At 34.3% G+C, this 144,179-nt stretch overlaps 1 protein-coding gene across 1 annotated transcript; it reads left to right on the top strand.

Annotated features, from left to right (window-relative positions):
* The first annotated feature begins 39,791 nt into the window (after positions 1-39,791).
* Positions 39,792-100,058, top strand: LOC113392039 (hemicentin-2-like). Its single transcript, XM_026628252.2, has 21 exons — positions 39,792-39,940; positions 70,108-70,240; positions 73,269-73,382; positions 74,835-74,920; positions 79,247-79,360; positions 82,979-83,100; positions 83,442-83,499; positions 91,608-91,759; positions 92,059-92,203; positions 92,281-92,411; positions 92,544-92,697; positions 93,346-93,440; positions 93,762-93,852; positions 93,951-94,064; positions 94,138-94,250; positions 94,329-94,506; positions 94,588-94,716; positions 94,910-94,993; positions 95,410-95,786; positions 98,117-98,342; positions 99,034-100,058. Exons 1-21 carry the CDS (start codon positions 39,847-39,849, stop codon positions 99,120-99,122), a joined length of 2,799 nt encoding a protein of 932 aa, XP_026484037.2. The 5' UTR covers positions 39,792-39,846; the 3' UTR covers positions 99,123-100,058.
* Positions 100,059-144,179: the final 44,121 nt, after the last annotated feature.

Genomic DNA, 144,179 nt, shown 5'->3' on the forward strand with positions numbered 1-144,179 from the left:
TTTAATTATCTCATTGGTAGTGATTAAGGTATGAGGCTGCAAATCCTGTGGTCCAGAGTTCAAATCCCTTGTATGGTAATAAAAAAAATGTCAGAATATTAAATAAAAAAAAAAAACTTCTTCCATTTACTTGGTGGTAAAGCTTTATGCTTTGTCTAGGTAGGTATCACCTACGTTATTTATTCTACTTCTAAGCACTACTTATTGTGGTAGTGTATCGATTTAAAAGGTGATTAAGTCAGTTTCCTTACGGATACCAGGGAGATAACTTCAGTTCCTAAGGTGTGATTTGGCGATGGAAGGAATGTTGTAATCTTCTCGGTAGAATCTACATTATCAAAAGTGCTTGTAAAAGCCTACTTGAATAAAGTATATTTTGATTTTGTTGAAGATATCATACAGAACCAATATCAATATACATAAGTGGTGACCATTGAACACTTTCTGGCCTATTTGCCGATCGGTTAACTTAGCAGCAGCTTGGCGTTAGCTTGCTTCAGTTTATGCTCGATATTGATCATGAATTTTCGGGAACAGATATTGTATCCGTCTTTACGTGCATATTTAGCCATTACATATCCAGTGCTGTTGGCTATTTTTCGTTAAACATAATGGCCAATATTGGTCAACAATATAACACCAATATGGGAACAAACGCAACTCATACGAGTGATATCGTTGGACAAATATTATGGGTATATTAAAAATGCTATCGTTTGATTCCTTTTCACTGTTTCCGGTAATAAAGTTTGTTAGATAAAATTCATAATCTGAAATGGCCCAGTGGAGAACGCGTGCATTTTAACTGATGATTGCCGCAATCACAGTTCCAGGCAATCACCACTAAATATCTAGGTGCTTACTTAGTGTTTATAATAATTCATCTCGTGTTCGACGGTGAAAGAAAACATCGTGAGGAAACCTGCATGTGTGCATGCAAACCAATCCGCATTAGAGCAGCCAGATGGACTTAGCTCCTTACCTTCCACGCATAGGGTTAGGAGGCCTTAGCTCGGAAGTGATGTATTTATAACCTCTTAATAAACTTTTAAAACGAGGCTATAAAACGGTATTAATTTATCAATCAAATGGTATTTGTTGTAGTCTATTCGAATCGAAGTAGGAATAAAGATAAACAAACCTTAGATTTACGTATTTCATGCAATTTGCTAATAACTCAGCTATGTTGTGCACTAAGGGTTTATGATTAATATATTAATATTTATAATACAACATTATTATACTTAACTACTTATATACACTTTAATTTTACTCTCAAAATTCCGGTAGCTGTTTCGTCGACGTTCGAAATGACATTTTTTAGCAAATCTTATATATTAATAACGTAAGCCGATTTTTGTCCCAGTGGTTATGGGACGATAGCCGCACTGCACGGTTACGGTCTCATTTTGAAGAGCTCCAGCCGTATGTGCAGAAAATTAACGAGGATTTATGATTTCAATTCACTGAATTGATACGATTTAACAAATAATTAATTTTAGAGAGCGGTAAAAAATTACTGACCGGTTAGAGAGCGGTACTACGGCTGTATAAAAAAAAAATTAAAAACCTAAACAAAATTAAAGTAAATTCTAATTCACAATTCGACAAACTCCAATTCTAACTGAACTAAAATTTTATTTAAAAGAGTTCATCATTTTGGCGCCAAATATAGACGAATGACTTGCAGTGTACAATGAAATTAAATCAAAACAAAACCTGTCAGAGGTTTTTCCAAAAAAAAACATTTGAATAAACGCGAAGTTTCGCGGGAGACTCATTAGTCAATTGTGAATATCATAGATTATTCAAACCATTCAAACCATTGGTCGAGACTAATGATATCCTGTCAATTTGCTGTCAAATGTTGTTTATTTGGCTTTTCTCGTCTTATGGTTGGAATAGAGTATATTATGCATCATTACCATTAAATTGTCATATCGATATAATATTTCAGTGCAAAATATTAAAAAAAATAATTGCTTAATTGAAATCGGTAAAATATTTTCCGAAAAGGTAAGGTTTATTTAATGTCGTAAACTGACGATTCGATAGTCAATTAATTCGTTGGTAGTTTTTGTGTTCGTATCTTTTGATATCCCTTTAATAAATAACTAACAATTGGAGAACATTGGGTATCATTTTGTTTTAAATTTGTTTTTTTTTTTATATTATTATATTATATTACATACATTAAGCTAATAGTGAATGGATATCACAGATTATTCAAACTCTCGACCAATTATATCCCGTCAGTTTGCTGTCTAATGTTCTTTATTTGGTTTTACTCGCCTTTTTATTTTTTTGGTTAAATAATTTAATTTTACGAGCTGAGATGGACTAGTTGTTAAAACCTGTTGTTGAGACCTGCACGCGTCGAATGATTACTATTCATTCAATTTTAAGGAATTACTAATGCTCCTATTTACACCTCCAATGAAGTCACAATGAAGTCCAATGAAGCAAACAATATTCCAAGGGGTCAAACATTTTTATATCGTTAGGCAGCCTTTAAACAACTGTTCTATTGAGGCTTTATATAAACTTCGTAATATGTAATGTATTCCAATATTAAAATACGTATTCACTCTGGATTCTAAACGGATCGTATCTATAAAAGCAGGAAACTCGACAGATGATTTGATAAGATATGAATGTTTACACACCACGTGTGTCGACAAACATCGGTGTGTGGTGTAGCGGGAACTTAACAACAGAATTCTTATATGAACTTGATAAAAATGAATTCGGTAAATATTAATATTTCACACTCTAGTGTTGCGGTTTGAGGATGCATTTATGACTGTTATATTTACCTACACTTTTTTTATGATACAGGTAGACAAAAATGGATATGAATCGAGCAAATGAGAATGATGGTAAGTGGTCACTATCGCCCATAGACAATAGCGCTGTAAGAAATTTTAGCCACTTATTGTTGATGATGTTATGTCCCGTGTCTGTAGTTACACTGGCTCATTCATCCTTCAAACCGATATTACTGAGTGTACTACTGCTTGGCGGTGGAGTATCTCAAAGTACCACCCACTCATCAGTGAGTGGTACCTTCTCAGACCGCCTTGCACAAAGCCCTCTCACGCAGTAAACACAAATATGATAATACAGAGACCCGCGGTAGTTCAGTGGATAGATTGTGGATGTTTACTGAAAGTCAAGAAATTTATATCTGGATTCAGTTTTTCAAATTAAATTATAAATGTGTGCTTTTGTCTATATATTTGTTATGCTCACACTTCTTAACAACTCAACCGATTAACGTGAGTTAACTCTGTTAAATATATCATACAATCAGAGAATTCGATCCCGGGACTGGGTTGTTTTTTTTTCCCGAAGATTTAACCAATTTCGGGATTTTCGGGATTGACAAAAACGAAGTAAAAATTGCATGAATGGAAGCAGAATTAGATACGAAACATTATTCCTTAGATTTTATTTTCGTAATACTAAATGTGTCAATATTAAATTATATATAAAATACTAGTTGCCGCCCGTGGCTTGGCTCGCGTTTTAAATGTAGGGTGTTGTTGTTTCATGCATAGAAAAGAAGTCTATATCCTTTTTCTGAATTCAAACTTTCTTTATAAAAAATTTCATCAAATCCGGTTCAGTGGCTTAGTCATGAAAGAGCAACAGATAGACAGAGATACTTTCGCATTTATAATTGTAATAAGAAGCCATTGTAGCATTGATTTCATCTGTAAAATATTATGTTGGTTAGGCGATAAAGTCGCGTAACCAACGTAATATTTAAGCCCCGTTAATTAAATTTTATAAAGTTTAACAGCTGAATTTTAATACTTATTTACTAAAAATAAGTTACTTTTCAAGAATCACGTTGGGTTAAAACAGAAACTTTTCAATGTATTTTGTAACGAATTTTGTCATCTGGACACGTATACTAATAACGTCGTAATTTTAGAAATGAAACAAAATTAACTGTATGTAACATTTTTTCTTAAACAGAAACTATTGTCTATTTTAAAATACTTTAAATTCTATTTTAGTAAAGATCTTAGATGTGATTATTAATGAATATTCAGTTATTTTGTCATTGAAAATAATTAAAACAGCTAATTCATATAAAATACTTTGGTTCTTTCTATAATCCCGGGATCGTGTGTAAACAGAAATCCCGGGATTATAAACAAGGGATAGAATTATTTACAACAGCGTGTCATATTTAATACCAACTGTATATTCTCGCAGACCATAGCTGAAAATATTTTTTTTGTTATTTAAATAGGCTAATACTACTGACTTCATAATATTTTTATTATCAACAATAACGTTAATTACTTGAAATGAATAATAATTAATAACAAAATCGAACTAAAACGATAAATTTTCTATAACTAAATAGTATATCCGAAGCATCCAAACTTCGCGCCAAAAAGTAAACCCAAGCCTATGTGACAGGCGATCGCGCGTTCTTTTTTTTTTTTAATTTATTACGTTACAAGGTATTGATGAATTAGGCGGTAAAAACATTCAAATTAAAATTATGCATACATTTTTAGAAAATTGTAGCGATTGTTTTAATACTATAAGAATGTTAGTGATTATTTAATTATTTTATAAGAGTTCCCAGTTTTAACACGAGTTACTATAAAGAAAAGGTGATTTCTTATATTGTGTAACTTTTAGGTAATGTAAAAAGGTGATAATGAAAATAATTTAAAAGAGATTTCAATTTAAGAAAATTACTCGAATTAATTAATAGCTTCATTAGTACGATTGTTTTTTTTTATTCATTCATTAGCAAAATATAATGTTTCTCACTCAAAATCAGTTATTTATTTCGTGCAGAAGTCTTAATTATTGATGGCCAAAAGAACGATAGCCGGTTTGAAGAAGAACTAAGAAACTGAGATTGTTTTTTTGTTTTGTCAAATGTAAGTGCTTACAATTTTGGATATAAGTTAATAATAGCCAAGATGCGATCGTTTCTTATTTTAATTAATATTTTTTTATGAGATTAATATTTTCATTGGTTATTTTTATTATTTTATTTATTTATGTTTTGTAATTTATTGTTGAGCATTTAATTAGTTTACCATTTTTCTCGAATATAATATGACAACGAAACAATTTAAATAGCGATGCAAGTCACACGATGACATTTATTGAATGTTGCGTAATAAATTTTATATTTATGGTATTAGATATGTTTCTTTTGTTCCTGAACTTTTAGAGGGATGTGTTACAAGTTTTTTGTACGAATTATGAATGGTTTCATGATACATATTTGTTTGAAATTTTTACTTGGTACGGCTTTGTGGAATCCGTTTGGGTAGGTCATATATTCAACCGACAAACAGACTGTATTTTTGAGTTCCGGTCTGAAACATCTTAGTTCCCAAGGTTTGTGGTGCATATTGGCGATCTAAGGAATGTATATGGGCGGTGGTGACCACTTATCTTCAGGTAGTCCATTTGCCCGATTGCCTACCTTTATTATTAAAAACAACATCATATACATAACTGTGATCCAAATGTAAGTAGCTAAAATACTTGTGTTATGGAAAAACAGAAGTAACGACGGTACCACATACAACCAGACCCAAGACAACATAGAAAACTAATGAACTTTATCTACATCGACTCGGTCGAGAATCGAACCCCTTACCTCGGAGTGGCGTACCCATGAAAACCGGTGCACAACTGCTCGACCGTGGAGGTCGTCAGTCAACAATGAATAATACCATACAATACCAGAGAAGGATTTTAAAGAGCCCTAGTGTCTGTAAATACTGCTGTATTCTCTGTTCACTAAGTCTAATAATTCAACGAGAACCCGACCCAACGAACACACAAACAGTATTATAAAAATATTAGAAAAAGACAGTCTCTGTTCGCACCTACACCTGCCAAACAGGGATTTAAGTTTTTAATAGAAAATGTCCAACGTTATGCGGACTTATTTAAATTAATTAAATAATTATAAAGGGCCATATTGATCTATATTAAATTCACAATGTATTTAAGGTACTTTTTTGGATAAGGATTAATGTTGTATTGCTTAAAATCTCTGAAAATAAGCCATTATTTCTCGTAAAAATTAAAGGATCAAAAATGGTTATTTTGGCGCGGACTTTTGAAGACCTTTTGAAGGTTTACAATACTGTAGTACATTATTTTGATCTATCTCGTAGGGTTCAGCCCGCGTTTGCAATGTAAGTTCAAAAAATGGGTTTATATACAACATCACCTTAGAAACCTCTAAAATTATCAGTGTTTCTATACTATTTTGTGTGTGTATTATAGATATAAACCTTCCTCTTGAATCAATTTATCTATTAAAAAACCGCATCGAAATCCATTGTGTGATTTTAAATATCTAAGCATACATAGGGACAGACAGCGGTAAGCGACTTTGTTAATACTATGTAATGATACGTTACAATACATAATATTAAAATAATAATAATAATAGTTTATGTACTGCCAATGATAATACACGTCATGTCATAATAAAAAAAAATGCGGTTTTTGACATTTCCACCAAGACGGCGCGTGATTTATGTTACATACATGAAAGGTAGAAATACAATGGAAATAAGAAACATGAACATTAAAAATTGTTAGAAGAATATATAATTAAAGCAATCTTATGATATGAAATAAATATATTTTATAGCAACGAAGTATATTTATTACACGTAATAAACTGTACAAACGTACACGTGGAACTTCCTCTGTTTTCAATTACAAATAATTAACAAACCAATAAAAAAAAAAAAAAAACATAACACATGAATCAGCTCAGCTTCCAACCACATAAGATAAATAATTTGAACAGCATTTATAATTAGGTTTTCAAAAACAGAATGTAATTTCATGAACAAGTACACGATAACTTATTAAAAGCTCTTGTTGTTAGGGTGGAACAAAGCGCGAATAATTTTCTTAACGTATATATTTACCGGCGCTCATTTAGTAACTTAATTCGGTGCGAGGAATTTTATATTATAAGAAGAATGATAAGAATTTAAGGGGAGCGGGCCGTGTTAATGGCAAGAAAAATTGTCAATAACATGGATAGGTTGGGAAACCGATATGGTATATGAAGTTTTATTTAAAATGTTCGTCTCACATATACAATTTATGTTTAAATAGCAATGGTTACGCGTCTAGTGATGTAATAAGTCGCAGGTTCAATTTTGACCACTTCGACTATTGGCGTGCCCACATTTGGGTATTGGGGTAAATAGGAATATTAACAAATACTTGAAATGGGGCAGTTCTATTCTTTAAAAAATAAAAATAAATTCATGGTATCTCTTTGGTCATATCTTTGATCTTGAAGCAAGGAAGCAGATTTTGTGGTCCAGGTTACAAATCCAGGGTCGGGCCATTAAAAAGTTATTGGCTATCGAGAAATCTCAGTATCATCGAAAGTTTCAGAGCAGGGATTACATGTCCGTGCTTGAAAGCGTGTAAAGCCATTGGTCCTGCGCCATTCGAAACACATTCCGGACGTGTCGGATTTGCCGTCCAATCAGCCTATGACAGTGCTTTTTTAAAAGTTAACTTGAATAAAGAAGATTGCAAATAAACCTGGTGACCTTAAATTGAAGCTAAAATTAATTATTAATTATTTTCCCTCTCGTGTAGCCTTTGAGACATCATTATCTCGGAATATACTTTGGGAAGAACCGCAACGGACAAGATAACTTAATTCCCAAGGTTGGTGGCGCATTGGAGATGTAAGGAATGATTAAAATTTCTTACAGCGCCTATGTCTGTGGGTGGTGGTGACCACATAACATCAAGATGGCCATTGTCCGCGTATGCTTTAAAAAACTAGTGCGACTCGGGGCGTCCGACAGAAATAATAACTTAAACTATTCGAAATACGGTTAGTGCCGTGGGTTAGAGTGAGAGCCTGTCTAACGCTGCGTAGAGACCGTACCGTATGCGTAATAGAAAGGGAAGCCATACAGACAGGCGCCGTAACGCGTTACGTAACGAAGCGGTTTACCCTCCAATAAGAAGTTATGATTACAAAAACAATACAATGTTACGTTATATATATTAAATATATGACTTATAATATAACTTTTTATCATCTGTATAGTTTTATATTCTCTCTTAATGGAATTTCGGACATAGTTTTCAGTATCAAGTACTAGCCAATTGAGGAGCTTTCATAGCGTAAGTGTGCTTACTCACATAATACGATAGAACGGCAATCCGACTAGATTGGCGGAAGATCAGCCTTTACGTGCTTTCTGAAGAGAGTATAACACAATAAAACGCTAACATTGAGCTACTGAGAGTTTCTTTACAGAGTTTTTTTACCTCGATAACTGCAGCCATATAAGCTAGCAACGGGGTAGTTTTATTTAGATACTAGTTTCAGCCTCGCATCGCCCACTTGTCAGATGCAGATGTTAGGTAGGCTATGTGTTAAACCAGTGTACAAGCTTTGCCTATTCCAAACTACTTACACCCGTTCAGTTGTTTTTGCGTAAAGAAGTAACAAACATCCATACATACCAACGTAAACATTTCAAAAGCAAAATATTAATTATCCAAGTAGGCTCGTAAAGCCCCTATAAATCGTCATGTTAGGGTTGAATTAAAGGTAAAGCTCTTATAATATTAGTAGGATCCGATCCTATTTTGATTTTTGCGTGTAAAATAACGGATCGTTCAAGTTATAAACTACGAGTAGCAACAAAAACCAACTCAGAAAGTACATACCAGTAAAAATAACAATTCGAGTTTATTGACGGAATCCTTTCTCGCTGGATATCTTGTAATGTTTGCGTATACAAATAAACTTAACGATCTTATCTTGCTACTTTTAATTGATTAAAAACATTTACTTACTCTTTTTTCCATTTTAAAAGTCTAAGTATCTATATTACCGATATTAATATAAATAACAATAGTGCATAACACTTATTAGTCAGAAAAATGTCCCACTGTTGGGCAAATGCTGTTTCTTCTTTCCATGAGAATGTTTTGGAGTTAGTTCCATTATACTGTCCCAATGCGAGTTAATAGATACACTTTTGGCAGAGTAACATACCAGATATGCAGATTCTCGTGGTTCCTTCGTTCGGGGCTAAATAAGAGCAAAAGTTCAGTCTTGCTTTCCCGAATTGGATCCTGCAATCTACAGTTAAGATTCGAATGTTCTAGCCACAAAGCCATGCTATATATAATTGCATAAACATTGTATATGTTTGTGATAAATAAAATTGATTAAAAAAAAACCTCTAATATCTATAAATATAAATAAATACTAAGTTAAACGCACAATACATGAAATAGCACCAAATACCAAAAAAATGGGCGACATATATTCATTCCAACATAATAATAATAATAATTGTAATATACGAAGTGTGTCCAAATTAGTAAAGCACTCAGCTTATGTTAGAAACATCATAAATTAGCTTCCAACGCTGAATTCTGCGGCCGCCAAGTATTCACGAATGCGAGTCGTGTCCAATATTTTTACGAAACACATTTTATGCCTTAAGTTCTTAGGATAATCTTCAGGAAAATCTTCATATCTCACACCAATGTCGCGTGAATGATTTACATACTTTTGTTGTATTTTTAGTTTCTGAACAGTTTTGTTTTAATATGAATGTCTGTCATAAATTATAGTGTAATCTGGTTGTAGTAAATGACTTAAGTAAAGACAAATTACATTATTTCAGCACATCCTTACACACGTTCACATACACACATCATATCACATCACACACACACACACATACTCATTTATGCTTTTAAAATTATATTATGTTTTTGTTTAGTTATTTATTTCTTAAATTTATTTTTACCTCTTCAAATGACTCTGCTATGCATGTATTTAATGTTACTTTTAATTTTCCATTAGGGGTTGGGCTAATTATCCTTAACACAGGTTATGTAAATAACCCATAAATGATAATAAGTTTTACTCTTTTTAAAGTGCCAAACCACATGTAAATAGAGTACTTATCTAATAGTTATATTTAACAATAGTCATACTTATTTTGTAAACTCATATACATATATAAGCTTCTTTTGTAATATTTACTTTTGCACCAATAAATTATTATTATTATTTAATAACTAAAAAATAACGGGTCTTAAGAATCTGGTCAAGAGACCAGAATAACTAGTTAATAAAGTTTGAAATATACTGATATGCAATTTGCTCCATTGCTATGACTTAATTAAAGCATATCTTGGAACACAACGTCTGAAACATTCTACCAACGAATGAACATCAGGTATGTCATTCCAAGCAAATGTCAAAGTTGGATAACATGCTACCACGAAATATTATGAAACACCATACTACGTATCGTCGTAACTGCTGATCAAGAAGTACCCGAATTATTTATTCCCGTCCTATCAGACTATGTCAGCGAAAAAATAGACTGCGACTATGCTGGCGCACACTTTACGCTATTAAATCGCCCTAACCAAAACTCGGTGAGCCGAGATGGCCCAGTGGTTAGAACGCGTGCATCTTAACCGATGATTTCGGGTTCAAACCCAGGCAGGCACCACTGAATTTACATGTGCTTAATTTGTTTATTAATTTGTTTATTCATCTCGTGCTCGGCGGTGAAGGAAAACATCGTGAGGAAACCTGCATGTGTCTAATATCAACGAAATTCTGCCACATGTGTATTCCACCAACCCGCATTGGTGCAGCGTGGTGGAATATGCTCCATACCTTCTCCTCAACGGGAGAGGAGGCCTTAGCCCAGCAGTGGGAAATTTACAGGCTGATTATGTTATGTTATGTAAAACTCGGTGAGTACTCCGTTATGATCTAAAAGGTAAAATAGAAATACAATAGTAAATCATAAAAATCGTCCACCTATCAAAACTCCATTAACTTAATTGTTCGTTATTAAATAAGACGGTAATTTGTTGTTTCCTTTGTGTATTCGCATGTCAAACTATTTTTCCTGCGCGTGTTGATGTGAGCACGCAAATGTGACGCCCAATTATATATAAAGTCTAGGTTATAATGGTTATAATGGTGATAAGCTTTAAATCGGTGTTGCAGAACTATCAATAGTTGGACTATAGATAGTTGACCTTGAAAACTATTCAGGATATCGATAGTATAGTTTTGACTACTATCGATACTATTACTACTATTGGTCATGGGGAGCTATCGATACTATTGATAGTATTGACACGTGACAATACTATCGATAGACTCGATTGTCTATCGATATGCAACACTACTTTAAATATAGCAGAGCTGTTATGAAAATAAAAGGCAGTTTCACGCATTCCTTGCACTGTGAATACTGTGACAAGTATTGAAGGATTTTGGATCTTCACATTGTCAGGTTGATTTCAAATCAAAAGACAACATATTGCTACTGGGTGTTAGTCGCTTTTAACGGTCTTGCCTATCTTGGGTATGTCTTCCAATTTCAAACTTTTGAAGAACTACATGAGATAAAAATCTCTTCTAATTATGAAAACAGGGCATCAGTATATTGTTATATTTAAAAAGGAATTTTTATTTGACAGTTCTAGCTCGAGCGAAATGTTTACACGTTTCAAGGAAAACTGCCGAACTTTTCCGTAAGAGCGGATAAGTTACTCCGAAGACTTGTATCGACTTGCGTTGTTGGCCACAAAAACTATACAAACGATATATTTCAATACTTTTTCTGATATCCACATAATACCGAGCTCCTCGGACCAGTTTCTGAACTCGGATAATAACTATGATACTGTTTTTTTTTAAATAGTTGTTTAAAATCAGTTTAGTATTCGAGCTTCGAGAAGCAATTTACACCAGACACAAACATTTATTGCTATTTATAGTCGATAGGTTTTGGAGTCAAATAATGCAGTGCTTTAGTAATATTTAAATCTACCCGTTCTGATTTTGCACAGGTAAAATTAGGATTCGTTCCGTGCCTATTGCGTGTTATAAATCCAATTTAGCAAAAGTGTCATGTTTATGTCAATATTAATTCTGTGTGTGAATCGAACTAATTATATTTATTTTTTATCCAAATTTTGAGTTTTAAAATCGTTATTAGTATTCGTTGACTTTTCTGTTTTGAATTTGAATCGTATATAAGGTAGCATTAACTGAGGAAGCGTAAGGCCTTACATTTTTTGTATATGTACCTACGTTGGCGTAATATATAATTAAAATAATATTAACAAATAAAACTTTACTCTAAATGATATAAGTATGATAGGTTTTTTTCTCCTGGACCAGTCGAGAGTTCAGATCCATAATAGAAATAAAAATTAAGACTTATAATTTACCGCAGCTGTGAAAAATTTGATTTAACTAACCTAAACTTTAGATGAACAATATTTTGCACATATTTCTGCACGACATTGTAAAGCCAAGAGTTGATACAGTGTTTAAGTAGGCGAAACGTCTCTAGGGATATACACGTTTCATTGTCCCCTTAGTTCTCTGAGAGGAAAATGGTTACACATCAAAACGGTGTCTTTCAACTACATTTGGTACACAATGAGCTGCTGTGCTAGAGATTTCGCTAAATATTGAAGTAAAATTTTTTGTAAATTTTCAAAAAATCCGACTAGTTCTCATAATCAAATAAATCCATATTCACGTCACATACAAAGTTAAACTACTCCGAATCTGTATATCGAGGGTCTGGACAAAACAAATAATTTAGACCATGATAAACACCCGTATTGGCCTATACAAACTATTTGTCATGAGAATAAACCGTACCTTTTGGAAAAAAGAGGTATCTGCTCGTTTCAAGTTAATACGGAAATGTTCGGATCAGAGAATAAAAGTTGGTGTAGGGCTTTATATATGGCTAAGAACAGGAGAATCATCTGTGGGTAAAGTAACTCTGTCTACCTGTTATTCTTTCATGGCTTAACCAGTCCACGTCAGGATACAACAGCAGCCTGTAAATCTCCCACTGCTGGACTAAGGCCTCCTCTTCCCTTGAGGAGAAGGTTTGGAACATATTCCACCACACTGCTCCATCGCGGGTTAGTGGAATACACATTTGGCAGAATTTCGTTGAAATTAGACACATGCAGGTTTCCTCACGATGTATTCCTTCACCGCCGAGCACGAGATGAATTATAAACACAAATTAAGCATATGAACATTCAGTGGTGCTTGCCTGGGTTTGAACCCGAAATCATCGGTTAAGATGCACGCGTTCTAACCACTGGGCCATCTCGGCTCTCCTCACGGAAGGATACATGCTATTTTTATATATATCTGATAGCAGATGACCAACCCCTAAAACGCGAGCTCAGGCACTTGCAACATCTAGTAGTCATTATATACTATTAAATGTCTTTCTGCTGATTGTAAATCAACGACTACCACTTCCACACTTTTTAGTATCTTAAATATAATCTTCCATTTAGTGTGCCTTAATAATTATATTTGACTAACATGACTGTATTTTTAGACGTTGAAAGAGAGTAACTACTGAGCTTCTTGTCGGTAGAATCTACATTCCGGTACCTGTAGCTTTACTTTAAAAAGTTTGTTAAATAACGATACAAAAGTGCTTGTGAAAGCCTACTTGAATAAAGTATATTTTGATTGATTGATTCGATAGAGATGATCATCATTTGAATAAATTATATCACTACATAAGCTCTTATTGTAATTAATTTTGCGCTCATTATTATGTGTTAATACAATTATTAATAGATCATCCAATTAGGATTACGATTTCTTACATAGAAACACTGATGATTTGTGACTTATAAGTATTTATCTATTCATTGGTCTAATTTTTACATTGCTAAAATATATATTAGCTATTCCGATGGAAGATGATCAAATCTTAGGTATACATATGCCATGCAATTTGCTAATAACTGTGCTATGGTAGGACCAACAATAACTTCATGATTAATATTATCTTAATTTACAATATAACAAAACTCTCCTTTCTTCGTTCACCTTAAATTTTGTTACGAATTTCTGATGACATCACCGACATGGAAAAATTTATGATCCATGATTTAATAACATTGGTTGTTATAAGTATTAAATATTTGAAAGAAGAAAGAAAGAAAGAAAAAACATTTATTGACATACACACATATAAAGAAAAAAAAAAATATATACAAAAATGGATATAAAAACAACATAATAATAAAGAAAAAATAATTAAATATAATTAATATGACACTTGTGTGCAGTCAAAAGGAGACAGCTCAGGCTATGAGGGATTTTTATCCCTCTGCTGATTTTCAGCTGTCTCCCTTGTAGCCACGCAATGACAGTATCAACTTGAAAATAAACATTTGAGGGGCACGGGACGCAATGTTAATCAATGTTAAGTTCTAACAATGTTATCGCGTCGAAAACAATGTTAAAATTTATTGATGTACTCTTCCAATGGTTGAAATAGGCTTAATGTTTTTAAATTGATATGAAATGTATCACGATTTAATTACAAAAGTTTCAAAACGGTAAACAAAACCACCTGTAATTTCCCAATAGAATGCAATTAATTAAAGGAGCCTCAAAATCTTTGATGGTAAAATATTTGAATTCTAATTCCATTGAGAATTCAGTTAGGGTTGTGACAAATTATTTGCCGAATAATTTATTAGTATTATTATAGATAAGTTTAAAGCCAGTGGGAGCTATAATTTATAAGGACAGTATACCCTGCTATAACGGATTTAGAATATGCTGTGAGCAACATTTTGCATCCCATAAACCACATAAAATGCCATAAACGTTATATTATTAAGTACTTTGTATGCAGTGTTTAGTCGTGTCTTCGTGTGTATAATTAACTGCCTCATTGAATAAGTGGCTAGCTTTTCCGGCTTCAGCTTCGGTAGTCCTAGTCTCGAATACGGACCAATTAAATTTACTGTGAATTTTATTTCTGTTCAATTTAAGATCAATTAGCGAATAAAAATTCTATGAATTGTACTATATGAACCAGCATTTAAAAAACTTATTACGGGTACAATGTTCATTTTATAAATACTTTCAGTCGTATTCTTGCCCTGTGAATTAAATGAGTTTTCTTTTCTATGTTTAACAAAATTTCATTACTAGTGTACCAGAAACTAACCAAATTAATATCGTTTCGCAACATTTTCTTACATAAGTCTGGCAGGTTATGGATACTTTAATTTTTATATTATCACCAGCAATAGTAGATTCACCAGTTTTAGGTTGACGTTTTAATTTAAGCTGTAAATCATTTACGAATATTAAAAAATAAATAGGACCTAAGTTTGATCCTTGATGTATGATAGTATTATTTAATGATTTGTAACCATTTAGAGCAACAAGTATAAACGACTCGCAAATATGAGTCGTGGATTCTTCAACTGTTTACAACAAAACAGTACGAAAATGTTAAAAAAAATTATGTGTGCCCCATATACCTAAAAGTAGCGTCGACTGTAAGTAAATAGGTTTGTAAGTGTTAGTTAGATTACGAGCAGGAAATCCGTGTTGATTTGGATTAAAGAAGCCATAGGTAAATATTTATTTTAAACAATGCTCTCTAAAAATATTTTATAATCTGATAAAACGGGAGCCGATGTGCTATAATTGGTATGTAATATACCTGGTAGATTCTATAGAGCGGCGTTATATGTATACACTAGCTGTTGCCCGCGGCTTCGATCGCGTGGAAGTTGAATATGTTTACAGATTAACTTAAAATATTACGTTAATTTAAGACCTCTTTGTATACCACATTGGTGTGTATTTCACCCCTTAGTTAATCCAGAAACACTTAAATACGTATCTACTCAGTTTTAATAATTATTCTCAAAAATCAACCTACCGACCCTTATTTCACCCCTTTAGGGGTAAAATTTCCAAAATTCCTTCCATAGTGGGTGTCTACTATAAAGTAAAACGATCCTACTCACCAAATTTCATGGTCCTGACTTAAATAGTTTAGGCTCGGCAATGATGAATCAAATCAATAATACTCCTCGTTTAGTTGGCTATTTCGTTTGTTAAAATTTATTCAGAGGCTTAACAAATACTAAAGGGTGCGATGGAAATTATATTGCTTTAAAAACGTGCACGGTAATTTTATAATTGCGAGCTGCAGGTTGCTCTGTATGCTGATGAGAGTGTTTAGCGAAAGCGTTGCATAAATCTTTATTTATTCACTAAATAGTCGCTTAGGAACGTTTCGTTCGGCAGCACGTAGCACAATATTATTTTCGCTTAAAAATGTTCCTGTATTACAAATCACGAATACTATTTTTAAAGTGTTTTTTTTTTATTATTGCAAAGACCATGGCTACACAAGTATGTTTAGGTTATAAATTTTACTTTTTTTTTAATAATATATGTAGTCAGACGAGCAAATGGGTCAACTGATGGTAAGTGGTTAATACCGCCTACAGACATTGGCACTGTTAAAAAATATTAGCCTGATTACATCGCTAAAGCGCCACCAACCTTGGGATCTAAGATGTAAAACTTAGGTTGGAAGTTTGCGTTTTATTAATTTTGCGCGGGTAGAGCCGCAGGTTCAGCTAGTAAAGAATAATTTCTTACAATACTTTTCCTCGCACATGTACATATAATATTTTCCAAAACACATTCCATCCGGAAAACCCCTCAATAACTTATTTTGACGACCAACATCACTTATACTGAGTGATAATATTTCAAACAATTTTTGATGGAAATTCCATTAATCTTTTCAGTAGGGTTTCTAGGTATACGAAAGTGCTCTGGTCTCGTAAAAGTGTCAATACATCTCCGTATGTTACCATTATGCTGCGTTTCTATATGCGACGGAATAAGATCTGTTTTTCTGAAACTTATCACCATGTGGTTGCTCTACCGTAATCTGTCGTCTACTTTATGACGCCGTTAAAAGAGGATATCGAAATTCCATTTGATCTCGACGTCTGTTGGAAATTTTTGTAAGAATATTTCTAAGGTCGTTGATCTGTTACATGTGGATTTGATGTCGCAATTTGCAATTATATTTGAATCCCTTTTTGTTTTAAACTAACACTTTTATGGATACATCCAAAAAATATAGCCTGAATCTTAACCAATGACTGCGGGTTGAAACCCAGGAAAGCACGACTGAGTTTTCATATGCTTAATTTGTTTTAAAAATTCATCTCGTGCTCGGTGATGAAGCAAACCATCGCGAGGAAACCTACATGTTGCCACCCACCCGCATAGTGCAACATTGTGGAGTGGCTTTAAGTCTTCTCCTGAGAGAGAGCGGAGAGGAGGCCTTGGCTTCAGGCCTTGTCCTCAGAGGGAGAGGAGGCCTTAGCAGCAGAGGGACATTTATCGGCTGTCACTTTACATTAAATTGCATATTGTACGTGTAGAATTATAAGAATGGTATGAGTATTTTTCGCTAATTTATTTTAAAAAAAGAATTAGGCAATCGTGCAAAAAAAAATGTCAAAGAAATCCTATTCAACATCCGTCGAAGTCGTGGGAAACGGTTAGTAAATCGTATAAAAAACCGCCCAGTAGTACGTAATGAAGCTTGTAGGCTTCATTTCTTAATAAATAACCTCTTGCAGTCTCGTGAATTATGGATTATGCTCCGGTACCGAGTAAATAACTAGTAAATAGGCACTGTGAGACATTAATGGGTCGTTAGTTATTTAATATGTTTCGTTTTACGCTTTTTTACAAACGATCTAGTATCGCTTTCTTGGCTTTTGTAACAGGTCTAGTTTACCATTCGGGGTTCATAATTGTATATATTTTTTTGTAACAAGGCAATACCTTGTTACTCTTCCGTCTTATCAAACGGTCTATGCGTTAGCTATGACTGAAGTTTTGACCAAATTTATTTATACTTTTAACGATATTTCTCGTGTATATTACGATAAATGGACATTAACGTCAACCAAGAAACGACTGACTGTATGAGATATAATATATATATTCTTAAAATAGGGGAAAATCTTATAGGTTCGCGTCACCGACATGCTCATGACAGGCGCATGCACGGCGGCCGTCTGCTGCCGTCTGCAGGTTTCGTCACGATGTTTTCCTTAAGCACGAGAATTATAAACACAAATGAAGCACATGAAAATTCTAACCAATGGACAATTTCGTCTCTGTAATTGTTAACAATTCTCATGTAAGCTAAAAATGACTCCTTCAAGGGGGCAGTAATTTTCTGCGAATTTACTCGTACGACATCGGGTCGGACAACTAATGACTAAATAAATTAAACTGTTTTCATTTCCCTTTTTATTTTAGATTAGAATAAAAAACAAAAATAAAAAAATATTTAAAACATTGTAAGAAATAGATGTCTGACATGACATATGACATTTTGTATTTAACACATTGTAAGAAATAGATGCCTGATATGACCTTTTTTATTTAATTATTCATTCCACATGTACATACGTCCGTGCCTTGGGACACTATTTTCCTTTGAATTTTTATATGTCTAAATAGATTATACAAATTGGAAAACGCGTCTAAAAATATAGAGACCAATAGTTGCTTACTAAGTACACGCACACTAGTGCATTTTGACGTTTGTTGATTATCAGCGTAGCCGTGACGCACACCGATATCATAATGTTGGTCCGTTGGTTTCAGTTATTTTGTGTAACACTATCACCGTTGAAAGAAACTCTAAGAAAATTTATTTACATTAGAAATATTAAGTCCTTAACTATATACAAATAAGAACTAAAATTAATTACTGTATACTCGTAAGTCATGACCGCGTGGAACGGTGGTAAGAATGCTAGCAGTATTTCCCTTTTGAATTGCCAACTGTCACCAGTGCAATCAATATGGCGAGGTGTTATACTTTTATGAAGATATAAGATTATTTTTCCTACTCGTAATATTGTTAAAATATTTATACCGAATTTAAAATTGTTAAAAATAAACACCTACGTACTCGATCAAATTTATTAAGCCGTGAATATGTGTTTAATTTACTCATAAAAAAAAACTTTTAACTTTTATTTATCATAAATAAATCTTACCCAAGGTGAAATGTCACTTATACATGAGCGACTTAAAAAGTTTATTTAGGCTCCGCGGTTATTCAGGGTACGATGACATGCTTTCCATCCCTTTGTCGATGTATGTTAATAATGATGTAGTGATGTACTGCTTATTCATACTTGTTTATATACTATTTTTAAAATGTAAAACGTCTTTAATATTTTGTACACGGAAAAATATAAAATTAAGATTGAATACACAAATTGTAAAAACAACTATATATATATATAAAAACTAGTCGTCGCCCGCGTCTTCGTTCGCGTTTATAATATATCCTTCCTTGGCTTTCAAGCTGGCTTCACACCAAATTTCATCAAATTCGGTTTCGCGTGACAGACGGACAGAAATTACTTGTGCTTTTATAATATTAGTATAGATATATAATGATAAGGTAATAATTCCATACATATATTCATTTATATACTTTTTAATAATTTGTACGCGATATTACGGTTACTTTTTTTAACAGCCGCTAATTACTATTTATATTTTATATATAAAAATAAATACCTATTTCCCTTGGTCAGCATTGCGCGTGAACGGCTGGACCTTTTGCGCTAATCCATTTTTATTATGTGTTATTGCCAGAAAGAAGGTTCTTATTAAAGAAAAACGAAACATTACAAATTTTTAGAAAACTTAACGATCAAATTAACTATTCTTATCGAGCCTTATGGCAAATGTTTGCCATTTGACGCAATTTACAGACAGAATGTTCGCTGCGAATATCGTTCAAAACAGATTAAAATTATACCATTTCGAATTCAATATTCATAGTAAGGACAACACAACATCTGTCGGATCCGCTTGACTTACTATAATATAAATAGAAAAGTTTTTACCTATTACAAACGTAAAACATTTACGCCAGCATGCAGATACCAGCTAGTATTGAATAAGAAATTTGACTCAATATAAAAACAATGGAAAATCCAAACAAAGTTCAACTCTATTTAAATTCTATTAAATAGGATATTTCAACGAACGGTTCCCATCAACTCAACATGTTGCCATTAGAACGTGCATCCCGATCTTCATACGAAGTAGTTCGTAAATCAAAGAATAGCGTCAAAAGCATTTTCTAAAAGCTTTTACGTGTAGAAACATGTGTTTGTGGGAATCGTGTTGAAAATATATGATCAGATTCGGAAGCATACTAATGAAAATACATTATTTTGCTTCGGATGACTTTTAAAATATGTCGTATTTTAATTTTGTTTTTATCGATGTTGACAAGAATTCGGACTCTGTTAGATTTCACTTTCATTTGAAAATCAGGTCATTTATTTCAGAGATTCGGAACGATATGTACGTACCTATTGCAATAGAGCACTGTGGTGGAATTAACAATACATGTATACACCTGCACATAGCTCGTAGAACCAAAGTTGGGGCAGAAAAGCTCTCGAGTAGCGACCACGAAACAGAAAACGCAGCATGCGTTGGCCCACCCACATAAAAGATGGACTAGCGATCTGGTGTGGGTCGCGGAAAACGCACTTGTGAGTAGCACAAGACAGGCTTTTGTGGAGATCTTTGGTTGAGGCCTTTGTCCGGCAATGGACGTCTTCGTGGCTGAAGTGATGATGATGATGATGATGATAATAAGGTTAATAACATTCTGTACATGCCCCACTCCTGGTCTAATGCTTTGAGAAGGTTTGGAGAATCCACTTAGCTCCGCTGATGAAAATTCATCATTCATCTTGGCTCCAATATCTTCCAGAGTAGGAAACTAACTTGAGACGCACTCAAGGTTGGTGGCGCATTGGTGTTTTATAATAATAATAATAATAATAAAGCCCTTTTTATTTCCTTAACATACATAGAAAAGTAAAAAAAATACATAAGAATACATACATTTCTTCTGTTAAGGCCCCTAGCGGGTATAGGCCTCCTCCAACAGTTTCCAGGTTTTCCTTACCTGTGCTTTCTTCATCCAGTCTATTCCAGCAATTTTTTTAATTTCATCTACCCATCTTTCTTTGGTGTTTTATAGGGAATGGTTATTATTTCTTACAGCGCCAATGTCCATGAGTTGTGATGACCACTTAACGTCAGATGGAAATGGACTATTACATAAAACAAAAAAGTTAAAATCATATAAACCTAGGAAGGTTTATAAGTAATCATTCAGATCCTTTTTTTATTTGAATTTTAAATTTATTTGAAGGATCGCCGATTAAACTCCAAGCTATATTTTTGCATAATAATTTCCTCTACCCTACATTCTCCTTTGTTTTACGTGAATCTTATTATTCTACGAGAGAATTGATTGGTGTTTTTTTTTGGAAAAAGTTAACATAAATATATTTAAACTTTATTTACATAATAATGATGAACATCGAGAATACTATTTATAAAATGGTGTTATGTATTTATTGCTACACGTTAGAACGAATTTATTTTAATCGAATATTTATATAAAAGTACCTCAAACAGATATAGCCAAGATGGGCCAGTAGTTAGAACACGAGCATCTTAACCTATTATTGCTGGTTCAAACTGGTTAATTTGTTTTTATAATTAATGTCTTACTCGGCGGTGAAGGAAAACATCGCGAGGAAACCTGCACGAGTCTAATTTCAACGAAATTCTGCCAAATGTATATCCATCAACCCGCATTGAAACAACGTGATGGAATAAGCTCTAAAGCTTTTCCTCAAAGGAAGAATAAGCCCTAGCCCAGCAGTGGAAAATTTACAGGCTGTCAAATATGTTATATGAGATATGTAATATTTTAGATATAGAAACAGAAAATAACAAAATACAAAGGACCGGAAACAGGAGGCGGCTTTGCTTCAGGTATAGTAAGAATTTCTCACCCTGGAGTAATAGCTACCGGTGACTTGAACCTTACCTTGCAATAGATGCGCAACATTTCTAAGTATTTTCATTTTATGATGTTATAAAAGAATATTGTATGTAATTCTGACTTTATTTAATATACTTATGCTCAGTACTGACTGCCTCGATGTTTTTCGTGACTTGTTTATAAAGCAAAGCCTGAGGTCATGGGTTCAATTTCGGTTCGAGCCAATTAAAGTTATCGAGTTATGCCGTGTCTTGGATAGCACGTAAATTCATTGATTACGTGTATGTACACTTTCTGGTCTAATTTACTATTTTATTATGAGTGTGAATCAATAATATCCCTTACTCCCTGTAAGGGAAGTCCGGTGCTGATGGCTATGGTGCTGAGATTGTTAAGAAGAGATTTCTTTATAGCATAAAATCAAAATCAAAATATACTTTATACAAGTAGGCTTTTGAGTAGTCATTTAACAAACTACATTAAGCGAAACCACTACCGGTTCCGAACGCAGATATCTACAGAAAAGAACCGGCAAGAAACTAAAGTATTTATTCTTTTTCAATATTTAAAAATATAAAGTAATGTTAGTTAAATACAATTACATATGTATATAATACATCCTGCCTGGAAGTCAGTAAGTATAGCTGAGCGCACTCTCAAATGGGTGATTGGTAATGGTGATTGGCTACCAATGCCTTTCGATATTGGCGCCAAATGAAATTTTAACCATTGCCAACGCACCAACACCTTGTGAACTGGGATGTTATGTCTCTTGTGCCTGTAATTATACAGGCTCATACACCCTTCAAGCCGGAACACGACGATACTAAGTATGGCACACTGGCTGTAGAGTATTTGATGAGTGGGTTGTACTTACCCAGACATCCACAAAGCCCTGCTGCCAAGTGGGCATCACCATAATACTGTTGCGCTACGAGGATTCATATAATTTAGACTTATTATATAAAAAGGAAAATTGTTTTTAATAAATTCAAAAACAAAACTGTCTCGTTAATTAGGTCGCTTCGTTGATCGTAATATTAAATTTATATTCTTAAGTGCCATTTCATCTCATAAATATGTAAAGATAGAATAATTCAATACCATTATAAATCTCGTTAATCTAGTCTGCTAAGTATGTTGATCTGGTACGAACAGGTAACGCTATGAAACGAGTAATTAAACATAAACTGCATTTCCAAAGTAATTTCTCGAGAGACAGGTACGCATAAAAAAATATATGTCTTTGTAAAGCCTTTCATCCACACCAAATCGACGTCCGGAAATCCGAAACAGCGCGATTTTTACGGCATTTTCTGCCTCGCACAAACACTTTGACCTTTTGGCGGTTTTTCCGAACCGATACGAAAAGAGCCTACTTATTCCTTAAAGGCTAGAAAACTGCTGACTACTTCTCGACTGCCATCTATGTCATAAAAATATATATATAAAAAATGCGAGAGTCAATATGAACCAAAAGTCCAGATTAACGTTAAAGAGGTACCATGATGAGTCAATTATTTACGGCGAATTTAGATTTTTGACGATTACAGTGTGCTAGTTTTAGTAGTAGGTAGGTGGCTTCACCTGCGAGGTAGAAGAGATCCCTCTCTTCTAATACGGAAGTGTAGGATAATATGTTTGCAAAATAACACACTAATCAGTTAAGCAGTTCATACGTGAATGGGCATCGAAAAAATAAACAAAATCATCGTTGTATTTATAATACTAGGTGGAATGTTTTTTATGACGAATTATTTATTTTTATGATGATTTATTAATATTTTCCATCAACTGCCTCAATGATTAGCATTTACCCTGGTCGGTTGAAAACCTTGAACTGATTGCCTTTGAGAGCTAGTAAAAAGCTACTAGATTTTTCTGGAAAAAAATATGTTCAAAAGTCAAAAGTACTAATTGTTGTAATGGGAGAATAGCTCTTACAACCTTTTCGTACTATGCCTCAAGTTTTTCTGGTTGCAAGATGCGACATGCAAGATTATGGTCCAATCGGGCCATGAGAGTGAAAGATTGCAGTTCTATTTGTAGAAACTTATGCACTATATCTCTATGCTTGGTCCGTCCTTCCTTTCCGTTGATATTGGTCACCGTAGTCACAATCAATCAGGAGGACATCGTTATATCCTGTTTCCTCAAGCAAATATGGTTATTACTCAAATGTCCGACAACAATATTCATGTAAAGGGATTATTGTGTCAAACGTCGGATGAGATTGGAATACTTGTTGACGTGCAACTGTATATTTTATACAAGCTGTGCCCGCGACGTCGTGCGCATTTGAATTTAACTAAAAAGCTATTGTTGTTGCCTAAGTTACTTCTTATTACATCAGCTTTCTACCAGTGAAAGTCTCGTCAATCTCGGTCCAGCCGTTGCAGAGTTTAGCCGGAAAAAACAGACAGACACCCAAAAATTTTAAAAACCGCTGTTTTGGTATATGTACCGTGAATACATACATGTGCAGTTAGTAAAAAGCGGTTATTTTAATATTATAAACAGACACTCCATTTTAATTATATGTATATATTGTATTTCGATTGTATATATTCACTAGATTCTGCGCGCGGCGTTGCCCACTTTTGATCAGGGGGTTCTGATGTTAGGTACAGCGTGTTCTTTTTTGTGTAGCGAATTTTATAATATTAGTTAGGATTAGTACATTGTAATTATTCGATTCAGTTTATGTAGACCATGATTCCGGCTCCATTTTTACAATGGATTACTAACAAGCAAACGTTCCGTGAGTAACTGTGAATATGAATATTTGAAACATCGGAGGATTTCCAGGCGCGTTGCTAGCCTTTAAGAAATGTATAGGCTCTTTTTTTATTCGGAAAAACCGCCAGCGAAAAGTTACACAGAGTGTTTGTGTGAGGCAGAAAATGCCTTAAAAATCGAGCTTAACTTGGGCTTGATGTCATTAAAGTAAGGCTACACGGACAATTAATACTAATCCATTGTAAAAATGGACCCGGGATCCTGGACCAACATCTTAGAGAAACAAATAAAATAATGTTAAAAATCGATAGTCCTTACACTGTTCCACACATTCGAGATCCGTACAGCTACTTATAATTTACATATACTCACTTAATTCATCAATTAAAATAATTCCTATGCAAATAAAGAGGTTACAAATCCCGTTAACGTCTGATATGAAAATTACTATGATCTTCAATCTCATTGATTATGTAAATTGTTACACGATGTTGACATGAAATTAACTAGATCTGACATTAAGGGCGACGTGCGCAGCGTACTGATACATATTCAACTTGGGATAATTATTCTGTATTTAAATTAATATTTACATCTTTAATCTTTACTTCGTCTAACCCTGATGCTCGATGAAATCGTAACGAGACAAAATTCGTGGCATCGTAACGCTCTATGTGTAAAAAAGTCTGAGATATTGATCCACGGTCAGAAAGAGAATTGCTCTTATGGTGTATTCGTCAAAATTTAACGAAAATTGAGAGTTCTAATGAGGTTAACGTTATGAATTTTTAACCTGGTAGAGTTGTTACTTAATCGTGAAGGTAAACTTGGTGAAATATTTATCTCTCATGTTGTAAATCTTCTGTAAATGAACTCTTAAACGGTTTAATCCTTTCGATGAAATTTTATCTGTGACTGAGTGGATCCGTGGCGCTGCGATCGGGAAGTAAATATTTTTCTTATTTCGAGCTGACGATATTGGGGACTGGCTCATTTTAATATAAATTTTCTATGTTGATTTTTGAATTGTTAATTGTTAGTTTGACGTAAAAAGAGATACGTGGACACGGATGATAAAGATATTAAATAATAAATACATAATTTACGTACTGTTTGTTTATGTTTTGCTGCTCACATCTGATGCACGTTATGGCTTTGGAATCGTGTCATTATAGAAATAATATTAAAAAAAGACAACCGTTCAACGTTTATGTATTAGTTAAACATTTTATTGTGTGTATCTCTATAATTCAGTATTTTATTTGTAACTAGGGGTTAGTCGTCTGGTGTTCGGCATAAAAAGACGCCTACGTCCTTCCTTCATGCCAAATTTCATCAAATTCAGCTCAGTGATTTGACTATATAAATAGCAACCGTCAGGCAGACATTTATAAAATTATTATAGATTAGGGGGCGCTCATCGGTCAAAATTTGTAATGAATAGTGAACAAATATATGAGATACGTCGATTTGAAAGATATCAAAAATGAGGCTTAGATAGACGATACCTTATCTGGAAAAAAGAAAAGTCAAAAAATGCGCCATTTATTGATAAGTTTGACGTGACGTCTACGAACTTATCATTGGCAGTATGAACGTAAATATATAAGAAATTATATCTGCGTGTAGATCAAACGCATGTTAGTGTTTCTTGGATTATTTTTTTGCATATTATACAAAATTATTAACCTTCTGGTTCACCATAAAAAATAGTTGTACCAAATTTCATACTCCATCTTTTTCTTTCAAAATAAAGCTAGATACGAAATAAAGCTAGTTCCATGGTATGAACAGGTAGACTTAATACAATCATATTGTATGAATTTGAATAGGAATACTGACTGAAGCAAGTATTGCATCTTTTTAACATGAACTAATTTTTGTTTACGGTTACTTGAGATCACCTGTATCGTAGAAGATTGGAAGTAGGTCGGGGCGAGAGACTAAAATAGGGCATCTGAATGAAGAGGTACTTGCTTTTAATGTTCCCCTTTAAATTCATGTTTTTCATATTTTATGTCAAGAATAAATGCCTCTAAATGTAGACCTAGCGATTAGCGATCGTATTATGAATTCGTGATCATTTCCTCATGACGTTTTATCCGGTATTGTAACATCGTCACTAATTTTCAAATGATGATCGAGAAACAGTCAATATTTGCAGAAAATACTAAATATAAAAAAAAAAACAGTTCATAGGAGTTTTCTCTACTTGGCACTATTAAACCTAGCATAGGTTTTTGGTTATGCCAATTAAATACAGTTAAGTACACTTGATCGATCGTACATATTATGTGTTCCATTAAACAGTTTGATTTATTTGTTTCAACAGCAACATCAGGCTAGGTGAGGTATACATTTATTTCAGAGCACCTTAAATCTACTAACTTTTTATATTTCATTTACATACAATAGTCATATACATAAAAGTAAATATTATTATAAAAAAATTGTCTAATGACGCCTGATTTATCAGTCAATTGTTATTGCTCATTTTGATAAAAAATTGGTTGGACATTATTCTGGACTGAAACCGTAGTTGCAATAGTCATAAAAAAGATCCAACCGGCAAAAGTAAAAATGATACGTTTTGTTACTTTTCATTTAATATATATTCGACCGCACATGGAGTACTGCTCTCACCTCTGGGCAGATGCTCCCCAGTACCAGCTCCTTCCATTTGATCGTATCCAACGCAGAGCGGCTCGAATTAAATCCACAACAGCGCGATTTTTAAGACATTTTCTGCCTCGCACAACCACTCTGTGGAACCAGCTTTAGCCGGCGGTTTTCCGAAACGATACGACTTGGGAACCTCCAAGAAAAGAGCGTACTTATTCCTTAAAGGCCGGCAACGTACCTGTAATCCCCACGGTGTTGCAGATGTTCATGGGCGGTGGTAATCACTTTCCATCAAGTGAACCTCCTGCTCGTTTGTCGCCTATTACATAAAAAATATATATTTATACATATGCATGCATGCACTAATATTTATTAAGTAATAAGTCAGAAGTTTGTTTAATAAAACATTTATATAACTTAGGTTGGATAGTATCTATTTTATTGTGAGGAAAAAGCAACTATGACATTATAATTTCTAGCTTTGTATCGTGATTTTAATTGTTTAAAGTAAGCTACCGTACTTTTTGTTTGCTCGTAAAATTTATAGCCTTCATAAACCTTTAGATTTTAGGTCAAGGTCAAACGTATGAAAGTTTCGCTAAAGTATTATATTTTCATGAAATTAGAGAACATTCAAAAACGTAGTTTCTTTAATAGCGTAGATAATAAAACTTAATTAATACTAGAATGTTCTTCACCACAAAATGGTAGAACTATTGTCAAAAAGCTTGGAATTCCTTGACTAAGTTTAATAAAATCACGCAACGGAATGCAGTGAAAATTTCCACAATTTCCAACTCTATTGAACTGGAAGGAATAGAAACAGCATTATTTTATGTTGCGGAATTCGAAACGAGATTGTATTCTGAGTCGACTGAGCTGAACCATTCGACTGATAGTGACCACTCTATGGCATTATTGGTCAAAGTAGTTTTGGAAATGGATGATATAATTTTTGTTTAATCTTAATGTTGAATCTAGCTGAAATTTCTATTATATTATTTAATCATAATGATCGTAGTTTTATTAAGGAAGTGGATTGACTGTTTTGCATCTTTATTACACGATGAGACGTATCAATTACAGAAAACAAATTAACGAATAAAGTATATTGTTACAAAGTTGTCTTATCGCTAAAGAGCGATTTTCTTCTGACAACCTTAATGCAGAGGAATTTTTAATTTATGTTAGACTGAAACCATTTTTTAAAGAAAACAAAAGTAATGTTCTGAGGAAAAAAACGAATTTAAAGTTAGGTAAATTGCTAAACAAAGGAATCCTCTTTTATAAATAAGTTGAAGAGGTTATTCCAGTGTTAGTTTGATTTAAATATGTCAGCAATTCATCCAATATATTGGTCCAAGTTTTGTCCCAATGTATTCCTTCCCTGTACCCTAAATATAGTTATTATTATAGTTCACATGACATAAAAGTAAAGGCATATGAAATCTATATTAATATTATCAATGTGAAAGTTACTCTTGTGTCTAACACCTGAGGACCGACCCCTAAAACGCGAGCGAAGTACAGAACAGTTTTTTGAATGTGGTAGACCCGATATTATTAATCAGTTTTAATGTACACGAATTGAAAAGGCTTTTTTGGGAGTATATTGTTATAAGAGGCAGATAAAGGCTTAATATTTAATACTCCTATTTTGCGTAGGAATTTCATTAGACAATTTTCTCCAACATTATTAGCAAGCTTGAAGCTAATTTAAATATTTTTTATTACGTTCATAGCAGCATTGAGAAACCCTTCTAAATTCGAAAGTATATTTGTATTTACGTCCTTCATACAATAACGATACCATTTTTAATCGACAAATCAATTAATTGCACATGACACACACGACCCTTTGTGTTATCATTAACAATATCTATCTTCTCTAAATCAGATACAGTTCTCTTTGATTTTTTGACATTTATCTTTGCTTTGTCTGGACGTGGATCCAGTAAGCTACAAAAGAATATTTCAATAGAAAATTTCGGTTTAATCTTTATTTGAACGTTACAAATGAAATATGGAGTTCAGTCTTTGTGTTGCAATTTAATCTGTTGGCCGCAAAATGGGAGAATATAAAACGGTTGAGAATATTGAAGTTGAGACTGTTATTTAAACATACATTATTATTCTTGAAGTAAGTTATCTTGTGAAACATAAAAATACAAATTCTCTTAAGAAATATAACGAGCTTATTTTATTTGAATGCGGATCGTTGGAATTATATATCAGAACTGTCTCGTTGGTCTAGTGGCTAGTTTATAAGGACCTGATGACCACATAATAATAATGGAAATTATTATTGTTATTGTGCCGATAGTCGTTTCAGCGAATGGCCTAATGGCCAAGAGCCTCGACCAACACCTTAAGAGGCTCTCGTTAGGCAGCTGGGTCAAGGGCCTGATGCAGAAGGCAGTACTCCTCGGCACGGCGCGTATTGTGAGGAAGTTCCTCTCTCTGGGGCCCTGACCACCGGTGGCTTGGACCTTGTTCCCGCCACCGGTTGGCCTCTGTATTTTATATTTTTAAATATATTTTATATATTTTGTATTTTATATTTTTAAATATATTTTATATATTTTGTATTTTATATTTAAAAATCTATTATGCATGAGTGTGAATAAATGGAAATAAAAAAAGTTATTGATACAACAGTCGATGGTGCTTCAACAGTAGATGTTGATATTTTCGGAACAGTTTCTGGTTCATCAACCTACAATAGATGGCTCGGAAGTCTCATTGTCATCGCTGTATATATTGGGCGTCTGCTAAAATATCATGTAATAATATGACATTTTTTATGTCATATACATATATATTTTGTTATGACTTATTAAGTTCGTTGGTTTATATTTGTTTCTTTATTGGTAATTACTTTATAAAATATAAGTTAACGAAGTTTCACTTCTCTCCTTAAAACTAACCCGCAGTTTATCAGCGTGTTAGTTATCCTACTTCTTCATAATTGTGAAACGCGAGTAACGGCTTAGTAATTTATTATATATATGTATATTGTTTTATAAGTTAATATATTCGTGATTAATAAATAAGGTTGACAAAATAGTTTAATTTAAAGTTTTGTAACCTATACGACCAAAGTTCGCACGGGAGTTAAAATAAGCGTTGCGTAAAAAGTTGCAGCCGCTTTTTTATCACTTTGCAGCCAAGCTGTTCAAACGAGCGCTTTAATAATCAATTTTTGCTTGACACGGACGTTCTATGATTCAACTGAATTTGCAGCAATAGATATTTCTGATACTGAATAGATTACCAAAATATAAAACGACAAATTTGTTTTTATATTTCGTCTTTTTGAAGTGCACAAGGCCAATCCTTTGACGTTTATGAAAAACTAAATAAAAACCTGTGATATTCTCTTGCTAAGGATAACAGTGTAAAGTTCCAAAAATACCTATTAGTCGTTGTTGGTCATACAACATTACAAGATTCAATGAATGACTTCTGTAAATAAACATGAATGTGTCACCGTTGCAACTGACAAATTCAGAGGTTTAAAAGTTCGACAAAGCTTATGTTCTCTAGTCGTCGTTACCATAGGGTATTGTGCAAAACTGGAATTTAGAGTTTGAAATAAAATGCGTGTTCTGTCATTTGTAGAAGGCATCATCGCAAAAACGTATACGAAAAACGCCAGATTAAAAAAAAAACCGCTTAAAAGGTAGGACATGACCCGAAGCCGTGAGGTGGCGGACACGCCTTTCCTGTTTCACGCCGCTTCGTTTTGCTGTACGCATCGACGACAAGTCTTCGCCTTCTACATTTAAAAAGAGATTATTCTTTTTATAATCTATTTAATTAACACCTATTTATCCTATGGTGTTTTAATGCTTTAATATTTTGTTTTGATATGTCCATTTTCTGTTTATTTTTAAGTAAGAACTACACTTGGTGTTAGGGCTTTTTGCAAGCCCGTCTGGGTAGGTGCCACCCATTCATCAGATATTCTCCCGCTGAGCAGAAATACGTATAATTGTTTTATTCTGGTTTAAAGGAGTGAGTCAGTATACAGGCACAAAGAGATCACATTCCAAGGTTGGTATTATTAAATTTTCTTGCGGCGCCAATATCTTACACTTACCAACAATATATCTATTTCATTATAATTTATTTCATGTAGCATAAAGTAAGGAAATAGTAGCAAATTAAATACGCAATGAAATAAAAACAAATATTTAAAATTACCGAGTCCGAATCGAATGCCCGAGGTATTCGTTCATTTGCATATCCAACACTGACACAGTAATGAGTGCCTTTACAGTGTATCCCGGCCGCTGCGTCAAAGAAATATTCATGTATTGAATTTTTAAAAGAAAAATATTACACGAAGTTTCGTACTAGATTCATTATCTTATTTTAAACAGAGTTGCAAACGGAATTCTTTTTCTTCCAGAGCCGAGATGGCCTAAGAGCCGAGATGGACCTGTAGTTAGAACGCGTGCATCTTAACCGATGAAATGTGTGATATCTACCTAAACGAGCTTGCAGAAAGTCTTATCACCAAACGTGTTAGATGCAAATCAATTGTCAAAGTGATAATGAGGACTCGCTCTTCGTCCGGTGGCACTAACCCTTACTTACTGGTGGAGCACCCTAGTACGTGTAGTTTGGCCAAATTCGTATCTTCGGGATTCTACTAAACCTTTGTATGGGCTACAACTGAGCCATGGTGTATTAAGGTTTATTTATCGTACCATTAAATCCTAAAAATGTATCTCACTTATAAATAGTGTTGGTAATGAATATTTTATCTGATTATACAACCATCATTTTCATCTAATTCGAGTTTGTGAGTTTCATTAAAAATCAACAAAATTAAATTTCACAGCCTCCAAATTAAATACAGTGCTCCATTGTAGGAAAGCGTTCTTCAACCCAAAAATTGGACGTGTTAATTCGTCGAACTGAATGTGTCGAAAGTAGCCTCAAGCGATCGGGCCTCTAATGACAGTAATCATAGCAGTCAGAGAATACGCGTGAACACGAAATAGACCCTTATTATAAACGTTTTTGAAGATAATAAAATTTACAAGGCTTTTTATATGAGGTATAATAAATGCGATTCAAAGTTGAATTAGTTCAATGTCTATAATAATCAGCTCGTTTATCCCAGTATTTTTTCGTTTACAGCGGAACTCCGAAAGGTAATCAAAAAGGTCATCTAAAAGCTATGAACGCTAATCAAAATATAATTGTGATTCGTCTGCAGAAACTTTGTTCAACCTAAGATTATTTTCTCTTACTTTCATTTTTGATAAAATACTAATTATTTTAACAGCGGTAATTAAGCAAAGGGCTGAGACACAAGTGTTAGATCGGTTGCTTTTAAGCGATGATTGCGGGTTCAAACCCAGGCAAGCACTACTGGCTTTTCATGTTTATAATTCATCTTGTGTTCGACGGTGAAGAATAACATTGTGAGGTTTCATGTCAACCATTATTGGAGCAGCGTGATTGATTTGCTCCAAACCTTCCTCAAAAGGAGTGCCAATACAGCCCATTTACAGGTTGTTCCTTGAACTTACTGATTAATTAATCTTAATTTAAAACTATTCGACTTGAATGTCACTTAATATCTCTTCTGATTCTTACAACCTGTTGCAAGTCACTTGGACTACTTATACATTATTTTTTACCCACCAACCCCACCCCTTTACAGTGTTTTGTAAAAAACATCCACTTTCAAATGGATTTAAGACTTGAAATTCTTCAGATGTTTAGAATACAATAGGTTCTCCTTAATATCCTACTTCAATCATATATTTTTGCCCATACCCCACCCTAAGAAGTCTCACCCATCACGACAGGAAGCCATATTTCAGAAGATCCTAGATTTGATTGTAGGAAAAAATAATCAATAAAATTGTTTCGATGAAACGTTGAATAAATGAAGGAATAAAGATTTTTTAATTAAAAAAAATTGTCCGTTTGAGCTTTGACTTGAATAGCCGGGTCAAACTATTGACTCAAATGAACGCGACCGCGGCAGCCATTATGCGAAGTACATGAGGCGTGTAATTTATTACCACGCGATCGCGTGGGGAATGGTTGCCAGCCATACAATTCACCTGGGGTACTCTTAGCATTAATACCTCCATCGATAGCGTAACTATCATGAGATCAACTAGGTAATGATCCAAAATGTCTGTCTGATTTGCTCTTTGAACTCCGTTTGTTACTACATGTTGTTGGTAGACCCATACCAAAATAAACAGAAATTTCCTAGTGACATCACAATCTTATTATACCTTCGTTTTTGGTTATAACAAACGTCGATAGCTGCGGGATCGACTTGATCTATTGTCATCTTCATTTCAAACACAAGCCTTAAGCTTAAATGGAAGTAAATAGGAATATTAGTATGTAGTATTTGTTATAATGTGGCATTGCTCCTATTGGTATTACATTGCTTTTTCTATCGCTACAAAGTTTTGCGTCCATGTATTTGGTACTAAATTTTTATCTTCTTAATTTCTTTCATTACTTGCAAATTCAAAGTCACATCGTATAAGTCTAGTCGCTTTACTAAACGGCGCCGTTCAACCAGCGGCCTAAATAATACCGGCCAATTCATATTCCGTTCAATGAATAGGGACGCTCTTGAAAATAAGGTTGTTTATCAACAATTTCGAAACTCAATGGCTTTACGCGGTGTGCACCGTATTCCTAACATTAGTAGATTTTTTGGGACTAATCGTTCGTGAAATACAGCCTGATTTCTCATACTATAATAAAGAGCTATCCATAAATTTTGTCAGACATTTCGAATGGTAGTTTGTCACGGGAAATCACACTTACAGTCGTAGGACTCTCCCATGTTGTGACATAATACTTTTACAATGTCAATCTACTATTAATAAAACATGGTCCGGGCAGGTGGAGCCTTTGACGTCACTGACCACGCCACCAAAATCATAAAAATGAAGTTCTGGTGTTAATTTTGATCGAGACCCCAGACCTTTTTGACACCATCACAATTATAGGTCAATATATTTTAGCTTAAAATTTAATTTAATATTTCTGTCGCTCGGAATAAAAGTAACATTCCGAAATTGTATTTTTTATGTGACGTTTCATAGGTTGTAAACCTTTCGTTACTAAACCCCTCCCACTAAGTGTGTGACGTAATTAATGGATCTTTCCTTATACGTACACAACGTAACCCACATGGAATGTTTTGCTCAATACTGCAGCTACGAACTTTTAATTAAAATATATACTTTCACAGCATGTGACCACAGATTTTACTTGATTACATTAAACGAAGCGATTAATACGAATATATTTGAAAACGCTGAAAAAGCACTAATTCTACCAAAATGTTTTTTTTTTTCTTTTTAATAGTTGCCCGTTGGTATGTTAACTTCAATTTAGCATTTATCGCGCCTCGCCGAGTTTGTAATCAAAAAAATGTTTTTAGCAACTGTATTTTTTTCATTATGTTTTTTCCCGGCCAAGATAGAACGAATAGCTTTGTGCTAAAAGGCGTATGAATTATTTATTTCTTGGACTTGAACTAAGAATATTAAATTACGGCGCTGTTTCGGATTCCTTCGCCATTTTGGTTATACTTTTGGTATGGTAATCTCATATCTTTGACTGTATTTAGGAAATCGTACTTTACGGAATTTACATGAAATGGAATACATTTCAGGATGATTGTTCGAGTACTTAATACGTATAATGTAATAATGAAAGCGTAACAAATAAATGCACTTATGCCTTTATAATATTGTCTATGTAACTTTTACTTGGTGGTAGTCCGTTGTGCTAGCCCGTCTGGGTAGGTAACACCCACTCATCAGTATTCTACCGCTAAACAGCAGTACCCATCGTGTTCCGGACTAAAGAATGAGTGAGCCAGTGTAACTATATGCACAAGGGACATAATATATTAGTTCCTAAGGTTGGTGGCGCATTGGCAATGTAAGGAATGGTTAAAATTTATTTTAGCGCCATTGTCTATGGGTGGTCGCCACTTAACATCAGGTGGCTCATTTGCTCATCCTACCTATACGATATATTTAATATAATCTTCTAACATTAGAATTGCAAAATGCTCCCAAAAGCTTAAATAAAGTAGATTTAGTTTACAATCGTTTATAATACTTAGGTCTTTTGTAATAAACTAATTTAAGCTTGAAAATATTATCTAATATAACTTGGACGTGGCTAGCGAAATTGCTCTGAGCCTTGATAAAGCTATGAGTACATTTATCTCTCTGGATAACGTACACCGCGACAGCTTTGAGAATTAACTTGTTATATAATAAGTAATATTTTTATTGTATTCAATTATTTCATATAAACTGCCTGTAAATGTATACTAGACTAGCCGACTCTCCTCTTAAGAAAAATGATGAATTTTAAAAGTAAATATGAACATGTCTTTATTTTTTTACTTGGTGTGTAAGTATGTCCGATACCATCCACTCATCATATTTATTTAAGCCGTAATACTTTGTATTGTTATATTCCGGTTTGAAGGGTGAGTGAGCCAGTGTAACTACAGGCACAAGGGGTATAACATATTTGCGTCAATGGTTGGTTGTGCATTGACATTGAATAGTTAAGATTTATTAAGATTATGTTTTGTCTATTACGCGTATTTACCACTTATTATCAGTTAGCTCACACGACAGTTCCTCTACAAATATACTAAAAATAATATTCCTCAACGGCACAATAATAGAATAAATATAAATAAATATTGGACAACATCACATACATTACTCTGATCCCAATGTAAGTATCTAAAGCACTTGAGTTATGGAAGGTCAGAAGTAACGACGTTACCACAAACACCCAGACCCAAGACAACATAGAAAACTAATGAACTTTTTCTACATCGACTCGGCCGGGAATCGAACCCGGGACCTCGGAGTGGCGTACTCATGAAAACCGGTGTACACACTACTCGACCACGGAGGTCGTCAAAATATATACTCTATTCCAACCATAACAGGAAAAAGTCAAATAAACAACATTTGACAGAAAATTGACGCGATATCATTGGTCGAGAGCTTGATTAATCTATGATATTTATAAACTTCTATTGGTATTTTGGAAGTAATATTAAAGTGGAAATAAGTAGTTAAGTGTAATACTATTGTTGTATTATGAATAAAGATATATTAATCATAAACTCTTAGTAGTGCACAATATAGGCGACTTGTGACGTCACTAAGTAAAGAGGAGTTATCATTTAATATAGGCGAGTTATTATATATTAGCAGGTCGCATGAAATACGTAAATCTAAGGTTTGTTTACCTTTTTTTTTATCTTTTAAATTACTTGATGCTAACTTGGATTTGAATTTTGAACCCGCAATCATCGGTTAATATCGAAGTTCAAAACACTGAGCCATCTCGGCTCTTCGCCAATATACCACTGGTACATATAAACACATTAGGTATCTCAACAACACCTTATTTAACGCAATCGTTGTTAAATTATACACCCCTCTATTTCTAGGTGGTACTTATATTCTTTATTTCAAAATTATTATATTAAAACATTTATTTTAACAAATACTGACCAAAAAATAGATAACATTAAGTGCTTAAATATATATAGAAATATGAATTAAAAATACTGTATAAATCTTGACCGCGTGGAATGTTGGCAAGAATGCTAGCAGCATTTCCCCGTTGAATCGCAATTCCGATCCTCTGGGCTAAAAACGAACCAGCACTCCTGTCACCAGTGGAGGCAATAAGGCGAGGTGTTATACTTTTGATGGAGCTTTTTGCACCATTACTCCAAGGGTCAAGTGTTACGACAGCAAATGGGAATGTACTTATTTACGATCAAATTATCTTTGATGCTGAAATGATAAAGCATTTATTAATAGTAATGGACTTTGAAGTTTGAATTGATTTCACAATGAATACATTGAAAAGCTAATTTATAGTATGTATTTATAAATGAACTAGATCATTATAAATAGTATAATACCTAGGCTTATTGCTGCCGCTGGTGACAGTACTGGCTACTTTTTTGCTTAGAAGATCGGCAATGCGATTCAACGAGGAAATGTCTTTTCAACTATTCGGTATGGTCATGATTTGTACAGCGCTATGCGTACCTTCTCCCTCCGCTGTAAGCGTAGCCAGGAGTAGGGGGGTTCTCCTCTACCCCGGGAACTCCTCTAACTTGGAGGACCACGGTGGGCCAATCGTCGGGGCGTCACGGTAGCATGCGTAAGCGATCCCGTGATGTAGCGAGTATTCCGGCGCCTTCAGCGCCGGCGAGCTTCACATACCCCCCCCACATAATGAAGGGGAAACGCGTAATGCGTTTTTCCAGCGAAAAAAAAAGTGGTCGTGATTTGTACAGTAACTGATACGGAAATTAAAATATGTCATTAAATATATGTTATATTCACGACGTAGTTTTTCTTAATCTTTCTTTCAGATTTAGGAAATATATAATTGAATGCGAAAGCAAAGCCGCAGGCTTAAAGCCAAGCCAAGCCTCTCTTTTTTAGAAGGCTTAGTTTACCCCGCTCCTCCTCCACTTATTATGAGATCTCCGAAACTATAGGATTGACTTGTAAAGTTTAAGTTTCGTCCTCAGGTATGTTACAGAATTTATTGACTTTTTTGCGAATTGCACACCTTGGTAATGAGACGATGACCTTCAGGCTGTTTCGAATAACGAAAATGCTATTTTGATTATTTTCTGGAAACAATAATTCGCCGTTTCTTCTTAGGTCCGAGATATTTATTTCCGAACCGGTGGTAGATTTTTGACAATCAGTAAGCAAGCATCGCGTTTCTATATTGGATAAAGGTTTTGACTTTGTGACGTCACTAATTAAAGAGGAGTTATCATTTAATTTCAATAGGACAGGCAGCTGGTTATTTTATATTTGTATATTTAGATAGTATGACTGATTAAACGCATTATATTGTAATGATATTCATAATGGACTTCGTCGATTTAAAACTCAGCACTCAACTGCCACTTGGCTTTTTTATTAATGCCATTCTGATGTCAATTAACGTTGAGATGATTGCCAATGAAATGGTTCATTAATAAATAGTTTTATGCAATGAGGTCGGTTATAAATATTCCTCTTTCAATACTAAAACATACGTAATTTATCTAAGTAGGCACTTACCAGTACTTAATAATAACAACTTTGTTATGTCTTGTGACTAGCTTGTAAGGCTGTAGACATCGAGATTTTGAGTTCAATATCCGTTGGATAAGTGAAAAAAATTTAGTGTTCCTGTCAGAAAATTTTCGGTACCAGATCAGAGTTTGAAAGCAGTGCACTTTACGTAAAGCCGTTGGTCTTACGCCTGATTTTTATCCTCTTGAGTCAGATTAGCTATCCTATCGATTTTATAAGTAACAGAATAACACAAGTGAGCAAACGCAAATACACTCGACACTTGTGTTTGCTTACACTTCTGCGTCTACGCTCGGTAACGACGAATCCTAAAGTGGTCAGACGTGACCTTCGACGTGGTATCCGTATCACGAGAATTTCTCGACGTAAAAATTCAATAACTCTAGTGGCCTCATGCGGCGTTTGAACCCAGAGGTTCTGATTTACGATCTTATAATCTAGCCACTTGATTAATAAGAAGGTCCTCAAGACAGTCAAAATCCCTCGGAAGTATAACAGTTCTGATGAACTTGCTTAATATGGGCTATTACGTCACTACACAGTATAAAACAAAGTCACTTCCCGCTGTCTTTCCCTGAGAATGCTTAACTTTTAAAATTACGCAACGGCTTATGATGCGTTTTTTTTGGAATGTTTATATGAATAATATAATACAGTATTTTAAAATTTTTTAATGTGATATCGTAAATAAAAACATTTTTTTTCCATTTATATTGCAAACGCTTGTTGAACTCTACGAGATAGATCAATATAATGTTCTACAATATAGTACACCTCAAAAACGTCTACAAAAACTTTACAATGTTATACGTCTATCTCTTAGGAATAGTCCTCAATAACAATTGTTTATTATTTACTTTTTACGCGAAAAAATGGCTTATTATCGAAACGATTTGAAGTAATACACATTAATTGGTATTCAATTAAGTACCTTAAATAAATTGTTATTGAATATAGCTCTTAAATAAATAAATATGGTTCTTTATAGCATGTAATTTAAATAAATATTTTCGAAGTTATTACAGATTTAAAATACAGGGACATAGCGGTTTGTATTGTCTAATGACAAAAAATCTGGGAACGTTGTATATAAAGACATTCTGAAGTATATTTAGTATCAGCATTGCACCCGGGCGAAGCCGGGGTAGGTCGCTAGTATAAAATATAGTAACAAAAATAAATACTCTCCTTATTTTTACAGATAATATATATACCAATTGTAATTATTTTTTATTTTGTTACAGATCCAGCTGCTAAGGCATCTTTCCGCAATGTTAAGTAGATGGACTTAAAATGTATTCATAGTTTTCAAAACAATGATATCGTTGATTAAAAAATCAATTCAACAAATGCAACAGATAATTTAATTGCGAGTGTAGTGTTGTGTATCATGTGTATCGATAAGTAGACTCAAATAAAAAAAAAAAAAATTCAACTATTAGTAATATTCTTCTTAAATTCAGTGCGTAGTGATGCGAAATTATGTATATCGATAAATAAAGAAGCGAGTTTTAAAAATGTGTTTGTGTAAAAGATTATTTTTTAAAGTGATTGTTTGTTTTTTTATAAACTACGTCAAATGTCAACAAGAAGTACTGATAGAAGAGTCATGTGAGTATAACTTGTATTAGCATACTTTTTTACATATATATATTTTTAATATTTAATATATATAGGCAGATACGTGAATGGGATATCGGATGATAAGTTGACAACCCTTAGATATTAACAATGATTGGCGATCAATCTTGGTCAATCTTATCAGCGTTTCAAATTCGCTTGGTTGCTGACAGACTGCAAGCTCGCCAAGAAAGGTACCACCCCATTTATCACATAAAGTAGGTACCGCCAAACAAAAATTAGGCAATCGAGTGACTATTATTACAGGCAGACAGACATAACATCCTATTTCTCAAGGCGGATTAGCAATGTCGTTGGGTTTGTAAGATGGCCATGATTAAAATTTCTTCGGCCAATATCTATGGGCAGTGGCCACTCACCATCAGGTGCCCTATATAAAATAATCCTTCTTCATTTCAATGTTAAATAACAACTATTCCACTCTCTAAAGGATAGAACCTTATCACCCCATTGGTGAATAAGCTCTAAAGTATTTTAAAAGGAGCCACTCGTATAGCCCAGCGATGGGACACGTACAGGCTGCTACTTTAGTGATTCTTATTATAGTCCATAATAAAAATTCCAATTTCAAATAAAAACACCCGCATCCGCGCCCTAATTGAGCATCTAAGGGTATCCTGAAGAGCTATTTTAATTAAATGAGTGCTCCATTTATAATTGGAAACGCGATAGTCATGTTCGCTCTTAAAATATGATTGAATTTCCGTTTTTTGAGTTCCGTAATCTCCACGAGGACCAATCTCCATAACTGAGCTAGTTCCTGTTTAGTTGATTTAACTCAACTTACCGGTTCTTCTCGGTAGAATCTACATCCTGAACCGGTAGTTGTACGTTTAATATAATGTAAATGTAAAAAATAAAGTATGGTTTGATTTTTAACTGTGCAAGTAATTTAGTTAGGTTTGATATTTGATTCGTGGTCTTGAGGATGAATATATATGTGTGCACTGTGGTCTGGGTGTTCTGGTCATGGTTCCGATAGATCGGTATTTTAGTAATAGTTGGTTGAATTAACCAAGATCAAATTTAGAATCGTCACTTTGCAATTGACATTTTAGAAGACTTTTGTAATGGTTTTCGATTTTAATTTGTTTTTTTTTTGTTTTCTATGCTTAATATAAAGAGGTAAAATTTCTTTGTTTGTATGTACTGCGGTATAAATTATATTTATATAATACATTTTCTTTTTAAATAAATTGCTTCCGTGTGAACCCGGCGGGTCGCTACGCACTGCATCAAATACAAAGTTCCTTAATACAAGTCGCGGTCCTTTGAACTTTTTTATAATAAACCTGAGTAAAAAATATAAGGCTTTGAAATTTGTTTCTTAACGAGAACTCTTATAATCTTGTAAAGTAATGAAGCTTATCCGCATTACATGGAAAAGATTATTATTATTATTAGAAGTTAAATATATTTAGTGATCTCGAATCGACGTACGAGCTGAGGTTATATTGAATTACCTATACTTTATATATTTACTCAGACAATGAAAACAAATGAATCGAGATGGTCGGATCGTGTGGATCTGAAACGAAAAATCATTATTGAGTATCATGTGTTTATATATAAGTCATCTTGTTCTCGGTGAAGAATGACGTCGTGAAGAAATGCATGTTTCAAATGCAATGTCGAATGTATCAATCAAAAAATCAACATCAAAATATACATTAAAGTAGGCTTTTACAAGCACTTTTGAATCGTTATTTTACAATACTATATTAAGTGAAGATACCACTGGTTCGGAATGCAGAATCTACCGAGAAGAACCGGCAAGAAACTCAGTAGTTACTCTTTTTCCACATCTATCATAACAATGACAGAATAATATCTACATTCTTCTTCAAATAAGTTCAAACTTTGACGTGTCTTATTGACGAAGTCAGACAATATAAATCCAAATTATTACAAGAACGAAAACATTGTTAGTATAATTATAATTAACAAAATAGCTCTTTTTCAACATTTAAAATACAAAGTTATGTTAGTGAAATACAATCATATATATGTATATATCCTGCATGGAAGTCAACAAGTATTAGCTCCACGCTTTCTTATCATCTATATAACCTTGTATTGAATAATATGCTTTTTTTTATTAAATGTATTTTTTTACATTATTTGAATTTATGAATATTTGCGGAATTTTATTTTAGAAACGGATACCTTGCCCCAAGAAGGATCTATTGACTTTGCAGAGTCGGAAACTTGGCGGAAATTTGTCCACAAACCCGTATTGGAATTGCGTGACGTAAATTCTTTTACCTACTACTTATCTCATATAATAAGGGGTTTGAATATTTCTGCTTGATTATTTTTTAAATATACTGGCTTTTAAGTCGATGTTAACATTTAACTTTTCCTAATAATAAATTAATGTAAAAAACATCGAAAAAATACGTTGACTTTCATGCAGAATAAACTAAAATTTAATCGCATTTTTATATTAACAGCCTGTAAATTTCCCACTGCTGGGCTAAGGCCTCCTCTCTCTTTGAGGAGAAGGTTTGGAGCATATTCCATCACGCTGCTCCAATGCGGGTTGGTGGAATACACATGTGGCAGAATTTCGTTGAAATTAGACACATGCAGGTTTCCTCACGATGTTTTCCTTCACCGCCGAGTACGAGATGAATTATAAACACAAATTAAGCACAAGAAATTCAGTGGTGCTTGCCTGGGCTTGAACCCGAAATCATCGGTTAAGATGCACGCGTTCTAACCACTGGGCCATCTTGGCATAATCGCATTTAATTATACAATATTCATTTTTATGCTTAATTAGCCGGGATGGCCCAGTGGTTACAACGCGTGTGTATTAACGGATGATGGTGGGTTCAAAATAATTTGTGTTTATAGTTCATATCGTAATCAGCAAGAGAATATTCTGAAGAAAATTGAAAGTGTCTAATTTAAATGAAATGCATGTCCAGGATTGGTGTTAGCCTTAAGCCTTATTCTTAAAGGTAGAGAAGGGTTTATCCTAGCCGTGGGTTATTTCCAGGTGTATGTGTAATGTAATTAAATTACTGACTATGAGTGACTTGACGATTATTTTCGATAGAATCCATATTTCGAATCGGTGATTCCAAATTTGAATAAATAATACAATGACTTTAAATTTCGAATAATAATTAATGTCATATTTAACACTAACGCAAAGAGCATATCGTACCTAATTGCATTATATACACTATGAGATTAATGAATTTAAGCCCCGGAGCGAAATTACAAGTGCCGTGTCGCCCGCACGTCAATTAAGCTAATTTAAAACAATGACGGACCCCCAACGTATCGCCCGCAACGCGATTTAGAACCAGTCTCATTACTGGGTAACCGTTTCAAAGGATTGTGTAAATATTTTTACTGGTATTTGTAATTGTGAGATATTAATGTTTTAGGGCATTGTTTATTTGTAATTATTAACCGACTAAATAAGATGTATGTACATATTTTTTGACCACATTCATGTGCATTTAGATCTATTTAGAATCGCAAGGTAAAACAACTACCCCCGATCTACAAATAAACCAGTGAATAACCGGCGAAAACTGGTTTTTGTTTTTTTATTTTTTTATTTGTACAGTTTTCAATATGACAAAGAAAAAGCCAATAGGCGATCATTTAATTTCGTTTACTAATTAGTGAGTTCATAGATAATGCGTTTAATTAAGCAACAAACCTTATACAGTGATTATCTAAATTGTCCTTAATAAATAATTAAATTGATTATTAAGCACTTACTTATTGAATATATCCTGATATCTAAACTATTAAGATATCTATATTATTACCGTCTTATATACAGATACATATATATATTTAAAAAATGGAATATAGTGCGTATCTTAATTAAAACAAAGTTTAAAGAATCATACTACATATGACTAATATTTACGAACGTATACATAGTTCGAAGTAAAATTTTAATTTCAATCTGCCTTTAAATTACGTATGTGGAACATATTGATTTAATATTATCGACATGTTTACAAGCACATCACTTGTTCCCCCTTTAACCACGAGTATCGAGTGACAAATCGCTGACACCGTTACGTCCATAAACGCCATCACAATCGCTCGTCCTTGTCGCATGTTTAGTTCTCAACATACGTCAGAGCGAGACGAGTATCGGAAGGATCTTGAAATCTAACAAGTGCTCTGATTGAAGGAGTCTATCGAGAGGACATACGAGTGTGTGATCTGAAATCTACAGTTTAAAGTATCACATTTAGTTTAATTTAATTTGTTATGTTTTTATTTATAGGAATTACATTGATTTATAAAGAAGTCTCACAGAGATGAAGTATTGAGGTAGAAGGTTTTCTGTTTTGTTAGTAATATTTTATAGCACACCTTCACCCCCACAAGGGATGAAATGAAATAAAAATTGTCCTTTTCCCCTTCCCCGTAACTCAAACAATCAACATACCATATTTCATCTAAATAGGTTCAGCAGTTTGAGTTTAATATTAATAAAGATTACACTAAAAATAAGGATAAATATCTTTTTGTCGAGCAATCCTCGATAAATAACGTAAGAAAATCTGTTCCCATAAATGTATAACTGCAGTGCTGTATCGATATTTGTGCTGTATTATTGTATGTTAAGCACAAAGAACGAATAAGCTCATTGAGCGAAAAGGAGCAAGCGCTCCGAATTCATTATGGATTTTAGCTAATATCATGAAAGCCATGAATTCAATTTCGTAACGTATTTTTGGGTCGGTCAGAACACGTTTCGGCTGTTTTGCTATGTCATAACACGAATAAAGCGTGCTTGGTTTAACGATGCCTTATTGTTTTGTGAACAGATTTTTTAAAATTCTTGATTCTTTTATGGCCGATGTCAGGTCATCACCTGATGCCCGATCCCTAAAACGCTCGTGAAACCGCGAGCATCAACTAGTATATATTATAAGAACATTATATATATCAAATAAATAATTTAGATTCAATAAAATTACTTTAAAGATTACCTCTTATTCTATGATATAGATAGTCGGACGGGAAAATAGATTCCCTGACCTGACATTGTAATATTAACCATTCCTTACATTTGTTGATGATTGAGATGTTATGTCTCTTGTATTTACACTGGCTCACTCACCTTTCAAAGAGGAACACAACATTGCTGTATTGCCGTTTGATGCTGAAGCACGTTACAATTGGGTGGTACCTACCCAAACAGGCATGCACGAAGTCGTACCACCAAGTCAATTTCTCTATCAGTTACTTTTTATTATTATATTCTAAATATTTAATGAATGATGCAATTACAAATTGATTTAAAAAACGTCTGTTTGTTCCTTAATAACGATGTATGGAGCCAATGTGTACGGAACACGTTAATGTTCAACCGAGAGTTAAAAGGATTGAGTTAGTCTCCAAGCCTTTCAGTGCAAAACATACAAGTCCTGATTGCCTGTAAATATACAAATATTAGATGGACAGTGTAAAATGTCCACCTTTAGTTTTAAAAATAATACTAGTTGGTCACCCGCAAAATCTCTCGTTTTTTCAAAAGATTTTTTAGACATGATGTATGCACCTCTGACAGATTTTGTTTTATTTTTAATTTAACTGTAAACTGCAACACTCATCCCCATTTGGCGCCATAATTATGAAACCTTATTTAAATGAAATTTATAATGTCAAATAGTATACCTAATGTATACCTAATGTATACTATTTGACAGCTAGAATTTTTCAGCTAGAATTGGAGTTTGTCGATAACAATTTCTTTTAATTTTTTTTTTTTACTTTTGCAGCCTTATTCTTCGTGATCTTGTAACAATTTAGTAAATTGCAATCATTAATTCTCTTTTAATTTTCTGCACATCTACGGCTGAAGCTCTTCAAAATGAGCCGATACCATAACCGATTTTTTATATGTAGCTATAGTTCCATGATCACTGGGACAAAAATCCGCTTACATTAGTAATATATAAGATAAGGACATATTTTTACTAGGTGGCCATGCAAACCCTTTTAAGGATAAATGTCTCATGTCAACGGAAATTGACTTCTCGGCTTTGGCGAGTTTGGAAAAAATATTATGCATTGTTGAATTTTTGGCAAAACAATGTTAATTTGATTAATCCCTTCTTAGACAACTTTTTTCTTTTTTTTATGATAAAGGTAGACGGACGAGCAAATGGGCCATCTGATGGTAAACGGTCACCATCGCCCATAGACAACGGCGCTACAAGAATACCAATCATTCCTCACATCGCCAATGCGCCACTAACCTTGGGAACTAAGAAATCCTTTGTGCCTGTAGTAACACTGGCTCACTCATCCTTCTAGCCGGAACACAACAATACTGAGTACCGCTGTTTGGCGGTAGAATGTATGATGAGTGGATGGTACCTACCCAGACGGGTTTGTAGAAAGCCCTACCACTAAATAGAACCCAAAAATGAACACTAAATACTTCTGCATAGTTAAGTGCGTATTTAATTTGAGAAAATGATTGGGCTCCTTGTTTCTTGGCGGTTCTTTCGGTTGAATAAACATTCCGAATCGGTAGCCTTACACTCAATTTAATCCAATAATAAAGTCCTATGAGAACTTACTTTAACGTTCATTAACAATATTTTTATTTATGATACGAAGTATTACAAATCCAAGTAGATCTAGGTCACAAGTACCATATTGGATCTGTATCAGATTTCTTGATATATTGGTACCACGGAGAGATGTCTCCGTTCAGATGTCTCGCTATCTATTTAATTCCATATCTGATAACAGAACTGATTTCCCAAACAAATTTAACAATGGCTATTTACTTACATGCTTATGTTCGCGTGACTCGCATTCACAAAGGCTTTCGTATTTGGAGCTATTCCTATAACAGTTCTATTCAATGAAATGGATTTAATAAATCATAGAGTTTTTGATGTAACGAAAATGGTATGAACGTGTCTCCGATCTGAATTGAGTGATTGAGTTTTTCTGTCAAGTAATTCGAGATGGTCCAGTGGTTAGAACGCGAGCATCTTAACCGATGATTTCGGGTTCAGACCCAGGCAAGCACCACATTCATGAGCTTAATTTGTATTTATAATTCATCACGTGCCCGGCGGTGAAGGAAAACATCGTGAGGATACCTGCATGTGTCTAATTTCAACGAAATTCTGCCACATGCGTATTCCATCAACCCACATTGGAGCAGCGTGGTGTAATATGCTCCAAACCATCTCCTCAAAGGGAGAGGAGGCGTTAGCCCAGCAGTGGAAAATTTTAAAGGCTGTTAATGTAATGTAATTATTCTCAGTACCAGTTAGGAATTAAAAAGTTCGCTTTCCCGAGAAAGAGCAACGTGTCGTCGTTTTTGAGCTTGATCTCGTTGATTCAGATTACCGTCCATCCAGATTATGAAAAAGACGAAACGTAGAGTGCTTCTGTGTTTGCACAAACCTGTACACTATTATTTATGCTGAGTAGTTTTGAGCTGACCGTGGTATTTAAAATATGAACAAAATATTTCGTAATTGATTTTAATAATAAGAAATGTTTATAATAAGTAATAAATAACAATTGGATAATTCTTATAATGGCGAAATAAGCATATGTATTCATAGACGCGTATTAAAGGCGTTGTTTCTAAAATTTGCAAGTAGTTGTTCCATGAGTTTTCATGTCCGCATGGATCGTAGCCTGATATTCCGAATAACTTGACTAACGAAAAAAAATATTTCAAATCTTACTGACAGATTTAAGAGTTTTTTTTTTTTTTAATATTTTTTATATCTTTCAATCATAATAAGTGTTAATGTTATTGAAGAAGTACTGAGGCTGGTACGCCTTCTATCTCAATCCTTGTTTAACGTTACAAACTATTTAAAAATGTAATTATTCGTGATTCCGTTTTGAGGTTTCTTCGTATTACCGCCAAGCACATAATTATGTTGCCGAGTTTCACTGTAATTAAGTGAGCAAGTTTTAAAGGTAATATTGGCATTTTATAGAAGAAAAATTTATAAAGCGGAACTTTGATTTGAAAGAAATAAGTAAATAATTGAAACGCATAGAAAAACGTAGAAAACGTTTAATATAAGAAACTTAACAATATATATTATAATAAATTCGTACGATTTCTCTAAATCCGTTGGGGAGGGGAGCTTCCTGAAACATGACAAGAATGATAATATTGATACTTCGAAAGAACTTACGCCCTAAACCTGAATTTGTTATTAACAAAAAAAAACTACATCCAAATGTTATGTTAAACGTCATAAAAGTCAATATGCTTGTCAAGATTCGTCATAGACCCAATGTTGGCAACTTACGGGATATCCCCATGCGTCCTCGTGAAAAAAACTAAATAAAAGCCTCCCGCGAGTCCCTCGTACTGCGCAATAATTCGTTCCCTAAAAGGGTATACTAAGTTTATTGTTCCCTATGTTTTTACTAAATAGTGGTATCACACCAGTAAGAGCAGACCTCCCGCGACGCTGCAATTATTAGACTTTACTATAAAGGCTTTGTTAAAATGCTTTGTAATATTTGCAGGACATTTGATAATTAATCTTTCATTTATAACTTGTGCTTCGCTATTGCAAAGCAAATTGCAAATATTGCTGCATTTTCAACGCGAGTTTTTTTGTTTTATTTTAAAAAAAATTATGAACATATTTATTTGGCTTGGTTGATTTGTGAAGAAAATAATTTTGAACTATTCGAAATGTTATTAAAATACAGGTTTTAATATTTATCATTGAATAAATAATTGAAGATAAAGTCAAAATATTTATGCATTGAAATAGTATTTCTGATTATCAAAAACCAGTTACCGATTCGAAAAGAAATACCTAGACAGAAGAAAAATATGTGTTTTTTTTTAAACAATATTTGCTGACTTTGAATACAATAATAATTATTCAATAAATCTATACTTCTATACTAATATTATAAATGCGAAAGTAACTCTGTCTGTCTGTCTGTCTCGCTTTCACGTCAAAACTATTGGACCGATTTAAATGATATTTGGCATACAAATAGTCTAGAGCCTGAGAAAGGACATAGGCTACTTTTTATTTGGAAAAAGTGCTGTAAGGGGTTGAAAAGGGGGATGAAAGGTTGTAAGTTATTGAAAGTATTGTCATTTTTAGGACTAGAAGCATAAAACTTATATTTTAGTCTGTATACTTATAAACTAACATATCATGACACCCACTAAGGAGCGAATTTTGGCAATTCTACCCCTAAAAAGTGAAATAGGGTTGAATGTTTGTATGGAAGTCCGTAATTTTTTAAATTAGAAACATGAAACTTTATTTTTGGGATACTGATTAAAAAGGAGTAGATACTTATTTAAGTGTTTCTGCATTTTATACTCCTACGGGGGTGAGATATGGGTAAAAATTTGTATAGAAGTAGGTCATTTTTTAAAATAGAAACATGAAACTTTCTTTTTGGGATACTGATCAAAAATGAGTAGATACATATTTAAGCGTTTCTAGATAATCTACCTCTAAGGGGATGAAATAAGGGTTGAAAGTTTTTATGGGAGTCAGTCATTTTTTTAAATCAATAACATGAAACTGCTTTTTGGGATACTGATTAAAAATGAGTAGATACGTATTTAAGCGTTTCTGGATATTTTACGCCTAAGGGGAGACATAGGGGTTGACATTTCGTATAAAGGTTAGTCTGGAAGTCCGTCATTTTTAAAGTTAGAAGCATGAAATTTTATTTTTTTGGCTACTGATTAAAAATGAGTTGATTCGCATTAAAGCGTTTTTGGACATTTTACGCTTAAGGAGGGAAATTGGGTTAACATTCCGTATACAGGTTAGTCTGGAAGTCTGACATTTTTTAAATTAGAAACATGAAACTTTATTTTTGGGCTACCGATTAAAAATGAGTTGATTCGCATTTAAGCGTTTCTGGATATTCTACCCTAAGGGCTGAAATACACACCAATGTGGTATACAAAGAGGTCTTAAATTTACGTAATATTTTAAGTTAATTTGTAAATATATTCATATTCTACGCGGGCGAAGCCGCGGGTAACAGCTAGTAGTTTCATAAAATCCTTTACAACGCAAATGTTTATTTACATTTTGCGTTTGAACTTTTCTTAACGTTTTATGGGACTTAGTAAAGCGTATACGCTTACACACAAAAGAAAACAAAACAATTATTAACCCTCTGTTGTCGTGTAACAGAACTAAGCTTATGTTTGTTCCTTAGATTAATAGTAGGTACGTCACAATTAATAGAATAATAATTATGTCTTTACCAATAGGTATACATCACAAATCATATGGCGTTAATCATATGGCGCAAAAAGATATTGAGAAGATCAAAATAATAGTTGTTGTGAAGGTATCGCAAGGTAATTTGTACTGTTTATCCTATGTAGAGGCTATTCCATAACAGTGGGACTACCTACAAGACACCCCCCCCCGTGAAAAGTCCGTACAAACATTTTGTCAACAGTCTTTTTTACTCAAACCTGTAATTCTGTACAGATGTCTATACGACAAAAGTCTTTTTTTTATGATATCGGTAGGCGAACGAGCAAATGGGCCACCTGATGGTAAGTGGTCACCACCGCCCATAGACAATGGTGTCGTAATAAATATAAACCATTCCTTACAACACCAACGCGCCACCAACCTTGGGAACCAAGATGGTACGTCCCTTGTGCCTGTAGTTACACTGGCTCACTCACCCTTACACACAACAATACTGAGTCAGTACTCACGAGCCAGTACTCACCCATTCATCAGGTATTCTACCGCCTTCTTTGGCGGTAGAATATCTAATGAGTGGGTGGTACCTACCCAGACGGGCTTGCACAAAGCTCTACCACCAAGTCTGTGCCAAGTCTGTGTCTTGTGGACCTAGCATTATGATACTAACACTAACATTCTATACTACTCAAAGCAAATAAGAGTTGAGAATTGCCTTCGTTTGACTTTTATATCTTTTAATTATCATAGTGATTGTAATCAATATCTCTTGTCAACACAGTTCAGTTTCGTATTTGACGATCGAATTTAACGTTGAATTTTGATGATAACGGCTTTGCTTTACTAGTTTAATTAATACAATCCATCAACCAGGTTAATGCGTTGTGATAATTATTATTTTGATCTGTTGCATATTATTCTGTTCGAGATTATATAGATTAAAGATGAAAACGAATTTAGTATTCGTTGATTTATATATTGGTATTAATATTAGATGCTGGGTAAAATACGAATATTTGTTTTTGAAGTGATAACTTCTTATGGAAGAGTAAACCGTACTTCATTACGTAACGCGTTACGTAACGAAGTACGTACGTAAGTTACTAGTCTTGAATATGTACATTATAATATTTTATAATCAATAAAATATTTTATTTGCTTTCCTTACATTATCATATTAATATACATAAAATTGAAGTAATAACAATTTCAATATTAAAATTTCTATTTAGATTAGTTTAAGTTATCGCTCATGTCCGGCGCCCCAAGACGAATTATTATATTAAAAAAATAAATCCTGGAACCCGATCGCAGTGCCACGTACCGGGTCTTAACATCCAATGATTCGCTCAAACATACAGATAAAAAACGTCGTTCAGGGCTTCAGTGCCATATACATACAGTACAGAAGAATTACATATTTAACAAAGATAAAATTAAACCGTACAGTTTGATTGACGCTAAGCGAAAATATTTTTTGAATTTGATAAACCAATTCTTGAGGAAATTTTATTGGCTTTTCACATCAGCCTACTGCCCACAGGGCAAAGCTGGAAGTTTTAGTTCCGTTGATACCGCGCGGAGCACCCAGTGAGGTATATTGCAAATTTAGAACTCGAACTTGGGGTAAATCTACTAATTTACAGCGGTCACGATAACCTATTCCTATCCAACTTCGACTGAACTGCAACTGGATCGTTGTGTTAGTAGAATTAGAAAACCATTAAACGGTTTCGATTCGATTGAGAATTGACCCATCGTAAGGCTGAAGGTTCCAACATCTTGGAATTCAATCTTGGATCAGAGTAGTAGAAAATCTAAGAAGAGTGGTACACCCCATCGAAAAGTACGTGAAGCCTTTTATCGTGCGCCTAATTTCTTTCTAGTCGTGTCATTGGAATATACACATGTAATAACATAACATAACATAATCAGCCTGTAAATTTCCCACTGCTGGGCTAAGGCCTCCTCTCCCGTTGAGGAGCAGGTATGGAGCATATTCCACCACGCTGCTCCAATGCGGGTTGGTGGAATACACATGTGGCAGAATTTCGTTGAAATTAGACACATGCAGGTTTCCTCGCGATGTTTTCCTTCACCGCCGAGCACGAGATGAATTATAAACACAAATTAAGCACATGAAAATTCAGTGGTGCCTGCCTGGGTTTGAACCCGAAATCATCGGTTAAGATGCACGCGTTCTAACCACTGGGCCATCTCGGCTTTAACGCATGTAATAGTAGGGTGTTTTCTTTTGTGTTTGCGCTCACATTTACGCCCCATATTATATCCTGCGCAGCTGGTAGTAACCAGTGTTGCTGATGATCTCCAAATGTAGACAAACTAGGTTACGCTCGTGGCGTCGCTCACGTTTCAGGTCTTGGTTGTCAGGTATTGTTTACACAGTATTTTTATAAATTATAGCATATGTGTTATTCTTATGTATGAGCTATATTATTGTAAAGTTTCATTAAAACCCATTCAGTAATTTTAACGTGAAGGCTAACAAACGCCTTTATAGTATTAGTAAGGACATAAGCACACATAAGCAGATATAGACGTTTGCTCAGATTTACTTAAGAAGGTTTTAGAATTGGTCTTCCGTGAATAATACTGGAAACGCTCATTTTAATACTATCTCTAGTACATAACGATCGTATAGACGAACCATTACACGGTTGTAAAGTGTCTCGTTCGTTAAACTTGTCCAACAAATTACTCCTCCCTTCGTGATAAAAAAACACCAAATCTGGAAAACATTGTATTCCCTATTTGGTTCTACATTTAGTGTCCGATAAACTTAGTGTTTTTTTCAAATTGGTCTCTATTGTTACTGACATAAGGCTCATGAGAACGATGTCACGATGCAGCAATAGTGGTATATAGGTGTTAATCTGTTCGGCTGATTTATTACGTGTTAAAAAAATTCACGCCTAACTCACTGTCGTGAAGTCTTTCGGTAGTCGCATATAACAAAAGAAAGAGATAGATATATCAATGGAAGTAAAAAGAAAATGAGCATTATGTTTGTACCTTGTATTTATATTGTCAATGCTGTAAGTATTACCATTGTTACTATCTTAACCGAGATGGCCTAGTAAATAGAACACGTCGATATATTCCTAATTAGTGTTATAAATCATCAACCCGAAAAGAACCAACGGTGGAATACTCGCCAACCATTACGTAGAAGAACAAAATGTTTTTGCTTAGCTGTCCTAATTCAAGGCTTCCTTAAAAACCACAACCTACTCATTGTATATTTTCAGTATAACAATAAGCAATAATTAGCATTTTTGTGTTCCAAGTACAAGGGACATGAGATTGACATTGAGCTTCAGACAATGATGAAGATGTAAGAATGAAGTGTGATTTTATTTAAAGACCGAAAATCTACTAGCAGACCTGGCCACGTCGTTCCGTCGAAAGAAAAAAAAAACATCAAGAAGAAGATAAACAAAAAATAACATAAATTAACTATTCTTTATTCAAGCCGGATTATAGGTAATTGGGATTTTCATGTTCGAGAATTTAATTTAAAAAAAAGCTTCCATAGGCTCACAATGTAGATTCTACTGAAAAGCCGGCAAATGACAAAGTGAGAAAAGTAACTACTACTATTTAGAAATACATTTCGCTAACGAGGCTACGTTTTTCCTTAAAGCCTCTTGTGATCGATTCACAATGAGTTACAACGTACTCTGATTGGTCCAAATTGCGACGGCAATCTAAACTATATAAAGTATAAAGTAATACGACTTTTTCCCCCTATAAATAGATGTACTTCAAACAGGCCATTGGATCGAATATCTAACGTTGAACCAGTTAGGTATTTGTTCTCTAAGATAATTACATGATAATGTCTATCACTTACGACAGTATTTCTACTATTATAATTTCCTATTTGGTTGGTCCATAAAATGGTCTCCAATGTTTGTAAATTGTTCCATCTGTTAAATAAACATTTTACGGGTCGGTTGTAGTTCTACTATATGTGAATTCTCCGAACCGCATTGGAGCAACATGGTTGAATAACTGCGATATTCTTCCTCAAGAAGAGAAAACTCTTTTGCCTAACCCTGAGGTATTGCCATAGTCTTGCAGGCTTTTGGTCATATGTCCTACAAAAAAGATAAATCTATACCTTTATCATATATAATAATCAATTTTAATTTACATTTTCTTGGTGGTAGGGCTTCGTGCAAGCCTATTATGATAAGTACCACCTACTCATCATATATATTATTGCCAAACAGCAATACTATTGTTGTGTCCCGGTTTGAAGGGTGAGCGATCCAGTCTCAACTACAGGGACATAACATCTTAGTTCCCAAGGTTAGTAGCGCATTGGCGATATGAGGAATGATTGGTATTTTTGTGTCTATGGCGAGGTGACCGCTTACCATGTAAGGAATGGTTAATATTTTTTGCGGCGCCTATGTCTATGGGCAGTGGTGATCAATTATCATCAGATGGCCTACTTGTCCGTCCGCCTACCGATAATATAAAAAAAAATATATTCTCATTTTTTTAAACTTGGAACTTAAGGATGTTTTATTAAAAATAAGTATTGACATCACTGATTTAATTTTAAAGTGAACAATGTCTTAATAATTCTGTAATCCAACAATTTCAAACTTCTGATGGATTCAAATATTCGTTGAAATCTGTATATTGAAAACTTCGCGATGTTCGTTAAACAAAATGGACAAAACCAATACAGTTAATAATCATCCAAATATTACTCAATACTAAGGGTACATAAGCGTTTAATTAAAACGATCGTATTAAAAATGATCGCTGACGCTAATGATTTAATTACTAAATACGTTTTGTATGTCAGTTATTCACAATTTAGCGCCGTATATTGACAAGCCATCTTAGATAAGGTAAGATTACACCTATCTTGCGGCAAGGTTCATTGAGCAGGATAGGGTTGTCAAACGATACAGATCAGATAAAGATCGTAGTACTAATATATAGATATCACATAATTAGCTTTCGCTCGCGTATTGTGACGGTCGATAGTTTTAAGTATAATAAGTAGGTACGCTATCTTCTTTGGGGTTATTTTTTCATACCGTTTAGTGGTTTGGCCGTGAAAGCGTAACAGAGAGAATTACTTCGCTTTTATTAATATAAGTATAGATTATATCGGTATAATTTGAATTTATTATTAGGCTTTATGAATGCACTGAGAATGTAAGAAACTATGAACTTAAAAACTTTTGCAAATAAAAAATATCAAGCGCATCGAACTACTGAACTCAATCAACGTAGGTAGTAAAAAAATACACCAAAGGAACGGAAAGCAGTAGATAAATTCGTGAAAAAACAGAAACTACAAATTTTAATGATCAGCCACAATTGCCTTGCATTGTCGCCGTCTCATAAAGAAAGACCAGGAGAATATAACTTATAAAGTCGTAAAGTCGATTATCAGATGTGACTGTAACGTAAGCTGATTCATCGATCCCTTTTTCAAATGCAGCAGACATTTTTATCTTTGGCGTTAAACAAATTAATTGTTCTTCACTTGGCGTCGGGTCTTCACGTTCGTATATGAAGAGGACCTATTTGATTAAAAGGCGAATCGCAAATACGTATTTTCGTTAATTTGTTGGCTTAATCACACATAAAACAATTTCCTTTGCTCAGTAACAGCCACGTGTTCATTGTTTTTTGAATAGAACGGCAAATATTAAACATTTTTTTTTGCGTTTCGTTATTATATCAATGGCAGAACTTTTATTACGAGAATGCGTGTGATCGGCTCGTAAGTAAGTTTAAATAGAATAGGCTATTTGACAATACGAAAAATAAAGTATCAATTATTGTAATCAGTATATATTATGAATTTAAAAATGGTTATTTATTAACGAAAGTCGAAAATAATAACTAATTTATTCAAGAATCCGTAAATAAAAATGCATTTTTTAAACGTTTGTCACGTGACACAAAACGCTCCTGATTGGTCGGGGTTATGATAACCTTTGTTTTGTTGTTGTTGTTAACCTCGTTTGCCCACTGTATGTGGATTACATGTGCCACAGACTACAATACAGGCAAGTGACGTCACCGACCCCATTGCAGCGCCATATTGTCAACGTATTTACGCGCGCTATTTAAATATGGAATTTTTAATTTGATATTTTTCAGCAAATATGTTCTAGAATTTAAAAAAAAAAACAATTTTTACTGGGTTCCTTAACCTATGCTAAATAATATAAAAATGGATTTTCAAAACCAGTCAAATAGCCTATACAGTTGTGTTATCACCTGTTTTGAGCAGTACGCAATCCGGAACAATAGTAGTGTCAAATAAAATTAGGCTTAAATAGTGAATGATAATCAATTTCGGGCAAGGCGACTGTTATTAAAAGAAACCTGACCTGTGCAGTATATTATTGTGTTGCTGTGCAAGATTGATTATAAACGTTACTTCAACTTTGACCAGTATAAAATTGCGACAGTTTGAAAATTGTAAGTAGTATGTTACGGCTTAAAATCTTCCGATAGTTTACAATGTCGCGAGATAGATTATTATCTAACGGTACTTACAATGGGATATACAATATATTAAATAATTTGCGTAGGAACATATTATAAGAATAATTGAAGACCTTGGAGTAGTAGAGCAAAAAGGTTCATTATAAGTATAACAGTTCACTTTATTGCCTCTACTGGTGGCATCGTTTTTTTGCCCAGAGGATCGGAATTACGATTCAACAGGGAAATGCTGCTAGCATTCTTGCCACCATTCCACGCGATCATTATTTATACAGTAACTATTTTTAAATCATATATATTGACCCAAGAAACGATGGATGGATTGTGTGAAAGACGATATGGTTAGAAAGAATGTTACTTGTGAGATGACGTCCGACAGAGAAGTATGAAAGAAGAAGACATGCTGCGCCGACCCCAAGTAAAATTGGGATGAGGGCAGGAGGATGATGATGATGATGACATATTTAAGGACTTAATGTTAATAATTCCTATGTAAATTAAAATTATTTCGTCTATACATTGTTGTATATATCAGATTTAACAATCGATATTAAACCAATAAAAAAATACTCATTTCCCGTATAATGTTCCAACCCTGAAACGGGATCATTTCTCCACAAACACTGAGTTGATGTGACGGACGCTCTCGTGTGATGATTTGTTTTGCGGATACATTGCTCCAGTTGTCATACAAATGTCTATTCATCTGTTAATAACTCGGATATATAATCTTATAATGATTGATCTGGAGCGATAATAATCTTTATTCGCTCAGCTATTTTGTTAATTATAATTATACTAACAATGTTTTCGTTCTTGTAATCATTTGGATTTATATTGTCTGACTTCGTCAATAAGACACGTCAAAGTTTGAACTTATTTGAAGAAGAATGTAGATATTATTCTGTCATTGTTATGATAGATGGTGAATAAGAGTAACTACTGAGTTTCTTGCCGGTTCTTCTCGGAATCTACATTCCGAACCGGTGGTAGCTTTATTTTAAATAGTTTGTTAAATGACGATTCAAAAGTGCTTATAAAAGCCTACATGAATAAAGTATATTTTGATTGAAAATTTAAATGAAAATATATTTTTTTCATGTGGTTTTTTCGGCGTTTTGGTTAATTTGGTTGATGCATCTGATCGATACTTAGCCCATAGACATTATAAATGTAAGAAATATAAATAATTTCTCATATCACCAATGCACCCCCAACCTTGGGAACTAAGGTGTTATGTCTTTTGTTACACTGGCTAACTCACCATTTAAATCGAAACATAAAATACTAAGTATTGTCTACTGGTAGAATATATGATGAGTGGTTATACCTACCCAGAAGGGCTGACTTTAGTGTTGCCCTGCGAGGATTCATATATTATTTATTAGATTTAGACTTATTATATAAAAAGAAAAATTGAACCAGTTCAAAAACAAAATTGTCTCCTTAATTAGGAGACAATTTTGCTCCGCTCCGTGGATCATAATATTAAATATATATTCTTAAGTGCTATTTCATCTCATAAATATGTAAATTTCAATATTATTTTCCCAGGTGGACTCACAAAAGCTTTAACGAAAAGCCAGTAATAATATAGAACGGTCAATATACTTAAATATCATATTTATTATTATATCAATAGAATTAATCTATTGATATCATTATAAATATTATATTAATAGATTTGTTATGGTAAGGAGTCTTCCAAAATCGCTAGACTCTCAACAGTTATAACTGTTGAGAGTTAAGTTATGACTTCAAGTTATCGTACTAATATGTCCAATATTTTAGGCCTACATAAATAAAAAAAGGAGGTATCTGTCTGATTATAACATTTTTTGGTTAATATGGCTATGCTGCTCCCCAACAAGAATTTAAATATTTCATCACAATTCAATAAGTCATTGTGTACGTTAAAATGGCATATTTTGATTTTACGTCATAAATTGAATTCCACGCTGGCGAAGACGAGGGTTTTGTGAGTTCGCAACAGCGTCAATATACAGCCCAAAATAGCTTTAATCAAGAACCAACTTGTTCATAATACGTATATATTATTGACTGATTCAATGATCTGCGTAGTTTCTAGACACGTCGAGCATTATTCTATAAATGATGTAAGTGTTTTCGTGACTAATTTAAATATCAATACATTTAGATACAAAATAGAACTGTCCATAAGCACCTGAATTTGCCCGATTGTTATCAACATGATTTATTTTAGTATCTAGGAAATTTCTAGAACTAAATCTGTTGCTGACATTGAGATTCAAATACTTTTTTTTATGATATAGATTCACGATCTCCACTCTAGAAACTTCTTGCCTCAACAGCTATCAGTTCTTCTACAGATGTGACCGGCTCACTGCCATTTCAGCTGGCTAATTCGTCTCTGAGCTAAATCGACCACTTCGTACTAGTTCCAGATTTGATCCTTCAGAGAAACGCCAAATATAGCTCTCTCCATTGCCCGTGGAGCGATTTTAAATGTGTGGACCAGCCGCACTGTGTCCACGGCTCGGCTGCCTAAGTCATGACGGGTAGGACGCACTGGTTAAAGACCTTGGTCTTCAGGCACTGGGGTATTGGCAACGTGAAGACTCGACGTAATTTTCCAAACTCTGCCCAGCCCAGCTGAACCCTTCTACTGGCTTCCCTCTCGAAGTTGTTTTACGTAACTGCAAACTTTGCCCGAGGTATATGTACTCTTGAACAACTTCGAGAGGTGTAGCGTGCACACGTGCTCACGTATAGCGTTTCATTCATATCGCCAATAATGTCGTTAATTTTATAATTATCTTTAAAACACAAACGTTGAATAGCAGTTTATTTACTTTACTATTGAAATTGTTTGAAAGTTTTCTTCGATGTTCTTTTCAAAAGATAAGTTTTGAATTTATTGTAAGGTCAAGTTGAAAATATTAACCTTTGGTAGGTTGGCGTATAAAAGAATAATTCGAACATTTATAACTTAAAATTTAAATTTATTTGAAGTAACTCGTGAAAATTAAGACTACAGTCTATTCCAAACAAACAAACTATACACAAACCTTAAACTTACCTATTTCATGCAATTGGTTAAAAGCTCAACTAAATTGTACAATACAGTTCTTGATTCAAAACACAAATCTATTCAACTCAACTGCTTATATCCACTTTAATTTCATTTCCAAAGTTCCGAACAGATTGATATTCAAAACGTTTTTTCGCAAATTCCATAATATAGATCAAGAATATTTTATTTATTTATTTATTGGAAAAGTTACACCATCACCTTATCACTAAGCACTTAAAATTAATATCTGTTGGGTAACATACAAAGTGATACGTCTTTAAAGGTGTAAACAACATATTAACATAGAAGAAGAAGAAGAAGAGTAACATAGAATATTCATGCTCTCGACCAATGATATCGAGTCGATTCGATGTCAAATGTTGTTTAACCATTAGGAGAATAATGTCTAATGTCCCTGTGGTTGGAATAAATGTAAAGACATATTCATTGGTCAAAATTTCATCACATTTTTACGTGACTGCTAGATTGATTGCTGTTCTGTAAAAAAACCAACAAGAAACTTATTTACTAGTATGTATATATTTATTTGGGAAGCCAACGTGATATACAAAGTTTCTAATTCTACATATACGTCCAGTCTTAAAAAATATTACCATGTACATCACTCTTACAGATTAACTCATGTAACACAAAAAAAAAGTAAAGAAACAGACAAAAAATACTCCCGTGCTTATTAAAGAACAAATAAATTACAAAAACAAATATTAAAAACTAATTAAAATTATAAAGTAAACATCAAGAAAAAAATACATTATAATAAAAAAAACAAGGAAAAAATATAAATACCTCTTATAGCAAATACAACAGTGACATGAAAGCAGTATTATGGTAAAAAAAATTTCCTATTATATGTATTATTTATAATATAAGATTGCACCTGTGTTTGTGCACGCACTCAAGTATAGTTGCCGGGGCCGAAATCGTTCCAGAAGACAAAGCTGAACTATTCAAATAAAACTATCACAATTATTAAATAGTTTAGGAATTTTTTCCTAAACGATTTCCTATACGATATTTATTAAAGTAAACGAATTTAGTCGAGAGAATATCAAAAATATATACTTAATCAAAATATCCATTGTAACACATTTATTTAATAGCTAATCACTAAATCAAAATACGGATTAGCACCGTTAAATACGTGTATCACTAAATAACTAATATTGCTCAGCGCTCTTCAAACTCCGTCCCCGAGTTAAGGCTTCGTAGATGACGTGATGTGATTAGATGTGGGGATACTCCGACTTGATTGGTTGACAGCATTAACGTTGATTTGTTGTTTAATTATCGCTAGATAGTGCTGCCGAAGTAAATTAATTGCTTAATACGACTGTATCCATGTTGCTGAGGAATGTTGAATATTAACATTTTTCAATAATAAATATGCTCCGGATTGGGTTTGGATCAATGGAGGCCCTGGGGCAACAGAGAAGTGGGGACCCCTTGTTATTTTTTATAAATTAATTTTAATAACTTCATTTCTGTATATATTTTTATTTCATTCATATAACAGCAATACTGTTATATTAACGCTACTATAATTTGACGATATATAAACATACATTACATTAAAATTCTTAACTCATCGGAACCTCTTCTGTGGAGGCCCCTCTCTTGTGGAGGCCCCTCTTTTGTGGAGGCCCCAGGGACTTGCCTCGGTTGCTCTCCTCTAAATTGATCCCTGAAATTACAAATGTTACCTGAATAGACAAGTCAGGAAAATAATATTTAATATGTGATTCATCCGATTCTTCGTAAATATTATGTTATAGCTTTTTGTATCTAAGAACTTAAACATTGGCTTAGAACACTTTTAACATATTGCTGAAGTTTTTGGCGCGTTAGGTAAAATGAGGAGAGTGCATTTTATAATGCCCACGCACAGAGAACTACGTTATTGTGAATTTTTAAATCTATACATATAATAAAATTAGTGTCTGTTTGTAATATTAAAATAACCGCTTTTTACTAAATGCATGTGTAGGTATGTTTACGCGGTACATATTAAAATAACAACTTTTTCAATTTTTGTGTGTCTATATGTCTGTTTGTTCCGGTTAATCTCTGGAACGGCTATTGTAATGATGAAAAAAGGAGGATTTGCATTTATCATAATAATAATTATTATTTATTTATTTATTGCATTAAATAAAATTAAATAAATACTATTTTAATTACTTTTTACCGTCTCTATGTAAGAAGTAGAACTCACACGCGCAAATAAGGAGATGAATTTCTTTTCCTATATACCAATAAGAAGTAAGCAATGTTGTAGCAAAGTGTAGGTATACCTACACGAACTGACAAATAATGTTATAATTAAATACAATGTAATTAATTATTTGCATATTATTTAATATATTCGGCTTGCTTTACTACAATTATTAGGTTTTTAAACAATAAGATAAGCCTTTCTCGAAATAAAAATGAACTTTATATTCATCGTCACAGTTTGTCCAAATAATTTAATTTTTAGCTTATACTTCATTTTAAGTGTACTGTTATGTATTATTTATTAAAAAAAAATGTTTAATAGTCACTGCTGTGGTCTATTATAATTGAAGGAGCACACAACTCGAAAACATTATATTGATCAACATTAAGAATATATATTTAATGTGTATCTTTCGTTGGAGACTCATAAATTAAATAAATAAATTTGTTATACATTAAAATTTTTAGTAGTAAATTTTTAAGACTTGTTACCAAACATCTACCAGAAAAGTGGTACGTATCTTTAAAAGCGTGTTCAAATGGATAGTCAATGTTCAATAGCTAGTCGTTAGCGGTAAACGCGAAGTGGACGAGCATCGCGATTATGTTATAACTCTAGAAATATTGTACATTAAAATACAGCGACATGCTATCTTGATGTATTTATTTACCTTTAAATGTTATAATAAGTAAAGTATCAATACATATCACGATCGTGGTCTACGGTATGTTTCGACTTTGTTCGTACTAGTGGCATAAGGAGGACTACAAGTGGCTACACAAAGTTCATCAGACAATTGTCAAAGTGACTTTACTAACTTCTAAATTATTCAATGAAATATCGTCAATAGTTGTTTGTAAATCGTATATATATTTTTAAGTCAAATTTGTCTTTTCCATGTAATCGATATAAGCCGAGATGGCATAGTTGTTAGAACGCGTGCATTTTAACCGATGACTGCGGGTTCTAAACCAGGTGACCACTGTTTTTTTTTATGATACCGGTAGGCGGACGAGCAATTGTCCTCCTGATGGTAAGTGGTCACCACCGCCCATAGATAATGGCGTTGTAAGAAGTATTAACCATTCCTTACATCACCAATGCGCCACCAACCTTGGGAACTAAGATGTTACGTCCCTTGTGCCTGTAGTTACACTGGCTCACTCACCCTTCAAACCGGAACGCAACAATACTGAGTATTGCCGTTTGGCGGTAGAATATTTGATGAGTGGGTGGTACCTACCCAGACGTAATACCAAGTAAATTATGTGCTCAATTTGTGTTTATAATTCATCTCGAGCTCGGCGTTGAAGGAGAACATCTCGAGAAAGTCTGCATGTGTCTAATTTCAATGTGTATCAAGGAACCCGCATTGGAGCGGCGTGGTGGTTAGCTTCAAGCCTTCTCCTCAAACTGAGAAACTAGCCCTCATTATACACGACTAATACATTAATTTACGAAGTAGATAATCACTATGTGCCTTTGTCTAAGCCCGCAGATGTCATTATGTAACTTGACGCACCAAAACTTCAAAGTATTTAACATGACATGCCGACTGTCTCGTTGGTTTAATGTCTAGTTTGATATAGATCCCAAAGTCCTGGATTCAAACCGACGATCGGATCCCAAAGTTCTGGATTGAAACCGTCGGTCGGGCCGATAAAAAGTTATCGGTAATTCTCAGTAACGGCCCGGATGCTGTTAGTTGGAAGTGCGTACACTCGCTTGCCTTGTATGTGAAGCCTTATCAGTCCGAACTCTCCAAACGTGTCTATCGCCCAATCGGATTTCGAGAGAGGAAATAGAGAACGCATAATATGTCCTGCGTAGTTAGGTCTCTCTTGAGATTGGCTGAAGTTGCCGAAATCCGTCAAAACGATATTGTGACGAACTAATTCCATCCAATAATACGGAGCCATAATAAATTGTCATTATATCAATTTAAATGTCTGCACTTTCTCTTGCAGCGTCAGTTGGCAATTGGTGTTGATTTATTGTAACTCGTTACGGACAATTGGACAGTTCTCCTTGTTTTCTTTGTGCAATATTTATAACCAGGTCGTTAAGATACGCGAGAACAATTATGTTTACATATATTATCTAAATAATAATAATAAAATTAACATATATTTTGGGACATATGGGGAGATGTCGTGACGTCACCACAGATTATAAGACAAATGACAGATGGAACGCACGAAGAATTATAGCGAAGCAACAATAACGAATACAAAATCAAAAGTTAAAATAGTATAATTATTATTGACGTATTAACAAAACAATTTGTTAATATTCCAATCTCTACTTACATTATAAAAAGTTTGTTTGTTTGTAGTGATCTCCGAAACTAAGGATCTTATATTATTAAAGCGTTATAAATTATATTTAAATTATTTTATCATTTTCTTTTTTAATAAATTGCACACGTGCAAAGCCAGAGCGGGTTGCAAATAAATTGACAATCAAAGTGACAGCAAATTTAACCAATTTACGAAAAAAGGCATCGTCACATTTACCTTAAATAATAATATTAATAAATGACATATAATAAATATATATTTAGTATTGAACAAATATTACTGTGACTGTAACTGCAATCTTGATGTGTGACAAGTGCCTGATATACATACATATATGGCTATACCCTTATATATAATTTTAGCACAATAATCTAATAATTATAGAAGTAATTCACTACAATAGAACAAGCGAATGATAATCTAATACATATTATTTCTTAGTAAACATAATTTTTAATAACAGTCTCGAGGACGAAATCTTATTTGATCGATAAAGATTCAAGTAGGGATCATAATAACTATGCCTCCATAACAAATGTCCACACAAATTAAACCGATATTTACTTTTCCGTCCGAATCGAATACGACATTCTGGACCATATTGTACCAAGTTTTAATATATTATTCTGAAGGCAAAAAGGACTCGTGCCGACTAAAAATAAAATGCTAATATATTCTTTTACTAAGGGACCGACGTTTTTTTGAAATTAATGTAATATTAAACATTTTATCCGCGATCCAAAAAACATTTTCCATCATAAAAAATATTGTTATATTTTATTTGAAGATGTTATTTTTTCCGAGTTATTATTTATTAAATAATTATTTTATTATAAATAAACAGGCGTTCAGAACTCATTAAGGCTCTTGATATAAACAGAGTAATCATTTTATTTAAAATAATATATATATTTATTATCATACTAATATTTTAAACAAGTTCGTTTATTTTTCCGCTAAAAACCTGTTTGATATGGTACTTATATTATTATAGTTCATAATTACAAGACAAAAATATTCTTAATAATATGTTGCATATTTTTTATGTGTGACGTTATAGGTTGTTTTTGAAGAAAATGCAACCCACTAACAAAACTATAAAAGATGTACTTACACAAAAACTGAACTGATAGATTTATAGGTTTAAAAAAATTGTTCTCCAAATGTTAGAATAAAAGTCCTTCATATTTTATAGACCACTCCCAGTAATCATTATTATGTCTTAGAACTAATATTGTAAATAGTTTTAAGCTCTTCTGCAGAATAAATACAATTTCAATATCTGCATTACCTCATAACAAAATTCCATATGACATAAGACTATGAATATTCCTAAAATAAACCTGAATAACTTATGTCTGTGAGTTTTCAAATTGTTTTGCATAAATGGCACTACAACAAACTAAACAGTTGCTTAATAAATATCACGTGGTATGGATGCCGAATGTTAGCAATCCTACGGATGTCAGTTTTCTAGCCTCGAAATCCATGTAAACTCTCATCTCATAATCGTGTCGGATTTTACCTGCCGTACGGAGTAGGACGAGAGCATATGTTTGCTCTCAAACACACACTTATGCACAGTGATATACTTTGCATACATAGTTGACGAATCTTTTGTTAGGATGGAGAAAAAATATTTATTGACTGTCAAAAACATGTTACAGGGACAAGAAGCATCGCAGACGTTATGAGAACTGGTGAAAGAACTTCAGTGAGATTAACGTTTTTTTTTTCAATAGTTATCGTTAACAATGAGTTTATATTGGTAACATATTACGTACCTATATATTTGAAACGCCCTCGAGGCGATCGTTTCATTCCCAAATTGTGTTATATTCTAAAAAAGTCAGCAAAATAAGAAATACGACGTAACAATAAAATATCGTAACGATATTTTTCGAGTAAATTTCTAAGTACTACATAATTACTTCTCTTACCCCGATATGTAACCTCTTTTTTCCACAAGAAGTTTGAAAAGGTTTTAAAACATAAATCTGGCCACAAATCTCAAGTGGCCATAAAAAGAAAATAAAAAACACCTCGCAATATTTATGCGTGATTTTTGAAGGACTATTGTGCGCAGGCGTGAAAAATCGCTTCTAGATGGATTTCTATTGTAAGAGGTAATTCTGAGGGTTCGGCTCCTTTTGAATTACCCACAATTGTTGTGCAAACTTTTGCTGGAGAACAGAGTGGTCCTGTTGTTTAAATTCTTAATACTTTATTAGTTGGTCGCAATGAATTTGGAGCTTGTGAATTTGTTTTATAACGTGGTGTGGGTTAAGGGTCCTTAACGGTGTTAAGTATTACCCTATTCTTGGATTTTCAAAATCTACAACTACAATTTTTCCCCTTGAAGTCACAGTATAGAAGCATATGTTTTGTGACGTAGAGGGGGGTCTTTAAGGAAACTTCACCATTTTGGACTGGTGTGAAGTTTTAAACTAGGTATTGAATATATTTATTTTCTTTCATTCGATCGTGCTAGGTTTGTATAGTATTTTGAATGATTTGTAACTCAAAGAGAGCCATTTTAGGTCTATAGGTATTAACATTTTATCGAACCGCCATGTTTATTTTTATCTGTCTAATGTTTTTTTTTTAAAAAATCGGGAAATACGAGAACGAAACTTATAACAAGTTTTCAAGTCTGCTCGGTCAATACTTCCGGTCTATTCGATGCTATAATAAGAGCTCATAGATGGAGCCATCTTTGATATTTCCTATACAATAACTTGAAAATATATTTCCAAGAACGGAATGTTTCCTTGCGTTTATAACGGGCAATATACTTGGTGCTTGGGCTCTGTTCGAGCCCGTCTGGGTAGGTAACACCCACTTATCAGATCACCATCAAAAAGCAGTACTCAGTATTGTTTTGTTCCGGCTTGAAGGGCGAGTTATCCAGTGTAAATACAGACACAGGGGACATAATGTCTTAGTTGCCAAAGTTGGTAGTGCATTGTCGATTCAAGGAAAGGTTTTTACAGCACCATTGTCTACAAACAAACAAAAACTCCCTTTTGCATGTATAGTATTACTTATGAAGAGTTGTATTACAGAAGCATCTAGTGTTAAGCCGACGTTATATTATATATAATATAATATATAAATTAATAAAAAAAAGACTATTTTTAATCTCATAATTTATTATTACCCTGATTTATTTTTTATAAAGGAATCTGTTTATAGATTACAAGAGTATGAAAATTTTGCTCGTCACGTTGATAAATTAAATTTCAAGCAAGAACGGAAACTGAGAAGCGAAGCTTCTTGTATTATTATATTATATTATAAAACATTTAGGAAACCATTCTGTATCTTCTGAAATAAGGTGTTTTTTTTTGTCACGGGGGTGTGGGTAAATAAACCAAATGATAATCGCGCTGTTAGAAATATACACCATTACATCGACAATACGCCATCAAACATCAAAACTCAGATGTTAAGTGTCTTGTACATATAGTTACACTGGCTCACTCAGTCAAAAACGCGTATAGCAGTTGACAGTAGTGTGGGACGCTACATGCGTTGACACGCTGGCATCCAAATATTCGTGTCTTATTCCAAATTTTTTTATGTCCCATTCGCTGTTGAAACATTTCTACTTATTGCCTCCACTGGTGACGTTTTTGGACAGAGGATCGGAATGGCGATTCAACGGGGAAATGCTGCTAGCATTCTTACCACCATTCCACGCGGTCAAGATTTATCCAGTAACTATTTTTAATTCATATTTGACATAAGACACGTATGTACTGTATATATCTAAGGACTTAATGTTAATAATTCTTATGCAATTAAATAAATAAGACGACCTCCGTGGTCGAGTAGTGTGTATACCGGTTTTCATGGGTGCGCCGCTCCGAGGTCCCGGGTTCGATTCCCGGTCGAGTCGATGTAGAAAAAGTTCCTGTTTCTATGTTGTCTTGGGTCTGGGTGTATGTGGTACCGTCGTTACTTCTGATTTTCCATAACACAAGTACTTTAGCTGCTTACATTGGGATCAGAGTAATGTATGTGATGTCCAATATTTATTTATTTATTTATTTATTTAAATACTTATGTTTAGTAGTTAAAATATATGAGTGTTTCGTACCAACCCAGACGGCCTTGCACGAAGCTTTCAAAGTTTTCATAATATAAAGTGAGAAGTTATTTAATAAGCTTTACATTGTACACATAAATATTTGTCGTGTCAAGTCGGGTCATAAAATTTAAACTTCTATTACTGAGAGTTTAATTACAAGGTTTATAAGAACAGAGGCAAGGAGAGTTTAATCACGAAGTTTTCCTCTCTTAAACTACGAGATAGATCTGTAAATGTAGTACTGAAATGAGTGAAATTTGTCATATCTTTTGGTCTTAATCTTATATGCGCTATTGTTTATTTGAAAGGCGAATGGAATATTCTATGTAATAAGCGATGTCTTTTGAAAATGACTAGTGTCTGAATATATCATTGTGTTAGCATATCTCTGTGAGTTTGTCTTTTCGTTTCATATTAAAGTGATATTTTTAACGATGTCTGCTATCGTATCTTACGCTCCAGACAGTCGACGAAAGACAGTTAAGCCAAAATAAGTGTTTAAAAGATTTTGGCCTATCTTGTGGTGTTTGTTTGATTTTGATGGGAAGAGTACTTCAAAAATACTTTAATTGTACACGATTATATTTTACGAGTTGTATGTTACATAACATATAATGAGCCTGTAACGTTAATGCATTCAATGATACACCCCCCCCCCCCCCCTAATTATATATCGCGTATTATACCAAACACAAAAAGAACAACATTCATTAACTTACAGGACGTTCGTTTTTTTTTATTTCATTAATTTTCAACAACCTACAACATTATCGGAGATAGTGTTACATAAATACTAGCACATCAATAACTAACAGCCAAAATAGGTCAAACGTTGCCGAACTATTCATTCACTAGATATTATTAATCTAAAATAATACCGCATCAAGTCAAAGGGAACTGTGCGGGGAGCGGATGGACGGGTACGTCCAGCGCCTCTTACAGGTTATTGAACTAAGTTTTCAACTGGACAACATCACATACATTACTCTGATCCCATTGTAAGTTAAAGCACTTGTGTTATGGATAATCAGAAGTAACAACACCACAAACACCCAGATCCAGGACAACATAGAAAACTAATGAACTCTTTCTACATCGACTCGGCCGAGGATCGAACCCATGAAAACCGGTGTGCACACTACTCGACCATGGAGGTGTCTTGCTTTTTACTTTGTGTTAAATTCCATGTCAATTATTTTGTTCGAAAATATCACTTTTTTATTATTCGTCTATTTGTTTCTTCGATAATTTTATCAGTCTTAGATAAATGCGTATTAATCGTCGTTCCATATATAACGTCTGCGCCCCTCTCTATAAATAACATTCTATTCGCGCCTACGATTTCTACCGAGCAATGTTTACGCGAACGCAATCTAACACTGCCCTACCAACTTAAACGGATAATATTTTATTCGCCATAAGAATGTGAGCGGGTAGTTTGGCTGGGTAAAAATGTGTCAAAGCGAGTGTGCTGTGTTTTTTTTTTAAATTTTTTTTTCAATTACTTATGCCAACTAGACAATTTGTAATTAGATTGCTAGAACATCGAAATTATACTAATTTTTGAAGCAACATTTTTCTTTTAATTGAGTTCGGTATCGGACTCCAGTTTCTAAGTAATAGACACATTCCAATAGGTTTTCCACGACATTTTTGGACGAAAAGTTGACACTATAATTCCATAATATAGTTTATTATACTAATTTTAGTTGATTACAAACAGATGTTTTTGTTACAGCTGCTATAGAGTCTTTCCACTCTGGCGTGGGTGGTGCGGTCGAGCTGCCTTGTGACGTCACACCCGCCCTCCCCAACGACAGTATGGGCCTTGTCATCTGGTACAAGCAAGGGCATGACACGCCAATATACACGTGAGTAACATTAATAATAGCAGATGTTAATTTACTCGCTTATTGACTTCGAAGCTTGTACGAGCCGTGAATTTCCTAACACGTTTATACTAATAATATTGTTCGTATTATTGTTTATTAACCTTTATTTATTCACACTCATGTATAATACATTTTTAAATATAAAATACAAAATATATAAAATATATTTAAAAATATAAAATACAGAGGCCAACCAGTGGCGGGAACAGGGTCCAAGCCACCGGTGGTCAGGGCCCCAGAGAGAGGAACTTCCTCACAATACGCGCCGTGCCGAGTATTGCCTTCTGCATCAGGCCCTTGACCCAGCTGCCTAACGAGACCCTCTTAAGGTGTTGGTCGAGGCTCTTGTCCATTAGGCCATTCGCTGAAACGACTATCACACTAGCGATGGAAATTCTCCCATCGCTTCCAAAGGCTCGCACGCTTGCCTGACCTCCCGCATCCAGTCACCTTCAATGTGGTCGACGGGCACCGACCAGATGTTGCGCCAAAGTGTATTCGTGGCATCATCATCTGGGCGACACCCATCGCTCACACCCTGGTCGAGTCGCTCCCACGTTCTGTACACCCACCTTTGATCGTTCTGGAACATGCGATTCAAGTAATAACGATCCACTCGCCGCCTGTACCGACGGATGCGGCTCGCCCATGCATAAACTTTTTGTTTTAGGAAGTCAACTCGCTCCACGACATGGGACTGATATTCTTGCGGACTGATACCAGTCCCCAAGAACGGCAGCCCCACGAAACGCATTATACGTGGACGCGTGAAACGCGGTATTGTCAGAAACTACTAGTCTAATTTAAATAATTATTATACAGGTATTAGTCTATTGTGCACGTATCAGTTGTGAAAATCTCATTTCAGAATCATTGTACTAAAACGTTGCACACAGGTCAAAATAAATTTATTTCATCGCACCCAAAGTATTTTCACTTCAATAATTCTCGAACATTTTACAATTTATATATTTTCCCAAACATATCAAAAACAAGCTTTAAGCTCGTAGAGATACTATTTCTATACGTGTTCCAAATCCTCAGATCACGGGTGCCTTTTAAGGCTCGATTAAGATATTAACCGCTGACGGTGAGTGACAGGCGGGATACTTGGTTCAAAGCAAGGCGCGCTTTAAATTGTAAACCTTCGTACACATGAGTGATATTATCTGTATATATTTGATGGCAATTGACGAGCTTTAGCATAATTAATTAATTACAATAACATAAATATTATCGACATTTTAATAATAATAATTGTTATAATAAATGTACAGTCAGAGTAAGAAAACCTTCGTCAGTTTTCAAATTCATTCCTTTATCAAGTCGTAAACTCTTAGTACCTTTTGAATCTAAAGGACTAAACAGACAACTGCATATAAAATTAAACTAACATAGTATGATAACATGGTTCAAAATAGTGTAGCATCTTTGGGCTACGTCTAGTGTCATATCAACATAAAAACTTTTTTATGGCCTAATTAGTCATTACAAGATTTAAATTAGATATGATATCTTCTACTGAATTGTCAGTCTGTCAGTGTTATATATTTTCTTGCAATATCTTGCAATCTTAGAATAAAAACGCTTGTAATATTATTCAGCCGTTATTTTAAATGACGGTTAATTTAATGACGTGACGTGTGATGAGTGGTTCCATCGGCACCGGAAGTGGTGGTGATTCCTTGGCCTGCAAAAGCGGTGGATATACCCTATCGAAAATCTATGGGGTTTGATGGTGCAGCGGTGGATAAATAATAACGATAGAACCAAAGCAGCTGTCAACATTGCCGAAGTGTCTGAGAGTGCTTCAGAGGAACCAACATATGCTCTCGCCTTGTTGGATAAATGCGACAGCGACTCCAAGCTTTGATTGAGACGAATGGCGGATATACTCGTTTTTAATAAAATAAATAAGATTTGTTTAAATTAATAAATTTTACCATAATTACTATTTATTTTTACTGTTTTATTTACTACTTCCGTCCTGCGGTTTCACCCGCGTTCCCGAAGATTTTATGTTTTCCCGGCATAAAAAATATCCAATATGTTATTCCAGTACATATTCTATCTGTATGCAAAATTTTATCCAAATCCGTTCAGTAATTTTTACGTGAAAGAGTAACAAACATCCATCCACACCTCAGAGAAATCAGCCAGATCCATACACACAAACTTTCGCGTTTATAATATTAGTAGGAAGTAGGATTACTGCTACGCACTTCCTTTTATAAAAGACAAGACAATGTCCTAATATCCGATGTTACACGAGCATTCACGAGGGGCTATGAGGTTTCGTGAAAAGTTGGTTATTATCATCCCGATTGACGGCTTCTTCTTATTATTTATATAGCTTTTAAACGCTATTATACTCTTTGCTAGATGCGACTTATAATGACATTGCGACGCAATATGTCATGCTCAATCGGTAAAGCAGATTATCGCTCATACTGAGCACACGAAAATAGATCTTAAGGTGACGAACCTTTTCTTACCCCGACTGTACTTTCATATTTTTTCAGCACCGCTCTAAATATTCACAAGTTAAATTTGTAATAAAAAAACATTAATATAAAATACTATAGAGGTTCTACATAAAACATAGATGGCGGCAAATGTCAAATACAATTAAAATCGCCGAATATATCTTGCTCCCTTTTATTATGCATGAGTAAGTGAGATGGAAATGTACGGTGTGAAGTTGTCTATTTCGAGCGACTTGACACTTAAATGACGGTTCAGTGAGGAACTTCAACGTGTAGTTTTCGTGTCATCCTGTGTGTGCGCCAAAAGAAGTGATAATAATGATTTATTTTAAATTTAGAATTATGTACATTTTTTTTTAATATATAAATTAAAAATTTCATACAGATTAGAAAATTCATACAGATAATGTTTTTAAAATTTTCGATAATGATGTAATGTTCGAATTTCGAACACCGTTGAGAAAAATTTGACATTATATTAAAAACAGAAGCAGTTTATAATTAATAAATTTTGTCATCAGCTATGACAAGCGAGAGGGTGTGACGTCACACTGGTCTGATCCCTCGACGCTGTCCACCCGAGCCACTTTCCGCACCAACACCGAACCAGCAGTGTTATTACTCACCAAGCTAAGGTAAATATATATTTTTTTTTAAAACAAAAAATAAACCTATTTTATTTTCTAAATACTTGAACTAATTTTATTGTACAAATTTACTAGTTCCCTTTTTAACTCTGTACATTAAACAAAGATAGAATTTCAAATTAATTAGTATTCAAACAATCCCCCGTTTTATGTTAACTAAATGTTCAATTTGAATTTCCTTTTCAATTGATTTAATTTCATTAAAATTTCTAAATTCGTAATTAAATTTTATTGAAGATATTACAAACATGTAATTAGACATGAACGAATGTACGTCCGGAACGAATTAAATTAATTACATATATGTCATACAATATTACAGAAAATGACGCGACTGCCGTATTAATATTTGGTGGTAGGTCTTTGTGCAGGCCCGTCTGGGTAGATACCACCCACTCAGATATTCTACCGCCAAACAACAGTACTCAGTATTGTTGTGTTTCGGTTTGAATGGCGACAGTAAGGTTACCAGTGTAATTACAGGCACAAGGGACATAACATCTTAGTTCACAAGGTTAGTTTAGTGTAAGGTATGGTTAATATTTCTTACAACGTCTATGGGCGTTGGTGAACACTTGCCATCAGCTGGCCCATATACTGGTCTACCAACCTATACCATAAAAAAAAAATGCTTTGTATTCATAACATTGTGAATTATTTATAATATTTAGAATTGACGTTGTGCACACGGCCTTACAAAATAAGCTTCCCTATACAAAAAACCGTTGTATTTGTGGGAAGTGGGTCACGATATATGATACCCAAAAGTATGAGCTTTGAATTTCTACTGATTTTTGTTGCTGTAAAATAATATGTGTATAAACAGCTGTTTGAGTTTTTTTTTTCATTGATTAGATTTTTATGAGACTTTTGATAAATATTGTTCGACAATGAAATGCTTATGAAATTACTTTAAGTTCTAACCGGTGGCTTTACATTTACTAAAAATATATATGCGGTAACATAGTGATATATATGATAAGGTTCATGATGATCAGTTGAGTTTGGACGTGGAAGCGTAACAAATAAACAAACCTTTTTTCACGTTTGTAATAGTATTAACGCCACCGCACAAAAAAAACATTTTGCTGATAAGCATATAGGATAGGTTAGGTTGGGTATTATTTATGTATTTATTATATATACATACAAAAAGTGATGTTAAGTGGTCACCACCGTCCATAAACAGTAGCACCGTACGTAATATTAACCTTACAATGTGCCATCAACCTTGGGAACTAAGATACTATCTCCTTTGTGCCTGTACTTAAACTGCCTTACTCACCCTTCAAACTTAATACAAAAATACCTAATATTATTGTTTGACGGCAGATTACCCGGGTGGTAACGGCCCAGAGGCTGGAACAAAGCCCTACCATGTAAATGGTAACACGAGGTATCAAGACCAAATTCAATAGTAATGTTTCCATTTTGTTTCAGAGCTGAAGACAGTGGGCAGTACAGATGTCGAGTGGACTTTATTAAATCACCCACGAAGAATACTAGACTCAATCTAACTATACTTAGTAAGTAGAGACTTTTGTATGTTTATTTTTTAATATATAATTTGCAACATCTATACCAATATTAAAAAGTAGTGAATTTAGTTTTATGTATACGATGTGTGGGGGGGGAGACGCTACTGTTATGTAAAACTTATATATTAATGGTGTAATATTTCCGATTTTTGTCCCAGTGATTATGGGACGATAGCTGCGCGTAAAAAAACGGTTATGGTCTCATTTTGAAGAGCTCCAGCTGTAGATCTGCAAAATTAATTGATTGATTTAAGACTTAAAAAAGAATAAATTTTAGAGAGCGGAAAAATGTTACCGCCGGTTAGAGAGCGGCACTATGGTTGTATAAGAAATATATGAAAAACGTAAACAAAATTAAAGTAAATTGTTTTCGACTAACTTCAATTCCAACTGAATTATACATTGGGTATAATACTTGATATTAAAAAAATATATTTAAAAGAGTTTTCATCATTTTGGCGCCAAATGTAGATAAGTGATTTGCAGTTTACAATGAAATGAAATCAAAACAAAACCTGTCATAGGTATCGAAATTCGTAAAGAATCTTTTGAATAAACGCGAAGTTCCACGTTAGAACCCTAGTGGGTCTATATTGAAACAATTAACAAATTGTATCTATATTAAAAAAAGCCGAGATGGCCCAGTGGTTAGAACGCGTGCATCTTAACCGATGATTTCGGGTTCAAACCCAGGCAAGCACCACTAAATTTTCATGTGCTTAATTTGTGTTTATAATTCATCTCGTGCTCGGCGGTGAAGGAAAAACATCGTGAGGAAACCTGCATGTGTCTAATTTCAACGAAATTCTGCCACATGTGTATTCCACCAACTCGCATTGGAGCAGCGTGGTGGAATATGCTCCATTCCTTCTCCTCAACGGGAGAGGAGGCCTTAGCCCAGCAGTGGGAAATTTACAGGCTGATTATGTTTATGTTTATTTATTATCTATATTAATATTATAAAGAGATACAATTTGTTTGTTTGTATGTAGGGTGTATTTTCCGGAGCGAATTATCCAACTGTATATTTTTTTAATTGGTAGAAAGCTACATTACTTGCGGAGCCAGGGCGAGTCGTCAGTATTATGTAAATTTATAAAATTACTGTATAAACATTATTTTACCCGAAACTATATTCAGTAGTGTATTACAAACTATTTGGATAAGCAAACAAATAGTTTACATACTAAGGGATGATTGCACTACGAATAGAAATCTCCTTTGCAGTTCACGACACGTTTCGTACGAAAAACACATTCGAAGGTCGGTCCTCAAAATTAGTTGTAAACTAAGCATAAAATTGAAAAACAAAAGCGTGTAATGTTTGTAATTTAATTTTGGAACTTCCTCGACGTCGACAGCCTTACTAATTAACGTTGTTTAACTTCTTAGGTAATCACAGATTTATCTCTTTATGACGTCACTGATTTGACATTCAAAAGAAGACAACGTTGCTTAACAGATTTCTCTGCTACATCTAAGTCCGTCACATCCAGCAATAGTATATAATAACTAGATGATAGCTTCGCTCGGATGAAATAAATAATTTCTCTATGTATAAATAAAATAATTTAATAAAAATATAAATAGTTTATCTATGTTTATCCTGCACGAAATTATTATTTGGAACACACTTTCTGAACGCACGAACTTTCTAAACGTCAAACATGGCCGCCCGTTGAACTGTCATGTCATTGAATTTTATGAATTTAATATTGAAAAATCTAAATATTTTTTTAACGATCTATAATTGTGGATAGGTTTCGATCGGGTCTATTGTAGACCTAGCACGAAATTATTAATATTTTATAAAATTATTATATTTATTATACTTATTTTCTGGCGACGACACACGCAGCTACGATGTATATTTCTGTGAAGTTAACAACTTGTACCGTAATTAATATTATTGCATATAAATATAATGGTGCAGCAAGACTTGTCGAATTCATAATAACTGAATTTTCAAATCCAAACACCTTTGTTACAAAACACGTGCTAAATCTAGGCTGACCATCAATTAAATCAGGCAAAATATATTAAAGCATCCTCTCAGTTTTTGTAGCGTACTATAATATATATTATTACATACATACATTACATTAGCAGCCTGTAAATTTCCTACTGCTGGGCTGAGGCCTGCTCTCCCTTTGAGGAGAAGGTTTGGAGTATATTCCACCACGCTGCACCAATGCCTGTTGGTGGAATACACATGTGGCAGAATTTCGTTGAAATCAGACACATGCAAATTTCCTCACGATGTTTTCCTTCACCGCCGAGCACGAGATGAATTATAGACACAAATTAAGCACATGAAAGTTCAGTGGTGCTTGCCTGGGTTTGAACCCGAAATCATCGGTTAAGATGCACGCGTTCTAACCACTGGGCCATCTCGGCTCTCGATATATATTATAGCTCGGCGTGTGACGGGCATGTAACGGTCGTGTGGCGGCCAAAAACAGAAGTTATCAATTTTTACCTTTTGCCGATTAGATTAGACACTTCAAACCTTAACCTGAATACACCCCAAAATGATCTCGTCTGTCATTGGTATAGGTTACTCATCACAAATTCTACCGCGAAGCTGCAGTATTGTTGTGTTCCGGTTTGAAGGTTACTGAAACAGTGTAATTACAGGTACCAGGGAAACAATTCTATTTCCAACGTTGGAACATTGGTGATGTACGGAATTGTTAAAATTTCTTACGGCGCCAATGTCATTGGGCAGTGATGACTTATCATCATGTGGACCATTTGACCGTCCTATATCTACCTACCTATATCATAAAAATAATATAAAAAACGAAGTCCTTTAAATGTGTACGTAGTTATCTCGCCGGGTTTCATAAATACTTGAGACGCCTTGGATTTATTTTTAAATTAATTATTTTCAAACTATTTGTTCAATATTTTCCGAGAGCAAATACTATCGGAGTAAATGGTACTGTATCGCAATACAGTATCTTCTGATATATAGTTTCTGTTAGTTGATTTTGATTTCTGCTACTCGGTAATTAAAGTCTAATTCACTCTGATAAACTCGCTGTATAAAGCGTTAAAATCAGCGGTAATTCGATGAATTTGTATGTTTTGTTTCAAAATGGAGACATTCGAATTTGAATGAGTCAATTAAAGATGTTAATTGATTCCAAGTATAAAGTTTCTTGTAAATAAATACAAATTGAAATATCATTTGGATCTTTTGAGTGCCCTTAAGGTCTAGTACTCGAATATATATTAACACGAATACGTCATCAGTAGTCAAAATTGAAAGCGCACGAAACTGCAAAGCGATAAAAACACCGCTGAATCGCGCTGCATCTTTTAGTAAAAGTTTTATGGATGGCTTTAGTAGTTTTTTCAGTTCGGCAATACAAAAAAGCGCTTTGTCATTGATTTATTATAGCTAGTAATATAGTTGATGATGACGATGTCGTCCTGAACGATTTCGGTCATGGTAGCTCTCAAAGCTCGAGCTCTGGTAGACCTCAAAGGAGACCAGCCAACGTAGGACATCATAGTGAAGAAGTTAATGGGCAAACTCAGGAGCATTCTCCATTCCATTACGCACATAATCCTAAATGCACAGGCACAGAAACAAAGGCTTTACGCGTTTTCCGAGGCAAAGGAACAAGACACACACTACAAGTTGCAAACTTAGACTCTGTTTCTGACTAAACACTTCCAAGTTCCAGTCACCGTGCTATTTCTGAGAATTTTTCGACGGAAATAAACCTAATAACCTTTTATCGGCCCGACTTGGGTTGACCTGGGTTGACCTGGTGAACCCAGTGAAATTACTAGCCATTTTTTTTTTATTATTAATAAATACGATCACTATATTTACCTGGTGGAAAATGGTTATTTTTTCAATAGACACTGGCACTATGAAATATAGATTACTCTGTACATTGTCAATGCGTCTCAAAGATCCTATTGTCGAAGACGTGTCACTTGTGTCTGTTATTACAATGGCTCACTATGCTTCAAACCGTAACACAGTGATTTATAATAACATAAGTAATTATGGATCATTACCAAAGAGCTATATTATATGTATTAGAACGGGGAAAATCGTATTAAAAATAAATTCTGGGGCCTGGTGCTAAAAGGTCATATCAGTAACCCATACTTTTGGTAAGAGGAAAAGCAAGAATGAACATAGACTGTTTTGTATATCATATGTCTATTTGTGTATTAGTAATTTTAAACTTATATGGTTTGAATTTTACGCAATAATGTACTTTATTCTTTTTACCGGAGAATTTAATATTAACTATATACTTTTTTCTTAAAATTGTTTCTGGTTCACAGTTCCACCTGAGCGACTGCTGATTCTGGATCAGGAAGGTGACGAGATCAAAGGCGGCGTTCTCGGTCCCTACGACGAGGGCACTGAAGTCAATCTCACTTGCGTCGCTGTCGGAGGCGAGTTTCCTTTGATGTTGTTAATCTTTAAGTGGTCTTATAAATAAACTATGTTGAGTTAAACACACACGTATAACAAAACTGCATCTATCGATAAAGAAACGTTAAAACGAACATCAATCACAACACTAACGTCAATAATAATTTTATAATTTGTATAATTTATGTTACGCACACACAAATATTTTTGTCTTACTGAAGCCAATGATATTTGTAATAGTAAACTTATTACACAATACTTTAAATGAAGTGTCATTTGTCATTATTGTACTTTAAGGACGTTTTGAATTATAATTAAAGACATTTACTTATCTTATGATATAATTATTCATTTGACTTTCTAACTCGATATCTATAAACGAATGGCTGGTTTTCCAGCTTAAATTATAAGTTCAATTTCGAGCCAAAATAAAAATCATATTATTAATAAAAATAAATATTTTAATCAAATCAAAATATAATTTATTCAAGTAGGCTTTTACAAGCACTTTTGAATCTTCATTTAACAAACAATTGAAAGTAAACTACCCCCCGTTTTGAATGTAGATTCTACCGAGAAGAACCGGCAAGAAACTCAGTAGTTACTCATTTTCAACATAATCTAAACGGAAAGAATCAATCGAGATACTAAAATATTTTTATAATATAGTTTTGTAATTTATAAAAACAATAATATATTTAAAGTCAGTAACAGTACAAATAATTCCAGCAAAATAATCCCAATAATATTAATTAGAATATTATGTAATTATTTGTCTTACTCGTTACCTCCTGCGGCTTCATTTGCGTATGACGGAGGGGGAGGGGGGGGGGAGTGCAGGCTATCACTATGTTCTATTACGTTTAATCAACATTTTATGATGATCAGTTAAGTAATTATAACGTAAAATCGTAGAAAACAATCAGACTGACTCTACCAATAATAATAAAATAATATTAATTAGAATAGAATTTACTGTACAAGTATGTATGTTATGTTAATTATTTAGTTACTAATGTACGTTTTCAACACCTGTTTTGTTATGAACAAACTGTTCCTTGGTCTCATAAAAATTGCAAACATTCCTTGTAAACTATTTTTGAAGCCAGTGTTGAATATTGCATTCTTTTAAAACAGAGTGAAATCTTTGTTTCCCAAGAAATTCGATGGCTTTCTTGGGGATACCCACGAAAAGTAATGTGGTTTCTGCAAACAGACATAAATGACAAAATCTCGAGTAGCCAAATATTTCGACGATTATTAAATCGTCATTTCTATATTCAGAATTTTGAGTATAGAAATTGAAGCCCCCAAAAAAATTATAGTAATTAAGAACCAATTCAGAACATGTTCAAATTGGGTCTTTACAATGCTCACTGGTTTCCCACCCTTGTTAAGGTAAAACAATTACCCATATGAATTGAATGAGTACCATTGTCTAGGCCCGTCAGAAGCTCACCCTCATCTTTTGTATCACGACCACTTCTGTTGTAACGATCCCGAATTCAGCTTAAACGAAAATTTAGTATATAATATTAGAATAATTCATTGAAAAGTGATTACGTCACCAATGTCTATTCCGACGGTAGGAGGAGTAAGAATTAACAAAACTTCAAACGTTCAAACCCAGGCAATCACCACTGAATTGTCATGTGCTTAATTTGTGTTTATAATTCATATCGTGCTTGGCGGTGAAGGAAAACATCGTCAGGAAACCTGCACATATCTAATTTAAACGAAAATAAGTGAATCGACCAAATCACATTGGACTAGCTTCGTGGATTCCACTTAAACCTGACCTATTAGGTTGGCTAGGTTGACCTTCTCAAAGGGAGAGGAGGCCTTAGTCCAGCAGTAAGAAATTTATGGATTGTTACTATATTACGTATGATTTACAAATTAATATATCTTTAGTTTTATATTATTTCTCTTAACTCAACTTTCGAAGTTTTGATGACAATTTCGCCGACTACCGAACTTCCTTTTTTTATAATATTAGTATAAATACTAATGTTATCTATCTATCTAACTTAACCAAAGATGTCATAACAATTCAATATCAAAATTTTATTTACCTTTACTTCTCCTGCTATTCGAATCAGCAATACTGCGAGTTCTTTTTTCAAAAACTATTTTTTTTTTAAGTTCAAGTCTTTGTATGTGTCGAATCTTAGAACTGAATTTTAAATTAGTTTGACCTAACCGTTTTAGTGAAACTTTTGTTCCGATTTTTGGTAATGGTAACAAAACAATCAAGTAAATTTTAGAGTTTTTTAAAGGATAAAAATATTTGATAACTTATTTTTTTTTGGTACAAACTTTGTTACGGGTGCCTAAATAATCTAGTTTACAAAATCTTATTTCAATATTGTAAATAACCTCTTCTCGAAGATTTTGCATGAAGTTTTACCGATTTCTTAAAACGTCTATTTGAAACCATGAGTTCTAACGTTAGGTCCCTGCGGGTTTGCCTAGGCTCAAATCGGGATACAGTAAAATAAACTGTTATTCTTTGATGCTAAAATAACTTATGGCACCTGTATAGATGACCTACTTACCTAGATGCTTTCCTACCGTAAAAATCGATCTATACGTTGAGACCATTGTAATTTATATAATACAGATAATATCCTAGATTTATATTTTTATCATGTATTATTATTATGTATTTTTTCATGTAATATTTTAATGTTAATTTCGCCATCGCCGATTTTAGTCATGATCATTATTGGGCTTAAGTTTGTGCACAAACACAAGTGAGCTCTCTTCTTCTTCACTCTCATAATCTGATAGAACAGTAATCTGTGCAGAGTGAGTTCTGATACAAGACCAAAGGTTTTACGTGCGTTCTTAATATTAACACAACTTCCAAACTACAGGCTCCTACTAAGAATTTCCGACTAGGGGACGGGACCTAAGATCTCTAGATCTGCCATATCTATTTATAATTTCGTGCAGGTCTTAGATAGACTCGATCGAAACATATCCACGATTATTGATTGTTAAAAATATATTATTTTTGAGTCGATATCCGCAAAATTCGTATGATCGAGATATTTCGATATTAAATCCATAAAATTCAATGATATGACAATTCAATGGGGAGCCATGTTTGACGTTTACGGGTGGATTCAAAAATTGTGTTGCAAATAATATTTTCGTGCAGGGTTTAGCATATTTAATTATTTATATTTGTTTAGTTTTATTTAATTTATCCGAGCGAAGCCGGGTTTTCATCTAGTATTTAAAATACAATACGAAACCCTGTCAAGTTCTACCGTTTTCATCCCATCAATAAATGAGTTGCATTTCTTTTATTTACCGTTATTCCGTACCAACGGTTTCCATGTTGGGAGTTTTGACGACACTCAACGGTACTTTTGTTTAGGTACTCTATTCAAGTCCCCTTTTATAGCTCATTTCCTGTTCCGTTTATTGTTTTAAATACTCCCCTCTGCTTTTTTAATTTACGCCACCACGTGAACCCTGATTGCAGATTTTGGTTGGTGTAGATTACTTAATTTTTCTTTTTTCTTTTTGAAGGGAAACAAAGAGTACAATATAACACATAGATAATAAAGACTATATAACGTCGTTCGTGTCCTAGAAAATAGTGTAATAACATCTCATGGATACAGGTCGCCCTCCCGCACGAGTTTCCTGGTGGAAGTCACACGCACTGCTAGCCAACTCGGAGGCGCGCGCCACTGTCTTCTTCACACTGCAACGAGCAGACTACGGAACTGAAGTTACTTGTCAGGTCAAATATATATTCTATTTTAATTAGAAAGGAATAGCAAATAAATGATTAGAATAACAATGTAGAAAATTATAAATCATCCATTATATTCTGTAGCGTCGCCAGTTGGCACAAAGAACTCAACATTTCAGTTCCCAAGGTCGGTGATGCTTTGGTTATATAAGAAATGGTTGGAATTTTATTGAGCTGTAATGGCTGTCTACGGGCTGTGGTGATCACTTGCCATCATCTGGTCCATTTACAAACAAACATAAGATGAATTATTAATGAACACTAAGATACGTATACACTAGCCAACATTTTTAAATGTATCTAACAATTGTTATTTATTGATCTAACAGGCAGTGACAGATCCTTCGATAGCTCCGCTCTCCGAGATCCTGACCATTGATATTAACCGTGAGTACATTTTACCACACATAACCAATTACAGGCTGTTAAAGCAATACAAACAAATCTACAGTCTATTCAAACCACAAGACGACAAAAGCTAAATAAACATTTGACATTGAATCGACGCGATATGATTGGTCGAGAGCACGAGTACTCTATGATATTCACTATGGATCTGCGAAAACATGGCGTTTTGAACGTTAACGAAATTGTTATCGTAAATTTGGAAGTTAAATTAAAGTGGATATAAGTTGTTTAGTGGAATAGTATATTATATAAATAAAGATACATTAGTCAAGAATTGTAAGTAGTTCACAATACAGCTGCGCTAGTAGAAAATCGCGTTGAATATGTAAATCTGAGATTTGTTTACCTTTATTCCTTGCACAGACAGCTCAAGTAGACAGTACTAGAGGGTAACTTATTTGCTTTCCTCAACCTTACTTAATCTCTGTAGTTAAAGAATGAAGGATAGAAAATTCGTTTGAAGCAGACCGACCCGGGAATCTCGGAGTTCGTGACTAGTTCAAACAAGCTAGCCTTGCAGTGTAATTCATTTAGGTAAAATACACAAACTATGCGGGTGAATATTTTATTACCTGAATCTCATGTTCTGCTCGAAAGGTAACACGACCGGAGAGTACCTACTAAGACGAAGGCTTAACATGCTTCCTGGGGCTCAGGATATACATTGCTTAAAATTGTTATTAACAGCTAAACTCATGAACTTTTACTTGCTGGTAGGGCTTTGTGTAAGCCCGTCTGGGTAGGTACCACCCACTCGTCAGATATTCTACCGCCAAGCAATATTGTTGTATCCCGGTGAGTGAACCAGAGTAACAACAGACGCAAAGGACATAACATATCAGTTTCCAAGATTGATGGTGCATTTTTAATGACGGGAATGGTTAATATTGCTCACAGCAGCTATTTCTATTGGCGGTGATGACCATTTACCATTAAATGGCCTGTTAGTTCGACCACCTTTGTATATAATTTAAAAAATAGTCCGATCTGTGACTCGAATCTGAGACCTGAACTATCAGTCTTAAAAGCTAGCTTACTAAACCAACGAGGTGATAGTAGATGGTACTACTACTCTGTTTTTGATATTGTATTTTTTATTATATACTCCTTCTCACCCGCAGCTTCTTCTAGTTCTAGTTTCTTTCATACCAAACTTGTTGGTCTCCCGCGAAACTAAAGATTTGTTAGGAATTTCGAAACCTATGACAATAGTAACTTTTTTTCAAAATAAATTTGAAATTCGTAACAATTTAGTAAAATCCCATCAAGGTTCCTGTTTAATTATCTGCACATCTACGGCTGGAGCTCTCCAAAATGAGACCATAACCGTTTTTTTATGTGCAGCTATCGTCCCATAATCACTGGGACAAAAATCGGCTTACCCTACTAATATATTACATTTCACCAAATTCAGCTGAACGGTTTGATCGTGAAAGAGCAACAGACAGACAGAGTTACTTTGGCATTTATAACAGAACTATACATTTTAGTACAATAAATATCTCTTAACATAAATGTCATTTATCAATTAATAAATGCCACACTTAATACGTTTTCATTTCCGAATGACGGTTTAAATATATCTATCCCGCTCTAACATATTGATAAACAATGTCTGTCTCTCTCTAATGTAGATATCATGTTAATATCCGTGGCGGAAGCTATAACTTGAAATAAATCGTTAGATATCGGTCTTAATGAGTTTTAAGTCGATTTATTTAATTGAAATAACTAATGTTTTTATTATTTCTTAAAAATCTTCGAATTAATATTCGTTTATTAGTTCAGTTACTTCTAATTTAAATTTTAAAGTATGTGTATGCTAACACAATAAAAAAGTAAAATTTGTTTGTTTGTATGTAGAGTGTATATCTCCGAAACAAATGATCTGTATCTAGAAAAAATCACTGGTAGGAAGCAACATTGTTCCTGAGTGCTATATAAATTATATATTTAGCAAATTATATATTTTTAATAAAATGCACAAGCGAAGCCGAATCTAATATATTATAATATTAAGTTTATATTTATAATTATATGCGAGTCTGTTAATAAAACTAATTTATTTATGTCTCTATAATCGTAGCATTTTTTTCAATGATATAATGCCCCATAGATTGACTGTGAAATGAGGCCATTTGCAGACGCGCAAATGGAGCACATGATGGTAAGTGGTCACCACTGCCCCTACATTGGCGCTGTAAGAAATATAAACCATTTGATTAATCGCCAATGCCCCACCAATCTTGTGAACTAAGATATACCTGCATTTACACTAGCTCACTTCAAACCAGAACACAAAAACACTGAATACTGCGTTTGGCGGTAGATTATCGGATGAGTTGGTTGTACCTACCCAGACAGGATTATACAAAGCCCTACTACCAAGTAAATAATATAGATTATTTTTAAATTAATTGATCTTAACCCACCACGCTGGTCTTATGCAGATCAGTAATGAAATACCTTTCGACACATGTAGTTTCCTCAGTATATTTCCAAATATTAGTAGCTGATTGACTCAACAGGAAACGTCGATTCGTAAAACTCAACTCATACTATGACATCATAGCTGTCAGATATCTGAGGTAGGACTAATTGGGGACTTCGGTATTGCTACGTATGTTGCGAACTTGTGTTCATGAATCAAAACAAATGTATATATGTATATAAATAATTAGCAATAATTGAATGAAATATATACCTTAAGAAAAAAAATCAAAGTACATTTTTTTTAAATATATCAGGCTTCGAACATCGTACGGTCGAAATAAGAATTTTACATTATTTATTTAAAAGAAAATGGATTTTAGTGGCACGCGTACTCTAAACCTGTATGTGTGCGTGCGTGTGTATCTAATGCGTATGTGTGCATAATTCCCCAATAAGAACCAATCACAGCACGTTTAAAAGCTTATAAATACCTTAAAAGGTTTCTATAGAAATGAATAAGTTAATAAATCCGTACTAACGACAGATCTCCCGTAGCGGTAGATACAATCAGTTTGTTTGTATCGTCGCGATGCTGATCTCGGTAACTTAATTGACAGCTTGATAAAGCTGTGTGCAGAATTCGAAATATCTTTTCCCCTTATTTTTGGAGTGAAATATAATCGGGCCCTTAGAAAGATTTGTATGAAATGCCGTAGTTTTACTCTTGTTTGTTTAACTAATGGGTTGTTTGTTAAATTATTTGTTTCCTTTTGGAAGTATTAATCGTGTTACACTTAACGATATACTAGCGACCCGCCCCGGCTTCTCATGGGTGCAATGCTGCCTCTAAATATACTACAGAATGTCTTACAACGTTCACAGTTTTTATCAATGGGACTGTCAGTAATTATCAGTGTTTCTTTAGTATATTGTGCATGTATTATACATATAAACCTTCCTCTTGAATCAATCTATCTATTAAAAAAACCGCATCAAAATCCGTTGTGTAGCTTTAAAGATCTAAGCATACATAGGGACAGACAGTGGTAAGCGACTTTGTTTTATACTATGTACTAGCTGTTACCCGCGGCTTTGCTTGCGTAGAATATGAATAATTGAATATATTTACAAATTAACTTAAAATATTACGTTAATGTAAGACCTCTTTGTTGACATTGGTGTGTATTTCATAGCTTCTAACTTCAAAAAATGACGGTTACTCAGACTAACCTGTATACGAAATGTTAACCTAATTTCCCTCCTTAGGCGTAAAATATCCAGAAACACTTAAATGCGAATCTAGTCATTTTTAATCGGTAGCCCAAAAATAAAGTTTTCTGCTTCTAACTTCAAAAATGACGGACTTCCAGACTAACCTGTATACGGAATGTTAAACCAATTTCCCTCTTTAGAGTAGAATATTCAGAAACGCTTAAATACGAATCTACAAATTTTTAATTAGTAGCCCATAAATAAAGTTTCATGCTTCTAACTTCAAAAATAACCGTCTTCCAGACTCCTATATAAGGAATATCAACCCCTATTTCCCTCCTTAGGCGTAAAATATCTAGAAACGCTTAAATACGTAACAGCACATATTTAATCAGTGGCACAAAAATAAAATTTCTTGCTTCTAACTTCAAAAATAACGGACTTCCAGACTAACCTATATAAAAATGTCAACACCTATTAAACTCCTTAGAGTTTGAATATGCAGAAACGCTTAATGTATCTACTCACTTTTAATTAGTATCCCAAAAATAAAGTTTCATGTTTTTAACTTCAAAAATGACTGACTCCCATAAAAACTTTTAACCCTTATTTCACTCCTTAGTGGTAGATTATCTAGAAACGCTTAAATACGTATCTACTCATTTACTCTACAAAAATAAAGTTTCATGTTTCTATCTTAAAAAATGACGGATTTCTATACAAACTCACAACCCTTATTTCACCCCCGTTAGAGTAGAATATGCAGAAACAATTAAATAAGTATCTACTCCTTTTTAATCAGTATCCCAAAAATAAAGTTTCATGTATCTAACTTAAAAAATTAAGGACTTCCATACAAACGTTCAACCTTTATTTTACCCCTTTAGGGGTAGAATTTCCAATATTCGCACCTAAGTGGGTGTCATGTGTTAGTTTATAAGTGTACAACCTAAAATATAAGTTTTATGCTTCTAGTTCTAAATATGACAATACTTTCAACAACTTACAACCTGTCATCCCCCTTTTCAACGTTTATTTTTTTTTCTAGCATTTTTTTTCAAATAAAATGTAGCCTATGCCCTTTCTCTCTCTAGACTATATGTGTACCAAATTTCATTTAAATCGGTCCAGTAATTTTGGCGTGAAAGCAAGACAGACAGACAGTTATTTTCTCCTTTATAATATTAAAGTATGGATTTGCAAACATATTTTCTGAGGTGTGTTTTCTGAATAATTTTAACGAAATGCAGAGTCACGATTTTATTCAACTTTAATCTGCAAACCTAATTACGAACTAAAAAGAAACCAACTAAAAATAAATGAAACCTAAAAGTAACTATTCAATTGAAACTAACCTACCTAATAGAGTGCGAGTCGGACTCGTGAACCGAGGGTTCCATATACATATTTATAGGTATGTAAATAGCTCATAGATCTACCAAAAGGTAGATCATCAGATAAATTTTCGAAAGAAAAACGCAATTACTTTTTATCTGACTAAACTGGGGTTGTACTCAGGGCACCGTGATCTGCAGCCTTATATCTAGGCACTAGACCAACTAGGCTGTCAAAATACAATTCGTCTATAAACGAAGGTTCTCACTTGCAGTTTTACCTACCACGATCAGAAAGAGTTCAGTCATACGAACGAACACTACCAAATTACAAAATCGGAGCTGCTCTTAAGAAATTCTTTATTTCAATCACTACTTTGTTTGTTTGCAGCTTTAAAAGCCACGATACTAAATGGCAATGCAGTCAAGTTAATAGTCAAAGTCAAAAATTTTAAATAGAGGATTATACTCCCTTATTGATTAAACACTTCCAAACACCGGTTTAGAAAGAAACTCAATGAATCTCAGCGGGATTTTTCTTTTTCTATATCTTTCATTATTTGGTTAGGTTTAAGTTTATAGACAATTTATTCTCAAAAAGACATAGTCGCTTACATGAGAATACAGAATTTATTAAAAATTGGTAATCAGTATCGTTTGATTTCGTTCCTCAAATTGTTCGATCGAATTTAATTGAAACATAATATGTTTACTACATTACTCGTCCAAACGAATTAGACGTAATTTATTTTATTTTTAAAATGTCGCTAATTAATGTCAGCTGTTCTAACCACAGATGGTGAAACAAATGAAGAACTTTGGCATTAAATTACGCGATATCATTGGCCGAGATCTCGAATAAACTATTTTAATTATTATGTCTTCGGAATTATTCGAAAAAAGACCTTTTAAATATCGGCGAAGTTGTTAACGGAGGTTTTAATGTATTATAAATAACGATGTTAATCAAGAAATGTTCGTAGTGTTTAATATATGTCATGGAATACATATAAGTAAGATTTATTTATATGAATATATAACCAAGAAGGGGAAGAATCGAAGAAGGAATTTTTAGGGTTTGGAATAGGTCATACGTTTTTAAAGTGCTATAATAAGCTGCGTGATTAAAATTAAAATTTTATCTTGTATAGAATAACTAGTAACCGCCCGCGGCTTCAAGGGTATGTGGTAATATAAACTTTTCCAATCTATCTATTTTCCAATCTATGTTACTATATATTTCTGTGCCAGCCTTTCTATCCAAACACTCTCATTTATAATATTAGAGAGATTTTTTTGTTTGTTTTAGAATGATATTAAGAGTGAGGCGTTCAAAGAAGTAAGAACTCTATGTCTATTGGATTATAATTCATTTCTTTTTGAACGACGGTTTTCAATTAATGACCGAAACCAATCAAATCTACTTCTAAAGTATATTATTCTTTTAATTTTCATTTATAGTAGTTGACGGCGACTGCGACATAATAACATCAATATTTTAATCTCTGACTAAACTTTTTTATAAATTTTATTAAATGTAATTGAAATTTGAAATTAGAATGTAATGTTATGAAGGAAATTGTACGACAGGTATGTGTTCCCACTGCTGGGCTAAGGCCTCCTCTCCCTTTGAGGAGAAGGTTGTTGGATTGTTCCAATGCGGGTTGGTGTATCCAATGCGGATTGGTGGATTGGAAGAATTTGACTGGAAGAAATCAAATTGAGCATCAATTTGCGTAATGTATGAATCAAACATTACGTTAAAATTCAACGTTTTCCTTAAGTTTGGCATGTCTCAGTACTTCCCCGAATTTGATCCTTATAACAGTCATAATACAGGTTCATTTCCAATTTCAACGCGTTCGATACCTAGCTATATACCTAGATATATTGATGTTTCAAAAATCCAACGACGGAGTTTTAGTTTTTATTAAAATCGAAATATAAATTCTTTTGAGTGTTTTTCCATAGTTTCGGAACTGGCCATGCATGTTCAGTTGAAAAATACATGCTGTATATATTTTTATGCTATTTTTAATATAATGTCGGCGAAATCACAACTAACATTTCTCTTACTCTTTATTCAAAGTGAGTATTGCGTTGTTTTATACCGGTCGTTCTTTTGTTTATTGTGAAAGGTGAAAAGTCTGAACAAAAGATTTGCTTTATAATTCCGATTTTAGCCGCGATTTATTCTTTAAAATAAACGAAACGGTACTCACAGTTTACGAAATAATTGTTATAATAAAGTAACCCTTGCTTTTCTTTACCTACGTAGAGAGTTAATCATTTTAGCAAATTTAGGGATATAATGAACGTAAAAAACATCATCAGAACACGAGACTGTTAGAAGGCACCTCTCTACCAAGATATTCGTTATAAATTTTAGGGACGAGACTGTTTAGTTTTAGTCTGGATAAGCTTTTCTTCGTGGTAGGGCTTTGAATAATCCCGTCTGGTGGGTACATCTCACTTATTATCCTACTGCCAAACAGCAATTTCTTAGTATTATTGTGTTCCAATTAGTTGGGTGAGTGAGCCAGTGTAACTAAAGGCACAAGGGACGTAACATAAACATGTAAGGAATGATTCATATTTTGCAGAAAGTGTGTTCCAAATAATAATTTCGTGCAGGGGTACGGTAGTTAGTATATTTATATTTGTTTAGTTTTTATTCTACCCGAGCGAACCCGGGTTTTATCTAGTTATGAAAAAGTGGATAATCTTCATTAGATCTACCGATGTTAGTTTCCAGATCAATCAAGTGATTAGACATTATTTGCGTAATTGCTTTGAATAGGATTAATCAGCATCAATTACAGGTACTTCTAAAATCGTTTATCCTGACTGATCTAATCAACAAATCATTGTCAATGTTCAGCACATAGCCAAAACTACTAAATCTAGGAAGCAGAAATTTGAAACATACCGTAACACAATGTACGTATCCTAAGAAAGGAATTTCATCTTAAAGGTATTCTGTGAATTTAGAAACATGAAAATATTTTATCCCTGTAAAGGTAGGAAAAGTAGTTAGTTCTCAATATAAAAAACAAATTATTCGACAATTTTAGTAGCAAATGTTGTAGAAAATAACTTTGTCCTCAGTTCGACCATTATGGGTGAGGTTGCTAGGTGGTAAACGTCCTCTAGTAGCTGGACGGCGTGCGGAGCTGGTCTGTCAGGCAGTCGGCGCGCGTCCACCGCCTAACATATCCTGGTGGAAGGGTGGTACCAGACTCACCACTGTTAGAGAAACTGTGAGTATGCCCATAATTGCCGTTCGTTTATGTAATTTTGGAAGTTTATGGGATAGTCCGAAAATATTGGTACATTAAAAGCAATTCGTTGCCATATTATTTGATTTCCTCATTTTGACAGCTTATCAAAAATTTAGGCAGTAAATGAATATATTTCTGTTTAAATAACGTATTAGGTTGATTATGTGATGGTGGTGGATGTTGATAAGATTGGTTTGTTTTTTAAAATCATAAAATTTTTCTATGTCAATTTCAATCAAAATTTGTCTAATAATAATTTTAAATGTTTTTCCGCTAAGACCTCCCCTGATGGTAACGTGACCAGCAGTACTTTGAGCTTCTTACCCAGTATAGAGGATGCGGGTAGGGTGCTTTCTTGTAGAGCTACACAACCAGCTCTACCTAGAGCCGTTCGAGAAGATGGATTTCAGCTTGAAGTACAACGTGAGTCGAATAAGACTAATATATTATACTAATTTCAACAAAATATTTCAATGCTATTAATCTTTAATTGTTTATAGATTTGCCAGTAGTGAAGTTAGAGCTTGGCGCAAACTTGGACGCTTCTAAAGTGGTCGAAGGGTCTGACGTTTATTTAGACTGTATGGTGCGTGCAAACCCATGGCATACGCATGTCTATTTCACTCATAATGTAAGTTATAATAAATATTAATTATAAATATTTTGTTATTTATATTCACTCATATGAGTAGATTATAATAATTAAAACGCAATTAAATAATTAATGAGGTTTTTTTTTGGTATTAATTAAATATCGGAATAGGGCGCGACCGTTCGTGGTGGCGCCGGTATAGTAGTCGCCAACCAGAGCCTCGTGCTGCAGCACGTGTCTCGTCGCGCAGCTGGCGCGTATGTGTGCGTCGCACGCAACGCTCTGGGAGAGGGTTCCAGCGAGCCACTCATTTTGGATGTCAAGTGTAAGTGCCTTCCTGTGTGACGATTTGAACCATTGGTAGAACGCAAGTCTGTCTGGGTTGGTACCGACAATGTTTATCTATTATGATTGCATTCAATATTATTATTTTTTTTGCTGTTAAAAGAATGATTAAACCTAAAGTAATGATATGCACACAAGGGTCATACCATCTTATATCCCAAGGTTGGTGACGTATTGGTATTGTAGGGCATAGTTTATATTACTTACAATTTTTTGAGCCAATTGTCTGTAAACCTTCCTACAAATAAAAATATATAAAATGATGATACACGTGTATCATACACTCCTTCTAGGTCAATATGACCTAGAAGGAGTGTTAATTATGTGTTTCAGTAAAAGTAAATATTTTTTCCTGCATATTTTCTGACCATATTTTAACGACTAACTGTTTAGTAAATATTGTGTTATAATGTCCAATTATATCCAAAGAAGGAGCGCTCTTTGTTTTCCTAGTACTATAATCCTGAAGACGGTAACCTATGAACATACGGGTACATCTGGCAATATGGCGGAAATATACTGTCAATGTCCTCATCCGGACTACGATTCAGAATTACTCGAGAGAAAAGTTCAATTACCTGAGATATTCAAAAAAATGCAATAAACTAACTTTGACTATTGTTAACAGACAGCCCAACATGCAAAAATGCGCAGCCAATACCCTTGCGTGCGGCTCGAGGAGAGACCGTGGAGATTGACTGTGAGTTGGAGGCCAATCCACAGGTAAGGAAATACGGCTAGATCTAAACGATTATTGAATCATTATCTCTACAACAAAAGTTCCGACATTTTAATTTGTGCGTATTTGACGTATCTGTTTTACATCAATAATATAAGATACTCAAAATTAGTTTGTTACAATGTTTTAAAGATTAAATTATACGGAATTACGCTAAACATTCTCTATTGGGTGTTTAATTATGCTGGCTTATCTCTTTCGTTTCATATTTTAACAAATTAATGCAAACCAACGTACCAGCAGTCTTCCCTTTAAACCGATAGTTATGGATGAAGCCATTACTTTTTAAAATTTTGTTTTACTAGGAGGCCATGACATATCAGTGGTGGCTCAATAGCACAGCTCATTCTAAGCTCGAACTTAATACGATGGCCGTACACGCGCAGAACAATCTTGGTAAGATCTTTGTTTTCTATAAAACTGAATTTCGTCATCATTAAAAATAATCAGCCCGAAACAATATAAAAATGGTTCTGATTTGAATGGTTGTTTAGGTAGATACCTATACACGGTTAACACTTCGGCTGATTATGGCTGGGTACAATGTGCCGGCACTAACACGGTGGGCCGGCAAGATGTGGCCTGCTTGTTCAACATACTACCCGCTGGTAAGCTTTAGTGTTTTGTTTTTAAATTAAGATAAAGTATGAATTGATTCTAACGAAATTATTATCGTCCCAGAAAAGCCGTCCCCGGTAAAGAGCTGTACGATCACAAACGTGACACACGAGTCTGTATCGTTAGTCTGCGCGCCCGGACATGACGGTGGACTGCGACAGGCCTTTCTTTTGCAGGTTGGTGCCAAATTATGCCAAGAAATTACTGTTGCGTATTAATACTACGTTTACCATTCCATTTTTACTCTTAATCAGGTCTTTGATATGGCAACGGGTTTGTTGCTCCGTAACATGAGCAGCGAGGAGCCACAGTTCGCGGTGTGGGGTCTAACCGGTGCCGTGGGCATGTCGATTCGCGCTTTCAACAGCAAGGGGTCCAGTGAGCCTTTTACGCTATCGTCTAGCTTGCTGAAACATCCACTGCGACAGACGGGTTAATAAATTTATATATAGTGTTTTATCAAAGACTATTATCAATTGTTTGTTGCATCGTACTGTTTCTTCGTATTTGCAGCAAACGTGCCAGTCAGGGTAGAACTGACGACTATACTGGTAACAGTACTGTGTACTGTAGCTGGTATCGCTGCGATCACTACTATATCAGCATTTATCTTTTGCTGGAAGTACTGCCAAAAAGAAGAAGGTGAGTATTCCATTATATACGTTACCAACCAGTTTCATAGGAAAAAAAAGGATGACAAAATAAAGTTGATCTCTATAAGATATTTCTTCCAGTCACTAGAGCGTTAGTAATACGAGTAAAGCTACGTAATGAAGGCTTCTACGAACAAGGAATAGCTTCTTCAAAATATGAATGTATATAAATTGTGTTTCAGAGAAAAATGACAAATCGAAACGTAAACAAGATGACATATCGAACACTCCACTCACAGGCACTAATGAAAGCGTTGATAGCTTAGGTAAGTTGGTGTGTACTGGAAACTTCCCTAACAAAACGCAGATTATACACCATACAATTAAATTTATGGATCAAAAAGGAATTTAACGCCAAAAGGAACCTAAAAAGTAGTGAATATCATTGTAAAACATGACGCGACTGTCCCAAAATGCCATCGAATTTTGTGTCAATTTTAATTCAAGGTCAAATTCTAATCGCTTCAAAGGCCTTTTGAATTTAAGAGTTAAATAGTAGAGGATGATATCTTTATTTGATTTTTGCAATACCTTACACAATAAACCGTTCTTAAGACATACGTATTGAAAAGGTTTTGCTATCTCAAGGTCAACGCTAGAAAGATTCTAGTACGATTTATTGAGTGAATGTTTTAACAAGCTTTTATTATGCTACTGTACTATAATATCCTACAATTTGCAGATAAAAACCCGGATATAATACCAATTGAAGGTAAAATAAATGATAATTGTTCGAATAAATCGTCCGCGACCGATTATAGTTCAATACGGCCTCTCTTGTCTAAGTCTGATTCAGAAAAATACGGCACCAATTGCGATCGCCATTGTGAACACAATGAGCCTTGCAGTCAATACGTGCAAGTGCGACCGTTGGACTTCCGGGTTCATCAGTACCAACATGGCCTACACATGCCCAATATTGGATCCAGTTTAGGCCTAGGTCCAAACATGAGCCACATACCAAATATTGGTCCAAATGACTGTCAAGCTCCATACGACAAAGTGTACGAGAATTGGTTGAAATATAAGAATTCTTTGCCATTAAATACGAGTGGATTGGTAAGTGCTTTGCATATTTTTAATGAACATTTTTGTTATTCAGACAAAGAACTATATATATACTACTATATATAACTATACACATACACATCAGCCCGCATTCGTCCACTGCTGGACATAGGCCTCTCCAAATGCACGCCACTGTGGTCTTTCTTCGGCAACTCGCATCCAGCTCCTGCCAGCCGTCTTGCGCAAATCGTCACTCCACCGTGCCTGAGGACGTCCTACACTACGTTTGCCGAGACGCGGTCTCCACTCTAGAACACGTTTTCCCCAACGGTTATCGGTTCTACGACAAATATGGCCAGCCCACTGCCACTTCAGCTTACTAATCCGGTGGGCTATGTCGATGACCTTGGTTCTCTGACGGATCACCTCATTTCTGATGCGATCCCTCAGAGATACTCCGAGCATAGCCCTTTCCATAGCACGCTGAGCGACTTTAACCCGGTGGACCAGCTTTGTCGTGAGTGTCCACGTTTCGGCTCCGTATGTCATGACGGGTAGGACGCACTGGTTGAAGACTTTCGTCTTAAGGCACTGTGGGATCGACGATGTGAAGATTCGTCGTAGCTTCCCAAATGCTGCCCAACCTAGCTGAATTCTTCTATTCAACTCATCCTCAAAGTTGTTTCTACCTAATCGCAATGTCTGCCCGAGGTAGACATATTTTTGAACAACTTCGAGGACGGTACCGTGTATCGCAATCGGTTCCGGTAGAACATGTTCATTGAACATGACCTTGGTTTTATCCAAGTTCATCCGTAGGCCGATGCGCATAGAAGAATCAGCCAGCTCATTCAGCATCTGTTGCAGGTCCTGCAGCGTTTCTGCCATGATGACGATGTCGTCTGCGAATCTCAAGTGAGAGATGTACTCGCCATTGATGTTGATGCCACGCCCTTTCCAGTTCAGCGTCTTGAACATGTCCTCCATTGCATTAGTGAACAATTTGGGGGAAATAACGTCCCCTTGTCTCACTCCTCGATGCAATGGTATGGGATTCGTTTGACGACTCTGTACTTGGACGGACATGGTGGCGGCCTTGTAGAGACATCTCATCACTTGGATGTATCGCCAATCAACTTGGCAACGCTGCAGGGACTCCAGAACAGCCCAGATTTCAACCGAATCAAACGCCTTCTCATAGTCCACGAATGCAAGACACAGGGGCCGATTATACTCATGGGACTTCTGTATAATCTGCCGCACTGTGTGGATGTGGTCTATGGTGCCGTATCCGCTCCGAAATCCGGCCTGTTCCGGGGGTTGGAATTCGTCGAATCTTCGCGCAAGACGGTTCGTGATCACTCTTGAAAACAGCTTATAGATGTGGCTCATTAGGGATATGGGTCGATAGTTCTTCAGCAGGGTCTTGTCTCCCTTTTTGAAGAACAGGACGACCACACTCCTACTCCACGCCTCCGGAGTTCTCCCTTCGAAGAGGACAGAGTTATAAAGCTTCTGGAGCTCCCTCAGTACGGGTTTACCTCCTGCTTTCAATAGCTCTGTTGTAACGCCGTCCTCTCCAGGGGCTTTTCCATTTTTAAGCTGTTTAAGAGCAATCTCAATTTCGCCAATACTGACTTCTGGCAGGTCTTCGGTGAAATGGCGTGTTAATGTAGCTCTAGGATCCTCATTTTCGGGATCAGGTCGAGATGCATGCGATGCGTATAACCGGCCGTAGAAGTCCTCTACTTCCGAAAGAACTGCCGGCTCATATTTTATATATATATAACTATATATATATATAAAATATGAGAATATATTGAATTACTTGTAATTAAATCCAATGTCCTTGACCTTTTCAATAAGTAACAACCTGTTAAACCAAGCCAAGCTAAGGCCTCTTCTAATTTGTGATAATCTTTTATCACATGTGTCGGAGGAAAATATTTCCAAATCAGTTGGTAGTGTGGTACCAGACTGTTAAGACTTACTAAGGGTTGGATAAAAAATTGGTTTACAGTAGCTATGCCTCCTTTTAGGAATTACTAATATTCCTATTTCGTCCTCCAATTAAGCTCAAAGCTTGTTCTAGGAGTAGGGATGATAATAGCGCTTGGGCTATCAGGATCGGTTCTGCGAGTTTTTACATCGCTAGGCGACCCTTAAACCATTGCGCTTTTGATGCTTGGTCAAAACTTTTACGAGAAATAATGGCTTATTTTCGAAGCGATTTTAAACAATACAGCATTAATCCTTTTCCAAAAAGGGTCCATTTATATACAGATGTTGATAAGATTTCTTAACATTTTCTCATTTCACTTCATTTCTTAAAATTTACTTTATGTATTAAATTGTATTGTAAAACTTTGTCATGATTTTAGCTACCAATGGAGCAATGTATGCCTCCTGAACTATATCCGCCCACTGTATACAGTGCGGCAAGTAGGAATCCTCTCAACTTGGCTCAGATGCCTGAATTAGAATCTTACCACGCGGAGCCTCGTTCAATTACGCAGGAGTACCGCGGCGCTTCGCCCCCAGTGCGAGTTAACACAGATAGCACCAGTGCTTACTTTAGCAAGAATTTGCTGCCAAGGTCAGCTATGGGTAAGTTCAAGCAAGTTCATTCATTCAACTGTCTTGTTGATCTAAGATAAAGGCTTGAGATTTCATGGTCTCGGATTTGAATCCGGAGAGGATCAATAGAAGCTATTGGATGTTTTGGTTGAGGAATTCTCAGTAGCAGTCCACTGTTGGGAATTCGGAAGCGACTTCACTATACATCAATCCTCGTTGTTATCGTCTCGATGAAGATGAGATAACCTTACAAATTTATCAATGGATATTCCCACATTCCCAATGATGAATAGCTAACTACGCAGGATATATCATACAAGTAAACTGGGTTTTTTATCTGTTTTTGTGTATTGCTGTTGGCCCTACTGGCCTTTACAGCGTCACCGAACGTTGGGGCGAGTGCTAAGACTCTGCCTTAAGGTGAACCCTTTTGGGCTCGAGAGTGACGTTCGTCCTGAGGGTGTCTCCTATGAGATCGCACCTCGGCTCAGAACGTAGTCGGTGGGGTAATGTAAACTGGGTGAATAAACACAAGCTCCTATTGTCCAGTTGGACGACACTCAACAAAACCGACTTCCCAATTCAGGGCTTTCACTGAGAATTCCTTGATCTATTTTAGGGTTGTCGAACCTGAAATCTCATGATTTGCATCCATACACTAGATGAACAAGACAGATAAAAAATACAAAGTACAATATTTTAACCAATAACTAATTCACAGGTAATCTACAACGACCGGACGCTGACTCCACCATGAAGTCCGTTGAAACCAACACGCAACAAAATGACCATAGACAAGAGTGTAGGTGAGATAACATCGATGATTATTCAGAAACAAAAATGTGAAGTGATAAACTTTGTGAAAAATAAAAACGGTGCAAAAGAATATAATTATTGTCGAAAGTGAGGTTGTTTCATTAAAATAATAATTATATAATAATATATAAATAGATGAAATCTAAACGAAATTTTTAAATTATTCTTTAAACTTAATGTATTTTAACATTGCGTACTGTCAATTTTGCTTGATGATATTTTCAAATTTTTAACGTTTATTCGAATTTTTCTAAAATTTTAAGACTGATATTTTAAATGATCGAAGTGTTCGCTTAGTATGTTTCACTGACAAAATATAAATAAAATTTAAGAATAAATAAGATTTTAATGTTCACTGTTCAAAAAATGTATATGTCAATGGTTGTATATATAATTATTGTAAATAGTTTGTTTATTTATTGTACAGATAAATGATATAATAGAATGTGTTGCCATATTAGTTAAGATATTGTTAGAATTTTAATAGTATGGAATCACGAGCTTCTATGGAAGTAAAAAATAACATATAAATAAATGTATCAAGTGTTTCCTGGAACATTATTTTAAGTTAATAATTGTACTTATTAAACATTACACTAACTTAACATTGCACTAACGTAATAAAATGTACTTTACTCATTGATTTATATTTTATTAATGTTTTCATTTGATTCAATGTAAAGATAACACATCTATAATAAGTTCAATTTCTACTAAAATTCTACTTCCTGTTGTAGAAAATACACGTGACTGTGTACTAATGTATATAGCACTTTATTATACAGGCTGTTGAAATATCGAAGATACACTATACAATTTTGTTTGTACGAGTTTATTAATTTGATGTTTTTAAAGTAATTGAATATCACTAAATATTTCTGTTTAGTATTTTTCCTTCAATAAATTGAAATAAATGTGTTTATATCTTTATATGCAGTTTTATTTATTACAAATATATAACTATAAGTCATATAACAGCATGACATAAGTTTATATACATACTACTATTTTTGTGGGTATGTTGTATAAAACAATATTAGGGATCAATTTTAGGTCCTTTTTTATCTTTGATATATATTAATGACCTACCTTTCAACGGTGAAGGTGTTTGTAGTATTGTATTAATTACCGATACTTAATTACTAATTAAAGTTGACATAAAAAAACGAATCATGACGATGAAAATAATTAAATAATGCTATGTCACATATAAAAATTTCTTTTATAACAAATAATTTCGTTTTGAACGCTAGTAAATAGCGCTTTTCTTTAACAATATAAATATAAGTGTTATTGATATTATTGTTTTTTTACGCATAACTATATATTCCAAACTCTAGTGGAACTCTCATAAGTCTAGTCTGATAAATTTAGCTTCACAACATAAGCGGTTAGAAAAGTAAGACAACTAACCAATATTTATATCGATCTCGTCGAATTATCGGCGTTTAAATCAAATAAACTTAAATGTAATCTAATTTGAACTTTTTTTGCTGGCTTTTTTTTCTTAGTCGTCTCACGCACACTAAGACAATTTGTCTGCACGAGTTTTACTCATACTAATGCTCGACGATAATTTAACGTCTCGACGTTACACTGGGGCGCGCCTTTGTGACTAAATAGATTTATACTGCTCGATTAGTATACTTGGGATATTTTAATAGTATTGTGTACAATATATTACTTCAGGTTAATGGTGTGGACATATAAATTATATTCATTATAAAAAGAGCAGTTACATCTCAGAGCTCGGGATCCGGGGAAAAAAAATTATGGAGTTAGTATTCGTTGATTTCAATGAGGGATATGATCTGAATATCGCAAAAGAACTTGAGTTTCTTGCTTCTTCTTAGTAGCCTATAGCTATAATATTCCTAGCAAGAGCCAGGGAGATTCAAATATATTTTGACTTAGTCTGACTTTTGGAAGTTGATTAATGAGACTGTTTTGTAACAATATTAGTGAGTTAGGATCAACAAACCTTAATGAATGTTATGAGTGGGAAATACCGTGTCTACATTGACTTTGCTAATTATTGTGGATGAGTATATTTGGTTGGAGAATATTATAATATTAATATGTATCTCGTTAGACACAGTACCGTTTACACGTCTTTACGTCTTCAAGTTTCGGAATTGTTATGACTGCGGTTCCTATTGACTGCAGAGTTAGACTTCCAGTGGGTATTTCAACATCAATAAGCTAAGTTCTATTGTGGGTTTAATCTACGCTTATAGGGTATAGACCATTTTTAATTGATGATTTTTTATTGGTCATCTGATGAATGACTATTTCCCGTTGACAGTGGCGCTGTAAAAGATATTAAATATCCGTTACATCGTAAATGCTCTACTGATCTTAGTAACTAAGATGTTGTCTCTGTAGTTATACTGGTCCACTCAACCTTCAAGCTGGAACAAAACAATACTGTTTCTGTTTGGTGATAGAATAAATGAGTGGGTTATCAACCACCAATTAAAATTTATATTGAGTCAATATAACATATTCACGCAAATGTTTGGTCATACAATTGTTCCTATAGAGCAGTGTGCTTAAGTTCGTCGCTCCGCAATAATGAACATAATATTCTGTTGATTTAAATATTTGTCAAACCGCGTATTGTCAAGATTTGAAGTCTAACATAACATGATCCTACAATGCTGCTACATTTTTTCTCCAAGGGTTTTTTAAAATAATATTTCTTATCTTTTAACGTGTAATACTAGTTACAGCCCTCGTTTAGGGGGCGGAGGAAAGAGCGAATGTGTTAGGTACTCTACGTTCTTTTCTGTACCTCGATAACTGATATCGGTTGAGTAGCTAAGACGTGAAAGCTTAATAAACAAACTTACTATTGAATTCATAATATTAGTTAAGATTATACGTTTCGACTTTGTTCTTTTGCCGCAAACTAGAGCAACACTTAGACATCAATGTTATAAAAAAAACGACTCAATTTTTATTAATAAAATTAAATCGATGTCTCATAGGTATGTTGATTGTATCGCTCCTCAACATATATACCGTTTTTAGTTAGAACTAAATAACAAGCGTGGCTCTAACAAAAGAAGAAATAGATTTTATACATTGGCCGAATTCTTCGAAAGGATCCTCCGTCAACAATTCCAAGAAAGAGTCTCTTGTTAGAGAGAATAGTTTCACTATGTTTCAGAAATTACGTAAAAAAAGTTCAAGGATACAAATAATATAAACAGAATATATTTATTTTTATTATAATGATATTATATACCAATAATGTATTGTGTTGGCTTCATAGGATGACTAACAGGAAAGGCGGAGCAACAGTAGAGAGATGTCATGAGAGTGCTGTTTGCTGAGATGCATACGAATTGGGTCTTGCCCCAACAATATGTTTTATATAATGGTTTAGATCGAGCAATATCTTATAGTACATATATATAGTACAGTTGGAACAGGTAGTTAGGTTAAAGTTGATATCAGAAACATTAACTCGAATATATATACTATACCGAATGCCAGTTATTATGCCGAATGCCTATCATTGTTTTTTTTTAAATATTGGTAGGCCGACTTGCAAATGAGCCACCTGACAGTAATTGGCCACCACAGCTATTGATAATTACCGCCAAGGAATGGCGCTGGGCACGAAGCCACTAACCTTGAGAACTAAGATGTTATATCAATTCTGCCAGTAGTTCTTTTTTTGAGTTTTTTTTTTTTAAATGGTAGCAACGCCCCAAATTAATGCCTATATTTACCGCTCCATTTAAGCTTACTAATTGTGTTAGGAGCGGGGACGACAATATCCTAAGGGGTCAGGATCGATCTTGTGACTTTTTACATCTGGCTCACTCGCCATTTAAACCAGAAAATGACAACGCGAAGTATTACTGCTTAGCGGTTGAATATTTGATGAATGGATGGTACCTACCCAGACGAGCTTCGACAGGCACAAAGCCCTACCAGCAAGGGGTCTATAATGAATCACCACGTACCTCAATGAATAAAAGCGCAAAATAAACGAATGAAAAACAATAAAGATTTATAGAAAGTTTATAGCAACAATTAACCTCAATAAAATTAACGATTAAGTAATCAAAAACTTCTAATTGGTTCGTTTTATGTTTCAGCGTTGACATCTTGATAATTTATTACATTTAAATTTATGCATTTCTTTTGAAGCGCCATTAAAATACAATTTCTGGTTATAACAATACAATTAAAATGTCTGAACACGTGTGTTTAACGATTTATTTTTATAGATTGTGCCGCTGAACAACTCCTCATAGTTTTTTTTTTTAATTTTTATTTGTGGTATACGGGCCAATATATTGGGGGCCTGATAGTAGGTTGCCACAATTGCCTATAAACATTGGCACCGTATAAATTTTTAATCATCTTTCATAACAAATTTGCGAACAGAGATACTACCAGACGGGTTCCACAAAGCTATGTCACCAAGTAAATATACACAGAATTGTATAATTAACATTGTTGTGTTCCAATTTGAACGGTGGTTGAGTTTCAACACAAGGAATACAACATCTTACTTCCCAAAGTTAGTGACGCATTGGTGATGTATTGGTTGAAACATCAGGTGGCCCATCCAAATTTCCAATCCAATTACCTGATATAAAATACTATGTCCTGGAGTTTTATCTATAACAGTTTCTCAGAGTGAGAAGTACATCAATTCGAAGGATTTGTTGTAAAGCTACTTGTTAAACTTCTTCAATAAACGGATTATCTAACAGTTTTTTATCAGACCGGACCGGTCTTGCTGACACATCATTAGATAAAATATTCTATAACTGAGTGATATATAGTGAGTGAGCAAACGGATTGTACGCTAGTGCATAACACTGTATGTATATAAGTAACACTAACCCATTAAAATATATGGTATATTTGATGGGTTATATAAATTAGTCAGTATACGAAGATATGTTACTGTAAAAGCTCGAACTACGGTAAATCTTAAGATTTTCCAGTAAAACCTAAGATTTACCGATTATGAATGGTTTTTTTCTGGTTTCAAAAACACCTGTTCCCTTCAATTTATACTTATATTATAAGTGCTCAATTAACTCTGTCTGTTGCTCTTTCACGGCCCGGCCAAACACCTGACAACCAACTCCTAAAACGCGAGCGAAACCGAGGGCGAGAACCAGTCTACATATAAATAAATAAGTTTTGGGCGAAAAAGCGGTTTTCGAATGTACTAATAACTTTACTCTTACGAAGTCAGTACTAGCTATTTTGAATTTAATACTGTTTTTTATGACTTGCTTTTAGCGGTTTCAAACGGACAAACTCAATTTATATAAAAAATATTATTAAAGTAGTCTATCGTTTCATAAAATTTTGATTTTAATCTTTAATTCGTACCATTGTATTCCAATTGACGTTTGTATTTCAAAACGACAATATCCGTTTACATCTAATTCAAATACACCAAAGTGGACTTAAATCGTTTTAAATATAATTTGCTTATCAGGCATCTCCAACAATTGTTCATTATCATGGACCGATAGCAGTCCATCTCGGTCCATTTGTCATCTAACAATGATATTACGATGCTCATCTTGTAAATTGTATACTGACTGTTCCACTGGCTTAAATATTCTAATTATTATTAGTAATGCTAGTCGGTGATGTGATTACTACGTTTCGGTTCTATATTAAGGAACAATTTCTTTCATAAGCATCATTATTTTGACAAATGACGTAGGTGAGTTCCGAATAACTTATAATTGGGATGTAATGTTTGGGACTGATCGTAAGTTATGAGTTTCGTTGTTAATATTCTTTTTTCAAATTTTGTTTTTTAATTACTTTTATGACAACTAATTAAACCAGCGCTGCAATATTTGCGGCGTAAGTATTTAAAAAAAAAATCTTCGGTATTTGCTCATGACTTATGATGATGTCGTCTTGACCGATTACAAACTCAAACTCAAGTTGAAATTCCTTTATTCAATATAGAAGTATTACACTTACTTATTGAAAGTCAAATTAAACACTACCACCGATTCTGAAAAGGAAATACCCTGACCTGAGAAGAACCGGCGAAAGAAACTCAGCGGGTCTTTTTTTGACAATTTTATTATAGGAATTCAATATGATAAGAAATAGCCTGGAGGCGATCGTTGCTATCTAAGGTGTGCTATCAATTATAAACTCACTAATTGTACAACGACCTTTCGCACACAAGTGTTCCTTAACATTTTTGTTAAATTTGGCAAGAGAGGAATTTTGAACGCTTTCTGGGATCGTCACTGGTTTCGCTCACGGCAGCAAATCTCAAGGACTAGACTGACAAATTACGCAGGCCATTATAATAACAAGTGTGTGCTTAATCATAGTTGCACCCTCTTCCCTCATTCTTATAATCCGATGGGACGGCAAATCCGACACGACCGGTGTGTATGTATGTGTGTGTTTGTGTGTATATGTGTGCATGTGTGATAACCTGCTCCTGAACTCTTCCAAATTCCAGCCTCCGGCGTTGTTATTTCAATTTTTTTCGATGGAAAAATCCAATGTCCTTCCGTCCTGGGGTTTGAATACAGGACCTCGGAATATCCATCGATCTCAATCTCGGCCATACATCCAGCCACTACACTAACGAGACAATGATATCTTATATAATATTATTGACGGTCTTTTTGTATTTTGATAGTACAAATTTTCAGAATAAATGGAAGTCCCAGTTCACGCTGAGTGTCAATCGTTTATATATTCATATATTGTAAGCGTAAACTTCATACACTTTAATGTATGTATTATGATAATGTATATAATATTATCTAAATATGGATATTCATATTCAAAAACGAAATAATCAAAGTCACGTGAGATCCTTATCTTAAAATTGGGCGACGTAACTTGAATAAGTAAGTCATTATTATATATTCCTTTGAGAGTTAATTTTGATTCTTAGAAAGTAATATTTACGACATAATATATTTTTTTCTGTACAGGAGATATCGCCGCATGGTACTCGCCGTACTCTGGTTCATTTCATACGCGGTGTTTGGTTGTGACGGACGCTGTTTGGGGACAGTACGCGTACTAATTGATTGTTAGTTTTGTTAGCAATCTATTCTATAAATATTTCGTTAATTGATTAAAATATAATTGGTTAGATTGTTTGAGAGTTGTTTTAAAAAAACATTTTGTTCTTCCGATATGTTACAATATACATCGTTATTGGAGAGGAAGAAGAGCTGAAGCGCCAAACTGTGCTTTTGAAAAATGAGGTTTAATGTTTTAACTTTAAATCTCATTCATCATCAACTACCATTTTCGCTCGTTAGCTTTATTATATCCCGAGTTATGAATTATAATATAACAATTGGGTTTGTTAGAAAGAGATATTTTTGGCCGTTAAATGAATTCCTACGCGGTCGCGGTCGGTCGGTTGGAATTCGAAACTGAGGGCGTCGCTTGATTGAGATGTAATATTACTGTCGAATATGCCATTCTAAGGCATATTTTGTAAGTTTTATGTGCTGCAGTGATGCACTGTTTTAGGTAGTCTTGAAAATATATGTCATTTCTTTGGATACATTGATGTATATTCTTTTCCAATGGAAGAATTAGTAAAGTTAAAAAATACCTTAGATTTATATATTCGATGCGATTTGCTCACAGCTCTGCTAGATTATGCAGTACGACATAGAAGAAAACTTTGATTATATAGTCTTTATTTATAAAAAACAATACATTTCCAATTAACTATGTATATTCATTTAAAATTTACTTCCAAAGTTACGTTATAAACGTCGCTTTGAATATTATAGACTATTTAAGATCAACAATGAATACGTACCAATTCAAGGTCACGTCTGTTTATTTGGGTTTATTCCTTCTGCCATTGTTATACATAATCAGCCTGTAAATTTCCCACTGCTGGGCTAAGGCCTCCTCTCCCGTTGAGGAGAAGGTATGGAGCATATTCCACCACGCTGCTCCAATGCGGGTTGGTGGCATACACATGTGGCAGAATTTCGTTGAAATTAGACACATGCAGGTTTCCTCACGATGTTTTCCTTCACCGCCGAGCACGAGATGAATTATAAACAAATTAAGCACATGTAAATTCAGTGGTGCCTGCCTGGGTTTGAACCCGAAATCATCGGTTAAGATGCACGCGTTCTAACCACTGGGCCATCTCGGCTCATTGTTATAAACTACATTATTTTACGCAATCTGTGCGTGCATAGTCTAGCATAGGCTAGCACCGAGATTAAATAGTATGCGAACTCGGTAACCATTAAATTTTTCTAATATTTTGTTACTTAACTAGCTGCTCCGCGCGCTTTCGCTTTGACGTATAGTCTTTTCCAATGGGAATAGGAAAAAAAGGTAAATAAACAGCTTTGACCTTGAATTGACATGACATTTTAGTTACACTTGAGGAGAAAATTATTGAGTGAATGGGTAAAGAATGCTAAGGAATGATATATTTTATTGGTTTTACGTAATTTTTTTAAATATTTTTTTTTTTATAAATTGCTGTAAATGTACATATTCAAAATTTTAGATAGCAGCATTTTTAGGTTTAAATAAAAATTGGGTCGTTAGTTTTGATTTGTTTCGTGGTATTTCGCAAACAGCCTTATTAACTTATAAAGAGGTAGTTATTTTCAGTGATAAGTCATAGAAACACACTCACAATTACATTTATATGAATAGATTTTTATACCCTCATTAATAAAATATATTTTTTTATATATCTTTCAAAGAAACTGTTACTGTATCTTATATCTAAAACGACTTTGACCTTGAAATACATTTCTTAGCAAGAAATTTTTTGAAAAAAAAAAAACTAAATGTAATTAAAAATAACATCTTATCTTAATCTTTAAACCGAAAAAAGTAATGTTCAATCAGCGTAGGCCGTGTTGATGGCAAATCAAAAGTCAGTAGGCAAAAGCAAAAGGTCGTAAATACTAAATTGGTTCCGATTACAGTTCGCTTAAGCAAAGCCAGGTCGTAAGAAAAATACTTTTGATAATTCCGAATAATATCTTACTCTTGTATTATTTTCAAAACTATAAATTAAGTGTTGCTTTGCATAAAACTGATCTATATTTTAAGATTTTTTATTTCTTTAAAATTAATTCATTCTTTTAAATTTTTTGTCTATACCTTACTATATAAAATAATAACATTTTTATCGAACATTATGTAACTTTCTGTATTATATATTATATTTCTATATTATAATTCATATTATAACCAATTAAATAAATATATATTTAAAAAAAATCTAAACTGTGTATTAAAATTAAAATAATATATTTTTTATAAAATTTATTCATTCTCCATTCGTTTAGCGAACATCCTTAGTGAGGCGTCCATTTTAATTGTTCGTCCATCGAAAAATGGCGTTTTGAATGTCGGCAAAACTGTTTTCGTTACTTTGGAAGTCAAATTTAAGTGGATTTACGTAGTTAAGTGAAATATTTTTATATCAAAAGTGAAGATATATTAATCAAGAACTGTTTGTAGTAAATCATAAAGCGGACTTATCAACAAAACACTCGTGATATTGAAAAGTACGGTTTGTTTTGGTTATTTCCTATTCCCATTGGAATAGGAAAGAACCAAATAAACTATAGATGAGCTATGCACTCAGCTTCCTGATCTAGTAACTCCTTCATTGATAAGTAAATAATCTACACTAGTTCGACCCAATTATTTTCCATCAAAGCTGTCTTGAAATTATAATTTCTTCTTTTATTTAACTAACTTCAAAATATAACCTTTGACACAGTCACTCGTAACACTTGGTTGCAGCGGAAACGACTAGAAAACCGTAAGATAAAATCGTTGCTGCTTCTGCCCTTAGGCAGCATGGTGTCGTTTAAAATGTCTTTTTTTTTCAAATTGGATGAATAGAGGTGAGCTCTTAATTTTTTAATGTTGATTCATTAATCAAGGTTGATCTATTAGTCGAGCCGAGATAGCCCAGTGGTTAGAACGCGTGCATCTTAACCGATGATTGCGGGATCAAACCCAGGCAAGCACCGCTGAATTTTCATGTGCTTAATTTGTGTTCATAATTCATCTCGTGCTCGGCGGTGAAGGAAAACATCGTGAGAAAACCTGCGTGTGTCTAATTTCAACGAAATTCTGCCACATGTGTATCATGCTCCTAACCTCCTCAAAGGTAGAGGAGGCCTTAGCCCAGCAGTGGGAAATTTGCAGGCTGTTAATGTAATGTAAAATGATCTATTAGTAGATAGCTCATTGTTCAATGATACTTCTCATCGCGTGACTTTTAGTAATGAAGCATTGATTGATTCATGTCTTTCTAGCTTTTATAAAAGCTTTGTAACTTGATTGATTACTCTCTGAAATGTGATATAGATATTCTACTGATTATACGCGCTCTATATCAAGGTTATCGGTGATCTTTGGTTCCGCAGCGTGATGATGTCGTTCTAAACGATGGCCACTGACTAAATACACACTAACCGACTACGCAGGACTATTATATTACACAAGTGTGTGCTCGAACACACGTTCACTCTTTATTGGTTCGTTCTCGTGATCAGATGGGGCGGCCTATCTGACACGTCTGCTGTGTTCAGGCATATGATCAACGACTTTACGTTCTCGAGGCTGTTATCGAGAATTCACCCAGTAATTATTTATCTGGGATTCGAACACAGGACCTCGGGATTTGCGGCCTTACTACTAGACCAACGAGATATTTTAGAGCGTATTAGCGTCATAATTACAGCCTTGATATTAATCACGCATGTCTAAATCAAATCTCCTACTAAATGTCTATAAATTTTAATTTTTCACATAGAATTACCATTAAGTATTTAGTCGCCCCTGATATCTCGTCTTGACCCTTGAGCACCTCAATTTCAAATGCCAGTGAATGGCAATCTGACATGTCAAGCAGATCAATTACAAACCAACTTGGCTTCAAGCTGAGCCCCAGGGAAACAGTGCTAAGCAGTTCAAAGATAATTCATTTTCGAAAAAAAAAAAAAACTATTCAAACCCAGGGTTCGTACCACGAGGGTATTCAATACAGACGAATCATTTTATCCACTAATTATATGTCATATAACTGGGACATATGACTTTTATTCCACATTTATAATTTGCAGTTATTTCTAACTTCATACCCGTGTATAATTATAATTCTACTTTAATTATTATTTACAAACAAAATGTCAGGCGATGTTCTAATTATCACGGATATTTAATTGTCTTTTGTAAATATAGACGAACTCTTTTGTTTCAACCTTATTAGATGTATAATGTGGCTTGGTTATTGTATGAAAATAGATTTATTTATATAATATATAATAATTATTAATTGCTATATAAATAAATTTAATAACGCAATTAAATTATGGTGTCGAATCTAAACTGTCTGTATTATACGTATATTCAATACAAAATCATGACAATTATTTGAGTCGCCTTCGTTACGTTGTATTGTTGAGCAATGCTGTACGAACATAGTCGAAACTGCAGTGCGATTCTGTAAGAATTCACGTCGCATCTCACTCGTATAATGACAACCAACTAGTGTACAGTGTTACGACATTTTCATACGAGTATACTTTATTATCAATCATTAAAGTCAATGTATATCACATTGATATTTCACACTCATTATCTGCGGTGAGTTTCGAGTTTCATCTTACAGAATAGCTCTACTGACCGAAGACGTGAATTATCAGAAAGTTATAAAGTGACATTGACTTAAATAATTATAGTATTTAAACAATACACGCCTCATATTTGCAAATCAATTTCAAAGTATCTCGAAGTGAGATAAGAAATGACTTCTTATATAATAGCACTGTATATGTCTGTGCAATTTGTTTAATTTTGATGTAAAACATATATCACTGACTCATTCTTATCTCTTCATTGATCCTCACCCCGACCAGTCTCTACTAACTTGTGTGTGCGTATAATAATGATACATTTACTTGGTAGAGCCTTTGTGCAAGATTTAAAGGCTAAGTCAAACTACAGGCACAATGGACATGACCACTCAGTTCCCAAAGTCCATGGAGCTTTGTCGATGTTCAGTTTAATATTACGGTGGACGGTAGACCACATACCATCAGATGGCACATTTGCCTGTCTGACTATTTATGATAAAAAAAATATATATATATAACGGGACGCGGTTACTTTGGTTGTTGATTTGGATTATTAATGAATCGCGTAGTTGGCAATAATGTTTGATGGCTGATTTACTTTTAAGAGCGGGTCTCCCCGAATGGAGTTGTAAGTGTCATGGCAACGCGAGCCGTTATGTTTTGACAAGCGACTCGAATGCGATGGTTGCTTGCAAACTCATTTGCTCTTAATCGAGATTAATTATTGTAATCCTTTGATATTTTTGTTGTATACGATTATTGAATCAATTAATACAGTGATTAAACGATATTAAATAAGTTTTATTTCGTGAATATCTCCATTTCACGCCCTATATAGTCTTCCAAATGTAGGATTAATCCCCGAACCCAACTGTTCGGCATCCTGCTCCTCCGACATATATAAAAACGAAAGTATTTAAGCTTTCTTTAATTATAAATGATCTCAATAATCATCAACAATTTCCACATCTGCCACGCGTTCGGAGTCATTCGGTTTATTTTAAATTAATTTAACTCAAGTTTGACGAGCAGTCTAAAGCCTAGTATAACTACATGGACAAGTAACATCTTAGTTCCAAAGGTTGTTGGCGCATTGGCGACGTAAGGAATAGCCAATTTATTTGACCAATTTTGGCAGTTACGACCACTTATCATAAGGTCCAATTGTTCGACCAACAAACCAAGTAATAAATAAAATTAAACAAATGTCCATATCGGCAAAATATAGCTTGCAAACATTCTGTAACGTATACAATGAATGATTTCATTGAACACAAGAATGATCACAAATAGTAGAGTTGACAATTGTACCGATTCAGTGGTTACACAAGCGAGGACCTTAGCTTGAACGCACCTGGCTCGTTCCTACACAATAAATCTAAGCTCTGACGTATCGGTAATGTTTTATTTTTGTTATTTGAAACAAATGTTTCAAATAACAAAAGAGAGCCGGATTGTTTTTTTGGATTTCCGATTCTCCTAATCCTGTTACAACTCTAACAAATTTTATTAACCTAATTGTTAAGTTAAGTAATCAATATTCATTTGTTTTTTTTAATATAGTAACAATTTATTGTTTCACGTCGAACAGAGGCCGTATTAGAAGAAGTTTGGGAACGAATTCCACCATACTAGTTGATACATATAGAACGATTCCTTCTCAACTGAGCACGAGATAAATTATAAACACAAATTACGAATAAAAACTTAGTAGTGTTTACCCGGATTGGAACCCTCTAATTTTTGGTTAAGATTCACTTGATTTAGCTACTGGGCTATCTCGGCTTTTGCTGCGAAGAAATGTAAATTATATTTATGTTTACTTTGTTATACACTTTGTTAAACACCAGTGGTTAGTACACTTGCATCTTAACCGATGATTTCGAGTTCAAACCCAGGCAAGCACCACTGAATTTTCATGTGCTTAATTTGTGTTTATAATTAATCTCGTGCTCGGCGGTGAAGGAAAACATCGTGAGGAAACCTGCTTGTGTCTAATTTCAACGAAATTCTGCCACATGTGTATTCCACCAACCCGCATTGGAGCAGCGTGGTGGAATATGCTCCATACCTTCTCCTCAAAGGGAGAGGAGGCCTTAGCCCAGCAGTGGGAAATTTACAGGCTGCTTATGTTGTTATATTTTTATATAAATAAGGAATAGAAATGTTGAAAGTAAATCGTTATATTAAATATTTTTATATTTAATTTAGAGTTGTAAAATGTCGATTTGAACGTGATTGTAAGAGTTCATTCTCAGAATTTACCTACTGGATAATGTAATATCGCCAATCAAGTTAAAACTATGACTTGAGATAGTAATTTATAAATTAATTTTGTATTTAAAATAATGAAAAAGAGTAACTGCTAAGTTATTCTTCGAACTATTTGCCGATTCTTCTCGGTGTAATCTATATTCCGAAACGATAACTTTAATTACTAAAGTTCTGCAAAATGACGGTTTAAAAGTGCTCGTAAAAGCCTATTTGACTAAAGTATATTTAGATTTAGATTTTGAAACTTCGTAAGGGTGTTGCGAACGCCGGAGAAGGCAAAGGATTAGGTTAAAAAAAAACGAAGGTGCCACGTTTTTAACCGTCTATAAAACATATTTATGTCCTCAGTCTGTAATTTTTGAACCGATTTGAATTTTTTAACACACCGTTTAGTTTAATTTAGAAGAAATAATCAAAATAAAGTTTTTTTCATTTGTAATATTATTTACTTATTTTTATATATTTACCTATTGAAAGAATTATAATTAATGAAAACTAATAAATAAATATGCAGTCATAAGCATAGAATTTCGTACAATAAATACTTAGTATTGTTTGACAGTATTGCGTTTCGGTTTGAAGTGTAACACAGCCAGTATTGCAAGCACAAGGAGCATAACATCTTAGTTCACAAGGTTGGTAGTGATACTCGTATCATTGATTCCTCGGAATGAATAGAATTTCTCACAGTACAATGGGCTTAGAGACCTCGTCCTCGAACTGCGTCATTTGCTAGTTCGTATCTGTATATAATTATGATACAAAAAAAAAATTGCATACTTGCAACTTTTAATATTTAATTTAATCTCTTTTTTACAGTTATACTTGTAAATGACTTTGTTTAATAACAAAGTTATTTACAATTCTTTCCCCGATTGGGATAATTCCCAATCGGGATTTAACTTAACCAACAATGCAAAAAAAATGTATTATAAATGTTTGGGAAATTATCAAGGTGAATTTACTCTCGTGAGATTTCAACATTTAATATAAATGATGCCTCATTTTAATATATATTTCAACGAAATTTCATTTCAGACGGTTTATAAATTGATAAATTGATAAATGAAGGACAAACAAACGTCGATATTAAATTCTATCAAAATAATATAAATCTCGAAGAAATATGAGTTTGCAAACATTATCCTAAATAATCGTTTGATGTTTATAAATCTTTAATATCGTTAGACAATTAAATACAATACAAAATCGTATTATTTTGTCATAAGTCTCACGTTAAATAAACGTTAATTTCGTCATGATGTTTGCATATAATTTAATATATGTGTATAAGCTTATATATGTTAGTGTTGAACAATTAAACTATGTGTATTTGAATTTGAGTAAATATGACGTATTAATTATATCCTTGACGAATGAATCAATAGAAAATATGACAGACGGCTTAGAGATGACAAGTGAATTTCAATCGAAGTTTGCAGGTTCAAATCGTAAGTGACAACTGAATTTTCATCTGGTTAATTTGTATTTCGATAGAGATTAGGTTTTGCACATATTAGGTTACCAACCCACATCGGAGTAGGATGATAAAATAAGTTCCAAGCCTTCTCCCCGGGAGAGACTTTAGCCTTGCTGTGATATATTAACAGGCCGTTACTTTACTTTAAATTTTATATAGTAATAGTCAAATTGAAATTCTTTAAATGTATAATTTACCCTTCCTTCCTTTTGTCTTTTAAAGATTTAAAAGGAATTTCTCAAGTTTGGGGATAAAGTTGGACGAAAAGAAACCGCGAAGAATACTTAATTTTTCGAACAATTATCATTAAATTATTTTTCTGGTGCGTTATGAAAAAATGTTGTAATGTGTGTGTTTTTATGATGCGCGCGCACAGTACTACACGCACAATACTGCACGGTAAGGTTGCTTAAGTGTCAAGAAACCGGCGATTAAGTGTCAAGTTGCTCGAAATAGAGAATTTCACATTTTATCTACAAACTTCGAAAATCCAGGCCGAACTGTTATTGAAAGTTTTTCAATTGAAAAACCTAATATTTTTTTATCGGCCCGACTTGGGCCTTGAACCTGTTATCTCGGGATCTCCCTTCTCTGGGATCTGTGTCCTTTTGTCTAGCCACTACAGTAACGAGGCAGTTAAATCGTCTATAAAATGTTCATTTAAAATTCATAGTTCTGTAATTAGCATTGTCGTGTTTAAGTTTGAAATGTGATTTAGTCATTGTAATTAAAGGAATAAGGCATAACATCTCAGTTCCAAGGTTCGAGGCCGATGTATGGAATAGTTAGTATTTATTTAACTGCCAATGGCGGTCAATGGTGGTGACAATTACCATCAATTGGCACCATTTTCTACTATACCTTTATATTTTGAAGAATAAAAAGGTAAGTTACCCAATATTACAGAAGCCATCATGGACCTAACATGTTGCTACTATATTTTACAATGTGTGTGTGTTGCTTAACATTCGCCTCATTGTCAGTTTGCTATATTAAAAACAAAAAGAAGCATAACGTTTGAATTTAGAATAATAATCGTTTCAAATAACAAATTAATAAAAACGTTACACACGCGAGATAACGCACAAACTTTATTTGCAAATCGGCGACTAAGCGCGGATTAGCGTTCGTTATATTCATTCGTTCGTTTCCCCTTATCTTGTGGATTCTAAAAAATAAAAACAGCTCTTCAGGGATTTTGAATGAAAATTAATTGTTCGAGGATAAAAACGTTTATTATTTTGTGTATGTAATGTCGATTTACCAATTAAACATCAATTTTCATTTACTTAAACCTATTCAATTAACATAAGATTTGATAACATTAAGTGCTTAAATATATACAAATATGAATTAAAAATAGTTACTGTATAAATCTTGACCGCGTGGAATGGTGGCAAGAATGCTAGCAGCATTTCCCCGTTGAATCGCAATTCCGATCCTCTGGGCCAAAAACGAACCAGCCCTCCTGTCAGTGGAGGCAATAAGGCGACGTGTTATACTTTTGATGAAGCTTTTGCACCACTACTCCAAGGGCCAAGTGTTTCGACAGCAAATGGGACAAAAAAGTAATTTTACATAAGACACGAGTATTTAGATCTTTTTTTTGCTTAAAGTAAATCGGTTGGCCCTACCCTTGAGAAAAATAAACTTCAATTATGAACTAGAAATGCATCCAGCAGTCTTTGATCGGTCCGAGTCTAAAAACCGGTGAGGAGGACTTTATAGTTTTAAACACATTATATATAGTATTCAAAATGAAGTAACAATATATATAATAAAATATATATTAATATAAGGTAACAGTTACAGTGAGATGGCATAATATATCCCTCCTTTCCTGTTATTGCTTAGGCATAGGATTTTGATAATTATGTTACTATGATTCTGCAAAATCTCTGATTCTGTAACTATTTAAATTTCATAACATATTAGGGCATTCCCTGAATTCAGAATCGAGCATTCAATGAGAGAGTGAGAAGAACTGAGCATTATTTAATGATACAATTTGTAACTTTGCAGCAGTAAGAGAGAATAGAGTATAACAGTTTTTTTTTTTTTATATATTAGAGGTGGCATCGAGCAGGAGGCTCACCTGATGGAATGTGACTACCACCGCCCATGGACATCTGCAACACCGGGGGGCTTGCAGGTGCGTTGCCGGCCTTTCAGGAAAGAGTACGCTCTTTTCTTGAAGGTTTCTAAGTCGTATCGGTTCGGAAAAACCGCCGGCGAAAGCTGGTTCCACAGAGTGGTTGTGCGAGGCAGAAAATGTTTTAAAAATCGCGCTGTTGTGGATTTTCGGACATCTAGGTGGAAAAAAAAGTTTAAAAACAACTGACTTAACTGCAGGCACAATTGTTACATTACACTAACTACTGCCCGTGAAGGATCGCTAATATACTGATGGCTTCTTACCTTAGCTTATAAGGCTGAAAACCCCGAGATCTTGAACTTAGATCCTGGGTTGCGACAATTAAAAAGTTGCATTAAAGCTCAGCTAAATTACAGCTCAAATATGAACGATGGTAAAATACTTGTCTTGGAAAGCGCTTGAAGCAATCGGTTCAGCACCTACTTTCACGGTTTCATTAGCTGAATCACTATAACGTCTCACGCGCAGTTAAATAGTCCTGACATTAACTGATATGACCATAATCTGTCAGGAATTAATGTTATGTGGTTTACATAACCTTTTCAACTCCGGTCTACTAGAGATAATCGAATCGAACGGGATCGAGATCAGCAGTTAAGCTAACCTAGTGATACCTTACCAAGCCAACATTATGTACCGTCTCTTGACCTACTGACGACCGAAGCATATAAAGGTTTTATCGGTGTTATTGAATATATTTTTAAACATATTATTTAATACGGATTGTTTCGTATTGAATTTTTAGTTCGACTGTTTATAAATGTTTACTTGGTGGCACTGCTTTCTGCAAGCCCATCTGAGTAGGTACCACTCATCTCTACCGCCAAACAACAGTACTCAGTATTGTTGTGTTCCGGTTTAAAGGGTGAGTGAGCCAGTATAACTACAGGTACAAGTGACATAACATTTTAGTTCCCAAGGTTGATGGCGTATTGGTGATGTAAGGAATGGTTAATATTTCTTACAGAACCTTGGTATATGGGCGATAGTGACCACTTACTATCAGGTGGCCTAAAATGCTCGTCCGCCAACTTATACCATAAAAACTGTATTTTTAACTCAATTGAATCGAAATGATTGTTATTGTATCGATTTAAAAACTAAAACTATTTAACTTCTAACATAAGACGACCAAGTTGTTAACCACTTCGGTTAAAACTTTGCGACGAAGTTAATTTCTTCATTAAATCCGGTACATTAACGGTCTCATTCCACGTAACAGTAGACCGAGTTGAATGTGTTTATTTAAAAAGAATCTACCATATATAGAAACCTACCAATAATTTCAGAAAACTTTGCACAGGCTTCGATTTGATTAAGTTTTCCGAAGGATTTTGATGTTGAATGCACTATCATAACCAGGCAAACTTTGTCCTGTCTGTGTGTCTATATTTACTGATAATCATGGGGATCGATTCAATTTTATTGATGATGATGTTATAAAGCGCCATTTACGCTAAGTTACAACAGAATATCTAGTATAAATTATTGCTCATTGTTGTTCATATTTCATAACAAAAATGCTACATGATAATAGGCGATGTTCGGATGTTAACCAGTTCATTAAGTAGGCTGGAGAGAGTTCAAGGGCAGAACCAATACGTGCCTCACTGTACGGCACGTGGTAGTTAACTTTGTCAACTTCCAAACTTCATGTTACTTAGAATTTGTATATTCAGAAACTCCATAACTGTTTTGAGTCCATTATATTTTTACTAGCTGTAACTGCGGCTTTACCCTCATGAAATAAGACTACCTACAGCTCATAAAACATCAAACCCATTTTTACTTTGAGATGTAAATAAAAAATAGTCCGTACGTGGAACTCAAACTATCATAACAACATAACATTAACAGCCCGTAAATTTCCCACCGCTGGGCTAAGGCCTCCTCTCTCTTTGAGGAGAAGCTTTAGAGCATATTCCACCACGCTGCTCCAATGCGGATTGGTGGATACACATGTGGCAGAATTTCATTGATATTAGACATGCAGGTTTCCTCACGATGTTTCCCTTCACCGCCGAGCACGAGATGAATTATAAACACAAATTAAGCACATGAAAATGCAGTGGTGCTTGCCAGGGTTTTAACCCGCAATCATTGGTTAAGATGCACGCGTTCTAACCACTGGGCCATCTCGGCTCTACTCAAACTATCTCCAAACCAAATTTCATCTTAATCGGTTCTGCGGTTTAGGGTAGAGGTAACAAACAGAGTTACTTTTGCATTTGTAATAGATATCGTATATGAAAATCAATCAATAATTCTTGTAAATGGACGATTCGAAAATCAGGCACATTCAAAATTCATTAGGTTATCGGATTCGAACTGAAATCTCCTGTCAAGATTTAAGTGTTCACTGAGCCATCTCGGATTCCTAGAAGTTTAAAATAAATTTCCCTCAAGAGAACAAACGCTAAAAATGTTTCGTGCTCTACAATAAAATATTTTGTTTACGGCTAAGGCGTTTCCTGTTTAAGTCTAGTAACAAGCTCATCAACTTCAACGTTGTTTGAACTTTAACAAAACAAACATTGAAACTTTTTAACTTAGACTTGGTCAAACGTTTGAATTTTATTTACGTGACGCTCCATTGATCAAATGATTGAAGTTTTGTCCTTGAAATTAACTGAAGTGCGATTCAATGGGCTATTCACCTTAAAATATAAATTGTTTTATAATTCTGTTAAAAACTTATTTCACAATCTTGGTAATTTACCCAAAAGCTATTATAAGATATTTTTTTGAGTTGAATATTTTTTGTAAAAATATTATGTTGAAGGAAATATAATAAACGTAATAAAATACGAGCCGAAATGGCCCAGTGGTTAACCTATGATAGCTAGTTCAAACCCTGGGAAGCACCATTGAATTTTCATATGCTTAATTTGTGTTTACAATTCATCTCGAGCTCGGTGGTGAAGGAAAACATCGTGAGGAAACCTGCATGTGTCTAATTTCAACGAAATTCTGCCACATGTGTATTCACGAATCCGCATTGGAGCAGCGTGGTGGAATATGCTCCTAACCTTTTCTTCTAAGGGAAAGGAGGCCTTAGCCCAGCAGTGGCAAATTTACAGGTCGTTACTATATTACTTTATAAATATAATATACTAGTCGTTGCCCGCGACTTTGCTTTTTAAGGAGTTTATCGTCTAGTATTAGGTATAAATATATTACCCTTTCTTGAAGTTCAAGTTTATTTCATACGAAATTTCATCAAATTCAGTTCAGTAGTTCGGCCGTGAAAGAGCAACGGACAGACAGACAGTTACTTTCGTACTTATAATATTAGTTTAGATTAAAAAAATGGAAATAAAGTATGACAAATATGAATAAATTTGAATTCAATCCGCGTGTTGCCAAATCGCAAAAGTTTCAACGCCGAACAATATTTTGTACATATTATTTTTTCTGCATTTCACGCTTGAACTGTAACATAGTATTCAAATTCTCCATTACAACTTTTTGTAACAAAAAATATTTCGTACGTTTTTTTTAACGACATAGTTACGCGTTTGGGCGATTGGGTCTCCTGATGGTATGTGGTCACCACCGCCCGTAGACAATGGCGCTGTAAGAAATATTAACTACTGACGAGCGCTATTTTGATATTCTTGTAATCTACAAACAGATTCCTTTGTAAAAATAAAACAGGGTAATTAAAAAGTATAAATTATTGGACATAAAATACAAGCACAATATAGTAGAGACACACTGATACCACTGATAGAGGTTTCTAAAGTGATGTCGTGAATAAATCATTTTTTTGCGCTTACATTGCAAATGCTGACTCAATCCTACGTGATAGATCAAAATAATGTACTACAGTATTGTACACCTTAAAAAGTTCTTCAAAAAAGTCCGCGATGGTATCTATATTATGGTCTATCTCATAGGGATAAACCATAATAACTATTTTTCATCCTTTACATTTCACGAGAAATAATGGCTTATTTTCGAAGCGATTTTAGGCAATAATCAATTAATTAATCCATATCCAATTAAGTACCTTAAATACATTGTGCATTTAATATATGTAGATTAATATGGACCTCTAGAGCATGTGATTTAAATGAATATTTTCGACGATAGATTTAAAATGTAGGGACATAGCGGTTTGTCTAACCGCTGAAAAACTTAACGTTGTAAGATATTCTGTAGTATATTTAGTGGCAGCGTGGCATCCGTGCGAAGCCGGGGCGCGTCGCTAGTAGTATATATAATATTAAATTATCTTAACAGTGAATTCTCATGTAATATAAGTCATCATGCGAAAGGGGATTTTTTGATTGTTTGTAGACCATGCTGTTAAAACCGTTCCTTACATCCCCAATGCGCCACCAACCTTGGGGACTAAGATGGTATGTCCCTTGTGCCTGTAGTTACAATGCATTTAATATTATTTAAACCGAAATTGGTAAAAAAATAATGGTAGTACATAAAGATATGAGTACAAAGAATTGTTACGATAAGGATTACTTTGAACATCTTTCAGGATCTACTCATCTGGCTTAGAAAAAATTTTTTCCTTAGGTAGCCCTTTTGTAGAGAAAGGTAAAAGTAGGACTATATGACATCACAGTACGACCCAAGAGGTCAGAGTGTACGTCATACGTGTTTATATGAGTAACGCTCGTATTTATTGTTATTCGGGTTGCTATCGAAAACATCATTTTTGGCAAATAACTATCAAGGAATTGAACGTGTATTTCTTATTATCCACAAGTATCTCAAAGAGCAGTATCGTAAGATGAAGATGAATCCACGTGAAGCAGCTTCTGACCAATTTTGATCACGGCGTCTAATCTCAAGGGAGACTAACCAACTACGCAGACATAACATAGATCGGATAGTAAATTCGACACAGAAAGACTTCAAACCAACGATTTTCCGTGCTTTCCGAAGCACGCGATTGCAAATACTATCAACTCTCAGACTACGGGCTGCTGGTGGGAATTTTTCGACAGAAAAACTAAATATTTTTTAATGGGGCCGACCTGTATATATATACATATATCAATCGAGCCAGTGGACTAACGAGGCAGTCAGTATTATAGCAAATACAAAGGGCATACATTTTTAAGCCCAATTATAGTCGATGCATTGATAGCGTTATGCGTTTTTTTTTTCTATTATCTGATCCATTTGCTTATCTTTAATCTATATTCCTATTTTTAATAAAAATATATATATATTTCAATTTTATAAAATTTGTCACAAACAAAGTTCTCGTTGATTTATTATTCGCTACGGGACATCCTAGTCAGTAAGAGCGTTGGCTCAAAGCCAAGCGTTTCCGGACGGTGTTGTTTTAATCAACTTTTTTGTGTTCTGAGATAATTTGACACTTGTCGATTTTGCAAATACAAAGGTACAGAAACGAATTTTTTTCTCGGTGGTAGGGCTTTGTGCAAGACCGTCTGGTACCCTGGTACTCATCAGATATTCTACCGCCAAACACCGATCCTTAGCATGGTATTGTATTTCGATTTGAAAGAATTCCAAGACAATGTAGTTACACAGGGACAAATAAATAAATAAATATAAATATTGGACAACATCACATACATTACTCTGATCCCAATGTAAGTAGCTAAAGCACTTGTGTTATGGAAAATCAGAAGTAACGACGGTACCACATACACCCACACAACATAGAAAACTAATTAACTTTTTCTACATCGACTCGGCCGGGAATCGAACCCGGGATCTCGGAGTGGCGTACCCATGAAAACCGGTGTACACACTACTCGACCGCGGAGTTCGTCGAGGGACAATGGACATAGCATTTTAGTTTCCAAGGTTGAAGGCGCATTGGCGATGTAAGGAATGGTTAATATTTCTTTTAGCGCCAATAACTTTGGGTGGTTACCTTATACGATCAGGTGATCATTTGCCCGTCCGACTAACTGTGTCATAAAAAAAATTAAAGCTTTTCTATGAGCGAAATTTTAATTCATATTAATATTCCAACTTCCCTAACAAGCTGAAGATAGAGTGGAGGAAGCTAGTCGACTTATCTTACCTTAGATGAAGTTACTTCTAGATAACGAAGAAGTAGAAGAAGAGTCTCAAATAAGGCACAGATCCACGCCTTAAAAAGTACAGTTAAATAAACAAGAAAATAACCGTTGATCCATAAGGAGCGATCTCGTCAAGTATGTTCAGCGAGGCGCGTGTATAGCTTTTATTGTACCATGCGAAAGCAATGCCTATCCTGTTTTGTTCGGGCCACATCTAGTTTCATTCTTTAGGAAATTCCCGATCAGTTCAATTATCGGTACTTTAACAACTGCTATATAGTTCACGTGCTTGATAAATTGGGCCTGTTTTAAGCTTAAATAGGTTTTAGTTCTAATATCTAAGTAACGTTAAATTTAAATGATTCTAACATGCATATACAGGGTTATTGGTCATTCGACGTATTCTCGTTAGGATGTGATACGGGTGACTATTTTGAGAAAAGTGAACCATTTTTTTAGTTATCACGTTTTTTAGATTTTTTCAAAATAATTCAAAAATGGAACTTTCAAAATTTATTAAAATAAACGTAACAATTTAAATCTCATGTTTTCTTCTGATTTATAAAACAATGGTTATTTATCAATATTAAAACAATAATTATTTGTCCAAATTTTACTTAAATCCTGATAATTAACATAATTTCCAGAAACACGATCGTTTTCACTCGAATATATTCAAATATAACTTTGACGGCTTAAGTATTTACGTAATATTTAGTCCATTCGCTTGAAGATAATCTTCGTAATATTATATCTTGAGAAAGTATATTTTTGATAATAAATCTTACAAGCTGATTAAATTGTAAAATCTTTTAAAATTATTCCATAATTTCTCACTTTAATACTTCAAGAGACTGAAAATCCCGAGCCGGATTAACCATATCAGGACAATGCATAACCCTAGGCAAGGAACCTGACGGCTTCTACCATCGCCCATGGACATCTGCAACACCGGGAGGCTTGCAGGTGTGTTGCCGGCCTTTCAGGAAGGAGTACGCTCTTTTCTTGAAGGTTCCCAAGTCGTATCGGTTCGGAAAAACCGCCGGCGAAAGCTGGTTCCACAGAGTGGTTGTGCGAGGCAGAAAATGTCTTAAAAAATCGCGCTGTTGTGGATTTTCGGATATCTAGGTGGTCCGGGTGATATTTGGAATTTTGACGAGATGTCCGAAGGATCAAACAGATCGGAAAGGGCTTGATCGTCGATAATTCGAGCCGCTCTACGTTGGATACGGTCAAATGGAAGGAGCTGGTCCTAGGGAGCACCCGCCCAGAGGTGAGAGCAGTACTTCATGTGTGGCCGTATTTGTGCCTTAGAGTCTTAGACGATGGGCCGACGTGAAATACTGTCTTGCCTTGCTGAGCGCACCGAGCTTTTTTGATGCTAATTTGGTTTTTCCTTCCTATTGACCGCGGAACTGAACGAGGCTCGAAATATCGACGCCAAGTATTCCGATACTAGCTGTGGCAGCTAACGGAATGTTCTTAAATCGTGGAGATACGATAAGTGGTGTTTTTTAGCATTTAACGCGCAAACTTGCGTCTTTTTGGGTTTGAAATGGACTAGGTTTACCGACCCCAGTTCGAGACTTTGTTTAACGAAGACTTGATTTCAGACACAAGTTTGTTCAGGTTTTCTTCGACGTTTTCCCGAGAAATATTAGCACGGCCGGTGTATGAGGTGTCCACGGTGCTGTCATCTGCATAGCAGTGAATGGTACTGATTTGCAACAAGTCATTGATATGCAGAATCATTGATATGCGGAAGAAACAGAGTGGGTGATAGAACACAGCCTTGTGGAACACCAGCATCGACGAATTTTAAGTCAGAGCATGCACCGTCGATAACGACTTTGATGCTCCGATCTGCCAAAAAACTGGTAATCCAGTTGCATAATTTCCCGGAAAGCCCATAGGAAGGAAGCTTCGAAAGAAGTGCTTTGTGCCACACGCGATCGAAGGCCTTCGCTATGTCTAGACTGGCTGCTAATGCCTCCCCCTTGCTCTCAACTGCTTCCGCCCATTTATGAGTCAGGTAAACTAGAAGATCACCGGCTGAGCGACCTCGACGGAAACCGTACTGGCGGTCGCTAATCAGTGGTACTCTTCTAGGTACCGCAGGAGCTGGCAGTTTATAATGGCATTACCTTGAAGCACAAGGAGGTGCTGGCTATAGGCCTATAATTAATTTAGGGATCGGATGCACCAAAGCAGTCTTCCAGGAGTTCGGGACGACGCCTAATGCATAGGATTGCCGGAAAAGACGCGTTAAGACCGGCGCCAACTCGGGAGCACAAGTCCGAAGCACGTTTGGAGGGATGCCATCGGGTCCACTCGACTTATGAATATCCAAGGAAAGCAGTGCTTTACGAACTGCACTTGTACAATAAAGAATAAATCAAATCAAATCAAATATGTATTAAACAAAAGACACGATGAAATAAAATTAATATTATAAATTAAGTGTGAATTAAACCAATAACCAAAAAATTAGTTTTAATAAAACCATATAGAAAAGAAAGAGACCTACTTCAAATATTAAAATAAAACATCACAATCGATCCAACTGTTAAGGAGTTCAGGGACACACACACACGCAGGGAAACATACTTTCAGAAGATAATATATTTACAGATATAAGCATGTCAATATTTTAGTTTATAATAAATATCAATAACACGATCCAAATATTCGTCCAGATCATTTCGTTCCATTTGCTGTCGAAACTCTTAGACCTTAGAGTAGTAGTGTAAAACGTTTCATTGAGAGTATAATACCTCACCTTATTGCCTACACTAGTGACAGGATGGCTGGTTCGTTTTTGGCCCAGAGGATCGGATTTGCGATCCAACGGAGAAATGCTGCTAGCATTCTTGCCACCATTCCACGCGGTCAAGATTTATACAGTAACTATTTTTAATTCATATTTGCATATAGTTCTGGATTCATTGTTAATATTTTTTTATATAAATGAATATTTATTGGTATTTATAGTTCATAATACTCCCCGTCATTGTCAATGATTTATTGGGTATATATTTTTTCATTTTTTTTTGTGCCTGTCTACAACAAACAAACAGACGAACAAACGGGTCACGTGATGAAAAGTGGCGCTGCGTTGCGGAAATTATATTAATATAATAAAAAATATAAATTTTCTGTTATGCACTATTACTATTAAATTGACTATTGTTATATTATATATATGTTTTTACGATAGACAGTATATATCAATATTTATTTTGTAGATACTATATGTTATCTATATCTATCTATAGGATATGTATGTATGTTTTTTTTTATGTAGTTTTATATAAGTATGTGCATATATTGTTGTATATTGTTAATTAATTTTTAATTTATTTTTAATTAATTTAATTACCGCCTTCATGGTTTTTCTGTTTGACCTAAAGGTTGACTGGCAGAGAATGCCTTCAGGCATTAAGTCCGCCTTTTGTCCCATTAACTTTATGGTGGTCAATAAGTATATAAATAAAAAATAAAAAAAACTATACTCCTTTAAAAGTATTAAGCCTTTACACGGTGTACTTAAATACATAAATATGATGAAATATTTACTATCGTTGCTTATTTATTGCTTTTTCAATAAAATGTAATAATTTACTATGAAATAATCTCATTAAGGGAAAAGCATGTCTTTGAACTCATTTTCCTTTGTAATTTTTTATGTCAATTTTATTTTTCGTATGTATAAAAGCTATGTGAAGTGTAGGAATTATTTGTTTATACAGTCGTAGGTACGTATTAAGTAATGATTCTAAAATCAAAATCAAATTATGCTTTATACAGTTACATTTAGCACTTTTAACAAACTAAAATTATGTGAAGTTAGCACCGGTTCGGAACGCAGATTCTATCGAGAAGAAACGGCAAGAAACTCAGTAGTTACTATTTTTCAACGTTTAAAAATACAAAGTCATGTCAGTTAAATACAATTATATACCGGTGTACGTACATATGTACTACATCCTGCCTGGAAGTCAACGAGTATTTTGTAGTTTGCTTATTTTTTTTATAAACTTAGTCAGTTGGTAACTAAGTTTGTATGAGCGGGCAGTTGAAATTTAACGCTTCAACGAGACGCCGTGTTTTACTGTTCATCTCTGATTTTACCTACTAAAACACAACATATTGTTTATACAAATTCATAAGATATACACATATTTTCAGACTTATCAACGAGGAGATGGTTTTGTAACGCCTAATATATATGACGAAGTGGCTTGTCCCAGCTTGTTTTTAACATGACGTCATGTTTTTAACTGTATGAAATTAAAAGCAGGAAATATTCTTCTTTGATTTATTTCAAGCTTAGGAGGTCCGATCGCTCCGACGGCTCGAACAAGCCTCTATACCGGCGGGCGTTCGGTCTTTTATAACAAAAATCGGTGGGGGCACTATTCACTCAATATAACTATTTATGGACGGCGAAATATTTCAAACTAATTTAACATCTCAAAATTCACTAAATATTATTAATTTAACAATCAAACAGTTTTCAATTATTAAAAATAATTAAAACAACAATTTCCGGGGCACGTGTTTTTCTTAAATACGTGATTTTCCGCCGACATATATAAAACTAATAGTCGTTTTGAAGAAGGCATAATATTAATTTGGTACTAGCTGATGCCCGTGTCTACGTTTGCGTGACTTTAAGCCTCAAAAGTAGGGGTATTACATGTTTGACATCTGTGTATCTTTGCGTCTGTCGTGGCATTGTAGTTGCCATATGGATGGACGGACTGTGCTTTTTTTTTATAGATGACTTATTCGAGTGCTTTGCCATCGATAATAATCAAACCACAAACTACCGAACGTTTTAAATTTATAATTTAATCTTGTAATATTAATAAGTTTTGTTGTATTGTGTAATGTAAATCATACGATATTACACGTAGTGCAATCGGGGATTAAAGCGTAGATTCCTTTGCAGTTGCGACCATTGACCAGTTTACTTGGTGGTAGGGCTTTGTGCAAGCCCGTCTGGGTAGTTACCACCCACTCATCAGATATTCTACCGCCAAAGAGCAGTACTCAGTATTGTTGTGTTCCGGTTTGAAGGGTGAGTGAGCCAGTGTAACTACAGGCACAAGGGACATAACATCTTAGTTCCCGAGGTAGGTGGCACATTGGTGATGTAAGGAATGGTTAATTTCTTACAGCGCCATTGTCTATGGGCGGTAGTGACCACTTACCATCAGGTGACCTATTTGCTCGACCGCCTACCGATATCATAAAAAAAAAACGCGACAGAGCCACATAAAGCTGGTCGTGTGCACTGGAATCCTGGACTCGCTTAAAAGTAAACGAAATGTTTTTTGAAATGAGAAGGAACCTGGGTATTAACATAATATCATCTGCGCCGTATATGTTTATATTTTATTTATTTTCAAATACAAAAAGATGACAACACTATAGTGACTCTTTAAAAAGATTTTAACGTCATCAGCCCTGATTCCCATAACAGCCATAACATCCCAATTTTAATATATCAAACACTATTAGTTACCTCAAGGTTACTACAATACATCAGTGAAAACCGAATCCAAATCGGTTAAGCCGATTCCGAGCTGTAACAAACGAACAGATAAACAGAAAAAACGCTAAAAATCATATTTATGTGATATGTTGCGTTAATAAATAACCCAATAAATATTACAGATTTCGATCAGTTAAGATTTTATTATATGTATTGAAGTATCTGCTCTTTGAACCAACACCCGCATCAAATTTAGTTGTTCGACTGAATTTGAAACCGTAAATATCTTGTACTACATACAAGATAAAAAATAGCTTACATTGTTTTAAAATAATTTAAGGACATATCTTACATTACACAAACACGACTGTGGTGAATGTTAAATTAAATTAACTTGTTTCTCAAAGCAAGTAGCGAATTACTTGACACATCCCCTCACCACAAGTACTAGACTGATATTCTATTTCTGTCTGTCATTCTATTTATGTAATTGAATTATAAATATGTGCGTTCTATTTCTAATCTGAAGAGCCAAGATAGGCAGTGGTTAGAGGCTTTAGGGAGAAGAGGGAGCCTTCGGCCCTTGAGGAGAGCTACGCTGAGCTGAGCACGTGCGTGACCAACGTGACCGAAGACAGCCCTCGCAGTACTTTTAGTGCATGTGATAACGCTTACATGCTTGCAATGTTTACATTGATTAGATTTTTTTTTAATATTTGTGAGTAATTAAGAACATCATTTAGCACTTAGTCTTAGGAAATTAAAACATATACATGAATCCTTACGGCTTAGGTTAATAGTATTGATGTTCTATAAAAATACCTGTCACGCTTAAATAATCTATATTTAAGAGCTAAAACGTCTATGGATCGTTTTCGTTTTACGGAAAAAAATACAAATAACTATTTCAGCCTTGCTCTATGCTATTCGTTAATATTAGCTTTGCCTTCATGGAGGTTCTATAAGCTATCTGTTTTTTGTTCCTTACATCACCAATACGTCACCTTTGGAACTAAGATGTGTCCCTTGTGCATGTAGTTATACTGACTCACTCAACCTTCAAACTGGAACACAACAATACTAAGTATTACTGTTTGATGGTAGAATGTATGTACGTGGTATCTACTCAGACGGCCTTGCACAAAGCCCTACCACCAAGTGCAAAATATATCAAGTTTGTTTATTTAAATTGATTGTCTGGTAATAAAATGTAGCTTAAAATATACCGCGTCTTTGAAAACAGAAAGCTAGCGAAATTATTTTTTAATCTACTATCATAACTTGGAACACGTGATCCAGCCAATATAATGTAATCGAATTTAATCTTTTAGTGATATTTATTTCATAATCATCCCGCCCTTATCCCAATTTACTTGGGGTCGGCGCAGCATGTCTTCTTCTTCCATACTTCTCTATCTGACGTCATCTCACAAGTAACATTCTTTCCAGCCATATCATCTTTCACACAATCCATCCAACTTTTCATTGGTCGTCCCCTTCCCCTATATCCATCCACGTTCATGCTCAAGACCTTCGTTTAATTCACGAATTACCATTAATATAACGAATTAAATTTCAGTGTTCAATATGAAATTATTTGGAATCTTCTAATTTGTTTGTTTAGTGATATTGATATTAAAGTGCGATATTTTAGTACAAAAATAAGGCTTTCCAGATTTTCATATCTATAAATAAAATGAAATAAAAATAGCCTTTATTTCTACTACAAAGAACATGAGTACTTATTTTATGTTATAATAATGTTTAGTAAAATTATATATTAGTTTTGTGTATATAAATATTAAATAATGTTTGTTTCGCCTCTGCGGCATAGGCCTCTCCTAAATTTCCATACATCTCTATCTCGTGTCTTTTGGACCCAATCGTATCCACGTCTCTGAGTGAATATATCTCTCCATCTTTTATTTGGTCTTCCCTTTTTTCTTTTCCTCTCTCGTGGTAACCACTCTGTGACACGTTTTGTCTATCTATTGTTACACATCCTACAGATATGACCCGCCCAATGCCATTTGAATAATTTGAAAAATTCGTTTTCGCACATCTGTTATTTTTGTTTTTTCTTGTTATGTATCTATACTAATATTATAAATATGCAATTAACTTTGTCTGTCTGTTGCTCTTTCACAGCCAAATCAAATATGATTAAATTTAGTGTAAAGCAACCCCTAAATCGCGAACGAAGCTGCGGGCAATAGCGAGGGTTCTATAAAATCCGTTCATCGAAATGTAGCGGCTAAAATTATTTGTATTTACTCGTAACAAAAGGTTTATAACTAAACGGCTAAAATTTTAGACCTCCTAAGTTTAATCCTGCTATTAGTCGTTTGAAAGCATTTGTATTTAAATGAAAATGACTATTCGTGAAAGCGTGTATGTACGTTAATTCATGTTAATCTCTTAAAAGTTAGGTTAGTACTAATTTTGTGCGACGCATCTAAACCATACAGCTTAATAACTTTAACATATAAAAGTCGGTCGTGAGCCGAGATGGACCAGTGGTTAGAACACGTACATCTTAACCGATGATTGCGGGTTCAAACCCAGGCAAGCACCACTGAATTTTCATGTGCTTAATTTGTGTTTATAATTCATTTCGTGCTCGGCGGTAAAGGAAAACATCGTGAGGAAACCTGCATGTATCTAATTTCAACGAAATTCTGCCACATGTGTATTCCACCAACCCGCATTGGAGCAGCGTGGTGGAATATGCTCCAAACCTTTTCCTCAAAGGGAGAGGAGGCCTTTAGCCCAGCAGTGGGAAATTTACGGGCTGTTAATGTAATGTATGTAATGATAAAAGTAGGTATTTTTAGTTATTTACCAACACAAAGGTACAAATATTTGAACATGACAATACTATTTACTTTAGTTTAATAAAGTTTTTCTATGGATTGAAGATTTCGATACCATTCTGTGCTGCTGCATCTGCTATGTAAATACTCCCACTGCTGGGCAAAAAGGAGCAGAAGAACAACTACGAATTTAACTATATCACGGCTAATATCATATAATACCCATGCTTTTCGTTTCGTCAGTTTTACTTGTACGTCTAAATTTAGCAGGAAAATTTTGTAAGGCAGAGTGTACATATGTACAATAATAATGACAATTTCCTCTTGAAAGGTTTCACGCGCAATGACAATGTTTATAAAAAACTATTCATACCCAAATTCTCATCCTCCAATACGACACGATCTTTAGAAGATGTATTTATTTATTTATAAATTTTCGAAACACCGTCGGCGTATTCACAAATTATTGGGTAAAAGTAGGAAACGAATTCTTGTACGGCGTGATACACCCCTAAAGACGTTTACATTATACATTTCAAATAACAAAAAACTAAACACTACATTCCTACATAAATATTTATATTACATTTTGCTGTCGAAACACTTGACCCTTGGAGTATTGGCTTCATCAAAAGTATTACACCTCGCCTTATTGCCTCCACCGGTGACAGGAGGGCTGGTTCGTTTTTAGCCCAGAGGATCGGAATTGCGATTCAACGGGGACATGCTGCTAGCATTCTTGCCACCATTCCACGCGGTCAAGATTTATACAGTAACTATTTTTAATTCATATTTGTATATATTTAAGCACTTAATGTTATCAATTCTTATGTTAATAAATATCTAACATTAATATATCTTTAAAATAAAAAGAACAATATGAAAGAACAAGAAATAATAATAAATTATTCCAAATTAATATTTAATTAAGAAATAAACCATGAAATAAAAACAAAGAATTAACTTAACACTTACTAAGCAAAGAGTAGAAGAGCCAACAGCACCAATTTCCAAACACCAGGCTGATATTGAGAAATATAATAAGTTATTGATCTGATCTGGAATCTGAACCCTCCAAGAGACTAGATCGATAAAGCAATCACAATGAATTATACTCAGAAAAGAAATGATACGTTAATAACATGGTCCAATGTTGAGCCTCAGAAAAGGCAAAAGCCTCTAGCATATTTGGTAGGAATGTTCAAATGAAATTTTCCGCAACCGAATATTATATTGTATACTATAATATTGTCACGTAAATCAAATATACTATTATTCCACTAATGTGATACAAAATCTATTGCCAGTAATATCAATGCTAATCATCTCATTATAACCATTAAGTGTTCATGCCAATGATTAATCAAACATTTGACCCAACATTTGTCAAGCGACATTAGAGTTAGTTATGAATTATGGATGTAAGTGAGGCCTTGCATAAAGTTTGGTTATGAGATATCTATTGACGTTGTTCGGTTAACGATGGATTATGCCTTCGATTTTGACGAATGAAGTTGAACTCTTGGCCAATTTTTCAGCAACTATACCCAATCTTTATTAGGCATAATGTATCTGTGTAGAATACAGATTATAAATACAGATACATAAGTTAAAGAGATCGGCGCAGGAGAAAGGTATTTTATTCGATTGCCTTTCAATTGGAAAAGTGGAAATCGTTAAAATAAGAGACGGTATAAGTTAGCTTCCATTATCAAACGTCATCATATCTTAATTTGTTTATTAAGAAAACAAACTAACAAATTTACAATTATGGTTGGTTTTATTCTCTACTAAAACTTTTTTTTCAGTATAAATTCCACATCATATTTCAGAACAGAAAACACGGAACAGTTTAGTTGAGATTTGTGCATCTGCTTGATAGGCATAGCCTACTTTTGGTTTCACTATTTACTAAGTCAGCCAGTGTATATTCACAAGGGATATAACATCTTAGTTCTCAAGTTTGTGTTGAATTAACGAAGTTAAGGATGGTAGAATGCAAGAAAGAAAAATAAATCAGTTTGATCAATAAAACATCGTTAGGCTAATTGCATGTCTCCGATAAAGTTTCTACCACATGACACGCAGAAGTTTTCGCATAATGAGCACACATGTAGACACGCAGAATAATGAGCACCGATACTCCTTAAAAGCAGCGGTGATCTTAAACCAGAGTTAGAAGATATACAGGTCGTTCCTTTTACTAGTATAATAATATTCGTACTATAACTGTAACTATTATTTTTTACTATACATTACATTAACAGCCTGTAAATTTCCCACTGCTGGGTTAAGGCCTCCTCTGCCTTTGAGGAGAAGGTTTGCAGCATATTCCACCACGCTGCTCCAATGCTGGTTGGTGGAATACACATGTGGCAGAATTTCGTTGAAATTAGACACATGCAGGTTTCCTCGCGATGTTTTCCTTCACCGCCGAGCACGAGATGAATTATAAACACAAATTAAGCACATGAAAATTCAGTGGTGCCTGTCTGGGTTTAAACCCGAAATCATCGGTTAAGATGTACGCGTTCTAGCTACTGAGCCATCTCGGCTCAATTTTCACTATAAAACTGAATTAATAATTAATTGGAATTCACTTTAACATATTCGCTTACGTCACTAATTTAAACAATTATACCTCAATTCGTATTACCTTTATGTAACTTTAAGCTTAGAAGTTAATTTCACAGTTATTTAATATTAAATATCAACTGTTATTATTTAGAAATGTATTGTTATATTCGAAATGATTATTTGAACGGGAAAATTTTGCTAGAATTTTTGCCATCGTTTCACGCATTCATGATTTATACGCAAGGTTTTATGAATTTGATGTGCACATATTTATTTCAAGTTTCAATATAAAATAATTCTGATGTAAATGAAATATATTCTCTATGATTCCATAACTTTATTATATTTTTTTTTATGTAATATGACCTAATGGTAAGTGGTCACCACCGCCCACAGACATTGGCGCTGTAAGAATTAATAACCACTCCGTAAATCACACCAACGCGTCACCAATCTCGGGACTTTAGATGTTATGTCCCTTGTACCCATACTAAGCATAGCTGTTTGGTTTGTCTGTATATATACATATATATATACAAACTAATTCATAAACATAAACAATACATTATGTTATAATAGCTATTGTGATGCGTTAGTTTGTCTTATAAAGATTGGCTTATGATATTAGGATCGATAAACACGATAAAAATAAAAAAATATATATTGGAAACCTGATACTCTGCGTCTGATCTGTACTGATGGAATCATTTGTTTTTATTTTCCAAATTTCGAATATTTCTTAATAATAGTTATTAGATTTGTTACAAGTTTAGAAACTCAAGCATATGAATATTCGGTGGTACTTGCCCGGGTTTGAATACGTAATATTACGTTAACATTTACGTGTTACAAAACAATGGACCATCTAGCTCTGAACCAGTAATATCAAGATAAAACACTAGTTCATACACGTAATATTAATTAGTGGACGGAATAATAGGCGGACTTAAAGCCTGAGGGTATTCCCCATCAGTCAACATTTACGCAGAACCGAATTTCATGCGGTACTTAAATCACTATATAGTATAACAAAGTCGCTTTCCCGCTGTCTGTCCCTATGTGTGTATGCTTAGATATTTAAAACTAGGCAACAGATTTTGATGCAGTTTTTTTTAATAAATAGAGTGTATATTATAGGTGAGTAATACTGATTATTTTAGAGGTTTCTAATGTGATGTCGTAAATAAGCACATTTTTATTTACTTACATCGCAAAAACTGGCTGAACCCTACGAGTTAAACCAAAACAAAGTACAACAATATTGTACACTTTAAAACGGTCTTCCAAAAAGTCCGGAGTGGTAAATGTCTATCTCCTAGAAATAACCCATAATAATCATTTTTTATCCTTTATTTTTTACGAAAATTAACAGCTCATTTACGAAGCGATTTTAAGCAATACAGCATTAATCCTTATCCAATAAGTACCTTAAATACATTGTGCATTTAATATAGATCAATATAGTTCTTTACAGCATGTAATTTGAATAAAAATTTTAATCGAAAATATATTTCGAGGAAATTACAGATTTAAGATGGAGGGCCGTAGCGAGTTGTATTGTCTAATGACAAAAAAGCTGTGAACGTTGTGTATAAAGACATTCTGTAGAATATTTAGAATTCGCATTGCTTCCGTGCGAAGCCGGGGCAGGTCGCTAGTTAATAATAATAGAAAAAATTGTAAATAAACGTAATAAAAATATAAACTTGATGGAGATATTAATAAACAAAATGTTTGAAAGTAAAATAATTAATGACTCGGTGGTGCTTTGTGCAACCCGTCTGGGTAGGTGTCATCCACTCCTATATTCTGCCGCCACGCAGTAATATTTTCTATTATTGTGTTTCGGGTTGTATGGCTCACTCAGCTAGTGTAACAGCAAGCAGAAATTACATAAAAGCTTGGTTCCCAAGTTTTCGCAAGAGACGTAAGGAATGGTAAAAATTTCTTACGGTTTCAATGTCTATTAGTATTAGTAACCACTTACCATCAGGTGGTATAAAAAAAGAATGAATATTTAAATTACATAATTAAACAAATCCTTCAAAATGACAAATTTTGATCTGATGGTCCGTAGTAATCGTAAAATGTCATGAGTGCCAGTCCAAAAAAATGGTTAAGTTATGAGGCAAATATAGAGGAAAAATAAATAAAAACACACATTAGTTCGACATATTTTGTATTTTTTTCTCTTAAGATATTTAAACATAAAATTTAAACTTAACATTTTAATAAGTCTTATAAATATAAACTCTGATTGGGAAGTCACCGGCCCCTAAGATACGGGTACTCTTAGTATAGAGGTACAGGGCCTCTTTGATGTATATAATTTGATGTAATAACAATAAAAAAAAATGCAACAAGTATGGTATATGTGCCACGTATACACAAAGGGACAGAGCGCGGAGTGTATAACGTCATAAGAGTATCTTGCCGTATGCTGTCATGATGTACGAGTCGGTCTTACATCTGAAACCAATTTCAAATCAAAATCTTAACATACATAATATGATAACATAACATAATCAGCCTGTAAATTTCCCACTGCTGGGCTAAGGCCTCCTCTCCCGTTGAGGAGGAGGTATGGAGCATATTCCACCACGCTGCTCCAATGCGGGTTGGTGGAATACACATGTGGCAGAATTTCGTTGAAATTAGACACATGCTGATTTCCTCACGATGTTTTCCTTCACCGCCGAGCACGAGATGAATTATAAACAAATTAAGCACATGTAAATTCAGTGGTGCCTGCCTGGGTTTGAACCCGAAATCATCGGTTAAGATGCACGCGTTCTAACCACTGGGCCGTCTCGACTCACGACGACTGTCTTAACATACGGTAATGGAAAATTATAGGTAAAGACAACAAGTTACAAGCAATTACAATAATGAGATACATGCATCGACCATTACGCTAAATCAACTAGACCAGACTCAGATCAATTGGTTAGTCAGATTTGATGAAAATTTTCCTTATTCATGACTGAATCCTTTTCAGCTTCTGACGTTTTCGACCCGTTAATCCTGTGTTACAATTAATTCTTGCGATTATTAAGTAATACGTGTTATTATTAATTAAATATGGTGTAACTGTATTCTTTATCGACTCGAGCTTTGTGCAAACCTGTGTGGGTAGGTGCCACCTACTCATCAGATATTCCACCGCCAAACAACAATTGTTGTTTGGCGGTTTGAAGTGAGTCAGAGTAAATACAGGCTCAAGGGACATGAGATCTCAGCTCCCACGCTTGGTGGAGAATTGCCGATGTAGGGAATGATTAATATTTCTTACAGTACCCATGTCTATGGGCAGTGCTGCACACTAACCATTGAAAAGCCTTTTTGCCAGTACGCCTACTAATACTATAAAAAAAAAATTTGAGACTTTGTCGAAGGAGTAAGTATCAAATTTCCTATACATACTTTGGAGTTAAAATCTAAAATTAAAGAACAACTGAAGCTTTACCGATGATTATGGATTCGAACCCAGACGGACATCACTGAATTTGTATGGACGTGATATTTTGTGTTTATAATACATCTCGTGCTCGGCAATGGATGAAAACATCGCGAGGAAACCCGCAAACATTGGATGCACCAACCCATGAAGTTATAATTTACTAATACGCAAATGATATAAACTAATCTATCATAATACAAAATATTTTGAGATTTATGTATGATGCAAACAAATCTAATATAGAGCCGAGATGACCTAGTGATGTGTGCATTTTAACCGATGATTACAGGTTCAAACCCGGGAAAGCACCACTGAATTTTCATGTGCTTTATTTGTGTTAATAATTCATCTCGTGTTCGGCGGTGAAGGAAGCCTACATGTGTCTAATTACCAATCCGCATTGGAGCAGCGTGGTATATGCTCCAAACCTTCTCCTCAAAGGGAGAGTATGCCTTAGCCCAGCAGTGGCAAATTTACAGGCTGTTAATGTAAATGTATGTAAATATAATATAGTTCTCAATGGACTCCGGGCAGGTAATAAAAAAATGCAGCATCCAATTCGTTTCCGCAATGTCATTCGTAATGCAAATGCACGAAACTTGTCACACCTCAAGTTGTAATCGCTCCCTACACTGTACTTTCATTATACGAGCCACAAATGACAGTAGGTACACCATCACAAGCCAAATATCGGGACAAACCAGACAGGTAACGAAATCAAAATCAAAATATTCTTTATCCAAGGAACCTAAAAGGCTTTTTGAATCGTAATGTATATATATTAAATAGTCTTTTCGGTAAATTCTTGTCTCTACGTTCCGAATCTGTGGCTTTATATTTTACTTAACCTTTCAATATGACTATATTGATTAAGATTTTACTTCAAACTACTTATTTTTTAGTATAAATCATGTGTTTGTCGGTTATTTGTTTTTTATTTTACGAATACGTGAAAAAGGAGCTAGCAACAATTTGTTATAATCTTCATATGACAAAATAAATAATATCAATTTAAAAAAAAAACTCGAGTCATTTTATTTATTTGTTGTACTTATTATTCATTTAAATTTATATATGAAAATTATTGATCATGATTAATTTTCAGTTTCTAGTTTAGACTTATTTACCAATAGTGATGTCTTAATAATATTCAGGACAGGCTGGGTACTTCTGAAATTAATTTATCTCTAATAGACATCGACCTAAATCGGGCCTTTATAAATCTAAATTAAATTAAACTGTCGCCTCGGAATTAGTATTACCTTGTATTCCTAAATTCACTGCTTAATTTGAAACAAAAAAATAAATTTCTGCATTATTGATAATAAAAAATATTGGCTGTTATAGGGCCTGCCTATGAAAGTGAAATCTGAGAACATTTAGTATTAAAATTTTAAATTTTAAGACGACCTCCGTGGTCGAGTAATGTGTACACCGGTTCTCATGGGTACGCCACTCCGAGGTCCCGGGTTCGATTCCCGACCGTGTCGATGTAGAAAAAGTTCATTAATTTTCTATGTTGTCTTGGGTCTGGGTGCTTATGGTACCGTCGTTACTTCTGATTTTCCATAACACAAGTGATTTAGCTTACATTTGGATCAGAGTAATATATGTGATGTTGTCCAATATTTATTTATTATTTATTCAAATTTCATAAATAAACATTCAAATAATAATCAAACGATATACACAGCACTATTGTTGCTCGATACGTCAGCTATATAGCTATAGATGTACGACGATTAAGCACGACGGTGACGCGAGATTTCATCTATCTAAAAATCGTCTGACGCGCACAGCACACGTCGGCTGCGCATGCGCCAGTCATGAGTCGATGACGCGAACCCATAAGATTTTAAAGGCTAAAGAAGTTTACACTTTAAAAACCTCCAGTTATATTATTTATTTTAAGTTAAAATCGGGACAATACTCCAAGATTCGAACGCTTGGTAAACCTAGACACTATAGCCCGCGCTATGCTTGGCGCGACGCCAAGCGCTTTGTGCTAGCGTAGTATTGCTTAATCAACTTTGTACACTTTTAAAACAATACGTCGATTAATTATATTGTTTGTTTTGTTGTGAAACACGAAGCTCAAGCACCTAGTTGTCTCTTAGTCAATAAATTGTGTTTAAACATTGTTTCGATACTATTTGATTTTAAGTTACTTTTTAACCCCGCGTTAAATCGTTAATTGAAAGTAAACTGTCAAAATAACTACTGGTATTACTAGTAGTACTGAGTATATTCGATTATATTGACGTAATATCAACAGCCTTAGCCTATCGGAAAACGTAGAAGTCAGTCAAGGTCAGTGCTCCAATGACTACGTCACTCAGAAGTGCTCTGTGCTCTTTGACAATTGTGAGATTAAATGTATGTAAATGTTGCTCATGTTTATAGAGGTCTGGTGATCATATCGGATATCTCCACCGCCCATGCATGGGCGTATGAAAATTGTAGAGAAATGGGCGGCTGTTTTGAACCACTAGCTCGTGAAACGAAAGTCGGAGAGAATTTTCACGTGTTAGAATATTGGTATTTTTAAGCATATTTATTTAAAAAAAAAACTTGAAACAATAGTTAGGAGGACATTTCGACATCGAGCACCGATAGTTCCGTGTTCAACACTGAATCGATTCTGATCAGTTTGACATCTGTCGATCCTTACATAATGACTTGTCATTGGAGTCAATTATACAACCGTGTTATAAGAACGGTACTTGATTAAAAAATATTATCTCCCACTATAAATAAAGGTTAACACTGAATATTTTGCAATAAAATGTTTTCTGTATTAAGTCACACACACGTTGATATTCACTATTATATATTTGTTATTTATAATGTCTAATCGATATAATTAAAAAAGATATATTTCAGGCCCGTAAGATATCACACGCTTACTGTATTTTGAGAAAGCAGCCCTGATGGTCAAACATATGTGGCCGAGTACCATCCAGACGTTCCAGTAAAGCCATACTGCAATGTTTTAAAGAATTAATTTTGTGATAACATTTTTAGTGTGTATTATCGACGTAAAAAGGATCAAATTAAACTAAATTAAAATAAAAGCTTAGTTAACTGAACCATTTTAAACGAAAGTAGGGAACGATATTGGTTCCGTGACGCAATTAGTAAGCGTTCAAGAACTTGAATCGCTTAGAATTTAAAATCAAAGAGGTCTTCTGGGTCTAGACTTCTTATAAATTAAAATTTGTAAAAAGTAATTAATTTTATGTTAAATTAAAAATGGAATTGAATACGATTCGTGTTATATGTGATCGACATTATATTACAAGCGTTTATTTAACTTGCGATGTAAGTATGTTCGGGTGAAATCTTCCAACTCACTTTAGAAACAGATATTTAAATAACTGATTGAGCTGAAATGTTATACATATTCAGTTTCGATGACAATGCATAGTTAACTGTGTGACGTCATTATAAATCTAACATGGCGGCATACCCAAGATGGCGGACCAATTATTTTGAATGCACTCCTTTTTCTAGTTCTATAGACATAGATTTACTTGTGTAGATAAACAAGTATATTAAATAATTTTATCTATTAAAATTTTCAAACTACGTAAATATTACGAGTACTTAAAATGTATCAAATGAGTCAAATTTGAAATGGCGTTAAAGTTAACCGTAAAAGTTTTGTTTTTTAGCGCATTTAAATAAATTATTGTTTTTAAAAATATTTTTTTTACTTTTAATTTATTTTCTATTAATTATGAGTGAGCTGCTGTACTTTTAAGTATAGATCTTTGTTCACAAGGTTGGTAACATACTGTCGTAAGGAATGTTTATTGTTTAACATTATGTTACATTTTAGAACTATGATTCTAGGGAAGAATTTATTTCTCCTTATGTATACAAATCTAAATGTTTCCATTCGATGTTCATAGGTTTCCAGCAGGAACAGATGCTAGTTGTGTACGTCTTGCAATTTATCGGAGCGAGATATTGGAAAACCAAATGTATCGGGTCAAGGGATATTATTTTGTAAACCTGTAACACATGTTCGAAAGCTACGAAACTAAAAGAAAACCCTACTAACTCAATGGTATATGGCTTCCTAAAAGTCCCTTACTTGAATTGGGCTTATTGTTTAATTGCCGTAAAGTAACAGTTTGTAGATGTCCCACTGTTGGGCTAAGGCATTCTCTCCTTTTGAGGAGAAGGTTAGGAGTTTATTTTGCTATGCTCGTACAATGAGGATTGGTTGACACTTTTTTTTTAATGTAATAAATATTAGACAAAATTACATACATTATTTTGATCCCAATGTAAGTAGCTAAAGCACTTGTGTTATGGAAAATCAGAAGTAACGACGGTACCACAAACACCCAGACCCAAGACAACATAGAAAACTAATGAACTTTTTCTACTTCGACTCGGCCGGGAATCGAATTCGGGACCTCGGAGTGGCGTACCCATGAAAGCCGGTGTACACACTACTCAACCACGGAGGTCGTCATGTAATAGTTTGGCGGACGGGCAAATGGTCCATCTGATGGTAAGTAGTTACCACCGACCTTGACGCTGTAAGAAATAATAACCATTGCTCACATTACACCAATACGCCACCAACCTTGGGAGCTAAGATGTTGTAATATGTGCCTGTAGTTACACTGGCTCACTCACCCTTCAAACCGGAAAACAACAGTACTAAGTATAACTGTTTGGCGGTAGAATATCTGATAAGTGATGATAGATGGGTTTTCAGAAAGCCCTGCCACCAAGTTACATGTTACATGTTGCAGATATTCATCCGAAACATGCATGTTTTCTCACGATGTATGAGTACGATATTAGTTATAAACATAAATTAAGAACTATTACGATGAGGAGTGCTTGCCTATTGTTTCTAATTTTCTAACCACTGGGCCACCTCGGCAATTTAATTGCAGCGGTACCAGGGCAGTCCGTGACCTTCATACTTGCGATCTGTGGCCTTTTCTTGTAAGCCACGTGTTAAATACGTTGCAAGTCAGGCTTTCAAGAAAAACTAATATTTTTTTATATGTACACAGACGCAATTACATTTCAACTTAAAGAGAAGCTGTTCATGAAATATAACAGCAGAAGTAAAGTCTCACTTTGAGGAGTAGTTGTGGATTTCATTCTACCACTCTTCGTCAATATGGATTGGTGGAACATATATGGCAGAATTTAATTGAAAAGACACGAGCAGGTTTCCTACGAGATGGCCCAGTGGTTAGAACGCGTGCATCTTAACCAATGATTTCGGGTTCAAACCCAGCCAGGCACCACTGAATTTTTGATGTGTTTTATTTGTGTTTATAATTCATCTCGTGCTCGGCGGTGAAGGAAAACATCGTAAGGAAACTTGCATGTGTCTAATTTCAACGACATTCTGCCACATGTGTATTCCACCAACCCGCATTGCAGCAGCGTGGTGGAATATGCTTCAAATGTTTTCCTCAATGGGAAAGGAGGCCTTAGTTCAGGAGTGGGAAATTTACAGGCTGCTAATGTAATGTAATGAGCAGGTTTCCTCACGATAGTTTTATTCACCACCTAACACGGGATTATCTAAAACACAAATTAAGCATATGAAAATTCAGTGGTGCTTGGTGGTGCCTAGTTTTGAACCCGTGATTATCGTTTAAGATGCACGCGCTCTAAGTATTGGGTCATCTCGGCTCGGCCATGAAATATGTTGGCGAAAATTTACTACAATTATAAATACGAAAGTAACTCTGTCATAGGTTACTAGCGTATAGTATTCTAAAAACTAGTTCATTATAAATCCTTATTCAGATAAATATGCAAGTTACGAATTTAGTATAGATTAAAATTCTCATTAACACTTCCTTTGAATTCCTTTTGATATCACCGATTCAAAATCTCCGACAAACAAAAAAAATCGCTTTCCGCGTAACAGGTGGTCGGATAATAACCGTACCAATAAAATTGTCACTTTGGCAGATAAAATTACCTCATAACGTAGCCAATTTACTCGTCTAACTAAATATTGCGTTTAGCGTAACATTTGAAATATAGTATAATAAATAAATAAAAGAATAAAATTAATTATGTAAATAAACGTGAAATCCTTATGGACTTAAAATTAAATTGACGTTTGTTAAAGAATAAATTTGGTTTAGCTTTTGTCCAGTGGAAACAAAAATTACTCTCGTGGAAACGTAAAAAATATATATTTTATTCTACGAGTGAAGTACCGAACGCCACGGAACCTATGTCACCGTATAAATTATAATCAGGAATGCATATTTGTACAAAGCTACGTGCTTACTGTTTATTTTTATATTGTTTCGTTTTAAACTTTAGTTTCTTTCGTTTCTTGCTCGGTTTGTTGGTTTGAATTAGTTCCAACTTAGTCGTTTGCTCATTTGCAAAGTAACAATAACAGTCTGTTTACGTCCTACTGTTGGGTTAAGGCGCTCTAAGTGACACGCGCTCTCCACGTGGCAGATTCTCATCCGCTGCGTGCAGGTTTCCTCGTGATGCTTTTCTTCACCGCCGACTACGAGATGAATTACACATAGAAATTAAACAAATAAATTCAATGGTGCTTGTGGTTTGAACTTCGAGTCGTCGGATACATATGTAATTGTATTTAACTAACATGACTTTTTATTTTTAAATGTTGAAAAAGAGTACCTTACTACTGAGTTTCTTGCCGGTTCTTCTCGGTAGATTCTGCATTCCGAATCGATATCAGCTTCACTTAATACAGTTTGTTAAATGACGATTCATATGTGCTTGTAAAAGCCTACTTAAATAAAGTATATTTTGATTTTGAAAATAATATTTACGTCTTGTAACCACTGGACCGTCATCCCTCTATTCCCAGAGTAAAATGTTTCAATATATGATTATACTAACTACTACAGATAAAACATTTAGAAATGACGTAAAATTGTATTTTCGTAGCTAATGACTCAATATGTTTGCGTTGATAAAATGTCAGAAATTGTTTTAATAATTTAGTCATTTCTGCCTTTTGTATTCGGATTTATTTCATGGTTGTCCGAGTATGTATAGATTAACCGATCTCCAGAGGTTCGACCACTTGAAATTATGGGTTCCAAAGTTCATTATAAATAAGCGCTTCAAATTAAGTTTTCATGTATTTA

The sequence above is a fragment of the Vanessa tameamea genome, chromosome 27 (genome assembly GCF_037043105.1).
Source record: "Vanessa tameamea isolate UH-Manoa-2023 chromosome 27, ilVanTame1 primary haplotype, whole genome shotgun sequence".
In the NCBI taxonomy this organism is placed as follows: Eukaryota; Metazoa; Arthropoda; class Insecta; order Lepidoptera; family Nymphalidae; genus Vanessa; species Vanessa tameamea.

What these genes read in the sequence shown, in the direction of transcription:
- LOC113392039 (XM_026628252.2), top strand. Translation starts at nt 39,847, where the DNA reads ATGTGTTTGTGTAAAAGATTATTTTTTAAAGTGATTGTTTGTTTTTTT. An exon ending in CACTTGCGTCGCTGTCGGAG is followed by an intron (nt 79,361 to 82,978) that starts GCGAGTTTCCTT and finishes TCATGGATACAG; the next exon opens with GTCGCCCTCCCGCACGAGTT. An exon ending in GTTCAACATACTACCCGCTG is followed by an intron (nt 94,065 to 94,137) that starts GTAAGCTTTAGT and finishes TTATCGTCCCAG; the next exon opens with AAAAGCCGTCCCCGGTAAAG.